General features: G+C 54.8%; 6 protein-coding genes across 20 annotated transcripts; 2 read left to right on the top strand and 4 right to left on the bottom strand.

The window, feature by feature from the left end:
* Positions 1-48,928: 48,928 nt before the first annotated feature.
* Positions 48,929-65,837, bottom strand: HDAC3 (histone deacetylase 3). 2 transcript variants are annotated; one of them, XR_012624963.1, is made up of 17 exons: positions 65,642-65,837; positions 65,022-65,088; positions 63,640-63,722; positions 58,718-58,860; positions 57,246-57,327; positions 56,418-56,474; positions 56,267-56,322; positions 54,144-54,277; positions 53,785-53,865; positions 53,623-53,696; positions 53,329-53,393; positions 52,902-52,991; positions 52,727-52,785; positions 52,225-52,304; positions 51,681-51,838; positions 50,544-51,389; positions 48,929-49,504 (listed from the first exon to the last, which is right to left on the bottom strand). XR_012624963.1 is itself a non-coding variant. In XM_074838219.1 (16 exons), the coding sequence occupies exons 1-16, from the start codon at positions 65,834-65,836 to the stop codon at positions 51,320-51,322; spliced, it is 1,494 nt and encodes a 497-aa protein (XP_074694320.1). In that variant the 5' UTR covers position 65,837; the 3' UTR covers positions 50,134-51,319. The 2 variants fall into 2 exon arrangements, 1 of the variants encoding a protein (XP_074694320.1); XM_074838219.1 differs by lacking the exon at positions 48,929-49,504 and having other exon boundaries at positions 50,134-51,389.
* On the top strand, positions 65,158-79,675 carry RELL2 (RELT like 2). 7 transcript variants are annotated; one of them, XM_074838212.1, is made up of 9 exons: positions 65,158-65,557; positions 69,782-69,995; positions 71,681-71,746; positions 71,824-71,890; positions 72,197-72,385; positions 76,491-77,061; positions 78,377-78,532; positions 78,689-78,731; positions 78,995-79,675. In XM_074838212.1, the coding sequence occupies exons 1-8, from the start codon at positions 65,348-65,350 to the stop codon at positions 78,728-78,730; spliced, it is 1,515 nt and encodes a 504-aa protein (XP_074694313.1). In that variant the 5' UTR covers positions 65,158-65,347; the 3' UTR covers position 78,731; positions 78,995-79,675. The 7 variants fall into 7 exon arrangements, with proteins under 7 accessions (XP_074694313.1, XP_074694314.1, XP_074694316.1 ...); XM_074838213.1 differs by lacking the exon at positions 78,377-78,532 and having other exon boundaries at positions 65,160-65,557; positions 78,646-78,731; XM_074838215.1 differs by lacking the exon at positions 78,377-78,532 and having other exon boundaries at positions 65,165-65,557.
* FCHSD1 (FCH and double SH3 domains 1) lies at positions 79,676-85,507 on the bottom strand. 4 transcript variants are annotated; one of them, XM_074838208.1, is made up of 19 exons: positions 85,409-85,507; positions 84,994-85,091; positions 84,692-84,737; positions 83,757-83,830; positions 83,355-83,499; positions 83,143-83,279; positions 83,004-83,067; positions 82,768-82,896; positions 82,449-82,571; positions 82,272-82,367; positions 82,086-82,193; positions 81,876-81,980; positions 81,437-81,667; positions 81,272-81,355; positions 81,002-81,158; positions 80,668-80,873; positions 80,462-80,558; positions 80,315-80,382; positions 79,676-80,152 (listed from the first exon to the last, which is right to left on the bottom strand). In XM_074838208.1, the coding sequence occupies exons 1-19, from the start codon at positions 85,430-85,432 to the stop codon at positions 80,087-80,089; spliced, it is 2,058 nt and encodes a 685-aa protein (XP_074694309.1). In that variant the 5' UTR covers positions 85,433-85,507; the 3' UTR covers positions 79,676-80,086. The 4 variants fall into 4 exon arrangements, with proteins under 4 accessions (XP_074694309.1, XP_074694308.1, XP_074694312.1 ...); XM_074838207.1 differs by having other exon boundaries at positions 82,086-82,367; XM_074838211.1 differs by lacking the exon at positions 84,994-85,091 and having other exon boundaries at positions 82,086-82,367; positions 85,409-85,475.
* A 1,897-nt stretch (positions 85,508-87,404) lies between these two features.
* Positions 87,405-89,932, top strand: LOC141929107 (proteinase-activated receptor 3-like). Its single transcript, XM_074838220.1, has 2 exons — positions 87,405-87,504; positions 88,580-89,932. Exons 1-2 carry the CDS (start codon positions 87,414-87,416, stop codon positions 89,602-89,604), a joined length of 1,116 nt encoding a protein of 371 aa, XP_074694321.1. The 5' UTR covers positions 87,405-87,413; the 3' UTR covers positions 89,605-89,932.
* Positions 89,903-111,431, bottom strand: ARAP3 (ArfGAP with RhoGAP domain, ankyrin repeat and PH domain 3). 5 transcript variants are annotated; one of them, XM_074838202.1, is made up of 34 exons: positions 111,248-111,431; positions 108,302-109,393; positions 107,628-107,689; positions 107,218-107,291; positions 106,913-106,983; positions 103,185-103,454; positions 102,860-102,929; positions 101,563-101,683; positions 101,155-101,342; positions 100,162-100,268; positions 99,858-100,057; positions 99,615-99,700; positions 99,260-99,442; positions 98,855-99,017; positions 98,411-98,542; positions 98,183-98,336; positions 97,922-98,024; positions 97,486-97,684; positions 97,334-97,397; positions 96,850-97,013; positions 96,494-96,706; positions 96,230-96,335; positions 95,556-95,703; positions 95,294-95,362; positions 94,927-95,001; positions 94,691-94,805; positions 94,401-94,529; positions 94,064-94,197; positions 93,826-93,908; positions 93,562-93,597; positions 92,385-92,448; positions 92,122-92,259; positions 91,751-91,789; positions 89,903-91,080 (listed from the first exon to the last, which is right to left on the bottom strand). In XM_074838202.1, exons 2-34 carry the CDS (start codon positions 109,351-109,353, stop codon positions 90,514-90,516), a joined length of 5,379 nt encoding a protein of 1,792 aa, XP_074694303.1. In that variant the 5' UTR covers positions 109,354-109,393; positions 111,248-111,431; the 3' UTR covers positions 89,903-90,513. The 5 variants fall into 5 exon arrangements, with proteins under 5 accessions (XP_074694303.1, XP_074694305.1, XP_074694304.1 ...); XM_074838204.1 differs by having other exon boundaries at positions 107,628-107,686; XM_074838203.1 differs by lacking the exon at positions 111,248-111,431 and adding an exon at positions 109,542-109,760.
* Positions 111,432-117,079: 5,648 nt separating this feature from the next.
* LOC141929282 (START domain-containing protein 10-like) lies at positions 117,080-122,636 on the bottom strand. Its single transcript, XM_074838504.1, has 6 exons — positions 122,111-122,636; positions 118,635-118,782; positions 118,413-118,516; positions 118,194-118,311; positions 117,858-117,910; positions 117,080-117,540 (listed from the first exon to the last, which is right to left on the bottom strand). Exons 1-6 carry the CDS (start codon positions 122,273-122,275, stop codon positions 117,328-117,330), a joined length of 801 nt encoding a protein of 266 aa, XP_074694605.1. The 5' UTR covers positions 122,276-122,636; the 3' UTR covers positions 117,080-117,327.
* Between the last annotated feature and the right edge of the window lie 14,894 nt (positions 122,637-137,530).

The following is a 137,530-nucleotide window of genomic DNA, read 5'->3' as shown; positions in this document are numbered from 1 at the left end:
CTGGGAGCAGGAAGGGGACTGAAGGTGGCTGTATTGAGGCATATCCCCCTTTCAGGGGACAGAGATGTGGGTGGCATAGTGCCAGGGACATCCCAGTGGCCAAGGTTTGGCCTGGGGAGCAGAGACATGCCCCAGGAAAGTCCCCTCCTCTCCCACAGGACTCATGACACATGGGATTTGGGTACAGCCAGCCCACCCAGGTGATCCCCCAGTGACACAGCCTGGCTGGCAAGGTGACGGGAAGGCAGCTGGTGAAGCTGTGCCGGAGGCAAAGGACCCCCCGTGCCCGTGTCACCATCACCTCCTGACCAGGGCACAGCCAGGGGGTTCCTGTGAGCTGTAGTGGGGCAACAGGGGGGCTTGGACCCCCTCCCCAGAGATAAATAGAGAAGGAGGGTCCCTGCGCTGCAGAGGGAGACGAGACGGGCGCCAGGGAGGGAGAGCAGCCAGATGGGGGGGAGGAAGAGGAAGAGGCAGACAAAGCGGCTTTGTGCAGGGCAGTGTCTGGGGCGGGGTGGGGGGTGGGGGGGTGGGGGGAAAGGAGGGGCACGGGGAAGGAGCTCGCCAGTGCCAGATGTGGGGTCCAGGCTGGATTCCTCTGACCCCATGGTCCCCAGAGTTGGGTGCACGAGATAGTCCACTGGGATGCAAGAAAAAAATATTTTTTGTACTGTTAATAAATAAAAAAATACTTAAAAAAATAGTGCTTATTCTATCTCTCATCCTTTTAAAAATTTCTATTTTAGTTTCTGCTTTACAATGTACATGTTAGGCCCAGCAGTATGTGTAGGTAATTTATAAAACAATAATTATATTGGGGCAGTGTGCATCAAAAACTTTGGAGCCCACTGCTCTATACGATGCTGGTGGGTACCTCATGGTGTTAGAAACCAGAAATCCCCCCCCACCATTTCAGCACGCTGGGACAATGTGACACCTCTCCCTGCTGAAGCCCATGAGGTCTCTGCTGGCGCCTGCAGAGCTTTGGGGTGTCCCCACCCACTAACCGAGCACCACTCCTATGCCCCTCTGAGGCCGCCCCAGTCTGCCTTTCCTTTGTCCCCCTGGTCAGGCCCAGTGTCAGGTTTAGATGATTATTTTATCATGGCTCTTTTTCCCCTGTTTTCACAGGACAACAGGGGTGCATTGAGCTGTGGGGCATCTAGGGAGACCCTGCTCCCCACCACCCCAGTTCAGGACCTCCTGCTTCCTGATTAGCAACTTGTCATTGATGAGCTCATCAAAAGGCTGCTAAAAAAACCCAAAAGAACTAAGGAGATTTGACCAAACTAGGGCAATAATCAGGTCTCTGTCCTCATTTTTAAATTAGCCCTGAAGTCCCCAGCATCCATGCCGGCAGGGACCAGCTCCCAAAAGCCCTGTGGAGCAAACACTGGCCAGCCAGCCCCATCCCATGCCTGCTGCAGCAATGGGGATGCCTTGAAGCAGAAAGGGGAAGAGGCAGGGAGGGACATTTTGGGGCACAGGTCTGTCTGGTGGCAATATCCCCCCAAGACTGTGGGGACAGGGAAGGCACAGAGGAGGATCAGGGATGGGGAGGAGATGCTGGTGGCAGCTCGCTGCAGCAGGAGGGCTTAGAGCAGCTCCAGGGGATCCCGAGGAACCCCTTGGTCTTGACCCACCACCAGCTTTCTAAACACATGGCAGCAGGGAGGGGAGCAGGGGCTGCTCCCTGCTGCAGACATGGGGTAAAGTCAAGCGCTGCCCTGGGCAGGAGGGGACAGGGCTGATGGCAGAGGGGGTTTGGATACCCCATAGGGTACCTACCATGAGATGCCAGCAGCAGAACAGCTGCTGCTACGTGTGTTTGGCCCCAGGATGAGGAACACAGCCCAGGCTTGGTTGTCCATGCGTGAAGGATGAAGCCTTTCACCCTCAGCTCCGGGCCCATGCACAGAACCAGTCGCAAAGACAAACTCCTCCTGTGCCACCAAGCCAGCACCACCAGCACGTGGCAAAGCATTTGTCCTTCCGAAGTGGCCATCTGGGAGAAAGCATCCTTCATCCCAGCAGAGCAGCAGGGAGCTGCAGCCTGGCCGATTTCTGGCTGGGTCGACCTCTAAACTCAGCCGGCAGCCAGGCTGGGGCTGCTCACATAAGAGCAAGGGCAGGAAGATCCCTCCATCGGGCCACTGCTTGCACAGAGCTGCCACAGGGGTAGGTACACCTTTAGGGACAAGAAAGGCTCGCGCGGTGTGACCAGGGCTCTACTTACTGTTTTATCCCTGGGGAATATCCATCGTGGCAAGTATTTGGACAGTGAGGGTGGTTCCTGTCCTCACCAGCTTCCCCCGCACCTGGCTTTCAGCCTGGGTGACATTTGGTCAAGGGGGACACCTCCATCCCCCAGACCCCACTCCATGTCTGGGCTCTCAGGCACTGAACCAGGTTTGCCAAGGTGGATTTTCTGTGCAGGGAACAGGACCTCCAGCCTCCTCCCAGGACGTGATGGCAGCACCCAGCCCACTGCAGGCACCTGCGATGCTGCTCCAGCTCCCCAGCAGCCCACCCCAGCCCAGTCCCTGCGGCTCAGTGCCACAAGGCTCCAAGTTGGTCTCTGCACTAGCAAAATTATGACATGGATTCAAGATCACATTTTTATAGCAAAATAAATATGTTTATTTCTCCATCTTTTGTACATACAAATGGTCACGATAACAGTGTTACCAGAGCATCACTTGCCCACAGCTGCAAAGCCATGAAAAAGGCTTTATATTAAGGAAACTATTACAAGAAAAAGCTCTCAGGCAAGGCTCCAGGCTGGCCTGGGTGCAGCTCACGTATCCCAATTTCTCTTTCATTTTGCAGCTTTCCGGGGCTGCTAAAAGCAGCCATGGGCATTTTGCTGCACAAAGGCAACTCCTGCTGCACTTACCAACCTGGCAGAGCTCACCACCACCCCGACATGAGGGAGGCACGGCTCTCAGTGCTGCAAGGAGCCCTCTGATGCCCCAGACACCGAGAAGTCAAAGGGACCAATGTCTTAGTTGTTCTGGCTGCCCTTTTTGACTCCCTCATCCCTTCTGGGGAGGGATAGGAAGGGGTCAAGCCTTGCTTAAAGTGGGCTCCTGGTTCACCTAGGTTTGAGTGTGGGGAGTCCCTGGACCACGGCCAGCACCATCCTGCCTGATCAACTGCTCGAGGCTGAACCAGAGCAACTCTTCTCCCTTCTACAATCAGCATTTTTCTCTTTCAAGCACAAACCTCTTGCACGCAGGCATGCACCTACCTCTTCCCAAGGGCCTATCTGCAGCTGCTCGCTCGCTGTTATTCTCTCCAGTTCACGCACCACTAGGTTTGCATGCTGGAGCCGAGCACCTGGGATGGAAGCAAAATAATAGACATGAAGTGCATTTGAAGCAGGGAACAGGCATCGTGCCCCACACAAAGAGCCCCGCTGAGCGCAGCCGCTGCCGCTGCGAGGGGACCGGCGGCTGTGCCACGTGCCACACAGGGCTGCTGGGCTGACCTGGCACCGGGGCACACGCTCTCCTCGGGTCGCCCAGCTTTTTATTAGCGCTTCCTACCTGTGATGTGATGTGATACAACCCCCAGGAACACCCAAAATGCTATGAAAAGTAGAACTGTATTATTATTGAACATAAAATTGCATTAAAACTAAAAGCTGCAAAGGCTCGGCGGGACTTCAGGCAGGACCAGTGCTCCCAGTAGTGATTGGATGGGCAGAGGCTCCTGCAGGAAAGAGCCTGTCCTGTGCTGGGTGACCCTAGCCATGCTGAAAGGCCCCCAGACCCTGCTGCATGGCCTGTGCTGGCTCACCCCTCCCTAGGTGGCTCTCCAAGATCAGAGGGTGCCAACCCACCTTCTCTCTGAGAGCATTCCCAGCCACCCCCTTTCCTTCACCCTCCTGGTACCTCAGCTCCTACTTGAGCTGGGATCAGTCTTCCTCCTCCTGCAGCAGCCAAGCTGTGTGATGGTCCCAGGTGATGCTGGGCTGTTATGGATTACTCCATTACTTCAACATTACAAATATATTAAATTAGAGCAAGAAAACAACTCAACACCTGGAAGCTGCAGCTGAGGCAGAGCTGTTCCCACTGTAAACTATTGCACCAAGAGCCAGCACCCTGCAAGACAAGACCTGGGGTCCCTGCTTTGGCACCCCAGCACTGAGCTATGTGGAGGGAGGGCTGTGGCTTTACCCTCTGTCCCTGCCTTTCTGCCCAGTCTGCTCCAGCATAAGAACTGCAGATGATGTTCCTCCCCTTGGCTGAAGCCTTTGACCCTTCAGCTGTCTACAGGGGCAGACCAAAGAGCAAGAAGGAAAATAAATTATGCTTCATAGCCATGCACAGATCCCAGAGTGAAACTGTTTTACTTACTGAAAGCTCTCACAGGTCCAGCAGTTTTCTGCCTTTGTCCAGGGGCAATGCCTAGCTGGAGCAGCTGATGATCTCTGTGATCTCCTCAGGGATGCCTCCATCTCTTGTCACCTCGCTGGCTTTGCTTGGTTCTGAAAACAAGGGGTTGTTAAAAAGAGGGGGGAGAAGCACCTCTAGGCCAGCTTTGGTACAGACCATCTCCCTCAGGGCAGGCTGGGCTGGAGGAGCTACCTGACCTCAGGACACTGCAGAATTAAGTTCTTACCCTGGGGTCCAGGGCTGCAAAATGGACCATATTAATGGTTCAGACCTCCACCTGTATTCACCCCAACTCCAGACAGCAGGCGTAGCTCCCCGAGGGGCAACACTGTGACCCAAACAGGACTCCACACCTCAGGACACAACCTCCTTAGGAGGCCCCTGTGCACCCCGTGGGAGAGGACAGCAGCGGTGTGACGGAGGACACCGCCTGTCAGGCTCTCATGGGGCTGTGCCAGCAGATTACAGCCCCCCAAATCCCCCCACGCTCCACGCTTTGGCCTTATCCATATAAGCCTGGCATTGCCTTCCAGATGCAGCTGAGCGCTGCTGTCCCAATAATGAGGCCCAAACAGCACCTACCCTTAAGAAGCCTTTATAGTTTAAGGCCTGAGCTCATCCAGCTCATGAATCCAGCCCTGAACCAGAGCAGCCGCCGAGCAGCCGCAGGCACCGGGGCACGCGGTGGCCAGCCAGCGTGGCCAGCTGAGCACGGCCACTGGCCCAGCCACAGGCAGGGCGTGCTGGGGCAGGCACCAGCACAGCCACGCGGCGCTGCCTGCACAAGCTCCTGCCTTCAGTGCTTCTGAAGATGTATTTTTATGATTGGGAGGGCAGAAGGGAGGGGACCAGCTCAGGAATATAAAGCCGCAGCTGAATCACTGTAGGCATGAGAAATTAACTCTTTCAGAGCTGAAAACCTTTCATGCTGTCAGCCTAGCTTCTGAAATACCAAGGACAGGCACACAGAACTGTGCAGAGAGGACAAGCTATAGGCTCCTGTGCAGAATTTAAAAGCCTTTTGGAGACTCTGTTAAGTAGCTATCACGAATCCAGCACCCCTCTCTCCGAGCCCTGGAGCATCCCTGAAACTATTCCTCACCTCTCATTGCCACATCTGCCTCTCCCTGTCCTGCTCCCCAGCCCCACAGGGTGTCCATTTCACCAGTGGTGCAGTAGGCAGGAGATATGACTTTTGAGTCTGTCCCTCACCCCCCCAAAACAGAAAAGCAAGACAAACGTGGGCTGTGCGCAGGAGACAGCTAGGACAGCGCTTCTGCCCTGTGCACAGCAGGGCTGACACACACAGATCACGCGCAGAGCCTGGCTGGGAAGGGACCGACAGTCTCCAAACCCAACCATCGACCACCTCCCTCCCCCTTCCAGTTCTGCTGGCGAGACGTCCCCTGTGCTGGGTGGGCGTCTTTCGGTGCTGGACCCTGGTGTGTGGGTGCTGCTGACGGGTCAGCCCCTCCCGGTGGTCTCAGGTAGCTGCTGCTGGGTTGTGCGAGAACTGGCCAAGAGCTGCTCTCCCATCTCGGTCCCGCAGCGAGCAGGGAGGAAGCATTTGGTTTGCGCAGACAACACAGAGAGCATTCAGAACTGCCAGGCTTTGTGCACTGATCCCCTCAGGGCTACAGCAGAAAGGAGCAGGGAAGGGGGGTGAGACATGTCCCCCCAGCTGCCAGCTGGACCGTAGCATAGCTAGAAAGAGCTGAAAGAAAGCAGGAGGCTGTACTCAATGCACTTCTTGTCTTCTTCATCCCTCAGCAAAGCCTCCTCTCCACAACAGCCTCACACTGATCCAGCAGCCCCTTCTCACCCCAGGCTCTTCCACGTCCCCCAAGCCCTCTCCCAAGCCCCAACCCCCAGAAGCTTCTCACTCCTCTGGGCAGAGCCATCCTCCTCCCGCAGCCCGGCTCTCCCCCAGGCCAAACCCTTCCCAACACACAGCGTGAACCCAGCAGACTGATCCCTCCACCTCCGCTTCTTGCAGGTCTCAAATCCTCCCTCACGTCCCCACTGACACTCTCTCATCTGTCTCAACCAGTGAATTTTCTCACATCCTCCCACTTTTTTCTTCCGTAAATGTATTCAGTTGCTTTTTTTAACCCGTGTAAACTGTAAGCATCTGCAACATCCTGTAAAGAGGAGGGCTGTGAAACTACAGCTTGGCATTTAAGCCTGCCCCTCCCAGGTTCATTCAAGCTCTTGCAGAAGAGACACAAACATCTCCAGTTTATATTTCATATGTCTCCTTCATGCCCCTTTTCTGGATTAAGCAAACACAGGTCTACCCAGTCACCATGTTGCCTCCCTCTGCACCTTATCTTGCTTACGATGCCCCTCCTCAGGCAGGGGAACCAGAACTACAGGCAGCAAAACACATTTAAATAAAAAAAAAAAAATGCTGCTGTGGTTGCTTTTCCTTCCTCTCCTTCCTTTCCCAGGGATTCCTAGATTTCAGATGGGGATTTTGGGTTTTAGCTACTGCAGAGCACTGGGCTGACATTGCCACAGACACCCCATAAAGCCCATGTTTCACTCCAAGGGGCAATGGTCAGCTTGGAGCATCCCCCTGCTCACTTCACAGTTAAGTCTTGGTTTTTCCTACTGAAATACTGTCAGAAATATTCCTACTCTTCACAGTCTTCCTAATGTATTTTGTTTCCTGCCTTTCAGCCTGTTAAATAATGGGTTAGCAGTCATGTAGGATCATCCCCCCCCATGGGACCTTAGCTTCATTAAGAGACTGCAAGAGACCCCTTTGGAAATCCAGGTGGGCTTTATCAACTGATTTCTCATGCCATCATCATCAGGACAAAAAGAAAACATTGGAGCTACTGAATATTATTCAGTATTTTGGGCAATGAGTAGTTAGGGCTTGACCAAGGGATTGCCTGGCTGGAAGCCTATGCCCAAAGATGCTATTTTTGGTCATCCCCAATAGATCTGAGTTGAGATTGCAGTGGCTCTGCAGAAAACTGGCAAAATATTTCAGAAGGACTTGGAAATTGCTTCCTCCTCCCACAACACACACAGATATTTGCCGTGGCATGATTGCACCCACTGGCAAAGGCTGCAACCTGCCCTGCTCCCTGGCTCAGTTTGTGCATCACCGGAGTTACAGATGAGCATCTTCCCTCCTCCCACAGACCCAGCAACAGCCCCAGCAATGGGGCAAGGGGTAATGTAATGTATCTGCTCTGTACACGACAGCTTCATCCTGTCTGAGCAAGAAGAGTGCCCTTGTGTCCAGCCCGCCTCAACCCTTGCTCTCTTTCCTTTGGATACCCAGGCCAGCAGCAAACTCGGGGTGGGAGAGATGGATTCACAACTGATTTATCTGCCTTCACTTTGCTGTGTGGTGGAGAGCAGATGGCATATGCGTGACATCAGGGCGACAGAAAAGGACACCGGTTGAGTCACTTCAACCACAAACCAGTTCTGAATCATCTGGCTGAAGCTCTGGGGGTAGGACAAGCGCCGAGCTAGACCAGAGGAGGACAGTGAGCTATTGTGTGTGTGCCCTGCCATGGTCCGCACATCTTTCTCAGTGAGCTGGCTGCAGCACTCCCCTTTCGCTGACCTCACTCCCCCACAACAGGTCCTTTAAACCATTAAGCAGAAGCCAATGGCTTTCCTTATTCCTTCACAGTCTAGGGATGGAGCTGCTCGTAGCTGAATAGACACAGCTGCCTGGGCAGGACGGGACTTGGAGATCAGAGCTGACAAGGCTCACACGCTGAGCTCCTGCCTTCCTTGGCAGCCGTGACGGGGAATGGAGAAATGTCCTGACAACTGGGGTGATGGAGAAAGACAATACATCCCACTGGGAGAGCTCCTGGGGACCGCAAAGCATCAGGCAGGAGGCTCACAGAAGGAGAAGCACCGGCTCCAGCAGGACCCTCTGCAAACACACGCCCCTGGAGCACCACCTGGCAATGCCAAAACCAGCACAGGCTTGGGACCTGCTGGGGGTTAACCCCAGTGGGCAGCTCAGCCCCACAAAGCCACTCACTCACACTCCCCAGAAGGATGGGGGGTCAGAACTGGAAGGTTAAGGGTTGAACTAAAGGCAGTTAAACAGGTAAAGCAGCAGCTGAGCGTGCAAGCAAAGCAAAATAGGGAATTCATTCACTGCTTCCCCTCAGCAGGCAGGTGCTCAGCCATTTAGCAGCTGGTGGTGTTCTGCTGCCCACTGGGGTTAAACCACAACAGGACCACACGGATACTGCACTGTACTGAAATCACATTCTGAAAAGAGCAAAAAAGGGGAAAACCCAGAGGACAGGGGAAGGAAATCTCACAGTGACAGGCTGAGTTTAGGCTCACGTGCCTGGTACTACCCTCCCTGGCTCCTACCCATGAGCTTGGCCCTTGCACCCTGTGGGCAGTGAGTCAGGGCCCCTTGTTTTTGCAGGTGTAGAAAGGGAAATCCTCCCCCTCCAAGGGAAGCTGGGTCTGAAACAGCTGCAAAGGCTGTGAGTGTCCCCCTCAGGGTTTTGATTACAGCAGGGGAGCTTCCTTCAATCTGACCACACGGTGCTCCTCTGGGAAAGGGCCAGAGGGGTGAAACCAAGTGGGGGAGATGTCAATGGGACACAGGGCACGCTGTCACCAACAGCCAAAGTGCTATATGGGAGCACACATGGTGCTGTGGTCACATGGGTTTTGGGCTGCTGCCTCTCACAGCCACAGTCCTGTCACTGGTGGAGGAGCACAGGCACCCTACACGGCCAACAGAACCATGACACATGTGCCATGCTGACACCCAGCTGATCAGGGTCTGATGGGGCAGCAAGGCTACACTAACCATGCGTTAGCCTTGGACCCCGCTGAGGCTGAAAGGCAGAACAGCCTGTTCCTTTAAATCCCTGCCCTTTGCTGTATGTAAAAGATGAGCAAACATCCCACTGCTGCTGTAGGCTGCTGAAATTGAGTTGAAGATTTCTCTCCTTGCTTCTCCTGACCTCCTCCTATATTTGAGACAGAAAAGTTGTAGCTTTGTCTCTTCTACATCTCTATTCTAGGTTTGTTGTTTTGTTTTGTTTTGTTTTTTCAAATACTTGACTAAAAGATCTTCCCCACTCTTCTGGTCTGGTCACCAGCTTGCAGCCACTTCTGTGGCACAGATCTAGCACCACGTGTCCTCACTCCCACTCTGGGTCCTGTTTTTCCCTGCTTTCTTTTCCACCTGGAGCACATCACATCCCGTTTACCCAGAATCTCCCATACAGGGACCACTTTTAGCAGCACATAAGCTGCTCTAATATCTCTTCACACAGTTCTCAAACCTTGTCATTTCTGAACCTGCTTCCAAGCTGTCTCCTTTTCCAAATCCTTTTGATCTCTCTTCCTCTGCCCCTAACATGACACAAGCCCCCTGTGTCTTTTCCTGGAGCTGCTGGCACCTGGGGGTATCTCCATATATCCCACTCCCACCTCAACTCTTTCCATCTCTTTGCAAGTCTTTCTGGTGGAAATGTAACAGTCCTGTCCTGACCACACTCATACATGGAAAAAGTATGATTCTGCTTCCTCAGCCTGGGAGAAGACTTTTTAGTAGGGCCTGTTGCAATAGGATAAGGGGTGATGGTTTTAAACTAAAAGAGGGTAGATTCAGACTAGATATAAGGAAGAAATTTTTTATGATGTGGGTGGTGAAACACTGGCACAGGTTGCCCAGAGAGGTGGTAGATGCCCCATCCCTGGAAACATTCAAGGTCAGGTTGGATGGGGCTCTGAGCAACCCGATCTAGTTGAAGATGTCCCTGCTCATGGCAGGGGGGTTGGACTAGATGATCTTTAAAGGTCCCTTCCAACCCAAACTGTTCTGTGATTCTAAGAAAAGGTCTGGTATCCCAGTGCACATCACTGGCTGGGAGAACAGACGATGGCAGGCGGGAGTGCATGGTGAAAGGTGCTGTGCAGGCCAGTGTGAATGGAGGGGTGGACAAGCTATTTTGGATATGGATTAAAAGGATGTAACACGTCAGCAACAGCAGCAACACCAGCTGGGTATGTGAACCATGCCATGGTTTCCTTGACAGATGAGAGGAAAGAACAAACACCAAGTAGTAACAGTAGGCACCATTTTTTTTCCTTCCCTTAGCAGCCCTGGAGCAACCTGCGGGAAGAAGCGCAGAGGTGGCACAGCCCGGTGAGCAGCACCTACCCTGCCACACTCCCCTGCTCCAGTGGGACAGGCTGCCAGAGTGCAAAGCTTCCTGTAAAACATCCATCACCCCGTTAGCCACCTGCAAAGAACACACAGGACCCCGTGACACCCAGGTGGCAGGAACAGGGAACAGAGCCCAGCATCCGGACTCCTTCATGGAGGTTTGTCAGCAGCAGCCGCACACCCTATTCCGCTGTAGAAAATAACATCTTTTGCCTCTTGTATCATAGAAAAGGAAAATAAATATTCCTCGCCCTGTTCCTCTATGTCTCTCATGTATGGGGTAAAATCCAGTGGGTCTTCACTCAGTATATGCTTTGAGGGAATGTTTTCATGCCCCGTGAGTATGATGGGGAGTGGGAAGGCATCCACCTCCCCTGCTCTGGATGGAAGGGGATGGATTAGGACCCAGACTGCCTGGCAACACCTTCCTCCTGGGGAGGAGGGGGCGGGGATGGCTCCGTGAGGATTTTTGGGCATGTTGTCTAAAGCCTTTCACTTCCTCAGAGATCCCAGCTGTTGGGTTATTTGCTGCTGACGGAGGCCTCTCTGGCTGCTCTACTGATCTCCCCCAGGATCTTCTCCCTCTCTGCTTGGCTCAGTTGTCTCCTTGCTCCTCTCCAATGAGCATCCCGGGTTGCTAATGCCACCCTGCCCTCTAATCTCCCTTTCACTGTCGTGATGGTGCTCAGGCCACTAAGGAGATTAGCCTGGCCTCAGCTGCTCACCCTCCCTAGCAACAGGGATGTCACCCCCCGGGAAGCTGTGTGATGGGGTGACAAACGTGCTATCACCACCCCAGTGGCAGTGCAGCTCTGGTGCCCCCTCCTGTCCAGCCACAGACCCAGAGGAGGTGCCTGAGCCGCAGTGTAGGATGAGATGTGCTGCGACCAGGCATTAGTAGGACATTGTTCCCCTCCCAAACTGGGAACCTGGGAGACCTGCACCCATCCTCTTGTTTGCGTTGGAATCTCCCAAGCTTGAAAACGAGAGGGCCAGAAGCCCCAGGCAGAAGACGGAACCCTCCTGCACCCCTCCAGGCACAGCTTTGCGCTCCAACAGGAGAGGAACAGATTTTAAAAGGCCATTAAAACCCCAGACCTAAATAACAGAGCACATTCCCGCTGCCTCTGCAAAGCCCGGCAGAGGTGGTGAGCTCCATGCACAAATCACTCACCGCACACCTTTAAGAGGAGTCTCCCGGGGCTGCTTGCTACCCCGTGCATCCTCCACCGGCGCCGAGGCGGTTAACACCGAGTGCACAGCTCTCTGCAGATCTCTGTTTCCGTGACAACAGCTCCCGATGAAACCCAGAGCTATAAAATCCCATTAAACATCTGCGAGAGCCTGCCTGCCCTGCCTGCGCTGCCTTCGCTGCCTGCACAGGCTGCCACCTGCCGGCACCCCCTGCCAGGCTGACCCACATTGCCCACCCGGGACAGAGCTGGAGGCACCCAGCACTCCAGAAACACAGCTGAGGGGAGCAGGGACAGCTTGTTGGGGGGACAAGTCTGGGGCATGAAACCTGCCTACCAGATCCAGCTTTTTGGCTAGTGAAGGGAGCCTGTGATGATTGAGGGTGCAGGTATATACCCTACAAGTCACTGGAGCCTTGGGGGGCTCCTAGGAGGGACACAACACCCATCACTGTGACTTTGGCTGGCAGAGACGCTCCTCTCGGAGCAAACCAGTCCAAATCCACCCGTGGGGGCTCTCAGTTTTGAGGGCAGGTGTAAGCAACAGCAGTGGCTGCTGGCATCTATTGGGGCTTTTTAGTTTCTTACACTTAGTCTTCTGCTTGTGCCAAGCCCAAGCGGAGGGTCTGGGCTGCTGCGAAGCATCTCTGAGGATGAGACAGGGCGGTGGCCCAGCGGGAACTTCAGACTGAACTCAGCCCAAGCCAGACAAGGGAACTGGAAGGCTGAGGAAGGATGCTGTGACACTGACAGTTAGGGTTCCTGTCTCACCTATGTGCTTCATTTACTCCCCTCAAGCTTTAGCATACTCAAGGACTTCTAAACACCCTTTGTATTTTCCCCAGTTCGAGAGGTTTGGGCTTTTCCCTCTCCATGCTTCCACCACTGCCTGCAAGAGGAAAAGGTATCAGAAGTTGAGTAGGAAGTTAGGGAGATGTTACACATTTAAGGTGATGCTCCTGATGGCAAAGCTCAACTGATGTGTTCCTGCTGTGGGTAGGAAGAGCAGCACTGAGTTTAGTCTGGTATCACACAAAGGGCTCTCTGGGCACTGGGCAAACAGGGCTCTGGTGCTCAGGAGATCCTAAGGAGTTACTACTTCTTGTGGGGAAGTGGTCCAGGAGAGAATGGGCACCATCCCTTGAGGGGAAGCTCAAACAACAGCATAGGAACAATCCATTCCTGTGTGCTTGTTGCTGGGGCTCAGTGACCTTAGATGAGAGAACCTGCACACACAGCATTCAGGCTTATAATATGGCTTATCATACAACATATAATAATATATAAGCCATATATAACAATATATAAGGCTTATTATACAATAAGGCTCCTGCATCTGAAGCTGACTGCGGGACTATTTGTTGGATCTTCCCCCAAGCTGTACCTTAAGTTGTTCCCCTGCACTCCTGGGTTCAGAGGCGCAGAAGCTGCAGCTTTTCCTTCCATTTGCAAGTGCTGCCGAGTCACTTGTATCCTGGGAAATAGCCACTCCTCTGCTTGGGGGAGGATGGGGTAGGAAGCAAGCAGGGAGCAAACTGTGCCTTCTTCATCTCACCCCCCGCCGCCATCATCTAACTCCATTGCTGGGTACAGAAGGGAAAACAGTCACAGGGACTCACAGCAGCAGGAGCCCTGGAAACTCCGGAATTTGCAGGAGTCAGGGGAATCCAAAGGGGCCATGGATGAAAGCTGACACAGAAAGAAAATACTCTTTCTGAGCTACAATTGCTGGCACAGCTGCTGGCCAGACCCCCTTCCGAAAACTGAAACATGCCAGCAAGGGGATGGAAATCATTAACTTGTTCGTTTGCGTGATTTAATCATTTCCATCTCCCCCTGCCCCTTGAATAAGCTCAGATTTCTTAAGATTTCCAGTACCCCGATGCTGCAGTGCCTGGGGCTCCCCCAGAGAAGCAGGCAGGGGCTGAGAGAACCACTAATGGAAAAGACGGGGCTCCCTCTCTCCTCTTCCTCAAATGCTTTCAAAGGCAGAAGCCATGGGCACGCAGCTTTTCTGCAGTAGATGTCCAGGAAAGAAGCCAAACAGCACCCAGGAGAAACCCAGAGCAGTTTGATGCTCGTTTCAAAGCGTGGAGGCTCAGAAAGCCCACGGCCTCAGAAGGGAGCGGGAAAAAAAAGCCTGAGTCTTGCAAATAAAGCAGTTGGCTGAAAACTAGAGGGTGATCTAGGAATGATGCTGAGGCAGGGTGGGGACCTCCGTCAAGAGGAGCTGGGACGCAGCCCTGCTGGACACTGAGCATGCATTTAGTGGGCTGGCTAGTTCTGCTGGGGCAAGTCAAGCCCTTGGGTTCCTGGGCTCAGCTATAGTGACAGTGTGGGTCTGCAGCCTTATCTGTGTGTGCTCTGGATCAGGACCACCTTGTTAGAGGCAGCAAAGCAGCAGGAGGGAGGGAGGGAGGAATGTGAGAGCTTGAAAAGCATCTCACTGCGGGCGTTCAAGCTGCCAGGAGGAGGGGATGCGTTTCAGGAAACCCGAAGAGGCAGGAAATCAAGGGAGAGGGACAGTAATTGAGTCCATATGTTGGAAACAAAGAATGCATCTGGTAGCAGGGAGTAGACTAAGGGAGAAAGCCCATGCTGTGGGGACAGCACGGGGCGCTCGCAGAGTCACGTCAACTTCCTGGACCAAGCAGAAGTTTGCATCCAGACTAATCACGACTGCTGAGACGGGTCATTTGTGTGGGCTTTCAGGTCTGTGCCTGTAGTAGCTACATGTTCAGGAGGCTTCCAACCTTAAACTCCTAATTAACATCCTAATGTAACAGGTAATGTTGTAAAAAAAAAAGGTGAAGGAAATGGCTGTTCTATTACAAAGTGACAGGGTTAGATCTACACCCATGTCCCTGAGCATGTGTGGAGCTAGGAAGGAAAGTGGACAACAGTAACATCAGAACGTGGTTTTGCCATTCATCGGGCAGGAGGGATGTCAGGTCCACTCTGCTCCCAGAAAGCAGGATGGCTTTGGTGCAGGAGTACCTGCAGGATTCACTCACTCAGAGGTAAGGGCACAGATGGAGTGATGAATAAGAAAGGCTATCCCACTGGTTTAGGTACTCCTAGGTTCAGGCTACAGCACTGGGAAAGCTCGTAAGAATGTTTATGGCCTCTCCCCTCCCCCCTTTTAAAACACATTTGCAAAGAAATCTGAAACGTATGTGGTTGGAATAGAGGAGCCTAACGCCAGACTCCTGTACTGATAGAGCACAGCATAACGGTTTGGGAAAGGGGGAGAAGGGCTCTGACACTAATACCCACCGGGCCTCCCAAGAAAACAAGGGAGGAGATGGAGTGCAGGACTACAGCACTGAATGGCTCTACAGGCTTTTGGTGTGTCATGCAAATTGCTGCATTTTCAGAAGCAAAAAACCTCTCAAAAAGGCCCTCAGGTCTGGCAAGGTTCTCTGTACCTTTGTACATCTCTGTATCTTTGCACATTGCTGAAGCTTGTCCAACACCTAAGTTAAAAGTTCTGCAGACAAACCTGCAAACTGCTGCTCTCAGGACTTATCCTCTCAGTAAAGAGGAGAGTAATACCACTCATGCTGTCCCAAGCCTCCATCCCTGGGAATCCAGCTCCACAGCATTTCTCTCTTCACCTGTAGCTCTCTGCACACATTATTAGTAGGGCTTTGCAGCCAGTCCAAAACTTCTGCTGCCCCAAACACCCAACTGCATCTCATACCTGCATTCGTGTCTACCAGCCCTTCTCTGCTGCTGTCACTCCTGGTGTTTCTTCTCTGCTTCCTCCTTCACCAGCTTTGCACGGCATATCATGTTTCATGCTGATTCTGATTCTCCATGACAGCTTGCTGTGGAACAGGAGAAACAGCTGCTTAAGGGCTGCAGGATGGGTGAGGGGGGCAGGGAAAAACACACAAAAGCCGTTAAAAATCCCTCTTTGGAAAAGGGGGAGGAAGAAACATGGGAGATCTGGGCAGTGAAGAAAACACTTAAGAATTAAGAGGAGAAAAGGACATGTTGCTCGCTAGAAACCTATTTCTGAAGTTATTCAGTTCTATGAAGATGTTATCAACAGTCATTTTCTGGGGGTCAAACAGAAAGTACTGGCCCAGTACCATACAGAGATCCTCTGTGTCCAAGTACATCATTTGCAACTTCTCATGCTGTGTCTTGGCATCCTTAGCAAAGCTGTGAAACCCAGAAGTCAAGGACCATAAAGCAAACATCAGGTGGAAAACATAAGAGTGAGCAACAGACCAGAGTGCTGCAACATTCCACCTCATCTGTGGTTCCTCTCCACCCAGAGGTTTCAGCAGTAGCACAGATGCCACCATCACCAGACCATAATGTCGCGATGAACCCAGCCTAACTTGCTCAGTGTTTGGGTGATCCTTACACCTCCTACGTCAGAGGCAAAATGAAGGAATATGCAGCTGGCAAATAAGCAGCATCTTGCTCATGCTTCACTTTTCAGGCATGATGGGGTCCCCACGGCACATATCTGCAAACACCTCCTGAAAAGCAAGATTTCATGGTACAGCCCTGACTGCTCAAAGTCCGTCACAGCCCTGCAACACTCAGCAACTCGGAGTGTCCCTTGGGAAGCACACAGCTCTCCCAGCAAACCACCGACCTCGAATCAGGCCAGAAACTCCAGGAACGCAGTCAGGAAACTCACTTTGAGACAACAACTGAACAGAGCAGCAATCCCTTTGCCCGAAGCTGTCCAGGAGGCTCAGAATGAGAGCTCCCCTGCTGATGGCAAACAGCATCCCTGCAGCACTGCAAGATCCCCCCACAACTGTAGAGAAACACTCCGTGGTCCTCACCACAACTGAAATGCCTTTTCCCATATGACGGACCCTTCTGCTCTCTCTCTGTCTCTAAACTTTGCTGAGACCCGTGAATCCCTTCTGCCATAGCTCACATCCACTTTGAAATATTTTTCTTCCTGAAAACAAAAGGATATTGTAATTTTTTCCACAAATTTGTCACTCTCATCTGTGTCAGCCGGAAAGTTCAGAATATTACACTGCACATTCAAAATCTGTCCTTTTCTCATGTTTAAGCTTTTCTTCAAGTTCTCAGCAGACACTGAAAAAAAACAAAGGAGGCATAAAAATAGAGAATGACATTCCTAAAATATTTGCTTTAAGCAGGAGCATAGTTTCTACCCTGCAACTGCCATCAAGACTCCAGACATACCCCCTGAAAATCCCTTTGACGTCACTGCCAGAAGTGTGGCTCATCCCCCTTTAGATCCAGGCAAATCACCCCCCCTCACTGATAATTAACTGCTTCAGGCAACACCTCAGTGCTCCTTCAGCAGCAGATCTCCCAGGAAATATGGTCCTTTCTGCTCCTGGATGGTGCGTGTGCTCAGACCAAGGGCAAAGCTTCCTCATACGTATGTTTATGTGCAATCCGCAGGCAGATGAAAGAGCTCTGCAGTGTAAATACAAACCAAGCCAGCACCAGGGCTCTCCCCCCTCTTTTTTTTTTTTTTTGCATTATTTTGGTATGGGGGACGCACACAGCAGGAAAGGTCTGCACGCTTTAACAATCTCCAGTCTCGAAAATAAGAGAAAAAGTTGATTTCTTTGGACCTGTTGTTTAAAGCTGTTTAAAGCCCCAGAGAGGGGTGCAAAGACACCGTGAAGCGACCTGCCCAACTCTAGTGCAGCACAGCAGGGTTGGCTCAGCAGCCTGGGACGAGGGATGGGATGGAGTTATACTGGAGATGTTACTGTACGTTGGAAGGAGGCTTGTTAGCTGAATGTAAATATTAGACAAGGTAAGACAAAGAGCAGAACACCAGGGGCACACGGTGGGGCAGCAGCCAGGCATTTGGGAGAGAGCTTTCATCCTCTGGCTGAGGGACGGATACATCTGCAGTCCGCATCCTGCTGCTGCCTCTTGCTTTCCTTCCTCCCTGGACACTGACTCAGCACTACCAGCCTTTTATCACAGGACAAAACAATAGGTATCCTTCCTTCCAGCCATCGCATCCGCTTGTTTCATCGATGTTTCTTTCCTTCGCCAGCCTGCGCAGTACAGCACAGCCACAGCTTCCAATATAACAACACAAAATAAGGCATCTTTGGGATGTAGGCTCAGGCTTTGCAGCCACAGACACAGCAATGAGCCAAAACTGTCTTTGTTCAGAGCAGCTGAGATCCAAACCCCTTTTCCCCAGCCACAGCAAGCACCTCACCTTCAGTGGGATCACTTCTGATCCCAGGACTTTGTGTCTTGGAGCTGATCATGAGAAAAACTGGTCAGGAAAACAGGACCGTACAGAAAGCATTGAAAGCCTAGCCAGCAGGTATTTCCAGGTGCTGAAAATCCTCTGGATGTATTTCCTAGCTGCCCACATGCAGGTGGCTGGGAAATAAACCCGGAGGGTACCAACCAGTTCCCGGAGCTGCCCACAGAAAAGCACTCGCCTTGCAGAGCTGATTTCTCTAATTCTGTACAGACCCACTCCAGAGACCCCAAGCTATTCCAGAGCTATCACCGCTCAGAGACCCACGTTAGGTCCTGCTTTTAGCTGAAGAGACTGAGCCCACACACCGTATCATGCTCAGGCCCACTCTACCAAGCAAAAAAAAAATAAAATTAATGAAGTCTTAATGCCAGAGGCAGCAGGTAAGTGAGTAGGTGCAGGATGTATGCAGGCACTAGGACTGGCAGGCAGCAATCTCTTTCTTTGCCATTGCCAGCTCCCACTTGTAAGATCAAATGCAGAAAGCATTAAAGTGATACCTGCAGTCCCACAGACTTCAGACCTATCAAGCACTTGTTTCCTGCTGACCTGAGCCAGAGTCCAACACAGCAACAAGCACAGAAATCAGCAGGACGATAAGGCAGAAAGATGTGTTTAAAGAGAGATGAAGAGATGCTTCCTGACATGAGCACCGACTGCCTGACTCTCGAGGGACCATCACCGAGCACGTCTGTGCCACAGAGTCCTGCAGCAGCACAGGCACATCTCTGAAGCAGCTCGCCAGGCGAGACCCACACGACTGGGTACAGGCAGTTACCGAAAAACAACTGCTCGTTACTTGTGCTGCTTCCCAACTCATTACAGCAACCAGAACTATTTTCTTTCTCCAGAGCAGTTTTGCATTCAGATCCCGTTGTCAGGCAAGCTATCAGGAGAGAGAATCACAGAACGGTTTGGGTTGGAAGGGACCTTAAAGATCATCCAGTCCCACCCCCCTGCCCCGGGCAGGGACACCTTCCACTAGCCCAGGTTGCCCAAAGCCCCGTCCAACCTGGCCTTGAACCCTGGGAGGGGGCAGCCACAGCTTCTCTGGGCAACCTGTGCCAGGGCCTCACCACCCTCACAGGGAAGAATTTCTTCCTTGTATCTAATCTAAATGTCCCCTCTTTAGAAGACCTCAGACTGAGCGTATGTTATTGTGGCCAGGAGTGAGCTTATAAGGTTAGCCAGGAGTTGAGGAGGAGGAAGGAGACTAAGTGCAGGCTGCAGGCACTAGACAGGTTACACACAGCTGGGCACAGGAGCAGATGCTTCCAGAAAGAGCATCGGCAAGGGTTAAGCAGTGGCAGAATCAGCATCCTTCCCGAACAGAGTCCTTCTAAGCCCTGAGTGCATCTTAACTGTAAAAATGGTGCTCTGATCAATAAAAGTGAAAAAATTACAGGAACGGGCATTTCTGAGGTATTTAATCCTTCCGGTACTTCTCAAACTTTATAAAGGTTCCAGTGTTAGGAACAAGATCAGATTTATTTTCCACTTCCCTGTTTCTGACAAGCAGCAGCACTCTCACTTGAGGTCACGGTCTTAACTCCATCCTCCCTGGTGCAGGATTCATCATGGGGTCCTGGCTCTTTCCATTCTCCACCTTGCTCTCTTCTTGCCCGTTACCCTACAGCAAGGTTACACGGGACTGTAAAAACATAACGGTTCTGCTAAAGGAGGCTTTTTAGATCTGACAATTTGAAGACTTGCACTGAAGAAAGGGGGAAAAAAAAAAATTGCGATGGGAGTTTCCTACTGGCATTACATGGCTGAATTTTTATTTTTTTGGAATTAAACGTGGCAGGAGAAAATGACTTATTCTGTTGGAGTTTTACCAGATGCTTTTGCATTTCAAACATCATATTTCTCCCGTGTGGACAACCCAGAGTTCTGTGTCTTAAAAAAATAGGACAACTGAGACCCTCTCAGGATGTTTTGGGAAGACGAAGAGGGAGCTCTTAACTCTTCTTTTTTTTTTTCCTGTCTTCCACACACATTATGAAATCTTACAGGGAACAAGGACAGGGAGCATAGTTTTTCTACAACACACATGTAAGGACAGATACTGTTTGGATCTTAAAAATCCATCAAGTCCAAAATTTACTCATCTAGACTCTCCCCACATCACAGTGAGATGATAAAGCTGCCTTCTCTACAGGAAGAGAGAGTCAGTCTATTTGGAAGCTTAGGTAATAAAGCTGGTACTGATTAAGCAGCCCAAAGAGAATTACTGCTGTCCAAGCAGTTTAAAGGCATTGGTAGCTTTTTTTTTTTAACAAATTAAGCACAGAATTTAAATTCATCACTGGTTGACCATAAGAATGCTAAAAAACCGTTATCAGGAAGCAGGATGAGGAAGAAAGGAGACTACAGAAATAAAGTCCCTACTGTAAGACATGGTGTGTAGCAGACAGACCAGGCAGAAGAGACTTTTCGGTGTTATATTCCTTAAGGGCACGTAAACTTACAAAATGAGACCTAAGACTAACCCTGAGCCCACGCAGTGCTGTAACCTGTGTAACCGAAGCGTCTCCCTTATCTCCCCTAAATCAGCCCTGCAGCCCAGGTCTGTTGTGCTTCGTGTTGCACTGGGAAGCAATTAGAATTGAATGGTTAATTACCACTGATGGGAGAGCTGATCTCCCTTCTCTTGTTTTGTGCTGTGAGCTGTAACCTCCTACCAGGGCCCACAGCAGACAATAGGAGACAAGGGTCATTAAACATCACCCAAGGATGGGCAGCACTAAGCTTAACGGGCAATTAACACTTGCAAACGCCTGCACCTAATCAAAGCCTACTCCAATCAACACTTCCAGCCTAAGGATTGACAATGGGGAGACTGAGCAAGACCTGCAGAGTCCTAAGAGTTACTGCAGGAGAAGTATTTGGGGGACTCCTTGCTGCACTGGAAAAAGTGCTTATTCAGGGAGACTCCTGCTGCTTCTCATCCCAGGTGGCCGCTGGGGAGAGTTTTCCCTTTCCATTCTTTTCTCCCATTTATTCCCTCTCCCCACACCCCAAAAAGGAACTTTTACTGCTGCAGTTGATATTTACCACTAGCACCAGATTCTGAGAATAAACCTGTCTCATCATCTTTTGTGCAATAGCAGATGGGGAAAATGCAGAGACACTGCAAGGAGAATGAAACAGGAGGTGGAGCTGGGCATCACACAAGGAAAAAAACAATGAAAAATGTGGTTTTTCTGTTAGGGGAAGATGCTGATGTGATCTCTATTTACCTGACTAGAAGAAAAGTCACCCGCCAGTACCCCAGACTGCTCATACTCTGCCAGATGTGTATTTCTCTGAGCACCACCAGCTGTGGCAGCAGCTCGAGCAAGTTCTACGAGTGCACAAACCAGTAGGTCAGAACTGCCTGGACTGGCACCAGGGCAAAGTCCAGGAGATGCAGAGTACAAATAGGTCCCTGACTATATGCCTCTCCCAACCTTGCAGAAACTCACCTGCATCACGTTAGTGCTCAGCACAATCTCATCCAGCTCCAGGACCACAGTCTTAATATTTTCATAAGGGAAGCAGAGAAACCCCAGTAAAATATCTGCCAGGGCTCAGGAAGAAGCATGGGCCAAGCTTTAGGAACAACCCCCTGATGAGCACCAGAGAGAAGCAGTTTCTGACTTGGTCCTACTGGCAGAGGATTGTCCAAACTCAACAAGTGCAGCTCCTTTCCCTTTTTTTTCTTTGGACATTCATTCTCTTGCTCTCCTGGTCTTTCTTTTCTGAGTACAACAAACCCAGGTAAGCCACAAGCTGTTGAAGGATTTATCCCTTGGGTAACCACGCAGCTTTTCTTCATGCAACAGCTGACCAGAACTGCCCTCCTAATAAGTATCAAAGCTCTGGCTGCCCCACGCAACAAACATCTTTACAAAGGAGGAGGGAAAGATCAGATCACTGCTCTCCCTGGCATTCACAGATACAGACACAAGTGACTCTCCCACAAAGAGCGAGATAACCTTGCTGAGAACATCTATTACCTTAAATTAATGCAGAGACTTCAGGCCTGACAATATCCACTATATCCACCCGCACATCAAAGCTCAGTGCAAGACACTGACAGCCAAAGGCTTTGTGGAGCAGCACAAGAGGGAGTGTTTCAGGAGACCTGTTTGCAGGTTTGGTGTTGGAAGAGTGACTGAAAGATGCCCAACAGCATCATCACAGTCCCTAGACTTTCTTGTCCCTTGTTAATGGCCCATGAACAGTCCCACCAACACACCTGGGACTCGCACAGTGTTTGCACCCTGTCCTGCAACTCCAACCGCCTCTGACAGTTCCACACCACGAGAGGGATGACTGAGGCATCCCACTGCTTAGGTGCCTAAAAACTCACCGCTTCACCGTGGGCTGGAACAGGCAGGGGAGTCTGCGCCCGGCCCAGGGTGACCACGAAAGCCAAGACACCCTTTCCTGCTGCACCCCAACCACGGGGAGGGGGAGAAACCAGCTCTGCTGGGCACCCACCCTTCAACACCTTGGGCAAGGGGGCTGCAGGAGCCTGTAGGACCCCCAGCACTGTCCCCCACCCCGCTCACCTGTCCCCAAAGCAGCATGCTGGCTGCCCAGTAACAAGGCAGGGGAGGACGAGCATCCCTCCCCTCACAGCTGACCTATGGCTGTACCGCTCCTCTGCGCCTCCTCCCGCAGACGCGCTGACGCCCCGGGCCAGCGAGCAGACAGCACGGCTGCTGCCGGCACAGAATCGCTGACCTATTTTCAAATATATGCGGGCATGCACAAGATCACAAACAAAGGGTGCTTTAGCTTAGGATATTTAAAGGAAAAGATACTCATCTAACTATCCCCAGAAACCACAGCAGCTCTTATGACGTTTATTATCTTCCTGAGAAGCATCTTTGTGCATGGCTGTGGGAAAGGAAAAAATGAAAAAGCACAGAGCAGTTGGGTAAAAGCAACAAACAAAAAGCTCCATTAAGCTGCAAAATCACATTTCTAGGAATGCAACAAAAGGAGATGTAAGAACATGAGAATAAACAGGGCCTAGGACTTGATAAGCACAAGAGCAACCAGGACTCACCTACATGGAAGGAATAAATGTTTATAAAAAGGAGTGACTGAGCAGTCCTGCAGGGATGTCCCCTACCTCCCTGTCACTGATGGATGAGCTGCTTGTGCAGACTCATCTATGCAGACTTTATACAGCTTTCCCAGGCATTTTGTTCAAGATTGCTGATGGACTTAGATGAAACAGTGAAGTACTTAATCCGCACCTCAGGCAGGTTTTGGAGCTGGCAGCTTCAGCTGGTTTGAAGTTACTTGAATGCATTTATGCCAGCTGCTCTCTCTGTGCACATATCTGTAAGGGTGAGGACCTGGCAATTTGGTTTTCAGGTACTGGAACAACAGATGCCACAAAAGAAAACCCTTAAACTACACTCCTTAGTTTGAAAAACACCCCAAACAAACCCAGGAGCCCTACAGAGGTTCACAAAACCGTCTCCTGCCAAGCACCTCTCACAGAAGGGAGAGATGGGCTGTGCTCAGCACAGAGCAAGAGCTTGCAGAGGTGGCAACTAGGAGCAGACCACAGATGTGCAAGTCCATCTCCAAGCCCGCAGCATCCTTGTTTGCTTGGTACCGTGAAGTTCACTGTTGGAGAAGCCTCCAGCAGTGTGGTTTGCTGGCTTGCTTCATATCCTGGATTGGGAAATGCCTGCTTGCCCCTAAGCGCTCCACTGCACAACACAAAGGATGCAGTGATGAATAACACAAAAATGGTTACTACAAATAGAGACGCTGACAATAGTTACTCAAGATCAGATGCTGACAGCTCTCTTGGGGCTCTCTGCACAGCTGGGAAAGGTGCCGCTGCCAGGATTTATTGGTAACAAACCTGGGGCAACAACCCACCCTCCCCTAACATGCACAGGCAGGAAGGAAAAAAAAGAGCAAGAATAGATCTCAGTGTCCTGAATAATGAAAACAGGAAAGTCCCTCTTGTCTGGGGAGCCCAGACAAGAGCAGCTCTGCAGTGAAACCTTAGCTCCATCCCGCTTCCAGGCAGTTTGTGGGGTCTGCTAGCCTCCCATGGAGACGTGGGTTAAAAAAAGCAATATTGCAGCTAAAGCATCCTGTGACAGCAAGGGAGGGAGGGAGGGAGAGCATCATCCAGCCTTGGGGGATGGCAGGGGCAGGCAGGGGGGACTCCAAGCAGCATTTCATCTAAAATACCAGCGCTCTCTGTACACTGCGTTCCCCCCCAATTCTGAAATTTCCCCCCCCATCCCCCCCACCCTGAGAGCCCCCTCGCTCTGCATCCCCCTGGGTACAAGTTGGGGCTCACTGCCTCCCCCCCTCCCAGCCCCGCATCCTGCTCCAGCGCTGAGAAAGCCATTGCCAAGCTTTGCTTTGGCACATCCTGCTCCCCCCCATCCTCCCTCCCTTTGCCGACTTTTTTATTTCCTGCGTCAGAAACATAAAATGGAGACTGCAGGGAAAGAAAACAATTTGCCTAAGATGGCTGAGGGAGAAGAAGGATTTGCACGGTGGTGCACGAGCACCCTCTGCCGCTGGATGGGGAGGTGGGGGGGGAAGCAGCTCTGCAGCCCTGCTCCAGCCCCACAGGCTCCAGGCAGAAGAAGACTCCAACCAGCCCTTAACTGGGTGATTTTAATTGTCACAATAGCCAAACTATTTGCTTAAAAAACTTCAGCAGCCTTGTCGCCTCTGAGATCTCCTGGTTGCCTCTCCTCACTGCCCCATTTATATTCTGCTTTTCCTCACAGTGTTAGAGTTACAATACTTAGCAAAAGGATAGTATTTGTATTAGAAACCAGTGTGTTTCACACATACAACTCCCAACAACTAATGTTACCACCCTCCCTATTTACATATTTTTCCAGGTTTGAGAAAAACCACCAAATTTCATCTGTATTAAGTTCCATATCAGGGTGAGCGCCCAAAGCCTGGCATTACCTCTCATGGGAACAACCCAGGTCCAGGGATGGGAGAAAGGGCTGAAGACAGACATGGGGGGAGAACCAGCACCCACCTGAATTGGGGTGACCAAATGCTGTCCTTAGGAAAGGTTCAGGGACCAAAGGGTACATGCAAAACTAGCATAAGGATACCTTGCAAGCCGCTCCCTGAGCATCCAACTTTCAAGCCAGGAGTATGTCAGTGTTGGGCTAAATCCACCTGAATCTGAGGCTTAAATTCCCATGTGAATCTCGCAGGAAGTTTTCTCAGAATCAGTTCAAAATGGACCAAAAAACATCACTCAGCTATGAGACAAAGCCCACAAATAGATCCAGGAACCCAAGTCCTTTGCAGTAACACCAAGGAGAATGAGGATGAAAAGAAAGTTTTAAAAAATTTAAAAAGACAGACAGAGAGCAAGCGCTTGCATAGGTGACAGCAGTTAATATCCTAACATGGAAGGATTAAACTCAGCGAGGAGCAGGGTGCCCAGCACACATTTCAGTACCATAGTTTCACCCACCCAGCCTGCAAGGACAGAGCCTGACAAGCGCCAGTTCTGGGGTACCAGCACTTACATGCCACAAAAGTCACATGCAAAGTCCCACTAGCTATATAACTAACTACAAAAATACCCATAAGGGCCTTTTCTGGGAAAGAACAGCCCTTTTTGCGTGATCAGGGTGAGGCTGACCCAGAGGCAGAGCTCTGCAGTGATGCTCCTGCTGCAGCAGCATGCCTGGGTGCAGGCAGAGCGTGGGACACCTGGGATGGGGCACTGAGGGAGGCTTGATTTTATTACTTTCATTTCTGCAGCTGCAAAAACTACAGGCATGTCCTCCTGTGTGGCAGGAGACAAGTGAGGCTGGCCCTGGGACAGTAGGGACCTCGGCAAGTCAGAGCTGGCTGGCAGGGCAGGGGGATCAGCATCATGGGTGCGCTGACGAGCGGGCAGTTTCTGCAGTGTGGTCACATAAGAAGGGGTATCAAAAGATGAAGTGCCAGAACACCTCATCCTGTGAGCAATGAGGGACTGAAAAAATTGCAAAACATAGCTTTGGGCCTACTAAACACGGGTGTATTCCCAGCACACCCTGAGTGACTCAGTCTGGGAGTGCTGGGAAAGCACAAGTGAGACATCAGGGTGGACCCCAGCCTGGTAAGATGGTGCCACGGGGCAGGAACAATGGAGACGGGCAGAACTCTGTGGGAGCCCAGGGCTGGGGTACGCTGGCACTGCTGGGCAGTCCCCTGAGCCTGTAATGTCAGCAGGAAAGGGGGTTTGGGGGGTGCAGGAACAGAGGAGCACTGTACCAGCACAACAGCAATGGGCTGAGGGCACAGGGCAGGAATGGGGTGCACTGGAGAGACGCAGGGGGGCCCACAACAGAGGCATGTAGAGAGGGGCTTGCACAATGCTCCAGAGATCTCTGTTTCATTTAATGAGAGAAAACACTGCTAATCCCTGCTCCTGCTCTCAAACTGACTGATAACTAAGCACCCAAAAGGCTGGTGATGCCGGCTGGGGGGCAAGAGCTGCCTTTGTGTGCCAAGGCAGGTGATTTCTCCCTGCAGCCCCCCCATTCTCCCCAGCAGCAGATGGAGACCCCCTCCCAATTATGGTCTTGTCACAGGCAGAAAAAAGAAAGACAAATCACCCAAAGAAGGCTGTCTGACAGGACAAAGGCTCCTTGAAATGGGAGCTGAGCTGTTCTTTCCAGGTTCAGAGCGGGGACGGAGGGAGGGGGGCACAGCCCAAGGAGGGGGGCTGGGGCTGCCAGCAGCGCAGGGCAGGATGCGCACGCAGCCGGCACTTCCCCTCTTTGTCTGGAAAAGGAGGTCACGGGGGAGGACATGGGGGGATGCAGGGGAGGATGCAGGACTGCGTCAGCCCCGCGTCAGAAAAGCAGCTGATCCCTTCTCCCAATCCCAATCCTCTGACCTCATCCCCAGGAATGAAGCCAACATGGCTCAACTGCGCACATCTGGCGGATGAAAACAGTACTGCAAGGGACCTGGAAAAATAAACACAGGGTAAGGGGATCCCAGAGAAAACCCCCCAGTTTTCAAAGCCAGACAAGCCCCAAGATCTACATTAAGCCAAAAACCCCTAGGGCAGCCCTGGCCCTAAACTGGAGTTCACCCAGGGGCCTCCTGAAGCTCAAATTGCAAATAAAATCCCTGCCCAGTGCTGACACCCCAGTGCAAACACCAGGGACATGCAATGTGGGCACTACAGGCACAGTCCAGCTCCCAGTATCTCCCAGTAAGCACCACACACCTGCAGAGAGCCCACCAACGACATCCCAAGTGCTTCTCACAGTGGCATCAGCCTGGGACAGGCAGGAGCTGCACCCCAGAGCTGTACCCACTTGTCCTCCGCAGCACCCCCAAAAGCGAGCACCAGCAGTGCCAGCGCCGACGGGGACGGCAGCAGCTCCTCCCTCCCACAGAGGCAGCCCTGGGTCACAGCCCAGCCTTGCTCCCACTGACTCTTCTACAGGTGCTCTCTTAGAAACGCCACCTCCACCTGGCAAAACATCCACACCAGGCCCTCTGCCGCAGCTGAACCAGCGCCTGGACACCGGGGATGGCACTGCAATGGCAGGAAAAGCGCTGCTTGCCCCAAAGTGTAAGGAAAGGTCAGCCCAAGCCATGCAGGCAACACCATCGCCTGTTGTGAGATGAAAACATCAACTCTTAAAATACAAGGCTGTGCTACAGAAAGTGTCTGAGCTGGTCACGGTTCTTATCTCTGGACTCTGATACACGTGAGTGGAAAATACCAGGAATGTACAAACACCTCCCAGACCAGCCACCACTGTACCTGTACTTATAGATTGCATACGTGCGATGAGGAAACTGGTTTCTAGAAACTCCAGGGGAACAGGCTCAAAACCCTCTCCTAGGGTATGATACAGGGAGCAGAATACCCCACGTATTCTGCAGAGATGAAACACTTAAAAGATCTACTGAGAAAGTTCCCCAAACAGGTTCTGCCTCCTTCGAAAAACAAATAAATGTTCAGTTTCCCACCAGCACTGCTCCCAGAGCCCTGTCAGAGTACACTGATGCTGTTAGTGTGAGTTCACCAACACCACTCCAGGAGAAACAAGGAAGCAAGAGCAGGGAGATGGTTAAGAGGTAACAGCCACCAGCTCCAACAGGGGAAAACTTGACTTGGTATAAGGAGAATATTTTCACAAGGGTGGTTAAACACCAGAGAAGTGAGTCCAGTTACATCTAGAGAGCTGGGGCAATTTCTGTCCTTAAAGAGGCTCAAACTGAACTGCAAAAGGCCCTGAGCAATCTCTAACTTTCAGGTTAGCCTTACTTGGAGCAGGATGGATGGACATGAGACTTCCAGTGGACCCTCTGAACACAAATCATTCTGCGATGCCAGAAGGACACCTGGTGAGCTCCCCTCACTCTTTCTCCCCAGTGGGCACTTTTGAACCAGGATTTACCAGCTCCCAGGTTTGTGGACAGACTTCTCCATGTTGTCTGAAAACATTCCTGAGCAACAGAAGAAGAGAAGTTTCTGTCCCTGTTCACTGATGCTTCTCAGCCAACGCTGGCACAACATGTATGGAAGCTCGACGGAGAAGCTACACCTGCAGAATCCTGAAGGCATCTGCCTCACCAGGAAGAGGTGATGGAGCCATCACCTGGGCTGAAAAAGGAAAAGGGAGGGAGATTTTGGCAAGAGGAGACACTTGTACCAGGGATCCCTGCAGCAAGACATAATGTGAGCAAGAGGCAGCAATACCTCCCAACAGCCTGGAAATCTGAGGACATGTGAAAAGCACACAGGGAAGCTTTAAATGCATTTGTGAGCACCTGGAGAGTCCAGCAAAAGACATTTTGCAAGCTAGTCCACAGTGCTGGGCAGCATTTTCAGAAAAAAAAAAGTTTTATTCTCAAGAGAAACTTCAGTTTGGGTTCCCGTAAGGTATTCAGGGCCCTGACCCTTAGCCAGGTATATGAAGTCCCACTGTCTGCAATGGTATCTTACATTTCCATGCATTAGGAGCTAAATACCTTTCTGGATCTGGCCTTCTGGAGCTAAGGAGTCACCAATTTCCTGCAAAGTGCTGGATCTTATTAGATAGAGAAGAAACTGGCTGGATGGCTGCGTCCAAAAGAGTTACAGTCAACAGCTCAATGTCCAAATGCAAACCAGTAATGAGTGGTGTCAGATAAGGGTCTGTTCTGGGACAATAATATTTAAAGTTGTAACTGATGACAAAGAGTAGGATCAAGCACACCCTCATCAAGTTTGCAGCTGAGTGGTGTGGTTGATTTGCTGGAGGGAAGGGATGTGCCATCCAGAGGGACCTGGACAGGCCAGAGGAGTGGGCCATGTGAATCTCATGAGGTTCCAAAAGCCCAAGGGCAAGGTCCTGCACCTGGGTTGGGGCAATCAATACAGGCTGGGGGATGAAGGGATTGAGAGCAGCCCTGCAGAGGAGGACTTGGGGATACTGGTGGGTGAAAAATGGAACATGAGCCAGCAATGTGTGCTAGCAGCCCAGAAAGCCAATCACATGTCCCAGGCTGCATCAGCAGCAGCATGGCCAGCAGGTCGAGGAAGGTGGTTCTTCCCCTCCATTCTGCTCTCCTGAGACCCCCTGGAGCACTGTGTCCAGCTCTGGAGTCCCCACCACAAGACAGACATGGACCTGTGAGAGCAGGTCCAGGGGAGCCCACTGAAATGGTCCGAGGGCTGGGACAGCTCTGCTGTGGGGAGAGGCTGAGAGAGGGGGGTTGTCCAGACTGTAGACAAGAAAGGAGACCTTACTGCAGCCTTTCAATATTTGAAGGGGGTTTTAAGAAAGATGGAGAGAGGCTTTCTACCAGGGCCTGTCATGACAGGGCAAGAGGCAACAATTTTAAACTGAAAGAGGGTAGGTTTAGACTGGACATAAGAAATGTTTTACAATGAGGGTGGTGAGACACTGGCACAGGTTGCCCAGAGAAGCTGTGGCTGCCCCCTCCCTGTGAGGGTTCAAGGCCAGGTTGGACGGGGCTTTGGGCAACCTGGGCTAGTGGAAGGTGTCCCTGCCTGTGGCAGGGGGGTTTGAGTGAATGATCTCTGAAGGTGCCTCCAACCCAAACCATTCAATATTCTATAAATATTACTACCTCCTGCCTCTCTAGATTATACCTACCAGAAAATAAAACAGATAAATACTGAAGGGACTTTATCCACAGGCTGTTTAACATGGAAAAGAACCCAATGCAGAGAATGATTGCATGCTCTTGAGTGAGTTATCTGGATCAGGACACCTGAGGCTGAAGCACCCAGGCTGCACTGTGTAATCACCACAGCCAGGGCAAGCATCACCCCAGCACATGGCCCAGCTCTGCGGGGCTACAGCATGTAAAGAATCACATAAAACAAGAAAGAAAATTAATTGCTCACAAGGAGGGAATCTCTGGGTGACAGGGCTGTCCTGCTGATTGTTACTGTGGAGAAAGGGCAGGTACCATCCTGGCCACAGCTCTGGTCACCGAGCTGGCCACACTCTTGATGGCAGAGGATTTGCTGGGCCACTGCAGAAGTTCACACAGGAAAGCCCCAGATGTGCAGCAGTGAGCAAACTCTGCTCCTCTGCAGCCTGGTGACAGTCCTGCCAGAAACCTGCCTCTGACGGGCTCTGCAGGTGCTGCATTGCACTGGACCTCTCCAAGAGCACGCCCAGGAATCTGCTCCCCCAAAAATCCACACCCAGCACTGGAAGTTCACTCTGACACTCTCTGAAGCAGGGCTGCAAACACAGGCTGCAGCAGGGACACAAAGCCTCCATGCAAAACCAAGAGATCCATGTGCCACCTGGTGTCCAAAAGCAGCTCTGCACCCTGACCTGAATTGCCAGAGAAACTCAGATTTTAACCTGCCTAAAATCTAAATCCTATCACCATCGGGACAAGCAGCACCCTACTCTGCTGCAGAAACATCGAGTGCCACCCTACATGTCCTAAGCACCTGTAGCTTAGAGCACAGCAACACAGAGCTGCAGAAAACACCTGTCTGTTTTCCTTCGGGCAGGTCACTTCTGCCCCAGTACGAAACTGTTTCCCAGGATCCCAAGTCCTGTGGACACCTCAAACTATGAAACTTAGGTAAAGAAAATAATCTAGACACGCAGAAAAACAGCCTTCAACTTAGAAATCAAGAGACAAAGGGAAAGACAAAGCAGATGCTTCCATTGTCAGCAGCAAAGCAAGGAGCTGCTGATAAAAAAGCAGCATAAAATGGCCTTAAAGTGAAATCTTGTTGTCCCTGCAGCTGGTGCCACCACCAAGCAAGGTCCTGGGCTGTGCCCTTCAGCAGCCGGAAGGGTCAGGGCTGCCCCTGTGGGGCAAAGCACCCAACAACAGCTTCTGTGTTTCTGTAACTGCAGGTGCTGCAGAGCTGATCCAGAGCACACGGGTGACACGGCACCTCCATAAGCTTTGGTCTCTGGTGGGCCAGCCCTACTTCTTGGGACAGTTTGACAGTAGAAGACAACCAAGAGGTGCCACTGCTCCCTCCCTACCCTTGATCTGTTGCTCCCAGAACACCCACAGGGGATGCACAGCCCTTACTGGTCCTACAGCCACTCTGCTCCTGAGAAAGATCCCAGGGAGACTTTCTGCTCCTTTTCAATCTTTCTAACATTGCCCAAACCTCAAGGACGAAACAGAACATGCTCCCCAGTGTCTGTCTGCTAAAGCAAAAATCCCAGAAGCTTAAAGGAGACAAAATCAGTTTTAAAGCAGAGTAACCTGGAAAAAGTGAGGCAGCTGGAGAAAGCACCCACCAAGCTCCGTCTCCAGAGATCCCAGCCAGTATCTGAAGCAGGGCAGAGGCCAGGGCAGCTCTGGAGAACAAACAGCTCTCCCAGACCCACCACTGAAGCAGGTAACAAAAATTCACTTGGTGGGTCATTACCTGCCAAGTTGTTCCTTCACTCAACACAAAGGGAGAGACATGACTTTAAACCGCTTTCTTGCTCCCCAAACCCTCAGTCCCTAAAAGATCAGAGAAGGGCAGAAAATGACACCACCATGGCCATGCTGCACCTCAGCCCAGGAGTGGGACAGCCAGCCCAGGCTGGGCTAGTGCCTGAAGACTCAGCCCACAATTCTCCAGGTCCCCTTGTCCTCCGAGGGGTGGAGAAGGTGGGGAACATGGTTTAGGGGGGTGAAAGCCAGACGTGGCTGGGCAGCACGCCCCAAAATCAGCTCCTGCCAGTGTCAGTGTGTGCTGGCTGCAGCTCCCCTGCTCAGACTGACAGGCTGGGCGTCCTCTGTGAGGGAAATCAAGCTTGGGAGAGCACCCAAAGCACTCCTGGTAACTGGGCTGGAAAATAAGCAGCAACAGCATTTCCAGGTCTGTTCCGGAAGGGCTGACAGTGCATTTAGGCCAGGCTGCCCTAACGGCCTTGGAAACATCAGATACGAGCTTCTGGTGCAGCAGGACACAAGGTAAAAGCGGCCCCTGCTCTGCCCTTGACAGCAGTGCCGGGTCCCAGGAGCAGGATTTGGTACAGAAATGCTTCCCCCACTTCAGAAGCCCTCTCCTCACATCCCCTAACTCCACCTGTGGTCCCTTCCGCAGGGTTTTGCCCCTCGCTGTTCACTCACGTGGGATACGTTCAGCAACACTGCACCCTGGGTTTGCTCTGGGGAATTACGAGGAGGGAAACTGAGGCAGGATGGAGCTGCAAAGGACCCATCCCAAAGCAGCTGAAGGCAGGGCAAGAGTCCACGGGAGACCGTCCCATCGACTGCAGAAGCAAATGACAGGGCAGAGCCCCAAAGCAGTGCAGGTTTCCCCATCACGATTTCCCACCCCTACATGTGAATGCACAAACCTTCTCCCGGCTTATCCCACATCTCCTGAGGAACAGCCCGAGGGCCAGGAAAAGCTGTCACTGGGTTAATTAACTCTGGGTAGCTGTGTTTTGGGGCTGGGAAGGGGCCCAAGGCCTGGCACAGCTTCCAGCTCTGTGGGGGGCACAAGCCCACCCCAGCACCATTCCATGCCACCCTCAGCTCCAACTCTGGCTGCAGAGGAACTGGGCAGAGCGGAAGCAGTGCCAGGCCTGCACTTAATGCTGAGCCCAATTAATTAAGGATGTGCTTGGAAGCAAAGGGAGATTTTAACAGACACGGACAGCAGTGGGAGCTAGTGATGGCTGCTGAGGTAGGTGGCTTATAGGAAAGATGGAGAGATGTTTTACCAGGGCCTGTTGTTACAGGCCAAGGGTCAAAGGTTTTAAATTAAAGGGGAGTAGGTTTCAGTGGGTCATAAGGAAGAAATGTTGTACAATGAGGGTGGTGAGGCCCTGGCACAGGTTGCCCAGGGAACTTGTGGCTGCCCCCTCACTGGAAGGGTTCAAAGCCAGGTTGGATGGGGCTTTGGGCAACCTGGGCTAGTGGAAGGTGTCTCTGACTAGGGCAGAAACCTGTCTCTGACGGGCTCTGCAGCTGCATTGCACTGGACCCACCAAGACCTCTCCAAGAGCACGCCCAGGAATCTGCTCCCCCAAAAATCCACACCCAGCACTGGAAGTTCACTCTGACACTCTCTGAAGCAGGGCTGCAAACACAGGCTGCAGCAGGGACACAAAGCCTCCATGCAAAACCAAGAGATCCATGTGCCACCTGGTGTCCAAAAGCAGCTCTGCACCCTGACCTGAATTGCCAGAGAAACTCAGATTTTAACCTGCCTAAAATCTAAATCCTATCACCATCGGGACAAGCAGCACCCTACTCTGCTGCAGAAACATCGAGTGCCACCCTACATGTCCTAAGCACCTGTAGCTTAGAGCACAGCAACACAGAGCTGCAGAAAACACCTGTCTGTTTTCCTTCGGGCAGGTCACTTCTGCCCCAGTACAAAACTGTTTCCCAGGATCCCAAGTCCTGTGGACACCTTAAACTGTGAAACTTAGATAAAGAAAATAATCTGGGCACACAGAAAAACAGCCTTCAACTTAGAAATCAAGAGATGAGGGGAAAGACAAAGCAGATGCTTCCATTGTCAGCAACAAGGCAAGGAGCTGCTGATAAAAAAGCAGCATAAAATGGCCTTAAAGTGAAATCTTGTTGTCCCTGCAGCTGGTGCCACCACTGATGCAGGTCCTGGGTTATCCCCTTCAGTATTCAGAAGGGTCAGGCTGGCCCCAGGGTAAAGCACCCAACAACAGGCATATACTTAGGGGAAGAACAGATAACTGTAATGAACATGGAGTTCTCTTCCCCTTTCCAAGAAGAAAAGCTCTAAGACACAAGACTTTTCACCCCTTCCACCTTTTTAAGGAACATAATGTTGGGGGTGTCTGTGCATACCACCTTTCAAGCCCTGCTATTCACACATCCCTTCTACTGCACAGCCGGATGGCTTGCCCTAAGTGCTCAAACATAACACAGTCCCAAACCCTGTCCCCTCACGGCAGGGTCAAGTCTCCCCAAAGGGCAGGGCCTGGAGCTGCAGGCAGAGTGAAGGGCAGAGAGCATGGGGGAAGGAGTAGAGGTGGGGAAACAGCTCCATAAATGTTTAACAGAGAGCACTCAGACTTGGGGGATGAGACCCCAGCATCTACCTGGAAATGAAGGAGGAAGGAGAGGAGAGAAAACCAGTGAGAAAAGCAGTAACTGGCTGTATGTGGTGCCAAGAAGACATCTCTGCCAGGCAGCCTACTCAGCACAACTGTTGGGACAGGTAATCAAGCAGAAGTGAGATGGATGGTGCAGAAAGCACACACAAAGCACAGTATCCACACTCAAGACGATGCAAAGCACAGACAGCGGAGTGGTGAGCTGCACCCTACACCGTGCAACGTCCTGCCACCACCACAAACCCTGCCTAGAGCCGACCTGGCTGTGCCTCACAGGCTGCTCATGAGGCACACCGAGAGGCAGGCATCATGCAGCCAGGAGGTCCCTCCCTCCCTTCATAGCTAAAGAGGACCTCATTTGGAAGGGCCTCCAGGTCTTCCTCTCCCTCCAGACTCCAAGGTCTTACTAAGGACTGCCAGCTTATTAAGCCATCTTACACAGGAGAGATACCTCAGGTCAGTGAGGAAGACCCTCCAGTCCACCAGAGCCTTCAAAGGTGGCAGAGGAAAGCACGTGCCAGCATGCTGCAAGCTGGGCCTCCCGCATGGTTTCTGGCGGATCTTCAGGTCCCTGTGTGTTCTGTCCTGCCCTCTGTGCACGCAGAGGCAAGGAAGAAATCACCTCCTTCTACAGAAAACTGGGTTTTCTATAGAGTACAGAAAGCAGGGTCATGAAAGCCTCTCGGCCAGAGTGATGTGAGATGAGACACAAGGGAAAGGATGAGCTTGCTGTGGGGAAAGAATAATGTGTAAGGTGGTGTTTAAAATGTAGGTCCTACCTTAGTCCAGTGTGGTCTTTGTCGTTGTATGGCTGGTGGAGAATCTTCTTTGAAGATGATCCCCATGGACACAGTCGAGGTGCATAGGCTCCCCCGACTCCGAAGCCAAGGGGTAGGGGGGGAATACCCATTCCTCATGGAGGTGGTGGGATGCCAGAACAACCTAGGAGCAGAGGAGCTGGTGGGCAGTCTCCAGAAACAGTCCCTGGTAGTGGATGGGTGGTGGTGGCTGGATGTTCCCTGCAGTGCCTGGAAGTGGAGCTGCAGGCAAGGAAGAAGAGCCTGAAGCCATTTCTTTCTTGATGCCTTCAAGATCTTCCTTCAGCCTCTCCATCTGAAGCAGAAAGAACAACATGCCAGTGGTTAGTTCATGCTCAGTTGCCCAGAGCAAAGTACCACCCTGAAGCATGTCTCAAATGACCAGGTCTACCTCAAATTCCCATCCTTCTCCTCACAAGGTGCTGCCAACGAAAAACGAGCAGAAGACAGCAGAAGTATCATCACCTGGGGACTTGACGTCCTCCTCCCAAAAGCTGATAGAGGGAAAGATGCATTCCTGCAGCAGGGTGACCTCAGAAGAGATCTGGCAAGCAAGATACAGCTGGAAGCACAATAGTGAAGTAGAGTCTGCTCCAAACCCCGTAAGTCAGTGGCTGAAACAGGCCTCAGACATGTGGTGGTTTATTAAATCTGTCTCAACTGTTAGGAAGCTGGTAATCTCTCTCTCTCTCTCTCTCTCAGGGTTCTATGTCCCTGAATATCAAACGGGGTGCTAAAGACACAGTGTAGCATGGAAAGAAAACCCCAATTCTCTGCACCAACTGCTAATCCTAGTGCCACAGAGGATAAAAAGGGAAGAAAGTATGTCAATCTGCAAGACAGCCAGAGCCTGTGCTCTTATGGTGGTGCATCCACACCACGGTCAGTCCGTAGCCCTTTCTGTTTGACACTTCAGAGACCCTAACAGACCTTCTCTTGTGCTGCACGACCCCTTTCCACCATGTGCCCTCCTCTCCTCTCTCAGCTGTTGACCTGACCCTGGCATCAGGCAGGAGAAGCCTGCTGAGATGAAACCTCTTGCCCACAGTATCCAGTACCTCAGAAAGGAGAGGTGTCCCCTGCTCAGTGCACTCCTGCCTCGTGATGGGGGAAGAGGCAGAGCAGGACCCACCACAACCAACTGCCCAGTCCCAATAGTCCAAGAACTGCAGCAAAATTAGTTGAATGTTTCCCTCCCTCCAATCTGTGCTCTCTCATCTTGTCAAAGGTAAACAGCTAGGGGGATAAGGCTCAATAACAGAGACGTTTTTCTTCCTCTCCTCCATCAGAGTAGCTGCTTTAAAAAGTATGTAGTCAACAAGAAAGGGATTTCTATAGAACTTCTATTTCAAGACCATTTGTTTTGTATAAAGAATTGCAAGAAGCTTTATCTTTCTTTCTGTTATTTTTCTTGAGGGTGAAGTACTCAATACTTTTCCAAAAAAAATAACCAGTGTGCATTTCTATTCTATCAGATATGGGACTTCGGAGCAGAAATGTCCACATTCAGATCCAAAAGTTTCCTTAACTGTTTGACCTTTGCTCTCCAGAGAGCAAGGCCAAGTACATACAGACTTGCCTGGGCTCCAGGCCAAGCACAGCACTTGGTGCAGCAAGAGGAGGCTGCTTGAACTCAGGAGGCCAGCTAACACTGGGCATCCTGAAAAACACAATCTCAACATTTCTGCTTTTTCCTCACCCACACTTTTGTTAATATAAAAAAACAACTCTGACAACACAATTATCAACTTCTGGGGGAAGTCTGTGTGTCCAGGGAAAAGCCAAGACCCTCCAGGGTCAGACTGACATAAGCCAGGTCTCTCCAGGGCAGACCTGAGTGATGCTGAGCGGAAAGAAGGGATGCGAGGGGAATGCTGGGCAAAGTACAGGAGGGAAAGATTCAAGGCAAACAACTCTACTCCTGTTAAATCTAGAATTCAAACCTCTTTAGAGCACAACAGAACACCAGAGCTGCCTGTGGAGCAGAAGAGGACAAGAATCAGCTCAAGGAAGGCTGACCCAGAGACTACTTTTGGGCCAGGAAGAAATTAAAGTAGTCATCTGTGGACTTATCCTGCTGGCCTCAGGTCTGTGGATACCACCAAGAGAAAAAGGAAGGAGGAAGCAGCCAGAAGTAGCACCAGTATCATTCAGTCTCTTCATCTTTTTCCTGTCTCTACCTGTTTAAGCAAAAATGGCTCAGAGCCTCCTGAGAGCACTCTTCAAATCTCTGACCAGGGTAGCCGCTCATCATTGTTTCTCCTCTTTCCAATGTCACCTCTCCCCAGAGAGGGACAGAGCGCTTTGAGAGCAGTCTCTGGCCTGCTGTACCCCATCCCCAACTCATCAGCCCGTGTCTCAGCCTGAGATGGACTTCCTCACTCGATGGGAGACTTTGCTTGCTAGCTCCTGCTTCTCCGCAGTCATCTGCTGCTTCTCCATGTCCAGCATCTCCTTCTCACCACATGCATCAAGTAGTTTCTCCACAAAGTCCCTTTTTGTCTCCTTCATTTCAATCTGCAGCTCTTCCATGCAGTCAGTTCTGAGTCCAGCTGCAGAGGCAACAGACAGAGCTGAGCAGGGATGTACAAGGAGTATGTGTATATATAGGGATGGGGGGGGCTTCCTTGCTTTTCCTAAAAACCTCTCAAAACCTCAATCACCCCACCCTCATGCAATACTTCAGTCACAATCAGAGATGAAGATTCATGCCTCTGTATAACCCAAGAGGTGAAAAAACTCCTAAGAGCCCATCTCCAGTCCAGCAGCGTTGGCCCCAAGTTTCCCATGGCACACATTCACACTGAAACACAGGCAGTGACACCTTTCTTGCTGGGAAGGATTCACTACATATCTGGCACAGTCTGGAGGCAGCTGCTCGCACCGCGGTGACGGGAATGGCATTTGCCAATTCCACCCCATCACTGCTTCCGTTATTTCCTATCAGACAGAAGCTGCAGGGGACTGTCTGACCGCCTGAGCATTCAAGAGGTAGGGGAGACCCATGCCCACAGCTCAAACATTGTTCTCCCTCACTTAGCAGCTGCAACCTGTCGGGCTTTTTTTTTTCTAATTAAGATGTAAGCACGTGCTCTGTCAGAGAAATCAAGCACAACACTCACAGTGGTAATCAATTAGGCAGAAGTGAGTGGCAGCACTTGTAGTCCAGCATCAGGTAGAACAGGCTTTCATTTGATCCCTGCTAACCTATCTGTTACCCAACCACATCAGCAAAAAACCTTTCTCTCCAGTTCCACCACTCTGCTTCTGGTTTTATCGAGTTATCTAAAAAGAAAAGGGAAACACAATTAAGAAAAGCACTGCTGTAAACACACTCCCCCCCTTCCTTCTCCAATACATCCCACAAGCTTCACGATGCCCCACGCCACTCACTGCAGGGCCGTGCTCTGCCCTTGATGAGGAAACTCCATTTGTCGACTATTTGCTACTGCAGAAACTCTGCCTGATGACTGGCATGCCCTTCTCTTAGGGAGGACACCACAGGATAAAGGTTTCTTCTGGAAGCTGCTGTCAATATAAACCACTGAATCCTGGCAGCACTCACTCCCTGCCCAAACACAGCAGTGTTCTGGATTTGATACGGGTGGAACTGCTGTGCCCCACGCAACAGGAGACGTGTCCCAAATGAAGTAGTGAAGATTGGCCTCGATACCCATCCCATATGCTGAAAACGAACACCAGGAGACAGCTCAGCTCAAGGCAAAAGTATGGAGAGAAAAAAGAAGAAGCTCTGATGGCCAACAGCTCCAGCGAGTACAAGGATGAAATAACAGGGTTTGCTCTAGAACCATGATCTGACAGGGCTGGTTTCAGCCGAGCTACAATCAGTGAAAGGACTTACCTATCCACCGCTCAGGGTTCGTGCAAGTCAGGGTCAGCTCCACTCCTGTACACTATGATTTGGGAGTCACACTCATCGGTCAGCTTATAACAGTGAGGTCTGCAGCAGAAGACGACAAAGCAACAAAGCATTAATATTCCTGCAAGCAGCTGCATTCAAACAAGGAAAGGTCTCACAATGGAGTATCTGTTGTTGAATTTATATAAAGATGCCCAGTTGTAATTTTTCAAGATTTCAGAGAACACGAATGAGGAAAACATAGAAGGGCATCTCCATGCAGCACAATCAAGCAAACTTCTCCAAACAGACAGTGAATGGGAGGAACAAGGGGTTTAAAACGATTAATTGTAGGGGTATGGAAAGAACGGGGAGGATTCTGCTGTTCACCACCTGTTGAAACAAGACTGGAGTCATCCTGCAAGATCAAGAATTGGGTTCAAAACAAACAAGAGGAGGGAGCTGTTAATGTTTGGAGCAGCAGAGCTGTGGCTCCCTTGCCCTGGATCTTACAGATGCTCAGAGATGATGCAGCTTCAAGGGGGGGACCGGGAAGGTTTATGAAAAACCAATCTACTCAGGGTTACTCATTGAAACTACACCTGACTCGAACAGTCTTGAAGCTGCATGTGCTTGGAGGCCAGAAGAGCACTGAGGTAGCTGCTATAGATGCTTCCCCCTTCTCAGACACTTCCCCAGGCACCAGCTTTTGGTCACTGTCACACGCAGGATACGGGGCTAGACATTCAGGCAGACCAAGTAACCAAACATTTGGTCTGATCCCCTACAGTATGTTATTTTAAATAACAAGCTTGCTTTCCAGGTAACATGGGGTCTCTTACTTCTCAGAATCTCTGATAGAAGCAATAAAGCATCAAGAGATGAACAGCAAGTAGACTCCATACTAGTCAACCCTCAGCTTTTTGACTAGAATCTCCCCTGCTACTGGCTGTCAGCTATTTCTGCTCTAAACTGGTCTTTATCCTCAGCCCCTGCAGTACAGGTTCCCTCTCTGCTCACACAGGCAGCAGCGAGCTCAGCCCTCCTGCTGGCAGCAACCTTTACTGACGTTCACCCAGGAGCAACTACTCCTGAATGAGGTCAGAAAACAACTTCCAGAGAGCTCAGGAGTTGCTAGTGATCTCATGAAGAAGGCAATTACCTCAGTTATTCTTAGATCTTCCAAGAAATTCCTTCCTTCATCTTCACTTTATGTGGGACTTTTAGTTGCTTTATTTTATTCTCTTCCATCTAACGATTTGTCCTGTTTTGGTTCAGTGTTATTTCCTCTTCTGAAAGTCAACTTTCAAAATGGAGAGCATAAACCACAAATGTAAAAAATCCACAACAATCATCCGACTACAGAAAGTCATGAACTCTGCAATCATTTGCAGGGAAGCACATAAATAACTAGATTTAAAAGGAGTTTGTTCTACACAAAATCTTCCCGGATTATATCCTTGGTGTATTTAATCACAGTGGCAGACATATGGAGGGGGTATGTCCAGAGATATAGAAAAGAAAGGTATGCAGACTATTTAACTTTTGGGGGGGGGGGGGTGTAAATTTTTGAACTAATTTCAAGTAACTTTAAGCTTGCAATAACCCTTCAGGTGAGCACCACCTTTTGCATGAGGATTTCCCTGGGGATCCTCTGCATAATACTCCTTTTCTCTCTCTTTTGCCTAAAAAGTCTTACAAGTCTTCCTCACAAATGAAAAAAAAAAGAAAACCAACACAAAACAAAGCCACTTTAATAAAAAAGGGAGACAAAACATCTGTGAAAACCAGAGAATTTAGGAATTTTCTCCTCTACTCTTTGCAGGCAAAGGCACACGAAGGACCACTGTAATTTTGTTAGTTAGTTTGTTAGTTTAGGCTTATATCTGTTTTTAAGCATAATTTGGAGTAAGAACAGCAGTAAATCAGCTGCAGACCACAGCCAAGCAGCACTAGCCATACAGGCCATCACCAAAGCCCATAGGAGACCACCTCAGCTCTTGGGCTGCAGGTCCCACCCAACAGCACAGATGGCACAGATCTGCATGCAAGCAGACTCTCTTCCTGTCACCTTCTTAAAGCCTCTCACTTTCCCATCAAAAAATTAGCCTTAAATTCCCATTCTGCTTTCTGATGAGGTGATTTAGTGCCTGAGGGAATGATACCAGAACTGATCTTTCAGTGGAAAGAGTGCAGGGACCACTTCTGGGGGCAGGGAAGGAAAGGTTTTGGTTGTCTCTCACCCACAAGGAGGGCTTGGGAGTTAGCAGGGCAACAATAGGATCTTGACTCACTACTTTACTCTTGCCCAACTCACGCCAAAGCCAGGCCTGAACCAATGGCTGCCTCCTCCACTTTCCGGATCAAGTAGAGAAGTGAGCTGCTCCTCACCTTGAGGAGGTGTTGAAAGCCAGGACACATCAGCTCCCTACAAATGTCAAGTCTGAAGTTCAGCTCATCAGAAGGGTTGATTGTGGCAATGATCAGCTGCACACAGGCCACCTAAAAAACAAAAAAATCAAGAGAGAAAACTTCTGATCATGAGCTGGAACTCAGTGGTTTGGGACTTACAAGGCCAGAAGACCATGCAAAAAGCTGCAGCAGAAAAAAGTGGCAAAACCAAAGGCATTTCATCCATATCAAATCCATTCTGCTACACAGTCTCCAGCTTCTGTGTCAGACTCCAAGAGCCATGTCCACAAAACCTGAGGAATTAAGTACCTTCAGTGCCCTTGAGGTGCCACCCTTCAGGCCATCCAAAGGAGGCTGGAATTGCTCCACCTCATCTATTCCTGCTCAATGTCTCCAGAGCCTGCTCATCCCTGCTGTGAGAGGGGATCAGCAGCTCCCTCACTAGTCAGGACAGGAGTGCACCTGTGCAGACCAACTCTAAAATGAAGAACCAGAGTCAGAAGAGAGACTTCACAGAGAGGCCAGTAACAGTGGAGAGCTCAAGCGCAGCAAGAGACAGGATTTGTACCCCCACATACAGGCTGTGGGGCTGAGGCAGGACACAGAGGGTAGACAGAAGCTTCACAGCATCCTGCATCATGGAGGAGACTTTTGGGTCAACAGTTCTTGCCAGAAGCATCCCCTCTTCTGTGCCCAGCAGTGTTTTTGTTCCAAATTAAGGAGAAAACAGTTGGATTAAGGTCCAAAACCAAGCCAGCTCTAAAGCAGAGTGAGATGGGCACTATTCCCAAGTGAGAACACTCAGAGGAACAAAACTTTGAAGATACTTGCTTCAAAGCACTGTTCAAACATCTGCGTTACCCTTGTTGCTGACAGGGGACAGTGGAGAGACAAGAAAGGGAGGGATGCATCTCAGACTGCACCCTGCCAGCAAAAGAAAGGGTTTCAGGGAATCTTCAGACTCCAGGAGCCACAGAAGGAATGTATGGACTTGGTAGGAAGCAGAGATGCTCAGTTCACCCAAGGAGAGCAGGGAAGGGCACACACAGGGACAAGGAAGAACCCCAGCTCATTCCCAGGGAAGATAGAGCAGGTCACCACTGCAGAGCAGTGGAGAAACAAAACAAAGAAACCCCACCGATACATAGAAAGACAAGGAAGAAATACTGAAGTGCATCAAGACCTCATAGATGAGCTGAGAGAGCTAATCAGAGACAAGCAGAGTAAGCCACAAAAAGAGGGCAGAGCAGTTGCAGCCCCACAGGGCTGGACAAGGAGATGGAAAGTATTTGTACGTCCCAGGGTAAGTAGATGATTGAGATGATGGTATCAGAAAATGTACGGCATGGGAAAAAGCAAAGCAAAGCAATGTGGGGATAGTAAAGATTTAATAAAGAGGAAGAAACTTCACCACCATTTTCCCTGTCCATTCCAGCAACTGCCCTGGGGTGCCTGGGCAGACAACACATACCAGAAGCTGGGGCTGGTTCTCTCTGGATACTGGACAAGGTTTTTGCCTGGTTGTTCACAAAAACCTTCAGGCATTAGTTGCTCTCACATCTGCTTGGCATCCCATAGGAGCTGTGAGGAAAACAATGAGCCAGCTGACAAACTTACAGAAGAAGGTATGTCCCCTCTCCCCTCCAGAGTTGCTCCTGCTCAGATGAGGCTGTTAGCACCCACACCGAGATCCCACCTTAATTGCATCTTACAGAGGAAAGACAGGAGAAAAGGTCATTTATGCAGAAAACCACCAGACTAAGCTCCGATATCGCCTGTATTCATAGTGCTGTGAGGTGCCTGGCCCTACACACAGGAATCCCTCAGCTCCATCCCAAACACAGATCTCAGTACAGATTTAAGTAGCTGAGACGCCACAAAAAGACATGGTGGGAAGAAAGAAAAATAAAGGGTACTTTTCTAAGAACAGAGCACCAGATTGGCGTCATGAATCCTAGCACTTTCCAGAAATGCTGTGGAAAAAAAAAAAAAAAAAGAGGGAATCCCAAGACAGCAAGTCAACCCCAAGAACTGCAGGAAAGATGCGTGAATGTTATCAGCTGCCATCAAAAAAGCAAAGACCCCGAGTGCTGGGGTGGCAGGAGCAGCAAGAGGGAACCAAGGGCAGGCACTGCCAGGCACGAGGCTAGGAGGAAAGGGCTGAGCTGCAACCTGTTTACACAGTGTTTATAGAGGAGGAGAGATGGGGTAATGAGGGAACAGAGGAGTTGAAAACAGTGGAGAGGGTCTAGAAAGCAGGTATAGAAACACTCAGCACTCAAATGCAACATCTCAGTGCAAACTGCTCAGAGAAACTGCCAAAAAAAAGCATCAGGTGAACTTCAGAGATAATACAGCCACATTGCTTAGTCCCCAGCTTCAGAAATTAGTAGGAAACTTCACTGGAAACCCTGCTCCAAGACACTTTTTTTTTTTTTTCCTCTTCCCCCATCTAAAAAACAGATCTCCAGCCAAGGTTTTGAAAGGATCTCAAAGCTGTCAAGGCTTATTCAGGTTTAGGGCAGAAGATATTTACCTGCAGACAGCACGTAAATATCTTCACCCCAAATTAAAAATGTGCAAGTGGGCCCATCATTTGACATTTTTTTTTTTATACATAAAAGCTACATATTTTTGAAATTGGAGTTTCACTAATTTTCTCTCTTGCAAAGAAACATTTTAAAACATACCAAGCGATGCCCAAAACGTTCATAATGCATCAAAGTTTTCTTTATAGTAAAAACTCTAGTCTGAATAACAATTGCAGGAACTTTCAAAAAGTTGTATTAAAACAAAAGATGCCATTGCTGGCTGCAGAACTCCATAATTCCCTCTGTTCCTGTAAAACCAAGCTGTGGTAGTTGGCCAAATGGTGAAACAAGGGACAGCTGAATCTTTATTACAATTTAAGGCTGGCTTAATTGCTGCCTGAAAGCTTCCTGCAAGGCTTCAGTAAGCAGCCAAATAAAGAACTGTGATATACTACCCCAGTAAGGTTTAACTCTTACTGTCTATGTACTTACCTTTTTTTTGACTTATTCAAGGGACTATTGTTTTAGGTCCTGTTTTAACTTGGGAAGCTTTTGAAATTTGTATATAAAAGACAGGTTAGAGTATTTGTGTTGCAGCCACTGCAGAGCCTGGAGTATCTCCTCCTGGTGACCCCAGCGCAGAGGCAGCAGAGAGGGTCAGGAATACTCACAGCACTGGATGCAGGTAGCAGCAAACCATCTCACCTGGACTGTCCTTCTCCCTCAGAGGCTGCTGCTTCTCCTTGCTCAGGTTCCTCTCCAGCTGCTGAAGAAAAGCATTTTTAATCACCTACACTCATGGAATGAGCAGGTTCAGCAAGCAGAGCACCATTTCCAACACGAGCTGTTACACAAGTGTGGTGCAAATACAATTACTATTAGGCTTATCAAATACCCATCAGATTTTAGTCTTATTAGAAAGCTACAATCCACTCCAACAGAAACCACAGATGCAGCTCTGTCGAAAACCTGCTTTCAGCCCATTGAGGCAAGCTCATTTTTCTCTTTTCTCTAAACTCTGTCCTAAGCACATGGAAACCTTGTAAACAGCTTTGGAGGAGCAAAGAAAGGAACATGCAGTTCATGTGCTATTAAAAAAAAACAAAACACAAAGGTACTCCGAGCTAGGAATGGAAAATATTTACAAAACACCACAAAGGCAAATTACCCAAATAGCACACATTAATGGGAAAACCTAGGAGCAGAATTAGAGCCACCACACCAGCAAAATTGTCCTCAGCAGTTCAGCTGCCACCAAGGACCACAAACCCCACGGCTGATGACACGTGGTAAATGAGTTTCCCTGCCCCAGACAGCTCTCAGTAGCCCATGCTGAGATCAAGAAAGGAAAAAGCAACACGCCTCTGTGTTCAAAGACATACAGCTGCAGTCGAAGGCAATTTTTGATTTCTGTAGATAAGCTGCCTGGCCAGTTATTAAAAGTTGCTTATAAAGGACACTGACTTCATCTACCTCCATGCAGAAAAAGTTTTGTCATGCTGAGCAAGTGTGGAGTCTCATGGACTAACCAGGGTTTGTTGATCTGAGTACCATTACCCATGGCTCTGGAGCTGCCCAAAAGCATCCATGCTCTTGCTGCTGCAGGTTCTTGCTCAGTGTAGGTGCTGAGGAAGGCATTTCTGGTTATTTCTTCTTTTAAACCGGTAAAGCACAGCAGACCATACTGTTTATGACCTGCTGGGAGTTATTCCCCAGGCAGAGCAGGAACAAGGGCAGAGCTTGTATATTTAAAAGGCATTTGAGTTACATTACTGTTAAACATGCTGAAGATTTCGCTAGGCTGAAGGCTGACAATGTTTTACAAGGACAGTCTTTGCTGGACATCTAACTCCTGGGTAGAAATCCTACATATTTCCTTTATTTTAGTGCATAAAACACCATGTAATTTATTGACAGAAATACAAAGACCTACAATAAACTTTTTAAACAGAGCACAGCAAATAAAAAGCAAACAAGCAAACAGCAGATACCCCAGGTGAATCCCTAAGGCACTAAAGAGGAAGGAAGGACTCCCTCCAATCCAAGCTCAATAAAAGGGACAAGAAGGACAACAAAGGGTGATGCCAGGGCAGGCTGCTGGGGCTGAGTGATGCCGGGGGACCAAAGCTCTCCTGGCATCACTGCACCCCTTGAGGCTTGCACAGCTCCCTGAGCACCCCAGTCCCTCTCACTTCTGCTTGTGCAGCTGGAAGAGAAGAGCATCACCCAACACAGACATTACTCACAGGGTCTGCAATAGGAAAAGGTGCATTTTTAACACCTACTCACCAAACACACTTAAAATGTGCCTTGCCCCACCACCGATGTCACTTAACAGGGTTGTGTTTCAGCTCAAAGAGCTTGAATTTGTTTTCCACACCCTGAAAAACGAAATTAGGAAAGAAGGAAACTTGCCTTCCAGCCCGTGTTAGGCTGCAGAGAGGAGAAACAGAAAAATTGTCCCCAAGGTAGGAGTCGGGGCTTACATCAAAGGCTTCTGAGCAAGAGGAAAAACAAGGCAGCATCCTTCATCTCTGCATGCTGTTTGGAAAATTTACTCTGCAGTTATTAGCCTCCGTCCAATCCAACAGTATCAGGACTGGGAGAGAGATTTTTTACGATCTCAACCAGCACTTCGGAATCAATAAAGGCCCTGCGCTCCCAAAATCCTGAATATGCCATCCAAGTTCAGGAGCTGGGACCCTTGTGGGAGGATAATATCAATATTAACATCAGCAGCAAAAAGAAAACTCCTGCAAAAGATATATTCTCGCTAATTAACAGGCCAAACAGGAGACTAGAGAAGGAGATAAGACGTTAAAGTTTCTTCCTCTCCTTAGAGGGGACAAAGGTTTAACAGTCAGCCTAGAAAATCAGCAGTTTTAAAAAGGGCTAATTAACTCCAAAAGCCCAGCACCTCCGGGACAGTGAGAAGCACAAAGAAGCCACAGACCTGTAATCGGGACCCTGCTCGGTGCCCATCCAGCAAGGCTTTGCCTCTGCTTTCCATAACAGAGGAACTCCAGAAAGGCTTTGGATCCCATGCTGGGGCGTCCATCCACGAGAACCTGAAAATAAACGGCATTACTTGATTATCAACAGCATCATCTTCGGTTTTTATGAACTCAGAGTAGCAGATTTTCACCGCATCCATCAGCCGGTGCTGTAACAGGAGCTCAAACAGCTCCCACTCACCTTTTGATGTGCAAAAAGCCTTGGGACCCCGGGCTGAGCCGTGAATTCAAAACGAGCAACACCGAGGACTGAACTCAGTATTTCTGGAGTCTCCTGAAAATGCAAAATTAAAGGGTAAGAATGAAAACATTAAATATACTTTTTTTTTTTTTTTTTTTTTTTTTTTCCCCCGAAAGGAAAGCAGCGCCGCAGTTTGCCAAGCCCCGGCGGTCTGCATCAAGCACCCAAGCAGCAACTAAAGCTAAAAAATAATACAATCAGTGTTTTTATACCGATCAGCGATAAATTAGGGGAAAAAAACCCGAGTTTTTGTTAGCGCCTCTGAAAGCCGGAGGCGCGGGAGAAGCCGGCGGGACCGCCCGGCTCTGCCCGCTGCGCTCCCCCACCCCCGACCACCGGCCGGGACCCCGCGGTGGAGGCGCCGCGACACCGGCAACGCGGTCCCGGGACCCCCCGAAACCCCCCGGGACCCCCCGGCCCCGCTGCACTCACCGCCGCGAGCCCGCCAAAGCAGCGTCACGCCACATATGAATATTCATGAGGCCCCATCTTCAGGCCCCGCCCACCCCTCCCGGGCCGGGAGCACCTCCCCTTGGCGCGGGGGGGGGGGGCTACGGAGGGGCGGGGCTGGGCGAGCGGACAAGGGAAGAAGCAAGAAAAAACAGCAAGAAGGTGAAAAACACGCTCTAGCACCCAAAATCGTTTTCACACCCCCCCCCGGCCCCGCTGCACCGCAGGAGCGGCCGCCGCTGCCCAGGGGGGTGCAAGCGCGGGGTGTTCTCAGACATTTCGACTGAGAATTAAATTTAGTTCCAGCGGATCCCGCTTTCGGGAGCAGCCTGCCCGTGCTTTGGGCATCAGCTACCGCTCAGGAGGTGCTGCTCTGCCGCCTTCGCCGGGGTATCTGGGTTGGTGCTGGGGGGGGGGGTCAGGCTCACCCTGGTCTCACCCCGGCACTGGGCGTGCGTGGCTGGGTGATGCCAGGGATAAATGTTGATCTAACGCAGCTCCAGTAGCTCTGCAAGTCCTGGATAGCCAGTGTAGTGTGTGCTTTCTTATTTGTGACAGCTCTGCTGCAGTGCAAAAATACAACTATAAGGAAAATAAAGAAGTCTTTAGAGCCTGACCCTGTTTGCTAGCCCTTTCCATAAAAAAACCCCTATCAAACCGAAAACAAATCCACCTTTAGAAACCCAGGTAAGATGATATTTTGAAGTTCCAGCCCCATTTCAAAACACAGGACAGAGCAGGGCTCTGAAAAGAAAAAGCCAGGACAGTGCTGACAGGAAGAATGAGCTGGGGAGTTTGCAAGATAAGGTCATTCCCATCTGCCCAGGTGAGAGAGAATTACAAAGTAAGGAATCCCCCCTGCCCCCCCGTAGAAAACACTGCTTGCTACCCCAGGGCTGAAAACACTGCCTGGCTTCCCCCCATAAATCAGTTTTGCTACAGGGGGTGAGGACAGCAGCAGAGGGAACAAGCCAGCTCCCTGGCACCAGGTGAGACGGCAAGCCAGAATAAAACAAGTTTATTTCCTATTCAGACACAAGTGTTTCTTTTTCACATGTCTGGCTAGTCAACAGTGCAGCATTTTGTGTCTTCTGATTTGCAAAGAAGATTTTCTCAGCTACAGAAGACTAAAAACAAACGCAGCTGATGAAATAGGGGTCAACTAGGTGTGTGCAAAGCAGCCTCTTTCTTTCAAGATGGCATCTTGGGAGTTTCAGTTGTTGCTCCTCTAACATTTAGATATTTGGAGAAATGCTGTTGAGCATTTGTGGTTTCACAGACCTTGCAAACTCTTTCGCAGCTCAGCTCTCTCTCCCCAGCTAAGAATCCTCATCCATCAAGTCATTCCTCGTACAGGAGCTATGCTATCATCCCTCTCTGTCCCTAGTCTAATTCCACCATAGTTTTTTTTTCTCTCAGCACCTAACTGTAGCAATAGAGTAACACTGACTTACTGCCTGTTTCACACTGTGGTTACATGAACAGTAATTCACTTCTGGCCAAGCTTTACTTCCTTCCCACAAAGCTGAAGCCTTGGGCTGGTGGTTGTGTAAACATCCTAACGGGAATAGGCAGCGCCTGTGAACACATTAACAGATCTCGTCAAGTTGGTGTCTCCAGCCCTCACTTCCCCAAGTTAAATACCTTTTTATTTTCTACCTCTCTTGTTTTTCTACAGGTTTATTGGCACAGACGAGACGCAAGAGGAATGTCAATCCACGCAGGCCGGCATGAGCTTATTTGGTAAAGGACAAGTGTTGTGGACCTGAGGAGGGGGAGCAAAGAGGGAGATAGCAACAGGTCTAGAGACAAATAGTCACCAACAAGGGCTTTAGGAAAGTGAGACTGCAAAAAGCAGACTCTTACAGCAATTGCAACTCAAAAACTGTGATATTTAAAACCACTGCATGGAAGGTTTCTTCAGTCAGCTCTGCAGCTTCCTGCAAAGCTTTTACTGGAATTGGAGGCATAAGCTGGAGTGTCCACCAGCCCACTCGTCCTCTTGTGAGGGAATTCAGGGTGCTCTCCTCATTGTGTACTGTGGCTGAAAACTCACCAGCATACACCTGGAGGAGCCGAATGCCCTCCTTCACCAGACAGGTCAGACAGCAGAGGACACTGCCCTGCCCAGGGCAACACGCACAGTCTCAAACCTTGGGGAGGCCAGGAGCCAGAAAGGTGTGGGCATTAAACAGGCGAACAACAGGTCAGGTAAGAAAAATACTGCCTCTTCATTTAATGTTTAAGGACATCAGTAAACAAATAGAACAGTACAGACAGTCAGAGGCTAAACCCCTCCCGCCTCCCCAAACAGCACACTCCAAACCACAACAGGTACCAGGTGATGACTCGGGAGAAGGAGCAGCAAAGTCTGGGATTTGAGGGATGGCCAAGAGAAATCTCTGCTGTGCGAGGGCAAGACAACAGGACTTGGCGGAAGCAGCTTCCCTCACCCACAAGCAGAGCGGTATCTCCTGGGTACAGTCAAGAGGGAATGGTTTCCACTCCGAGCAAGCAGCTCTAAATCTCTTGCTAACACACAGAAGGGCCATGTGTGAACTTGGAAAAAACACAGCTGGAAGCTACATTAGAGTTGCAAGACACACTATGTACTGACCTTGGCAGCCAAACCTCTGTTCCACAGTGATTTTAGCCTCTTGGAGAATAAAGAAAACAGGGAAGTTAGGTCCAACTTGGCAAAGTGTTGCAGTACTCATTTGTGAACGTGAAACTGGGTATGGGGGGGGGGGATGTGGAAATGAAGAAGACTGTGCTCTGCATACATTCTTCTATCCTGCTCCATCAAGCTGCTCCCTGCTCCAGGGACACTCCTGACCCCTATCCCACCACTGGCCTTGTCTCCTTGAATAGTTTTCCTTGAGCTGTGGAGCATCAGATGGTTAGGAGGGACGTGAGGAAGCAACTCTCAGTGCAGGCTTCAGAGGACAGTCGACTGGGTACCTGAGTGCAGGGCCAGGGAGAGCAGGATGTATCAGCTGTTGCTGCTGAAGAGAGGCAGAGATCGTAGGCACAATCGCTCCAGCTCCCACCTTGCTGGCAGAAGCCCGCACGGAAGTTACGGGAGGTGACTGAACCAGCACGGGTCAGGCTCTGAAGGCAGTCGCACGGCTGCCAGCCAGTACACAGCACAGATTCGAGCACTACTTGAATTTCCCAGAGCGGTGACAGCTGGAACCATGACACATGGTGGAAAGTAAGGAACACATTTCACTGCTCTCTGCCTCTCCAGGTAACAGAAGACTGCAGCGGTGTTGTTTCTGCCGACACCACATGCAATCAAATACGAAGGGAGGGCTAACTGGCTCCTACGTGGCCCAGTTATCTGCTCCAAGCACCCATGTCCAATGCGGGACCCCCCACAGTCCAGAGCCCTCAGATCTCAACGTCACTCTCTTTGTCGTTATCGTGGTCACCGTCATAAAACTCGTTGGCAGCTTCAGGCCTGGGGGAAAGACAAATCACCATCAGGAAGGAGAGCCCTGGCACCCTTGGGGCCAGAGAAGAATGCCCAGGTCACACTGCCGAAGGTCAGAAGATGCCCTGCACCCAAACACCCCATGAAATGTTATGTGAGGAGACCACACGTTTCTACAGAGGGGTTCCCTGGATAAAACCAGAGACTCAGAAGTGACTTAGTATCTGTTCTGGGAAACAGACGGTCTCCAATATATGATCTGCCCATCCTAGAAGGGACAGAAAGGGAAGCCTATTTCTCCAGAACAAGATCTGGTACCTGCTGTAGTTTTCCTCAGAGCCTCTTTCCTCTGGATCAGGCTCATCTGTGCGATCGTAGCTGAGCAAGTCGGAAGGGACATCATGGATCTGCACACTGGGAGCATGGTTCAGCATTTTCAGATTCTCAAATATCGTCTGCCTGATCTGATCCAAGTACTACACAGAGAAAACAGAGAGGGATTACCACAGTGAGATCTGGCAGGCTGCACAGAGCCACAATTGTTAGCACTGCTACTTGCCTGCATCATCTATGTGGTGGCCATGGGAAAAAAAATTGTGCAAAAAGCTATTTATCAGAGCAGAGGAGGTGGGAGAGTTAACTCAATCACTGATACTCAAGCACATAGAAAACAGTAAGACAACACAGCAAGGTTCTCAAATGCTCTGAGACTTTCTGACATCCCAGAAAAAGGGTTCTGCTTTTTCTCTGTCAGTTTTCTGCCCCACAAGAATTCCTTGCCTGGGCTTTACCTGGACTGAGCCCCAACCACAGGGTTTTGGAAGTACATAGCTGATACTGCAATAAGGCTGCAAGCACTGACCTGCCTGGAGTTCTGATTTTCAATCCTTGTACTGACATCAGGATGAAGGGTGAAGTCTGGAGCGAAGTATTCAAAGTACTCTGTGATGGAACAAGCAAGAGTTACAACACAGAGGAAAGGGAGGCAGCCTGCACTGCTCTGCAGAGCGCAGAGCTCGCTCTCCCACCATGCCAGGAGTGATCAGACCCTAAAAAGCAGCGATGTACAGCTCTGCAACTGCAAGGAATTATATGAAACTGTTAACAGAGCAAGCAAAAGTAACAGCTCACTGAACAGGAAACGATCCAAATTAGATGATACACGACACAGTAAGGGTGTGTCTGCCCAGCAAAGTCTACAGGTGAGTGGTAGGAGATGACTAAGGTCATCTAAGATCAGAAAGCGCTGTCACTTTGGCCCTGGTCTTATCTCTGTTGAATGCAGAATAGAAGCGTTAATTCTTCAGTTGATATAACAAACACTTTAGCTCAGCTAATGAGGAAAAAACAGAACTCCAACTTACCACTGTATGGGAGCTCTTCGCTAATTGCTTCATCTACAAGCAATGATGTTTCATAAGTCCTGAAAACATGGAATAAGATGAGCTCAGTCCAGAGAAAGCTACACGGTAGGTGCACGGACAAAGCCCACAGCAATTGTTTAACCAGTGACCTTCAACAAGCAGAGAAGAGACTCACCAGCATCGTGCCACATTGCGGACTGTGTAACCACCTCCTCCCAGTACCAACAAGGGGATGTTGAAGCTCTTTACATACTCCACGCACTCCCTAGAAACCCCAAACAAAAAAATGACAGAGCTGTTAACTGCAGCAAACTCATGGGTCAGAAATGCCACCGTGCACTCCACCACCACCACAGCCAGTGAGATGCACGAGCCTCAACCACGTGCTACTCTGTGAACCACCACTCTGCAGCACCTTGTACAAAGCCTCATTCTGAGATCCTCTTCTGTCACACAAGAGTTAAAAAAACCCCAAAACTGCAGGTGTGGCTGGAAGGCTGAAGTCAAAGCTTAAGCCTCGCAGCAGAGGACTCATTAGAGGCCTTCAGACTAAAGGACAGTCTTTCAACTAAACTGCTCTGCCCCAGCCGCGCTGTACTTACCCATGTCCTCTTATACTGAGGTTAAAACAACCCAAACGGTCGCAACCCAGAGAATCAGCACCGCACTGGGAAAAAAGAACAACCAGATTTTCGCTAGAGGCATTGCTTTGCAGGCACACGTCACCATCCCCACCCCTTGGCCACCCTCATGCACCAGAGGTTACAGTCAGCAGCTCAGCTGGGACACACCAACCCTGATTCCCCGGGAAGAGAAGGCAACACATCGATAGTAGCCCCCTCCAACCTACAGCCTCTGAAAGGGATGGACATGTGCACAGAGCCTTGCTTCCTTACCTGCAGTACTATGCAGGTGGGCTGATAGTAATCTACCACCTGGTTAATGACTGGCTGGAAGAGGTGTTTATAACCTTTGGAGAGAAAAGTAGATTTGTCATGGCTCTGGAGCAGAAGGAGCAGCAAACGCCTGGGCAAGGGGAAAGGGCAGGAAACACCTACTTTGGTCATCAATGCCATCTCGTAGAGGCACGTTGAGACAGTAGTAACGACCGCTCTCTGCACCAACTTCATACATGTCACCTGGCCAGGGAAAGGCAGGAGAGACACAACAGCTTTAAGACTTCAGAGGTGTAGAAAGGCCAGATCTGGTCTGGGTTGGTATCTCTTAACCTAGCTAGGATCCCTCTTTCTTACAAATAACTATACTTCTGTTCCTCTCTAATTGCTTTTCCATGCCCTTTCTTCCGTCATTTCTCCCCACAGCTCCAATTTTGTGATTTTACACTTTCACACTCCAGCGGAGCTTTCAAGGGATTCTGAAGCAAGGCCAGGTTCACATTGTAAGGGAGAATACATACCTGTACCAGGAAAGAAATAGTTCCCATATTTATGAAATGACACTGTCATGACACGGTCCGTCAAGTAGAAAGCCTCCTGCACACCATCTCCATGATGGATGTCGATATCAATATAGAGAACACGGGGATGATACCTATTGAATACAGGAGGAAAACATCATTACTCCCGGCATCATTCCCAACCTCACTATTCCCCACATGCCTCAGTATCACCTGGCACTCTGAAAACCACCACCACCAATCTTTCCCACAAGCCCACTTGCCAAAAGAACTCATCTGTTCCACCTGAGGCGTATCAAATGGTTTAGATATGAAACATTTGTATACAGTCAAACATGCCTCACCACTAAAACATTTTTTTCTGATGTGCTTGGGAATAGGCATTAGAATAAATGGTTTTCAGATGGGGCCAGAAACATCTTGGAAAGCACACGATGAAGAGAACCTATTGTAATCACCTGGGTGTTAGAAAGTCGCAGATTTTTGTTTCCTCTACAAACAACATGCCATTAGTTAATCTTTAAGAGCTCCAACGATTTTTAATCATATCAGGAAATGAAAGGTAAGCTAGCCAAGGGGGAGGTAGGAACACTTACTTCCTGCATGTGCCAGAGTACTGGCAGCACTGTGTCCCAAGAACAGCAGGCTGGACTGCATTTACTGGAGAAGCAGCCTGCTGGGTCACAGAGGGTGAAGAAAGAGAGATCATCACAAGTAAATGCACTGGGGTAATGGCCAAAGCTGATGTGCTGTCAAGCACTGGAGACATGGCCCTAAGTCATCCCTGCCTGTCAGCTCCAGAGCTGTCTGCTCAGCTGAAGAGAACTTCTCCAACTTTTCACAGGGCAATACTGAATCTGGTCAATCCCCAAAGAACAGGGGATCTGGCATCCATGACAAAACTCTAAGGGACTGGGGAGGGACCTGAAAAAACAAGACAACATCGAAACAGAGAGGCAGAGCCTGTGGTTAGTGCCTTGGAACCATGGCTTTAAGCATGTTTGCAGTGATCTGACCAAACTGGTTGATGGTGCTGACCCATGCTGATTAGCAGACCAGTACCTTGCCTCAGTCTCCCAAGACAGACATACACTACCTAAAACAGCCCAGATTATTCATCCCATATACAAATGACAGCAAGGAGAAAAAGGGGATGCATACACACAGTCCTTGCACACTGGTAAAGGGAGAAAAGGACCTTCTAAGAGCAGAGGAACCACAGTACTCCCATGGTGGGAAGCAAACTCAAGTATGCAGCCACCTGCTGCAGAAATGGTTCCTGAAAACAGGCAACAAAAGAACAGGGACATATTACACTCTCCCATGAGGGGTAACTGGGCTGTAATTTGAAGTCTCTGGCATAGGGGACTCATGTGAGACTAGAAAGTGTGTGTGAAGACCTGAGGTTCCAAACACAGAACAGGGAAGACTGGCAGAGAGAAAGGAGGTACAAGTACACCCCATAAATCTGACTTTGAGAGGGAGTAAGCTTGCCACCAGTCACGTAACTACGGACTGGTCAACCCCAAATCTGTTTTAATTGCGTAACATCTCATCTCAGATTCAGTGACAAGGAGGGCACTTGAGAGTACAAAAATCTAAGAAACAGAAAGTACTTCTGTAACTCCTCCTCCCATTCTGAATTTATTTTTCATTTTCTAAAAGGAAAAAAAAATCCCTCTTTCCTACTCAAAGCAAGTCTCCTTTGATCATCCATGCATTGCTTAAGTCCTGTCCTTAAGCCACTCAAGCAAATCAAGAAAGATTTGAGTCATTTAACTGTCTCCAGTGAGCCGTAATTTGCATTTACCTACAAAAGGTTCACTGTGGCAAAAACACTGAGACTCAGGAGACCCTGAAATGAGTATTTCACAGATGGATGAGAAATGGAATTGAAGAACGCTTCTGTATCCCTTAAGCTGCATGCAACAAAACTGGTCAGATATCCCAATTCTCAAACCCTGCTTCTTGTGCCTAAAGAGGATGCCTGGACAAAAGTCACGTTGTTGGACTTCCTGGACTCTAGAAAGGCAAACGAGGTGGGGAAACAGAGTGAACAGTGAAGCAGCAGAGGGAAACCACAGGCCAGCCAGGACAGCCCTGCACTGGCCCCATGTCCTTACTTGAGCAGCTCCAGGATGCCAATAACTATGTCATTAACGTAACAAAACCCAGAAGCCTGCAAGACAGAGAAAACCAAAGAGCATTAGAACGGGATCAACACAGAGCCTGGGCCTCAAAAAGACAGACGAATATGCAGATTTGCCTCATTACCTCAAACTTTTTGGCATGATGCAGGCCCCCTGCCCAGTTTATTGCAATATCACAGATCTAAGAAAGGAAAGATAAAGTTTAAGGTGACAATGTGGTAACAACCTTTCACCCACTGCCTCAGTGCACCCACCTCAACCTGCCCAGCCCTGCGGCCCATAAACATCCAGTTCTGGCCTCTCTTTCTCCTACAGGCCTTTCTAAAGCTCAGCCCAGGCAACAGTTTTGGCTACATCATGTCCATACTGGATTAGTCCTGTGCTCTATATTCCTCATTAGACCAGAAAAGATCATCTCCCACCACCACTGCTTCTCTGCCAGCCAGCAGCAGGCAGAGCACCTGGCACATACAGTTTGTTTCTGCACTTGTCCTTTACACTCATTAGATCTTTCTCAGGTCTCTAAGAGACTCAAATCTCTGTGGGTTTTTTTAACACCCTCTCAAGGGACCCTCTTCTTCAGACCTTCTGCGTGGTCTCATTTAGTGCATTTCCATAGCAGAGACCTAGCAGCACCTTCAAAGTCTCCCAGCAGCCAGTTTCACTGAAGACCCCAGGTTTGTTCTACAGCTCTGAGAGTACTTTGTGACTTCATCACATGCAGCATTAGTGTTCTTGGACTCCCTCTGGATTAAACATCTACTAAATGGTCGCCTCTGACAGTACAGGAATGGTCCCAAGCCCAACAATCCTACAGCGCTAGGTATTTCCACTGCAACACAGCAGCACTTGCTATGTTGTTTTACAAAACAAATCCATGAGGTTCTCCTTAAACTGAAAACCAGCTGGCTTACACCCGCGTTTCAAAAGATAAGCCCATCAGCTCAGTTACCTTGTTGTTCAGCTGTGTTGCTCCCTGCAGGGAGGCCCCAGTATAGCGAGAGCAAAATTCAAAGAGGCCTGGAAAGACTGGGCTGAAAAAGAAACCATGATTCAAACACAGAACACCTTCTCACTTCTCCCGATTTCTCCAGAGCGAAGCCAGGAATAAAACCGTCCAGAGACGTTACCTGAGCAAGATCACAACTCATTCTCTGTGGAAAGAGTTAATTTGGGATCACTCTGACCCTGCTTATAACACACTGAGTACCAGCAGGTGAGCAATCCGGCTGCAAACACAATGGGAAACTCAGGGAATTTGATGATTACCAAAGCTTCCAAGCTAGTCCTGAAAAGGCTCCCCTGCTCATAACGCAAGCCAGTGTCAGTCCTGCTGACACGTGGCCAGAGCCAGGACATCGGGAGAGGGGAAGATGGTTCTGCCCTGCGCTATCTCCCTCCCCTGTTACCTGGAAGATCCTGCCCCTCCTCTGCTTCCGAGCACACAGCCCAGCGTGCGGCATGCTGCAACCAGAGATGAACGCTGCTCTAAGACAGCACCAAGGTCTGATCCATCCCACGATGCAGAGCCAGCCCAGGCACCAGGAGAGTACAGAAACACAGGACATGGAGCCGCTGTGTCACCAGCTTGCTGGCATCATGTCATGCATTTCATTCACAGACAACCAATGGCTTAAAGACTGTGGGGTTTTATTTTCCCTTTCATTTCTGCTAAGAAGATGGTTTCTGATCATCAGAGTAGCAAGGTTACAGAACAGTATTCTGATTCTCAGCCTAAATACTAAAAACCAGGCTACACTAATACCTTCTTGGGATAATACTGTTCTCTAGCTAACATAACTCCTCCCGTGTTAGTACTTACAGCTTTCCCCCTCCACAGAATATAAGAACAATCTTACTCTCCGGCAGCCCTTACAGTCCTCAAACAGACATGGCATATTGCCATTTCCTCAGTCACCCACAGAGCTCTTCCACACATTTCTTTCAAGTTTCATCTCACGAACATTAGATTGGAATTGAATATTCTCAACAAGATCTCATGTAGTTTTGTACAGAAGCATGAGTATCTCCTTAGTTCTACCTGAAAATCAGGCTCTCAAAGCTGTCTTGAATTCAACATGCACATATTAAAGTAGCTAAAATGACAGGCAACTATTTAAAAAAACAGTTACCATGTTCAAGAAGAACTGGAGGCTCTGCAAGAACAAGCAGAGATACAGTCTCTAACCCAACAGGCTTACAGCCTAAATATAGATCTAAAAAGGAGGACTGCAAGATCTAAGGAGAAGGGAAAGGAACCAAGAAGGTTCCAGTAATCTGATATACACAGGAGGGACACGCACCTCATTCTGGTTAAAACCAAATAAAGAATGGGACATTCTGAAAGAGCTCTCTGGATATGACATGAGCAATGCAGGAGCACCCTTTCTGACGGTGGGTTTGGAGAAGGCACAGAGCACTCACCAGTCATCACCCACGTTGAAGGCGTTGAGGCTCTTGGTGAATCCCTGCATGTTGTTGGGACTCACTCTCTGCAGGAAGTCTATGTAGTCCTCGGAGTGGAATCGGCACATGTCATGCTGGGATGCCTGGTACGGTTTGAAAACCTGCAAGAGAGAAAGGCAAGATTTATTTCCCATCCAAACACGCATCTGCTTTGGCTGTAAGAAATCTCAAGCTAATTGACAAACAACCTGCACGAGGTACATCAAAAAGTGTTCCAATATATTGGCCTCCTGACATTCGTGTTCATTTAAATTCAACAACTTGCTCCACGAAGCCTGCTTTCCTACCGATTTTTCTCTTTCAGCCATAAACCTGTCTCCTGCCTCTCATTATAACTGCAGCTCTTGCCACATACTCTCTAATGCCTTCCTTCCCCCCACTGCACACACACCCCTCCTTGGGCAAGCCAGCAGAATAAAAGTTGAGTTCAAACTACAGCTTTTTCTTCACTGGGGGGCACTATTCCCTTATCAGTCACCAGCTTTCAGACAATTTTAAGACCTAGATATAGGGGTGGTTTCAGTTCCTCTCTCAGATTTGCCTGTAACGGGCTGATAGGTTGAAAAGTTATTTGGAGAAAGCTCACAGGCAGATGTAAAAGTTGCATAAACATCGTTTCCTTTGGAAAGAGAGTGAAAAATAGTCAGGGAACTGGACGGATTCAAATTAAAGATCTTGTGACAATACAGGCTTGCCAGTTTAGCACTTAACACACATACCTAAATATACAGGAAGTTAAAAATTAATACCACACACCTGACAAGAGGAGATTAGTTGCACTGAAATCAATAAGAGATTTTTTTTGTGTTTCCGAATTTCTCTTAATTAAACCATGCACTTTTTCTATAAAGTAGAACATGAAAAAAATAGTAAGATGCACAAGCTTGTCTCCAAAGGGAAAATTTATCAGGGCAACTGCACCAACGCGCCTGTTTCCTGGGCTAAGCAGGAAACATGTTAATTTTCAGAGACACAATACACCCTAACAAACCCACCATCTCCTTTCCTGAATTGATCTGCATATGGTACGGTGTTTTTCACATGGATGCGTGGGGTTCGGTGCTTCTCAGAGGCTGCTGCCTCTGACAACTCAAACAAGGAGGATGAGGCGAGTCACAAGCATGAACCATTAGTGCAGCTGCTAAGGGTGAAGGCAAGACTTATTCCCCATGAGGGCTCTGCACAGGTACCTCCCAGGAATCCAGACAGCTGATTAAATCAAACAAGACCAAAACTAATGCTAAAAAGTTGTCACGGAGAATAAATAGCTCTCAGCAGATATCCAGAAGCTCTATTGGACAATAAAAAGTAGGGATGTGTGATTCAAAAGAGAAAGGGGGAGAAAAAAAAAAAAAGACAAAAAGTTTTAAGACAGACTCAGCTGCTGGCAGAAGAAACCTGCCTCTTTCACCCTTCGCCCTGCTCCCAGCAATCCCACCCACCTTCCCAAGCAAGCTCTGGCACTCAGCCCCCTCTGCCCGCTGCCTCGTTTTGCTAACTCCACAGAAAACTCTCCTGGCTTTGCTGGGTTGTTGGGTCGCAGCGGTTCATGCAGGGATCCAACAGCTTCCAGACGCAGCACAACAAAGGCAGGGGGCAGATGCAGCGGAGGAGCAGGGAAGGGGAGCAGCAGGACAACTCTCCTTCTTTTGGCAACGCCGAGCCTCGGCTGACCGCGTTCTTGCACACCACAGCCACAGGTGAGCTGGGAAAGGTGCGAAGAGGTGAACCCAGCTTGACAGGATAGCGGCCTTTTATTTGGAGGAGGCAGAGAGGGCGGATAATGATGTTACCACAACACAAAGTTAACAGGACCTTTTATAGTCACAACTGACCATAATTCCCGCTTTTATTTGCTCGTAACTTTGCCAGTCACTGACTGTTCGGGATGAAGTTTCCGCTAAGGTTTTCAGCTTCATGAAGGCATCTTGTGGAAAATATAAACCCCCCGAAAAGGGTTTCAAGACTAAAAATGTGGCGAAGCGTACGGCTCTGCCTACTGCCCGATTCAGTCACAGATTTGACATTTAGAAGAGTTACGTCAGAATATGCTTTTTGCTGTTTCCGCAAGAAAAACCCCAATTCTAGGGAAGTTATTCATAGAAGTTCATATATTTACGGTAAAAATCTGAAAGATAAACTCTGCAAAGAGTCTGCGTGCCCTGAACGCACTACAGCTGCATCCCCCTGCGAGCGCAACAGCAGGTCACTGCAGCTGGATCCGATTTTGCTAGGGAATTACATTAATTACACAGGAAAGCTTTTCCTAATGTTTAAACATACCAAACTAATTTTATATATTACATCAAGGAACTGTTTAAACATACCAAATTAATTTTATATGTTACATCAAGGAACTGTTCCACTGGTCTATTTCAGCACCTTCCTTTAAAAATTCATACTGTGCTTTAGTTTTGGGACAGCTTATTTTCTATTTCCTTTTGCTCAATCTGCAAGTCTCTCACCACAGAAGCAGATATGCTGACAGCGGAAGAGCTTGAACTTGAGCCCATGCCAAGTGCCAGGCACCTGTACAGTGCTAGAGATAATGACAAAGTTGTGCAGCACAGACGGGCAGGTACAAAGCAGCAAAGATGTAGCTTTTCCCTCTGCCCCACTTGTATTGGTTTGGCTGTTCAGACTTTGCCCTAAAAATAAAAAGCAGGAAAACTGAATTTTGCACCTTGTCCTGCCCATACAGCAAAAAAACCACTGTAAACATGCCAGGATTAAAACCACTGGTTTAACCCTGCTCTCTTGTGCGCACAGCGATACAACTTTAACACTGCCTGACTTTCAAGTGCTTGAGAAGCAACCTTTAAGAACAGGCTTTTTTTGGTATCACAACAACTAAATATTTAGTCAGGTCTTTGAGGGCGCAGTGGGAGTTGTTTATAGTTTTGCTTAATGCCTAATGGTGGGGATGAGGGAACCTGGGAAGCTGATCACAGTCTGGAGAAGTGCCTGGTCTAGCTGGAGAGGGACTGCAATTTACACATTTCTGTCCAACAGCTCTGCATGATCACCATGTTTTCACAGCAGCTCATGATTTATCCTTGAAGCATGCTGCAGATGTGAAAACACATCACTGACACAAGTTGATCACACTTTCTTCTCCACAGCCTCAAAACAAACCCAGCTATTACCAGTTCCTGGCATCCTTGCAATCATCTACAACTGCAAGCAACAACCCACAGTCGATTTCTACAATCGTTTTGAGAGCACACACCTCAGTGCAACCTCTGGGGTCATCCAGTTCAGGCTCATGAGTAACAGGGGAAGCAGCTGGTTTGCAGAGCATCACGAGGAGCAGAGCCCGATGGCAGAAGGGCAAGGAACAGATGTGGGATGCACGAGCACAAAGAAGGAGGACAAAGAAAAGTCCTAACATCCCTCGTAGATCAGAGCAACGTCAGTTTTGTGCCTTTTTCCACCTCCCCTCCCTGTTTGCTAGCTATGCACGATGATGACTGACCTCTTAATGAGGTAATTCCCATGAAAAACCACTGCAAATGCATGTGTGTATGCCCATATATGTACATAAATACATACATGTACATAAAACCAGAAGTGCCTGGAGCTGTAGCTTACAACATTTAGAGTAGCATTCTGGGTACAGGCCCTTCCCCAGGGCACATCGAACAGATCACAGGCTGTGGAGACAATAGGCAGCAGCTACACCCAGCCTCTGGATCAGATAGCACGACCTGGAACCACGCCAGTCAGCCCAGGAATTAAACAGCTCAGTGGTCCAAAACAGCTCAGAAGCAATCCTGCCACACCAAAAGCAAGAATAAGCCAACAGGAGACAAAACAAGTTGCCCCAAAATGATCAGCAGCTGCAGGTGGCACATCAAAATGGGCAAAAGGCATCTTAAAAGGGGCAGAATGGTAAGAAGACTTTTACCATTTCCATCTTGATCTTGTATCATAAGTCATTAAGTTACATGCCCTGTACTCCTGAGAGCTTTTCATTTGCTCTGTGCCGCAAGAATGGGCAGAAAAGTGAACAAGGATTCTAGGGAAAGGAACACAGTTCAATCCCGCTTGTACCAAGTGAAACAAAATACTTCAAAAGAGGGGTACCACACACTCATAGTAATATTCCGTTATCTCCAAACTGGATTGTTTCTTGAAAGATGAAGATTTAAGTTTTCTTTTTGATTATCGCTACATGCTGGTCATGTTTTATCAGGTTTACACAGGCTAGATTTCCAGAAGAGAAAATCTTTCTAATAGTAAGAACCAGAGAGCACTGGACTGGGTTGTTTGAGCTGGTTGGGCAACAAAGGCTTTGAAGAGCAGGTTGGACAATCACTGATCAGGTATGAGATAGGATTAGTGAACCCATTAAGGCATCGAGGTGAATTAGCAAGCCTCTTGAGGGTTTTTTTCCCCCGTGTTACTATTCTACGATCACACAGTCCATAGTGGTCACTGGGTCCTTCCTAAAAGTGGCTACAGACACAGACATTTCATGCACAGTCCCCAGCAGCACTGCTGCAGCTCCAGGCATGGCACTGTCTGCACAACAACAATGGTGCCTTTCCAGCCAGCTCTAGGTGGTATGGTGGGGGCTCAGGCCGATAAGAATGCCTGAGATTGCTTAAAGGCTTGTCTGCAACAACTCTGTTACCTGCTGTGCCAAAAATGGAGCTGAAGGAGAGGCAGCAACACAAGAAAGCTCTGAAGAACCTACTAACACGGGCCAAGCCTTAACATGGAGGCCACGACTGTAGCCAGCAGGCCAGTGCACAGGTCTCTGGCACCTTTCACACATGCCGAAGCCTAAAACGCCCAAGCTGGCTGATGCAGCCCCCTTTTCCCCCGCTGCCTGGGTGGGGGGGCCCCTGCTAGGCCCCAGGAGAAGCGCCGCTTACGATCATCTTCTTGTAGAGCCCGTAGTGCAGGACCAGGCTGTGGGTCAGCGCCAGGCGATGCGGCTTCATGGGGTGCCCCGCTCCTGGAAGGGACACAGCACCGAGTCACCGCGGGGGGAATACCAACCGCCCCCGCACCCCCGGGGCCGGGCCCAGCGCGGGGCCGTGACGAGACCCGCCCAGCCACCCCCCACCGCGCCCGCTCGGCCCCGGGGCCGGGTGAGGGGACCGTCCCTAGGCCACCCCGGCGAGCCAGGGCCGCGCTGGGCCATACCCCCGCCCCGAGCCGGGACCGGGCCCAGCGCGGCCCCTCCACCACCGCCCCGGCTCTCCCCTGGCCCCGCCACCCGGCCCCAGCCCACACCATAGTGGAAGTTGCCCACGTCCGGATCGTAGAAATAGGCCACGGTCTTCGCCATGGCGGAGAGGCCGGGAGCCGCCGCCGCCGCGCGCTCCCGCTCACGTCATCACACCGCGACCGCGCCGTGAGCCGCCGCCTGCCGGAGCACCGCCGCCTGCGAGCGACGGGGGCGGGGAGGGGGCGGGGCCGGGGGCGGGGCGATCACCGCTGCGGCGCCCCCGCGGTCCTAGCGCCCACCACAGTCACCCCCAGCTGCTCCCAGTTACTCCCTGCTGATCCCAGTCGCCCACTGGATTCGATCTGTAGCCCTACAGCTGCCCCCAGTCACCCCCAGATGCCCCCAGTTACTCCCGGCTGATCCCAGTCGCCCACTGGACTCGATCTGTAGCCCTACACCTGCCCCCAGGCACACCCAGCTGCTAACCAGTTACCCCCACTTGCCTCCCAATCACCCCCAGCTACCCACAGTCACCCCCAGCTGATCCCAGTTATTCCCAGCTGCTCCCAGTTGCCCACTGAATTCTCTCCAATAACCTTACATCTACACCCCAGGCACGCCCAGCTGTCCCTCACCTACCTGCAGCTGCCCAGTTACTCCCAGCTGCTCACTGGATCCTCTCCTGTAACTCTACAGATGCTCCCTAGTCACCCCCAGCTGCTCACCAGCTCACCTCCGCTTGCCACCCAGTCAGCCCCAGCCTCCCTCAGTCACCCCCAGCTGCCACAGCCCACCCACCAAGGGCACCCACACCTTGCTGGGACTTGTCCCCTTCCTGGGAGCAGTCCCCTGCGCTGTGAGGGACAGCTGGTTGTCACCCAGCCGAGCAGCCCTCCCAGGTCCCACCGTGCCAGGGTGCAGGTCCTCCTGACCACTGGCAGCCTTCAAATATAAGCCACAGGGGTTGGCAGGGAATGGGGACAGGGAGGCACCACCAGGCAGGTGGAGGACAAAAGCTGGGCGGAAAAACTCCGTGTACAAAAAAGCAGCCATGCAGAACGGGGGAAAAACTCTGAACCTCACCTGGAGCTGGCGAGGGATGGGGCCGGGCCACGAGTGACGCTGGTGGTAAAAAACTGTTCCCTGTGGGCTGAAACAAAGAAAGGATGAAAGGAGCAGGTAGCCTTGCCCAAAGGCTCAGAAAACAAATTAGCCGAAATCGACGCTTGGCAAGGACTTGGTCTGGCCGGTCTCTGCCCAATCGCTTCCTGCGGGCAGGAGGTTGGGGGCGAAAGATGCTTTGCTGGAGGCAGACAGACTGCCTGAACCACCTGCGATAAAATGGGGCCTTGGAGAGGAGCAGACAAAAGGCCAGGACCCCCAGGGGGCACACCAAGAGCTGGCTAAGGATGGACACCACAGCAGACTGGCACTGGGATGTTCCCCAGCTTCTCAGCGACAGGATTTTGGTGCTGGGTAATAAACGTGCGGGAAGGAAACCCCTCGGCATGCAGCAAGGGGAGCTTCACGCGTGCATGGCCCGGGGTGCGCAGGATGGGGCTGGCGGAGCAGCAAGGCGACGGCAGGATGGCGTGGGATTTTGTGCTGGCTGCAAGCAGGTGAGAAAACTAGTGTCAAGGGTCGATTAAACTATGGGATTGTTAAATTATTAAATGGTGCTTCTGGCTGGCTCTGCCACTTACTGTGGGGATGCTGCTCCCTCTGTGCCGCTCCTTGTGTGTGTTTCCCTTTAGGGTGCTGGCTCCTGAGCATGGAACAAAGATGCTCTGGGGGACTCTGGGACCCTCTGGCTGTGACCCCACAGGGCACAACTGTGGTGGGGGATGCTCAGAGCTGCAATCCTTGGCCCAGTGAGCACTAAGCCCAGCACCCACCATCTTAAATAAGTAGGCTTTAAATATGCTGAACAACAAGGGTGTAGCAGCAAATGCGTGGAACATGCTGACGTCTCAGTGGGGCTGCTCACTCAGCATGACGATAGCCCAGCCGCCGCTCCACAAGGTGCTGCCACCAGATAGCGTCCGGCTGGGGCCACCGAGCCACCTGAGTGGCACAGACGAGCTATCTGGCTGGGGGAAGGGGGCGAGGAGGGGAGAAACACGTCCTTGCCTCCAGTGAGGATTGTTTTGCCAGCTGAGCTTGCTCTCTGGAAGCTAGTCACTGCTCCGGGCATCTTCACAGGTCTTGGACCAGTGCAAAGAAAGCATCGGAGAGGGATATTTTTAGATGCTCTTTGTTCTCAGAGACCAAAACCATGCTGTGGTTTAAAGGCCATTAGCTTGCTGGGGATGTTTGAAAAACTTAAATAAGGGCTTAAGATTCAGGGAGATGTTTGACACAATGGGATGTAGCATTTTTGCAGAGATGATGATGGCAATTTTCAGGCTGAGCATCGTAGTGGAGACCCCAGGAGGAGCCTGCCCACAGGATTGCCAGAGCCGGGCAATCTGGCCTGTTTAGCTGCCACGTGGACAACCAGCGGGGCTGGGGCGGACGATCCCCCGAGCGGGCGCGTTCACATTGTTCACAGGGTGACGTCTGTCATAATGGCTGTGGAGGAGGCGCGGGAAGAGAGCGGACGAGAGGTAACGTGGCAATACGCTGGGAACAGAGCTGGCCGGGGAAGGGGCAATTGGGGGACAGTGCTGTCCCTCCACCCTCTCCTCAGCTGCCCTGTCCTCTCCCTCCCACCTCTTGACCCAGTGGCTTAAAATTTAAGGGCTCCCAGACAATGTCACAAGAGGCACCAAAGCCTCCAAACACCCCCAGGATTCATGCCTGCACCCTCTGGGGAGCCCTGAGCAGGTGATTTGGGGAGGAAGGGCAGAAGGATGGCAGTGGTGAGTGCAGTGGGCAGGCAGCAAGCAGGCAGCTGCCTGTCCCATGGCTGTGACTGGATTGCTGCTGTGTCTCAGCTTGTGCTGCCTTGGCTGGTGGGGTCACACAGGATGGGGACAGGAGCTGGGATGGGGTCAGGAGAGGACAGAGGATAGAGAGCTCAGCCTCTGGACATGCCATGAGTATCCAGCCCACAGCCGTGTTTGCACCTCTCTGGCATGGTGTGGGGCTTAGCCCCATGCGGGGACTGTCCCCACTGGCCAGGATGGACATGACCAGCCTGTTTGGAAGGGAGAGCTCAGCTGTGTGTATTCATGCCTGCCATGCTGGATGGTCTCAGGGCAGAGAGGAGCTGTGGTGTCTTTTCTCGGTCACCTGTGAGGTGTTGCATGGGACAAGGCTCATGGTCTGGCCATTAAAGTGCTAATGGGGTCTCGAAGTGGGACAAGGACTGAGAAGCCTGGAGGGATGTTGAGTCTGGGGTGGTGGAGGCAGGATGGAGACTGAGGGCCCTTGGGAGAGCATCAAGAAGGGAAACACTGTTGACTGGGATAATCCAGATGCAGAGCCAGGTGGGAGCAGCTTCATGGTAGCAGAGCCCTCTCCTCATTCTAGTTCACTCCATGGAGGCCAGGGTTTGTCCCCTGGTGGGGTGCTGCACCATCCTGTGCCCCCAGGTTGTGGAAATGCTTTGACACCAGATGCTGTGGGAAAATGGGAATCTTCCCTTGAAGTGGGGAGGGCTGAGCAACTGGGGTCATTTTGCTAGGCATGGTTGAAGGCTGGAAGTGGGGGGTAGGGTGCAGCAATGCGTTGGGTGGGCGGGAATGCCTGGGAGGAGAAAGAGCAATTTATTGTGCAGGACAGCGTGCGTGGGCGCGTGGGCACAAGGAAAATGGGAATAAGCTCACCATGACTGCATGCCCTCAGGGCTCTGCAGAAACTCAGGCCTTGAGGTCCCCCGCTTTGAAGAAACTAGGGCAAGGAATAAACTGCCTTTAAGGGCTTGATCAGCAGGGACTTGCATGATGTTGCAGCTTGTTGGTCCAGCATCAGAAGACCTCTCCTCTCCTGCAGCCCTAGCAATGCATGGCAGGAGCAGGAAGTCTTGCTGCCCATGGTCTTTTCTTGCCATAGTCAGTCCATCTTCGGGCCTGTCTCCCTGCCAGAACAGCAGACAGATGGGTGGCACTTACGATGCAGTGGCCTTCTGAAGTCGCGGTGATGGAGGAAGCTCCTGGGCTCCTGAGAGTTGACTCTTGGTCACTTGCGGAGAGGGACAGGAGCTCTCATCATTGCGTAGTTGAAAGCCTGGAGGAGATGCAGGTTGTCTCATGGCAATACAGAGTGTGGTGGGATAACTCCTACAAATTAATATTTATATACATAGACAATGCAGTAGAGATGGGGTAGGAGGGATTTCAAGGGTCGCCTGTGTTTTTCAAGGTCTGGGTAGAAAACTGTCAGGTGGGTGGAGGACGGCAAGGAGCAAGCCTAATTTGCAGTAGCAAAGGAGATTTGGGTGAAGCCTTCCAGAGTGAGGATAATGTGGTGGAGTTGGAGAAGGAGGTCGTGGGACTGCCATGGCTGGAGATTTTGAACTGCTTATCCATCCCTTTTTCATGCAGGAGGGAGAGACAGTCGGTCTGGGGAAGGGCATCAGGCTTCAAGGTCTCTTGGGACCCCTTTTCCACCATCTCCTCGATGCTGTGATCACGGTGTGGGTGTCTGCACCCTTTTCCCCCCACACATGCCAGTGCGGGACGGGTCCTGGTCTTGCTGAGACCTGCTTCCACCCCTCTGCCCTCCCATCGCCACGGCTCATTGCTCTAAAAATTGCCGAGAGCTTCGGAAAGGAGGGTGCCAGGGGAAATCGGGGTTGGCTTACATGCGGGCGAGGTTATTTGCCCCGGGGCGGGCAGCAGCTTGCCAGCGCCGGCTTCCCCGAGCGGCACTCCTGTCTGCTCCTTGCTGCGGCTGCCGGCGTTTCCCTGAGCTTCTCCCTGCACCTTCATCCGCTGAAACCGCTTCGGAGAGATTTTTTCCGGGGTCGGGACAGGCGGGTGCTGTCGCTGGCAGACAGCGGCGGGCTGCCGCGGCAGCCAGAAGCAGCTTGGCTCCTTCCCGAGGAAGGCAGGCAGCCGGGAGCCGGGGGCCCGGAGGATGCTCGCCACGGTCCCCAGCCGTGGGGATGCGGGGTTGCTAGGAGGCAGGTGAAGGTGAAGAGGAGAGCGCTGCGGAGGACCGCAGGCCCAGGTACCGCCGCCGCAGCGGGGACAGCCGGGGGACACCCTGCCCGCGCCGGGAAGCGGAGCCGGCGAGCGGGCGGCCGAGCTCTGAGCCCCCGGGAAGGGAACCGGGAAAGCTCAGGGGAGCCGGGGCGGAGGGACTGAGCTCGGTTCTTGCGGGCGGACGATGCGGGAGCTGCTGGCTGGCTCGGCCCCCCGCCAGCCCCGGCTGCCGCGGCTCCCTGCCCGCCCTGCCGCTGCCGGCGGAGGCCTTCGGCCGTGAGTAGCGAGGGATGCGGGGGGAGCGCGGCGGCGCGGGGGGGATGCTCGTTCTCCCCCAAGGGTGCGCGGGGTGATGCCGCTTGCCACAGAGCCTGGGGGAGACCGGGGCACTGGTGCCCTTGGGAAGCCGCCTGCAAGGGACAGGGGAGCACCACAGCCCGGGGCCGGGCGGGCCTGCGGGGATGCTGCCGCCGCGCTGCCCTTGGGATGCCTCTTGCCGGGAGCGTGCGGAGCGGCGGTGTCCTTGGGAGACCGCGCCGAGCTACCTCCAGCCTGCCCTCTCCTCCGTCGGGCCCCCCCACCATGCCGGACCTTGTGGGGTGAGAGATGAGCCCTTGGCAGCCCACCCCACCCCGGGAGCTGACTCTTGCCCAAGGTGGGCAGGAGGAAGAGCAGAAAAAGGAGGGTGGGCATGGGGAGCCTTGCGGGGGGGTGAGCACTGGGGTCTCTGAGGTGCCTTCCCCGTTCTCCTAGATCCGCATGTCAGACCAGAACAGCACCGACGATGGGGAGTCAGACCCCCAGCACAGCCTGTCTATGGTCTTCCTCCTCGTCCTCGTCTTCTTCATCATGGGACTGGTGGGTTTCCTGATCTGCCATGTCCTGAAGAAGAAGGGTTACCGGTGCCGGACTTTCCGGGACGAGCTCGACCCAGATAACAAAGACGTGCTGGCGGAGCTCCAGGCCAGTGAGTGCTGGGGTGATGGGGGCTCAGTGGGGGCTTGGGCACTGCCTTTCACCCGGCGCGGACCGATGCTCCTTAAACACGCTTCTGGGATGCAGGCTGGGAGTGGGAGGGTTACCTGTCACATGCTGCTGTGTTGGGAAAAAGGAATGGGAGGTGAGAGCAGCACAGTGTTCCCCAGGGATCAGGGAGTACAGCCCAGAGAGCCTTCTGATCTGCTGGCTCTGCAGGCTGGCAAAGGCTGGTGGTGTCAGGAAGGTGGGCAACCAGCATCTGTCTCTTCCCAAAGTGGCGTTATCACCAAAAGATAATTCTGATGAACAGATAGGACCTGCCGAACACCCAGTGCCTGAATTATAACCCACGTCCCCTACAAGGAAAGCATCCTCCAGCCAGGGCATGAGCTGTCTCTCTGCCCCTTTGGTATTAGGAGGTCTGGCATGGGGCCAGCATGCTGTCTGCTAAAGGTCATGTCCTCTTCTAGTCCCTGTTGTGCCCAGAGGAACAGGGGTGTTTCCTTGGGATCTCTGCCCCACACTGGAAGGGGACATTTAGGGATTTTTTCCATCACTTCAGGCCACCATAACCGGCTCTCAGGTAGTAGGATTGGGAAGTTAGTGCAGCGTCTAGTGTGGGTGCAAGCCGGAGCTCAGTCCAAGGAAGCTCTGTTGTTTGGTGGTTAAATGAGGCTCTGCTGAAATGGAGAAGAAACGTTTCTCCAGCTGCTTCCTTACCTGAAAATGGCCAAATGGTGCTACATAACACCTCTGACTCCTCTGTGCTTCCATCAGCAACCGGGAGGATTAGCATGTCCTGCTGTCACTTCTTGTGCACGGGAGGGAAACGCTGCTCCCCCAGCTCCCCTGCAGATGCAGCGGGAGCTTCCAGGAGGCCTTGGATATGTTCCTCTGGCTTCAGTGACCTGGCTGCACATGACATGGAGACAGCGTCTGAACCTTACAGGGTTGGCTTTGTTTGCTGGACTTGCCACAGCCCAGGGAAACATCTCTGTGGGCTTCTAGGAGCGCAGCAGCAGCCCCTGACCGTGCTCTTTGAGGGAGCTGCCTACCAGACCTGCTCACAGGACCATATAACTCTGCAGACTGGGCTGAAGGTCCAGCCAGCTGAGTCTCCTGCCTCCAACAGTCACCAGAAGCAGGTTGTGATGAATGCTGGGGATGAATACCATAACGGAGCAGACACTGAGCCAAGTTTCCCCAGCATACCCTTTTAAACTTCTAACAGACTGTAGCTCTGGGGCTTTCTCCACCAGAGATGGTTTTTCTGTATTTAACAGGCCCCAGTGGGTTTATTTTCTATGAACTTGTCCCATTTACCCTTGGAGAATTTTAGCACCCGCAGCATTCTGCAGCCAGGGGCTCCAGGGTTGGACTGTTCCCCCAAGAAACCTCCTCTTTCAACGTGTTTCAAATCTGCTCCCCGCTCATTTCTCGTGGTGCTCCACAGTTCTGAAGGAGCAACACAACCCCCGTCTCCCTGCACACAGGGCTGACATTTTAGCCATTTCTTTTCCAGGGTGAGGCATCTGGTGTTCCCCAAGAGCTTCCCAGCATGATGGGGAACACGAGGCTTCTCCAACCTCTCTGTTGACGTGGCTGCGCCTGGGGAGGGACTGGTGAGCTGACTGTCCAATTCCCAGCCCTCCGTGCCACATTATGTCTTTTCAGATGAAGAGGAGGAGCTGAACGAGGACACTGTGGAGAAGATTGTGAGATGCATCATCCAAAATGAAGGTGAGCATTTCCTAGGGCTGGCCTGGAGATGGGCTGACCACTTTGGCTGATGCATTCCCTTTTTCTTCTCTCTTCAGCAAACGCGGAGGCCCTCAAGGAGATGCTGGGGGACAATGAAGGGGACATCCCAGTGCCAGTGGCCAGGTGAGGGAAGGCTATACCAGTTTGTGACTCCTGCAGAGTAAGGGAGAAGCAGCCTTTGGGTATCACCTTGGTCTGGAGACTTTGCAGCTAGCCCCTTTCCAGCTTGTTATAAAGCCTCTTCCCAACAAGAACTCCTGCTCCTCTGAGGGCTGTGATGAATGCTTCGCACCACTGTCAGGGGAAATATCTCTTCCTCATTCCTGTCCTCACAGGAGGTCCCCTCCAGAGCTGCTGCTTCTCAGGGCTTGCACCAGGGTTAGGAAGTCTCCTCCAGATAACATGACCTGTCATGTCCTTCTATTGCAGCCTTTGTCCCCACCGCAACAGCCAGGATGGGGGCCCACCACATCACCACACGGTGCATCTGGGCTCCACGCAGGCCCCCTGCATCCACTGCAGCAAGAGGAAGAGGCACCCGCTGCATCGACAGGGACGGTCCAAGGATGGCAAAGGCAGGATGCATCCTGGAGAGACCACCGTCTTCTCAGTGGGCAGGTACTTAAATGAACCTCGCCAGACATGGCCCATCTGCTCTGATGGAGCAAGCATCACGGAGAGTCTTCTCAGTTCCCCTGTTCCTTTCCCCTTCCCCACTTGCCCCACGCCAGGCACCTTCTTGCTCTTCCCCATGTAGATGCCGCAGTAGTAGCTCTGCAGTTGGGAGTTCTGAGGACCCAGGTACGTCTTGCACCTGGAAATGCCTGTGGCATGCGGCAGGCCATGATGCACCGGTGGCTTCCCTCCTTCTCCGGGAAGGTGACTCAAGCCTGGGTTGTCCTGCTGACTCAGTGCTGGGCAGAGCCCCAAATCCACGTCCTTTCAAAGCCAGCTGTCCCAGCTATGTGCAACCAGGGCTCTTGCTGCCCAGCAGGGGCAGTGACCCCAGGTTTTAGGGATCTCATTAGGAGGGGCAGGAGTTGACAGCATGTCCCAGGTGCAAGTTATCAGCCACCACCATCAGAATGAAAGAGTGGCTGTGCTCCTCTAGGTCGTTGCCTCCAATGATAACTGTAATTAGATGACATGGCAGGAATATAAGAATAGAGGAGTGTACCTGATACTTCCCACAAATACTTTTCCACTCCCCACGTGGTCTCACCTCAAGGGACTTCCTGAGCTGCCTGTGGTCTCTGTGTAGTCAGTAATCTTTAGTACAATCTGCATTCCCCATCAGAAAGGTTTGACATGTACAAGACCTTTAGCAGAGTCTTCCAGTGCTCAGCTCCCTCCTGCAGTGGTGACTGGGGCAGAGTGACGAGCAACTGCTGGTCCCTGGATGAGCACCCTGGTGAGACACGAAGCTCTGCTGTACTCAGACCCTGCAGCAGGTCTTCATTCAGGGCCTAAGCCTTGATGAAGCTGCATGTTGTGGTCCAGAGAGACAGTCCTTTCATGGTGATGTTGAGCCAGAGCGGGCACCAGGGCGGTGTGGGTTTTTCACAGCGAGGAGTCTCAGCAGGAAGATGAACAGGGAGATTTATGGGGAGCTGGTGAAGGGAAGAGACACACCAGACCTCCTTGTGCTGAACTCCAGCTAAGATCACACCTTCTGGAGACTGACAGCTTCTGGCTTCCTCTTTGCCTGTTGCTGTCAGCTGTGCTAGGTGGTGGTGTTTGGTAAGCCAGGTCTCTGCACAGTTGCATATTCATGGCTATCTCATTCTCTGGCTGGTGCCCAGCTCCATCCACTCCTCTGTGTCCTTTGTCCATGCTCTTCTCAGCCTCCTTTCACTTACCTCTGAGTGCTGGAGAAGACGGTCTCCTTTCCTAAAGGCAACTTCCCTCAGATCTTGGTTTTCTCTCTTTATCCTTGTTAATATCCTGTGTCACATCAGCCTTCTCCATGGGACAGTCATTACATTTCTCCAAGGTTTTATTTTAAAAGTTTCCACTTCCTGAATCTCCTTGGTGTGAGGTCCAACTGATAAGGGGCCTATGTGTCCACGAGGTACAAAACTACCTCCAAATTCTGGTTCTCATTTCCAAGCTGGCCTCTTTGCTTTTTCAGATCCTGGCTGACTTTTCTGGGACTGCCCTTGCTGTGTCTTATTTACTATGAATATCTTGATTGCACGAAGTACTTTGACTCATGGCTGATCCTACATACAAAAGCTCCTTTAACTCACCTCCTCTGTTACAATCCTCAGGTCTGTTCCTTTCTTTTTATTTTGCTATTACTTTTTTCTTGGACAGAGTGGTTGAGAGTCCAGCCCCCTTTCCTATTACCTACAGCTCATTGGCTGAGTCTGGTCATCGCTAAAGGAGTGGAAAGGAGTGAGGTTAGTGAAGGTCCACCAAGGTCATCAGGGGCTGGAGCATGTGACATGTGAGGAGTTGTTGAGGGAAAGGGGTTTGTTTAGCCTGGAGAAATATAAAGGGGAATCTAATTGCTCTCTAAAACTACTCAAAGGGGTGGGAGGAGTTTAAATGAAGATGAAGCTAGATTCCTCTCAGAGATGCACAGGGAAGGGCAAGAGGCAATGGCCACAAGCTGCAACAAGAGAAATACAGGAAAGACGTAAGGAAAAACTATTTTCCCCTGAGAGTGGTGCAGCCCTGGGACAGGGCCCAGAGGAGTGGAGGGATCTCCATCCTTGGAGGTTTCCAAAACCTGACTGGACAGGGCCCTGGGCAACCTGACTGAGGGTGGGAGGTGGCCCATTTTCAAGCAGAAGGTTGGACTGGAAAGCTCCCAAGGGCTTTTTTGCACCTGAATTGTTCTATACTTCTCAAGTAATCAGAGTTATATGATCTATACTGTTATATTATTGAATGATTTACGATTTATCTTAGGGCTTTTCCTAAACCCGTTGTTGTCAGTGGTAGACCTTGTCCACCAAAGCGTCTGTGTCTGACCCCCTGTCCTTAGCCCCATCAGCCACAGCGTGTCACGTCCTACTGAATCAAATGCCTCAGCGATGCTGACTAGGCAGACAGCCAACACTCTCCTGCCTTTCCCCTCACCTTCTGGAGGCTGGTTACATTACCTCTTGTGCCCCCTCCAGTCCGAACCCTGCCTGCTCTTTGAATCTCTTCCCAGCTCTTCCAGGATGACATTGCTCAATGCCGTTACCAAGAAATGATCCTGCTACTTGTGCCTCCTCCCCATCCCTCTTCGGGACTGGGATGTTGTTTGGTCTTCCTGAATCTCAGTGCTGGTGCCTTGTCTCAAATATCTGGATAGACCTGAAAGGTCACATTTGCTGCTGCTTGGCCTGACTTGAGCAGTCCTGTGGGTACCTCGCCTGGCACTGAAACATTTCCCTTCTTGTCCCTTTCAATCATGAGCAGCATTTCTGACTGCAGTGCTGAGGGGTCTGTACTGTCCACAGACTGTCGCCTGGTTCTCTCTCTGGTGGTGTTCTCCTTCATCTCTGGCATCTGTTCTTATCTCTCAGACTTTTTTTCTCAGCTTCTTCCTTCAGAATAGCTGTACTGCCATGTGCTTGACCTTTGGGTCTTGTTCTTCTTTCAACCCCAGCAGTGCTTGAACTTTGCTGCTGAAATTGTATTTTGCCCTGATGCTGGCTCACAGCTGAACCCCAGCAGAGCCAGGGCCATCTGCAGCTTCTCTGCATGTGACTCAAGCGCAGAGAGAGCGGTTGCTGAGTGAGTCATGGCTGCATGAGGTCTCTGTGGTGGGATCAGTGTTCTTTGACTGGTGGATTCCAGCTCACTGTGGAAGAGATTTCCCATCTGCTGATCCAGCAGTGGCTTGCGTTGCTTACGAAGAGGAGTCACAGTGTTAGTCACAACCAACTCACTTGCAATTCAGACTTTTAGGCTTTGCCTATGTGTTACCCCTCAGAAATCCCAAAGTTATGGCAGATCCCTAACTTTTCTCCTCTTCCCACATGCAATATTGCATCACCTCTGATTATAAACACACCCTTTGTGGATGTCAGACTACTTTCTGCAGCTGTTCTCCTGCCTATCCTGGAGATTTAAGCTGTTACCTGGTACATGGTGGAACCTTGGTGAACCACCTAGGTACCATCCATCACTCCACGGGATGGCACACAACATGCTCTGGCAGATTTGAGCCAAACAACTCCTCCTGGCTTTTGATCCCTGTACCCAAATATAGCTCACTCTGCTGAACCCTGTCCCTGACACTCAGCGTGTACTGCTTGCCAAAAACTCTGGCTCTTGTTCCTCTGATGGAAATCAGCCACTGGGTGCAACGTCCATGCAGCTCTGCACGGCCATCCCTTCCTCACCAGGCTTAGCTGGTTTGCATTTCACCTTCTGAATCAACACCTGAGTTTCTGTACAAGCCCCTTTCATCCAAGTTGCATCTTGGAGCATTTCCAAGAGCCGTGACCCATCTTGCTAGCGGGCTCTGCACCAGCCAACATCTGGATTGACATTTTCATCCTCTTTCTAGTTGTTTTGCCAAAAATGAAGGGGAAAATGGGGTTAAGTCAGTGGGGGCATGGCTAGAGTGGGGGTCAGTGGTATTGAATGGGTCTGAAAGGTTGGAGATCAGCACCACTACATCACAAAGAGAGGAGATCCAAGGCTGGAGGTGCGGGCAAGCTGGAAATACAGCTGGGAGAGAGGAGGGAAGGGATTTTGATCCATCCTGCACCCATTCCAGGTTTCGTGTCACACACATCGGGAAGAAACCCACTTTCCACGAGCAGCAGGATGGTCCCCTGCCTGACGGCAGCCGGGAGCCAAGCACGGAAGAGCTGGAGCACAGCAGCGACCGGCTCCAGCGCGAGCGGGCTCGCAATGGGACTGTCCCCGCGGGTGGCCTGCAGAACGGAGCCGTCCAGAAGGGTGCCCAGAGCAGCAAGGGTGGGGAGCAGAGCCGCTCCACCACTCCAGCCCCGAACACACCAGTCAGCTCCAGCACTCGTGACAGCAGATGGGTGGGCAAGGGTTCCGGCATGGCAGGCTCGCTGCAGGATGCTGGCACTGCTCCTGGGAGCATGAGCCGCCAGCGGAAGCTCCTGAGCCATCGGTTGCTGGGAGGGTCGAGTCCCAGCATCCCAGGAGAGCTGGTGCAGGAAGGAGCCAGCATCTGCCTGGAAGAGACTGGACTGGGGTCAGCAGATGAAGTGTCGGATATTCATGGGAGCCTGAGTCTGCATGAACAGGTTGAGGAGTTGGGACAAGATGACAGCAGCAGAAAACAGTCCGGAGTGGAGGACATGGGGCAGCAGGTAGGTTCCTTCTCTTCCTTGTCCCCCTGTGGTCCCCTGGGCTGGAGGGTTTGAAGGGTTGTGGCACAGCACCCCAAATCCTGCTGCCGACAAGATCAACCAGCAAAACGTGGTGGTGTGAGCTGTGCAGTGAGGACAGGCGAGCTGAGACTTGCACTGGGCTGACTGCAGCACGGAACCTGCCCTGTCCTGCCCACCCTCTTTCTGCTTACCTTTTTTGATTGCATTTTCCCATTTTCTAATGTCTGGGGCATGCAGAGTCATCATGACAGTTCCCACCCTGCTGGTACCTGCACTACAGGGAAAAGGCAGGTCACTGGTTGACTTGCATTACAGATGCTGCAGAGCTGCTGCCAGCTGCCCCTCAGGCAAGGGATCCATTTGGATCAGTTTCTCTTGACCTGGGGGAACTCTGCTGCTGCAGATAGCTTGGTCTCCCCAAAACTGTAGCTTCACTGCAGTGCTGGGGCTCAACATGGCCAGCAGTGTACAGGCAGGGACAGATGTCTCCAGGAGCCTTTCTTGCCTTGAAGTCTTAGAAATGGTGAAGCCAACTGGTCATTTCTTGTTTGTTCTTCCTTGCCCTGGAGAGGCTGGTGGTGGCTATGCTCAGAGAGGAGAACAGCCCACCCTGGCCAGACTGGGGGGCTCCCAGCACCCTGGTGTCTCCCAGCCTTCCTACCCAACCACCTTGCTGGAGGTGCTAGAGTGCTCCAGGGCAGCACTGGCAAGGACAGCATCTGCTTGGCCTCTGATTTGGGGGATTTGCTCTCTGCCACTGCCTCTGGGCTGTTACCACTGAGCAAATGATGCTGTCATTGGCGGTAGCAGACACCCAACACATTCACTAACTCACGTGGTTCTGCAGTTGGGGAAAGATGGTTTTCATGGAAGGGGACTGGGGAAAGCACCTGGTGTGGTGTCACCCTTACCGAGGTGAGCCTGGGGAAAAGTGCCTAGTTACATGTAGGCTAAGGGAAAAAGGAGGAACACGCTGTGTTTATTGTGTCTCTCTGCTTTCTGGTGGCTGGGCTGGAAGGGTCTGGGCTCCTCCAGGCTGGAGGTTTGAGCTGTTTTATGGAGAAGGGCAGCCCAAGGCCGTCACGCCAGACAGAGTGGATGGGCTGCAGCTCTTCTCTGGAGACCTGGAGAGGTGGCAACAGGTCCTCTCTTCTCCCATGGCCCACCACACCTCAGGAGATGGCCATGGCCCCTCTGATCTCCAGGGAAAGATTCACATGGAAGACAAGGCCAGGGACACTGTGATTTTCTCCTCTTTGTCTGTCCCCTCTGTAATGCCAGGCTCTTGTCTCAGACCCTGTGCCAGGCTTTGGGGTGTTGCTTCAACATGCTCCAGAACACAGGGGCCCAGGAGAGCGATGATGGGACCTCACTGGGATGTTTGCCACTGAGCCCTGGTGTTGCTTGGACTATCTGTTGTCCCTTAGGTCCCAGCCAGGGCCACCACGAGGTAGTTAGCTGCTGCTCAACATGTACTGCAGGTGAAGGGGCCTCAGTGGGGTTGTGCCTGGGCATGACTTCTGTGGACAACAGAGCCCCTGTCTTGTCCCCTCTCCCTCGCAGCACTCCCACACCCTGACATCCACATCCCTCCTCCCTCCCACAGGAGCCCAGCGCCATGGTGCAGGACCGAGGAGCAACCGTGTGACGTGAGTGCTTGTCCCCAGTCCCTGGGGTGATGACCAGGGTCGGGGGGGAAGGCACTGACAGCCCGGTGGTGGAGAGAGGGTGAACCCCTTCTCCAAGAGGGTCGGTTCCCAATGCACTGGGTCCTGCATGGGCAGGTCCTCTTGCCTGCTGGCTGCCAGCTGTGCCAGCTTTGGGCAGACACGGGGCCAGGGCAGCCTGGCCTGTGCTGGCAGGGGATGCCACGGCTGTGGGGACAAGCCCCATCCTGCCCCTCTCCCCACAGCTCCTCTCCACTCCCGGCTGGAGTGTGGACAGGAGGTGCGCGGCCCCTGGCCCCCATGCTGGGCTAGGGGCTCTGCCGCGGGGGGACCGTGGGGCAGTCGGCCCTGGCCCCGGGTGGGCAGCTACGCGCTTGGCATGGCCGGAGCGACGCGCCGACGTTACAGACAACTGCACTCGGCGCCAGACCGCATCCCATTGGCAATAGGTACCCAACTCCCACCCGCCGCACCCACCTCAGAGACCCTCCTGGGGGACCCTCGGGCCTGGCAGGGGCAGGACAGCACCCAGTCCCCGCTGCCCACCTGGCCCCCGCAGCCTCCCAGCGCTGGGGAAGGATGCATCGGAGGGGGCTGCGGTGAGGTGCAGGGATGGAGGCAGCACCCCCCCACCCACGCAGCACATCCACTGCAGAGCACAGCCCCCCCGGGCACCCCTGCCACACAGAGTGGTCACAGGCACAAATCCTGCACCGGCGAGGGACCCTGCAGGTCCCTGGGAGATGCTGGCAGAGAGAGGAGCTTCCAGACCCGTCGTCCTGGCACAGGAGGGGCCAGAGCCCGGCCCTGGGGGCAGGATCACACCCCGGCCAAGCCAGCGGCCAGCCCTGGTGCCCATGGCAAGCTTTGGTGTGTAACCGCACTGTACATAGACAAGCTAAAACCATTAAAGCTGCTGAACCCCACGGCAGTCAACTGGCTTTATTGGGGCACAGCCCCCCCCCCCGCCTGCCCGCTCGTGCCTGGGGGGAGATGCCTGGGGGGCAGGTAGGGCCCCGGGGCTGAGCCCCCCCAGGGAACCAGGGCTGCACTGGGGTTGCACGGGTGATGCCAGGCAGAAGGTGCAGAGGCAAGAGCTGGGTGAGATGGGGCCCAGCCGTGGCACTGAGCACCCCAATAAAGGGGCTGCCAGGATGCCCCACGCTGTGTAGGGGTGGAGGACCACTTTGCAAGCAGCACTGGGCAGGATGTGGCCCCTGGAGAGACCAGCTCTGGGCACAGGGCAGCGTCAGCCTCTGCTGCTGGGACAGCAGCCCATGGCAGCTTGCTTGGGCGAAGCTTTCTGGGGAGCGGGGAGGGATGGGGGACCCGCAGCATCAGCTGAAGTGCAGCTCAGTGTCAGGCTCAGGGGCTCTGCCAGGCGGTGGGGGGGGTGCGCGGAGCTGTGGAGAGAGGAGAGGAGAGGAGAGGAGGAGCGGTGCCAACACACCAAGGCTGCTCACCCCGCTTCAGACTCTGCCAAAGCACACGGGTGGCACCATCCCCTATTATGGGAAGGCTGGGGGCAGGTTTGGGGGGCACAGCATTGCTGTGATGGGCCTTACCGGCCGGAGGCGGGTGGCTGCCAGGTCCGGAGAGCTCTGCCCACTGCCTGTGCCATCCTGCCTGCAACCTGGAAGGGCCTGGCAGCTCAGCCCACCTTGCCACATGCCCCCCCACCAGCCCCTTTTGCAGCCCCCCCTGGCACTCACCTCCCAGCGGCATTTCAGGAGAGGGGCTGGGGGCCAGGCTGGTCCCGGGCACAAGGCCAGGAGGGGAGAAGGGTGGTGGGGACGGTGATGGCAGCTCCTGAGAAGACAGAGCCAAGATGGGTGGGGGCATCCAGTCACCAGCAGTCCTGGCAGAAGATGGGGGGCTGCCTCACACCAGGGGACATGGTGACCCTCCCTGTACTGACCTGCCCAGCTGCCCCCTGGCCCCCGGTGAGCTCCTCCACCACCAAGGAGGGGAAGACGCCGATGCGGCCGTCGAAGTCGCCCATCCAGAAGCCATCATCCACCTCGCCAGGGGCACGGGGCAGCACCCGGATGATGGCCCCCTCAGGGAAGCTCAGCTCCTCGGGGCTCTGCCCCTCGTAGTCGTACAGGGCTCGCACCAGCCAGGCTGCGAGGAGGATGGGATGGGGGCTCAGCACCCGCCAGTGCCGCTGCTGCAGGGGGTCAGCGTCCCCTGAACACCAGCCCCGCCCATCTGTCCCCCTTCCCCAGGGGAGGTGACACCCCAGCACCCACCTCCGGGCTCCAGCACCAGCTCTGCAGCCATGATGCTGGAGAGCTGGCGATGCAGGGCAGAGGGTCCCGGGGGACCAGCCTCGTCCCCCAGCTCGCCACCCAGGGACAGCAGGTACTTTTCGGGGACATAGCCAACCTGGCCCTCCTTGTTTCGAGCCTGAAGGGGCAGAAAACACTTGATCATCGCAGCCCCCAGGGCAGGGATAGTCCCGGGGACCTCTGAAATGTGTCCCCCTGAGTATGGGCCGGTGGGGCTCAGGCTGCTCCCACCTTCACCCACTCCTCCGCATCACCATCCTCGATGACCTCCAGCTCCTCGCCCTGGGTGATGGACAGCTCATCTGCCTGGCAGCCCTGCAGGGGACAAAGTGGCAGAGGGGTAGAGGGTGCTGGTCCCGGGCAGGCAGGGTGAGGGAGAGGCAGCTATGGCTGTACCTGGTACCCGAAGATCACCCGGCAGGTGTAGGGGTAGGTGCGGGCAGCAGGGCCGGGCTCATTGTCCTCATCCAGCTCGTCACTGTCCTCGTAGTCGTCAAACTCGGACAGATCCAGTCCTGTGGGTGCCTCCTCGCCTGCTCCCACCATGGCCCCCGCCAGCCAAGTGTCCACGTCCAGCCCTGCTGCCCGCAGCAGTGCCAGCCGTGCTTCTGCCTTCACCCGGCTGACCTGGGGCCACACACATTGTCAAGGTCTAAGGGGACAGCTATGGGGTGGGGGGACAGCCCAGCAAGCCCCATCACTCCCCGTCCCCAGCATGGCTGCTGTGGTGGCAGAGCATCCTCAGTGCCGCATCCCCAGCCACACACCTCCCCATCCATACCCCAGGGGTAACAAACCTTGAAGCTGCCCCAAGCTTCCTGCCTGGGGGACCCACCTCTGCTTTCCGGATGTTTTCCCTCGCTTCTTCCATCCGTCGCTCCACCGTGGCTGCCTCCACCTCTGGGACCTGCTGCCGCCTGGACTCCAGCCGCTGCAGCACCTGGGTGGGCACCCACAGGTCAGCAGGGTACTGGGAGCTGGGAGGGGCAGGGAAAGCCCATTCCTGAGAGCCCCCCTGCGCTCTGCGGGGAAGGACAGCACCTACCTCCTCGCTGTGCGCTTTGTTTTTGCAGTCCCGAGCCACCCGCGTGGCCCAGCGCCGTGCCTCCTTCTCCAGGCTGGCCCCATCGTCCCCTGGTGGCAGCAGGCACACCTGGGGGAGGACAGGGTGGCTGAGAAAAGGCTGGCTGTGCAGACCCCTCCCTGCCATAATGTCCCCCCTGCCACCCACCTCCTTCACCCCGGCGAGCTGGAAGCGCTGTTCGGAGGCCAGGGCGAAGGCGGGGTGGTCGTGCAGGAAGAGGAGGAGGTCCTGCTCCCGGCACACCTGCAGCAGGGGAGCGGCGTGGGGCTGGGGTCTCACCCGTCCCTTCCAGCCCCAGCCAGCTCCCAGGACGGGTGCCGTTACCCGCGTGGACGCCTCCGCGACGCCCTGGAACCAGTCCCGTGTGGCCCGGCAGGTCTCCACCTCCGTCCGGCTGGCCGCTGACAAGTGCTCCCGCAGCCGCTCGTAGAGGTCACCATCCAGCGCCTGGGGGAACACGAGTGGGAAACCCCCCCTGGCACTGCCCACACTCCCCTGGGGAGCATCTCTGACCCCCCAGGGCAGCCAGCTCTGACCCCACACCAGCGGGACCCTCCCTTCTGCACCCCCTTGCAGCAGCACCAGGGAGATGCTTCTCACAGGATCCTGGGGAGGGGATGTGGGGGGTCCGGGCAGCTCCTACCTGCATGGCAGCGGGCAGCTCCACCCGCCGGTAATGCTCCAGGTGGGCGGTGGCAGACACCAGGGCGAAGCCATACTCGTTCTGTACCCCCACGAGCTGCTTCGAGTGCTCAGCCACCCGTGCCAAGAACTGTGGGGATGGGGAGAGCGGGGCTCGGCGATGGGGTGGGGGTCACCACCCCATGTGCCCCCACACCCCTCTGTTTGGGTACCCTGCCGGCCCCTGGCACTGCTGACCTTGGCGCTGAGTTTTTGCAGGCTGGCCTTGGTGTGAAATATCCTCCGATCGCTCTTCTGGAGCCTGGGAGGATGGATTGGGGGGGATGTGACCACCCCGTGGCCACAGCAGCCCCCCACCATGGTCCCCTCTGCTCACCGAGCCTCCACGTCAGCCGCCTTGTCCTTGGCCACCTCGCTGCTCCTCTGGAGGTGGGTGAACTGCTTCTTTGCCTTGTCCAGCTCCTTCACTGTCCCCAGCAGCTCCGCTTGTGCCTTCTGCAGCCGCTCGATGCCCTGTGGGGAGCGTCAGCCGTGAGGGGGACAGGCACCCCATCGCCCGGGCAGGGGGGCTCGTCCTCGCCCCAGTACCTTCTTGAGCATCCGCTCCTTGGAGAGGCGGGCGCTGCGGGCGGCCTCCGCGGCGAGGGCACGGTAGCTCTCCGAGGCGGTGACACGGACCTGCCCGGCGTGCGCGGTCCCCTCGATGACACCCTTCCAGACAGCGACCACGCTCCTGCAGGCAGGGGCGTTAAGACAGGGCAGGGTACTCTCCTGCCTCCCTGCCAGATTTTGGGGATGCCCAGCAGGACAGCCAGCACCCCCAGCGCCTGCTGTCCCCTTAGAGTCAGGTACCACATCCTTGGGGACATCCCACCCGGGTCTGCAGCCAAATCCTGGTTGCCATTAGGTGTCTCCCAGTTGGAAGGGCCACAGATGGGCGCAGCTAGCCCCAGCCCCTTGTCCCCATCCCTGTCCCTGTCCCCAGCCCACCTCGAGTCGCCGGCCTCGCTGCGGCCCCGCTGCCAGTCTCGCTTCATGAACTGGCTCGCCAGCCTCTGCAGCGCCTGCAGACAGACCTGTCATCACCGGCACACCCCAACCCTACCCCAGCACCCCACTGTCCTGCTCTGGGGCTGAAACTGGGCTCCCCCACACTGACTGCCCACCTCATGTGTGTCCTCAGAGCAGGGGACATACACATCCCACTGTGGCTTGGTGTCAGCAGGGACCCCATCATGCTCCCCATGGGAAAACCTTTTTGGGGAGCAGCCACCACCATGAGAGGACACCCCTCGCTGCAGCTTTTGGGACAGAGGGCTGGCAAGGGGATGCCAGCAAGGGACACTGGCTGCAGAGGCAGAGTAGAGGAGCCCCCAGCAAAGCCAAGCACAGCAAGACCCCAACCCTGGGGGGATGGTCCCCCCGCAGCCTGGAGAGGGGGGGAAAGGGGGAAGTGAGGTAGCATGGCACCTGGCTGCGGGGAGGGCATCTCTGCTGCAGGGTGTCCCCAAGGGATGCTGCGGGGACGTCTCACAGAGCAAACCCAGGTTCTGCCATTTAAGAGCAGAGCCCTGCGATGACCCAGCAGACAGCAGAGCCGAGTGGTTTCCTCCCCCCGCGAGGTTTTCCCTCCAGGCTCCCAAAACACCTGAGGTTTGGGCCACGCTGTGCTCAGCAAAGCACCCCAGCGGGTGCCTTAACATGGTCTGTCTCCCCCCCGCAGGGAAAATGCTGAGCCCAGCTGCCACTGCCCTCCGTGACCACCATGGAGCAGCCAAGCCCTGCTTTGCTCAGATAATTTCTGACATTGCCCACGGCCTGCGTGGGGCCGTGCCCTGCTCCGGAACACCCCGTGCAGGCAGGACGGGGCTCGGTGCTTGTGCCTCCCCGGGCCACCACTCCTGAAACCGGTGGCAGCTCCATACCTGCCCGTACTCCCTGTCGATGGCGGCTCTCTGCTTGCTGTAGGACCTGTGGGGAGAGGGCATGCAGGGCAGGCGAGGACCCACGCGGGGGGGCAGTGACCGGCCACCCCTGCCATCACCCCCCTGCCACCACCCCACACTGGGATGTCCCCATCGGGCCACCCCGGTGGATGATGGAGCCCACGACCTCGACGTGGCAGGCTCAAGGTGAGCCGTGCCTGGCAAGCTGGCTCCTTGCCCCACGCGTGGGATGAGCTGGCCGGTCTCAGCTCGGGGACACACAGACACGCGTGGGGCCCTACCTGATGTCCTCCAGCAGCTCGGCGTCCCGCTGCTGCTTGCCCTGCAGGCCCGAGAGCTGCTCGAGGAGGTGGACCCGCACCTCCTGGGTGAGCTTCACCTGCAGGACGGCACCGCTCAGCGCCGGGGACCGCTGCGGCCCCGGCCGGGCTGGGATGCGGGGGGCGTGCGCTGCCCCCGGTACCGGACCCCACTGCCCCCCCGCCCCCCCCCCCCCGGGTGCCACTGCAGGAGCCGGTGGCCACAGCCCAGCCGCGGTCCCGCTCCCCCAGCCCCGGTGAGGGTCCGCCAGGGGCGACTCCCGATCTCCGCTGCAGGACCCGGCCCCGGTCCGCCGGCACCGATGGAGAACCCGGTCCCACTTCCCCGGTCCCGATCGCTCGTCCCGCTGCCGGGACCCCCCCGTCCCACGCTCACCTTGCGCGGCGGCGGCGGCTGCATCGCTGCGCTCCCCCCTGCGCTCCCCCCGGTCCCGGTCCCGATCGCGATCACCGGTCGCCTCCCCGCGTGTGCGGAGTCCGGAACTGCCGGGACCGGCCCCGCCCCACCCTCCGCGTGTCCCCGCCCCCTCCCGGTGACCCGCCCCCCCGCTCCGCCCCTTCTCCCGGTCCCGGCTCCTCACGGGGGGAGCCCCGCCCATCCGCACGGCAACGCCACGGCCCCGCGGGGAGCGCAGCGCCGCCTGGTGGCCGCTGCTGCACCTCCCGCCGGAGCGCTGGGACGGGGGGACGGGGACAGGAGGGACGGGGGGTCAGGGACATGGGGAGATAGAGAGATGGGGACATGGGGAGACAGGAGGACAGGGACATGAGGAGATGGGGACATGGGGGGATGGGGACACATGGGAATATGGGGAGACAGGAGGACAGGGCCTTGGGGAGGTGGGGACATGGGGAGATGGGGGGACACAAGGAGACAGGAAGACAGGGGCATGGGTTGATGGGGACATGGGGGGATGGGGACATGGGGAGACAGGAGGACAGGGCCATGGGGAGGTGGGGACATGGGGGGATGGGGACATGGGGAGACAGGAGGACAGGGCCATGGGGAGGTGGGGACAAGGGGAGATGGAGACATGGGGAGACAGGAGGACAGGGACATGGGGAGATGGGGACATGGGGAGATGGGGACATGGGGAGACAGAGTCACAGGGAGATGGGGTGATGGCGAGCACTGGCACCCATATCCTTGGGCAGGACATGGGGACATGGGAAGTGCTGGGGCACAGGGACACTGGGAATGCTGGGGACCAAGTCCTCGTGCGTGAGGACACACAGGGCACCAGTCCCAGGATGTGGTGACACATGGAGTGCCGGAGAACTGGTCCTGGGGTGTGGGGGCACGTGGGGCAGTGGAGCCTCAACCCCCAGGCACAGGGACACGTGGGGTCCCACATCACATGGAGGATGCAGAGCCCCTGGGTTGGCAGGACCCTGCCATGGGGGCACAGGCGCAGTGCTGAGCAGTGGCATTTCGTGGGGGGACCTGGAACCATGAGGGCTCCCCAGCCAGACCTTGCCCCATCTGTGACGTGGTCCCTCTGTCCCACTCCCATTCCCCTCCCATCCCCTTCCCATCCCCCCCTTCAGCTCTCACTTTTCTTTCTGTCCTGCTTTTTCTCTGTCTGTGGTTCCTGCAGAGCTCATGGTTCTCCCCGCTGTCCCTTTTGTCCCCTTCTTGCTCTTTCCCTGACATTTTTGGGTGTCCTCGTTTCCCTGATGCCTGTCGATGCTCAAGGCTGCGCTGGGGCTGTGTCACCAGGTTTGTTATTCCCCTCCATCGCCTCCCTGCTGCAGGAGGGAGCCAGGAAAATAGACTGGGGGCCACCCAGCACCCCACTTGGGTGGCAGGAAGGGGACAGCAGAGTGGGACAGAGAGGGCAGCTCCATCTACAGGGTGACATTGGCTTGTCAGCCTGGCCAAGGTGATGGATCTCTGGGGATGTCTGGTCCTGGCAGGGCTGGACAGGCAGGGTGCCCTGTGCCCCCAGGGTGCTACAGGAGGACAGGGGCACATGTCACCTGGCTGGGAGCAAGCTGTCTCCTTCCTGTCCCATGCTTGGGGGGTGTACAACTCCTCCTGCCTGCTGCGGTTCACAACTGTCTCCTGATGGCTGCCTTATGTCTGCTTCCTCCCCCTCACCATTGCATGCTGGTGGCTGGAAATCACCCCAGCCTCGATGACGTCCCCTGAGTGCTCGGCGGTGGAGGCAGCTGGTGGTCATCTCGTGCTCCCCGCCTCCTGTCTGACTGCTTTCACCACAGGGATGCGGGCAGGATGCAGGCGTGACGTGGAGGAGAAAGAGGAAGGCTACCAGCAGGGAGGGGGCCGGTGGCTGTCCTGCTCTGGTGACGCACAGTGGGGCCAGCTCTGCCTGTGACATTTGTGAGGACCCAGCTTGCACAGAGGCCACTCTGCGGAGATGTCCCAGCCTTCGCCCATCCCTGCTGCTGCCTGCATCACCCTTCTGCTCGGCTGTGCCTGGCTTGGCTCGGCCACCCAATTCTCTTCGAGTAAGTGCCTTGATGGGTCTGGGGGGTGATGGGGCAGGGCAGAGAGGCCTCACTGGGACACTCTGACATCATGTTCTGTGATACTTGGAGGGGATAGCTGGGTGTCATGGTGGAAGCTCGGGGCGCTGTTTGGCCTGCCTTCCCTGGGTGTCCACACTGAAAACCTAAGTGAAGACCTGAAACCCTGCCACCCCTTCCCCTTTGGGCAGCAAAAATCAAGTTACTGCTCTCATAATCTGAATTTCCCCTGTCCCCTGGATGCGGAGAGGTGGCAGAGGTTGCGGGAAATCTGTTGGATGTAACTGGGGCCCCTTGGGGCCAGACATCATGGGGACCACCTGGATGGAGCTTTTGAGTCGGGAGGGAGTGATTTTTAGGGGAGCAAAGCCCATCTGTGTTTTCTGAGCAAGTCAGAAAAGGGATCAGGAGTTGTTTGTCCGGTGTCCCAGCACCTTCCTGTTCTTCACTTTTGTTCTGAGTGTGCAGTGAAAAGCCTCTGACCACAGGAAGACGGGGAGGCGTGCACAGCTCTGGCCATGATGGGAAGCTGAGCCGTGTGGTGGCTGGGAGGAGGAGGAGGAGGCAGGAGCCCTGGTGGGAGAACAGTTCTCATCCTGGCATGGGTGGCCATATCCTGACCCTGGCCTGGCGTGGGTTTCCCATCTGCCCTTTTGATCCTCTTGGCTTGCAGGGGACCTGTTGTGCTGGGCTCGGTAGGCAAAAGGACATCGGCAGAGCTGCATGTCCCTGCAGTGGCATACGGGAGCAGAGCCCATCCGGGCTGCGGGCAGGGTGCCCGGCTGGGCTGGCAGTGCTGCGGTGGCACTGCCACGGTGGCACTGCCAGGCTAGTGGCATGGATGGCATGGGATGTGGCACGGCTCCACATGGGGAGGGTGGCAGGATGTTAAGGGCTCCCATGTCCTGAGCTGCCCCTGCCATGGGGCAGGGAGATGCCAGCTCCTGCATTTGCTGGCAGCTCTGCAGGGAGTGGTGACAGCTCCTGAGTGGTCCTGAGTGGAAAGGGGCAGTGGGAGGGGGCTCTCGTTGAGTCTGATCTCTTGTGTCCTCTGCAGTGCGTGGCAAAGGGCGAGTCTTGATCCCTCTCACTCCCCAAGAAGAAGCCACGTGCCCCAGTGCCTCCGTGGAGGCTTTTCTCAACAGCACCCTCACCACCCGTCTCCTCCCTGCCCTCTACTCTGTCATCCTGCTCGTGGGGCTGCCAGCCAACGCTCTGGCCTGCTGGGTCCTGGTGACCAACTTCAGAAGATGTTCCAGCACCCTCTTCCTGCTCAACCTGGCCAGTGCTGACCTGCTCTTTGTCCTCCTGCTGCCCTTCAAGATCTCCTATCACTTCTTGGGCAATCACTGGCTCTTTGGGGAGTACCTGTGCCGCACCATGGTGGCCTTCTTCTATGGGAACATGTACAGCTCCATCCTCTTCTTCACCTGCATTGGCCTGGAGCGCTACATATCTGTGGTGCACCCGTTCCTGTGGAAGGGCTCCTCTTGGACGCGGTGCAAGGCAGGCATCTGTGTGGGCATCTGGCTGGTGGTGGGGCTGGGCATGAGCCCTCTGCTTTTTCACCCCCAGACAAGTCATATCTCGAGCCTGAACATCACAACATGCCATGATGTCCTAGGGAAGAATGAGCACATGTTCCTTGTCTACTATTTCCTCTCCCTGGTGGGACTGGGCTTTGGCTTGCCCTTTGTGCTCATGACCATCTCCTACAGCTGCATCCTGGCACGGCTGCTGGCCAAGGGGAGACGCTATAGGCAGGTGGTGCGGATCCTGGCCCTGGTCCTCCTGGTCTTCATCCTCTGCTTCACTCCCAGCAACGTGCTGCTCTTCATCCACTACATGCTGGAGGCCACAGGGTGCAACAACATCACCTACATTTTGTACACCCTGGCCCTGGTGTTTGGTGCCTTCAACAACTGCTTCGATCCCTTCATCTACTTCTACGTCTCCCAGGATTTTCGGGACTGGGTTCGGGGTACAGGCATCTGCTGCCTGAGGAGGCTTGAGACCTTGGTGGAGAGGGCATCAGGGAAGGGAGCCTTGCCTCTGAGGTCCAGTGAGCAGAGCCAGCTGTAGCCAGGGCTAGTGGGTGCTAGGCTGTGTCCCCCTGCCCTGGGAATGGGGGATCCTGCAACTTTGTGCCCAGCACGAAGGTCTGCGCCACCCCAGGCTGGCAACAGACTTGGAGAGAAAATCCCACCCTGAATTTGAGGTTCACTAGGACTTTGCACTAGTTTTGCAGTTCCTCTGATGCTGCCAGCACTGCCTCTGTCTCATGGGTCCCCCGGCTGGGTGCTTGGCCCTGGCACCCCCATGTCCCTGCCTGCCAGAACCTGGCAGCCCTCACCACTCCTCCAGCAGAGATCAGACCCTCCAGAGTACAAATAAACCTTTATTTCTCCCTGCTGGTGGAAGCAACAGGCATAAATACCACAGCTGAGCAGGAGCCATCCTCTATCGCCAGGACTATGTGCCGAGCACACGTGGCCAGCCCTGCTCCCATTGACCCCCCCAAAATACGCCATGGTAGATGCAAGAAGTGGAGGATGGCTTGGGTGTCCTGACTCTGCCCCACAGGCCCAGCACTTGGAGAGGGGACATCATGCTGTGTTCCCCATGCTGGCAAGCACTGCATGCCCCTATGCCTGACACCGTGCCGAAACACGCAGGCACCACGTTTCTGCTTTTATTTTCCCTTTTACTTGTTTCCCTAGGCACTGGGCCCGATGACAGACATGCCACCCATGAGCGAGAGCACATGTGGCAGCATCTCCAGCCCTTCCAAGATGGGGTACTGTGGCTCAGCATCCTGATCCCCACTAGTCCCCTGGTCCCCACCAGTCCTGACTCCTAGCCCAGCTCTGGGATCAGGAGGAGGAGGAGGATGGTGTGGGCTCCATGATGTGGGAGTGTGGGGTACCCATCATCGCTGCCACAGGGTGCGACTTGACCCCCAGGTCGGTGGCTGCCCCTTCAGCAGGTGGGTCACGTCACCGGCTGGCCCGGCCCTGGTGACTGGCCCTCGTTCTTCCTGAGGATGACACTGCTGAGCTCCTGGATGAGTTTGTTGTTGATTGGTGAGGGAGGCTGCATGCTCCTCTTCCTGGGGATCTCCACAGAGGGCTCTGCACTGGGACTGCTCCCCGGTGTGGCTGCTGGCTCCCAGTCCCTGGCCAGTGCCAGAGAAGGCTCCAAGTTTCTCTCCAGAGAGGCTGTTTTGGTGGGTCTGAGCCCTTGAACTGGAGCTTTGTCACTGTCTAGGTTCAAGCCCCTTTCAAGGGACAGGGCTTTAGTGACGGAGGGACCCTCCACCCTCTGGGCTGGGCTGGCAGGCAGTGAGGAGCGCAGGGCTGTGACTGGGGGCTGCTCAGGGAAGGGGGCTGGCTTCCTGGACCTGTCCACGGGGGGCATGGCCGACAGGTCTGCCAGCAGCCCCTGCCCCAGCTCCAGTGCAGCCAGCTCGGGAAAGTTGCCCACCTCCTCATAGACAGGATCAGCATCAGCCTCCTTCTCCTGCTGTTCCTCCAGGGAGTCCTGGTGCATCTTCATGGGCTGGGGGAGGGCAGGGGGTCAGAGTGAGGGGCACTGTCTGCACTGCTCAGCTATACCCCTCCGTCCCCCTTCACCTTGCTCTCCCTGCACTTGGGTGCTGCCTGGGGACCCTTGCCCCTTCGCTGTGGGTCTGATGCCTGCAGGGGACCCACCCTCCATCAGGGCTCATGACTCAGGCACTGTTGCTCTTTTCCCCCATCGCTGAGGCAGGGTCCATGCCACCAGGCTGTGGCAGCAGCCCAGCATCCCTTGGCAGAGGTGGTCTGGGGTGGGGAGGGAAATGGGAACCCATGCAGAGCACAAAGCCAGGCGAAGTGAGATCCAGCCAGGTGGCCCCTGCAGAAATAACCTGATAGTGAGGAGGACCCATACCTATTTCCTTGTATTTCTTACGTTGAACCCCTCTGGGCAATGCGTGCCCAACACTGGGAACTGGGCTGGACTGTTGTGGTCTTGCTTACATACACCAGGAGCATGCAGGGACCCCCATCCCCAGGTATGGGACACACAGAGCAATGGACACCCCCTCCTCTGCCACATAGCGTGGGAAGGATGGCCTGGGCATGCCTCCAAGTGCAGCTGGGGTGCTGCAGGCGAGCCCTTGCTGCCCTAGCTGGGAGGCATGGTGCAAAGCCAGCAACGGACACGCTCCACGTGTGCGGGTACTTACAAAGAACATGGACAAAGTCCTTCGTGTGTGCAGGCGGCGCTAGAAACAGAGGAGACGGGCAGAGGTAAGCACGTGATAGCACGGAGCAGGGTTGTGGATGCCTCAACAGGCAGAGGATGGGCAGTGGGGTGCAGCACCCCATGTGCCCTCACAGGGCCCTGCATGCACGGAGAGCTGCCACGGACATGAGCACAGCACGCAGCACACACACACCGCCAAGCACAGGGACACACACCCAAAGCATCCATCGGTGCCAGGTGGCATGCACCCGCCTCCAGGACCCTGGGGTGGGCGCATGGTCTCAGGGCAGGTGCAGGGACCTGGGTGGGTGCAGGAGCACCCATGGGCAGGGGTAGCTGAGGGGGCTTTACCAGGGTCTGGTTGGCAGAGAGCATGGTGGCATCAGTGCTGTCCCCGTGCAGAGGCACCAGTGGCATGGTGCCGAACTTCTGCTTGGCGAGGTCGGAGGAGGAGCGCCGGCGCATGATCACGGGACGCAGATCATCGTGCTGTGCACAAGGACAGGGCAGGGAGGGGGTCATAACAGGCTGCCCTGCCAGCCCCAGCCCATCCCAGCCCATCCCAGCCCATCCCAGCCCAGTCCAGCTGGGTGGCATAGCCAGCCTGCACCCACCTGAGCTTTGAGGATGCTGGTGGTCCAGTCCCACAGCTCAGCCTGCCCCGAGCACACCAGGTACCTGCAGAGGAGTCAGCTGAGACACTGCCAGGGAGCAGTGCCAGTGGGGCTTCCGTCCCCTTGCCACCTTGTCTATGTGTCCTGGTTTAACCAGGATAGGGTTAAGTTTCCCCAGCAGTGAGGGAGGAAGCTCTAGCTGGGTCCAGTCGCCAGAGCACGGGAAGAATCGGGAAGAATCGGTGATCGCGTGGGGTTCACGCCGCCGGGTTTTCTCTCACTGCTATATTGGTATATATTTTGCCCTGTTCATTGTTATTACTATTATTCTTATTGTTATTGTTGTTGTTTGTTGTGTTGCTATTGCACTGCTGTATTAAACCTGTCCTTATCTCAGATCGGGGCTTTGTATTTCACTCCCTTTGTGGGGGAGGGGCAGCGGCCGCCTGGTCTCAGACCCCGGCAGGGGCTAAACCATTACACTATGATACCGGGGCTGCCAGGTGCAACTACACCCAGTGAGACTGCACCTCTGAAACTCTCTGCATGCCCAAACTGCTGCTTCAGGGCAAGGTGAGAGCTTGTTGGGCACCCATGAGGCACCTCAGCTCAGCTGTCCTTGCTGCCCTTAGAAGAACATCTCAGCCCCATGTCGGGGGCAGGTGATGTGCTCAGCTGCTGCCACAGCATCAGCAGTGTCAGGAAAATGGGGACAGAATCAGCAAGAGGCACAGGTGTGCCCAGGCACCCAGCGGTGCTGGGGAGGCTGGTGCAGGGAGCCCAGCTCGGTGCGGTGTGCAGGAGCACCCCACCTGGGTGTGTGGGGACATAGAGCAGTGTTGGGTGAAGGCTGGCAGGCAGCACAGCCATGCAGGTGACATGCACTCCTGGGCAGGGTGGGCAGGTCCCTCTGGAGCCTGGTGCTGGGTGCTTGTGTGGATGGGGAGGTAGGAAGGGTGTGTGGTATGGAGATGGATTGCCCCTGGAACCTGGCCCCACCTTGTGCCAGGGAGCACATGGCCCCACCACTGTGTGCCTCGAGTGCACCAGGCAGGCACCAGCTCTGCCCTGACCCCCAGGGCCCTGTACCACTGCCCCTGGCTGTCCCACTCCCACTAAAACTGGGAACAGATCTCAACATCCCCCCAGCCCCAGGATGGCAGGGGCAGATACTCACAGTTGCTGCTTGTCCAGGGTCAGCGTGAAACCCCACCTGGGGAAAGGAAGAGACAGGCTGTGGGGCAGCACCACCAAGCTCAGACACAGCCCAGGGTCTGTGGGCAGCGGAGGGATGGGCTGAACTTGCTCCACAGGCCCAGGCCTGTCATGGCTTTGGGTCCCTGTGGGTCTTGGCATGCTCCCAGCTGCTGGGTTTGTGTGTCGGGTGCAGGGACTGAGGGGTGCATGCCCCAGGGCCACGGCCAGGGAAGATTCCACTTACTGGGCTGGTGGCTTCAGCTTCTTCCTAATGCCCATGTAAATCTTGGCTGCATCTAGGGGCCACTCGCGTTCCGGCTTGGCACTCTGGGGAGAGAGATCCATTGGGTTAGCCCAGCTTGCTGCCAGCCTCCCTGCTGGGACGACAGACACCACTGCCACTGCTGTCTCCAGGCTGCGCCTCCCAGGCTCTCCTCCTGCCCTCAGGGCACAGGTCCATCCCCACAGCATCCCCTGGGTACCTTCTTCTCCTTGAGCAGCAGCAGCCTCCGGTCCCGGATGACGAAATAGCGCTCCTGAAACTTGTTTCCCAGCAGCTTGGGGGGCTCCTCACGGCATTTCAGCAGCCCACACTTGGGAGTCTCACGCTTGACACCTGCTCAGTGCAGGGGAGATGGGGGTCATAGGGGCTGGGAGCATGTGAGGGTGGCTGGGCTATTGCAGGGACGTCCCACTGTGGGTCTCAGGGATGTGCCCCAGATGGCTGCAGGGTGGTGGCCAGGGCAAGGGGAAGCTCAGGCAGAGTTGTCACACTCTGGGGACACCCCTAGGGGCTGGGACCCTTTGTCATTGCCTTACCTGTGAAGAGACAGCTGCCCTCGCCGATGGGGACCTTCCTCACCAGCAGGTATGCAGCACTGGGCTCCGGAAGCTTGCACCACTGCAAAGCTTGCTCCAGTACCTTCTCCTTGGGATGCAGGGGCCGCTCTGGGGAGGCAGGGATGCTCTCACTTCTGTGTCCCCTTCCCTGTGCCAGTCCCTGTCCCCTCTGTCACCAGCAGCAAGTTGCTCCCCCATACTCCACACCACCTCCTCACCAGTCTGGCCATGCTGAGAACATCCCCCCATGTCATCTCCACCATGCTCACCCAGCTCCCCGTTCTCCAGGGCCTCAAAGGTCAGCCAGATGTCCAGGCTGGCTGCCACATTGCGCATCTCCAGCACCTGGTTGGTGAGCTCCTCCGCCGTCATCGTGGGGGACACCTGGGGCCAGACACACAGGGAGCTGTGATGGATGGTGGCAGGTTGGGTCCCAGGGACAGGCTACACCAGGAGCCTGAATCCCTCCTCATGTCCTCCGGCACAGCCCTCCATTGGGACTCACCTTTAGGGTGACGCAGCAGTCAGCCAGCTTCTGCTCCAGGTAAACCTCGATGATGAGGTCCCCTGCCTGGGAGAGCTGAGGGAAGAGCAAGCGGCATTGGTACCGTGCCAACATGGGTGCTGTGCACGTCCCCTCTCCCCAGGGGCTAGCAATGGTGTCCCAGGGAGCTGGGGCTGCTTCTCCCCTGGGCAGGAGCCTCTAGGTGGTGGGCGAAGGGGAGACAAGTTGGGGAAGGTCCTTTGCTGGATATCAGGTGTGGGACAGTGGGGACCCAGGGTGGGCAGCTGGGAGTGCCCCCATCCTCCAGGCAGTCCCACCAGCCTGGGGGTCCCTGACATGATGGGGGCTGGCAGTACATCCCTAGTACCTGGGTGTCCTTCCAGGTGGTGATCAGACTGTTCTCCAGATCCATCTGGGATACCTGGTCCTCATCGATCTGCCAGGGGAAGGGTGCACAGGGTGAGAAGGAGGACACATGGAGTCAGTGTGGGGTGGGATATGGCTTGAGGACACATGGCCAGGATGGAGAGATGCAGGGGCAGGCAGAGGTGGGCAGTATGGGAGGATACAAGGGGAGACAAACACAGCCAGCATGGAGGGAGCTGGCAAGTCCCCTGTGGGGAGCTTACATTGAAGATGCTGACATAGTTGTCAATGAGGTCTTCCATCACCTTGACCTCGTGCTCCCCTTTGCCATCAGTCTGGAAGAGGCTGGGTGCAAAGAGCAGTGACAGGTTCTTGGTACTCATCTGGTTGAGGTCTGCACATTTCTGCACCCTGGGACAAGGAGGAGAGAGGTGAGGGGCTGGTCCCATGCTGGATGGGGTTTCAGCCCTAGGGACCCTCCTCTGCCTTATACAAACTCTTCTGAAATGAGCCCATTTTAACCCAGCTCCCCAGCAGTGGGAACTTCAAGCCAGGCAGTTCCTGTTTCGAGGACTTCCAGCTGCCACCAAACCAGACAACAGCCCCACCTCAAACTCTGAGTCGGGGATGGGAATTTGGTTTTTTTCCCTCTTTTTTGTGTACTGGGTGAAGCTTACGTTCTACAGGGGGTTGTCCCCTACTCCCAAACCTCCTTTCACTCTCCCTTGCTGCAGGATGACTTTGGGAACATTTGAGGCGTCCCAGAGTACTAGCACCAGCTGGGGGGCTGGGGGGGCAGGGCACAGGCACTGGGCTCTTCCTGGGTTGCAGGGATGAGAGCCAACATTCCCTGGGCAGTGGGGAGACCCCATGCTGCTGGCTGGCCTCGGGAACCCTGGCTGGACCAGGGGACCCTGCAGGGAGGTGGCCCACTGACCGGTAGAGGTGCCCGATGAGCGCAGCCAGAGTCTTGTGGTTGAGGCGAGGCAGGCGATGAATGAGCTCCTTGTACCGCTCCAGGCGCTGGGGCTTCGAGGAGATTTCTGGAGGAAGATAAGACATGGCCCATTGCTGAATGCAGCAATTCCAGAGCTGACATGGCACCAGGACTGGCACCAGGACCCATCCCAGAGAGACATTGGCGCCAGGGGTCCCTGGCAGGCAGACCAGTGTGGGAACAAGGGTCAGGTGAAGGAGGTACCTGCAGCCTCCTTCCACTGTGGGTGCAGCTCCAGGGTGAAGACAGGGTCTTCCAGCTCACGGAAGAACCTCTTCAGCACATCGGTGACGTCCTCGATGAAGTTGTCACTGATGCGCAACTTGACATTGCGGGCATCCCGCCGAAACTCCTCCATCAGTACCTTGATCCGGGACTTGGCTCCATTCTTGCGGTAAATACCCTCATGCCGCAGCCCTGGGCAGACACATGGGTCATGGAGGCCCAATCCTGCCTACAGAATCCCCAACGGGACTGGTGTCCCAAGAGTGGTGCCTCCTGCCTGGACCCATTGGCCACCCAGTTGGTCAGAGGCTGTGCTGCTGCCGCGCTGGGCTCACCGTACTGTGTGATGAAGGCGATGCAGCTGTCCACGATGATGGGGATGTCCCCCCGACTCAGCTGCTGGTCCCGCAGCGCATTACCCCGGCCCCCTGCTGACGCCTGGATGTCAGCGTACCACGCTGCCGAGTCCACCCGTGACAAGCCCTGCAGGTAAAATGTCCTGAGAACAACAAGGGCAGAAAAGAGGGAATGAAGGTTGCCGGGGGCGGGGCAGGTTATCCCCTCCTGCCCATGCACACAGCCTAGCTCTGGGACAGGGAGCAAGGCACAGCCAGGCTGAGCTGAGGGACACCCTACCCTGGTGAGAGACCCTGGGCTGGGGTGACATCTGTAAACCCCTTGGCCACAGCCCTACTGTCCCAGTAGCACCCCCACCATGGGTTTGGGATCAGCATAGACCCACACATCAGTGCCTTTGCCCTGGGCAGCCTGCTGAAGTTGCTTGGATCATTCCCCATCATTCCCACAGCTAGAACTCACCTCCCCATCTCCACCAGGATCAGCAGCTCCTTCTTCTCAGGGGTCTCCGTAGGGGGAACCAGACCTGGATTGGGGTGAGTAGTAGAGGGGTCAGAGCCATGCATGGCCACCCAACACATGGTCCCTGTCCCAGGCTGCAGCATGGCACTCACTGAGCTCCTGCAGCCGCCGGAGGTTGATGCTATCCTCAGCCCCATCATCCTCGGTGGGGCAGATGAAGAGATGAGCTTTCTGCAGGATGAAGAAGGCCTGCTGCCACCGCTCGGGGTTGAGCATGCACTTGTAGCGCAGCTGGCCCACGCGCTGGAACTCATAGCCCAGCAGACAGTGACAGCTCACGGGTGTGAACCACTGTGGGACAGAGCAAGAGAGGAGATGGGTAAAGACAGGGCTGAGCCTCTGAGTGCAGACCCCCACGAGGATGGGGGCAGGTCACTGGGGAGGATGGGACCCCCCAGAAAAGGAAGGACGGTGCTTGCCACAGAGGATGAAGAGCACGGGGGGCTGAGAGGAATCACAATGGGGAAGTGGGGACAGAGCACAGGGACCCACCAGCAGCACAGGGTGCTGGAGCTGGGGCTGGCTTACCTTGCCGATGGCACTGGCCCAGGCTTGCAGTGTCTCAGGCCTGTCGGTTCCCAGCTGCTGCACTTTTTCCCCCGTGAGGAAGAGCTCGAGGGTGAAGTGAAACCTACAGAGGATGAACCAGCCCATCAGGGCAGCTCCCTACCCCGAACCTGCACCCAGACCAGACCAGACCATTGCACCAAGCAGGGAGCAATGCCCATCCCTATTCTCCATGTGCCCATGGGCTCTCTGGGCATGCAGTGGGGGCATGGTTGGGGGTACCTTTCGGTGGGGCCAGGGCTGGCGAGTGCCTGAGTTCTGCTCACACCCAGGGAAATGAGGTCCCCGCTCTCAATGTGGCCCAGGGGCTCAGTGCATTTCTCCGTCTCGAAGAAGAGCAGGGCTCTCTCCAGGGAGCACCATGTGCGCTGGAAGTCTGCAGAATGGGGAGGCTCAGCGGCACTGGGGTATGCACCCCACTGGCTGCCCTCCTGAGCTTCCCATGCTTACCCTCTTTGCTCTTCTTGACGCCTGGGAGCTTGGGGTGGGCTGTGGCCCGGTACAGGTACCCGCTGTGTGTGACTGGTTGCGTGATCTCATTGTAGACACCCTCCGGACCTGGTTCCCGTGCACAGGGGCTCCCTGTGGGGAACGGCACTGAGAGCGGAGCAGGAACAGGCACCCACCAAAGAGTGGGTACTGGAGGGGCAGGGACATCCCACTCATGCAGGTGTAGGTAAGGGGATGTGCCAGGCATGGGGTCCCCTGAAAAGGGGCTCCAGAGGAACCTGCTGCCTTTCCCCAACCCAAAAGAGGGGTGCAGTGGGGCAGGACCCCCCAGGGAGCCACAGCACCTGATGCCTTGGCTGTCCGTAGCTTTGGGGCGTGCTGTGGGCAGTGGCAAGGAGGAAGCCCCCCCATCACAGCCAGATGGAGCTCAAGGGTCCTTGTTACCTGAATGGTTCCTGAGCCTTTTGCTCTCCAGTACCCATGAAAGGTCAACCCCCGGGGCCACCTCATGGGTGGCAGGGTCAGCCGCCAGCCCAGCCTCCGAGGATGAGAAGAACTGCAGGACGGTCTTGAGCAGGGCTGGTCCTGCCATCGCAGTGCACAGCGCCTGGGATGAGACAGGCACCTGTATCGACCATATCCTGGCTCACAGAGACCCCCAGCCTGTTGCCAGGGGTATCTGAAGGCAGTCAAAGCAGTGCACAACCTCCCACCTGAGGCCCCAGTACTGCCTCTCACAAGGGTGAAGGTACACACAGCCAAGCAGGAGGTGTTGGCATCTCAGTCTGAGAGCTTTGGGATGGTTCCCAGCACCCCAGCATCCTGCCTGCAGCCCGAGGTGGCCCTTACCTGCAGCACGTCCTCCTGAGTGGCGTAGTGGGGATGGGGCAGGCGGTACCGTCCCTCTCGGTACTTGCGGGAGATGAAGTCCCGTCTCTGCTCGGCACTGGCATCTGGGTAGATAGTCTCAGCAGTGGGGAGGCGAGCAGCCCAAAACCGGTTGGCTCGGTCATTTCCCAGCATGATGAAGAGCTGCAGGAGAGTCCCATGGTCATGGCAAGCACCAGGGCTAGTCGGGAGAAGCAGGATGCCCAGTGACCCTGCATCCCGGGGAAGACTGTGGGGCTGCTGCCCTGCCTTGAGAAGCAGCCTGGCCCCTGAGCATGCCGTGCCAGCCCCAGCACCCTGCCCTGAGTGCCTCTACCTGTACAATTTCGTTGGACCAGACGCTAGTGTCAAGCTTCAGACTTTGCACCTTGGAAATGTTGGAGCCCAGGCTGCGGTGCTGCCCTGCGGGGAGCAGAAGAGTGAGCACCCCTTGATCCTGCCAGGGCAGCTGGTACCCAAGTCACACCCATAGTCCAGCCAACACCCTGCCTGCCCAGGCAGGCCCAGCCCACCATGTGCACGCCAGGACCCCATGTGCCCCCCAGGGAGATGTACTGACCTGCACACTGCTTGCAGATCACAACGCACAGGTTGATGGATGCCCAGTCAGGGTTCTGAGCCCAGCAGTCTGCACAGTATTTGTTGGCTTTGTTGGACCAGATCTTCTCTGCCACCTCGTAGTCATAGAGCATCTCAGCTATGGCCTCCTGCAGGGCCTCCATCCACTCCCGCTTATCCCGCTCCGACTCCGCCACGAAGCTATGAGCACCAGCACAACCAAAACTCAGGGGCCTGGAGCAACCAGCACCTGGGTCCAGCACCCAGCTGCTCCCCATCTCATCCCACCCACATGCCTGGGATACCTGAATATTTTGAAGGGGGTGATGAGCTCGAAGCTGCGGTTCTTGGCTTCACGGATGGTGGAGCCACGCATCTCAATCAAGCAGATGCCAATGCCCATTTTAAAGAACTGCAATTCAGAGTGACACCGGTGTTGGCTCTGCAGTGCCACAGCCACAGCAGACACACCACCCTAGATGTGCCAGTGATGCTGGGCTGGAGCCAGGGAGCTGCATCCGCACCCCCAGCATCTCATCCCTGCTTTGCCTGGACAAGCCAGACCTGGTACCCTGGCACATCTCTCAGTCATCTCATGCAGGCCTACATAAAGCATCCTGCAAATACATTATGTCTTAAAATGAAAGGCAATTTCTGCTCACAGCTGAAACCCAGTCATTCAAGTCCCTCTATTTTGGGGATTTGAATCCACACTGTGTCAGGCACACTCACAAAGCAAGTGTCAACTTGGGCATTAAACCACAGAGGCCTGATGCTGCTTAGTGCACACCAGGCAAACTGGAAATGAGGTGACTGGAAAAAAAAGAGGGGTGATGAGAAAATTCAGCAGGCAGGAGTTGGGGAGTTCTGTAGGCAGCAGGCAGGGTGCGATGGGCCAGCAGAGACCTGCTGCCTCTCATGGGGCAAGCCCATGTTGCAGCAGGTAGTATGTTTGCTGGTGATTTCGTGGTCATTGATCCACCTGTCCTGTGATGGACTGGAACACTTTGGTGAGACTAAGGTCTAAGTTCCTGGCAGAGATGAAGATAATTTGGTGATAGCGAGGAGACTGGGCTCCACTTCTGGTACCTGCTGCATCTCCAAGCCCAGGCTCCCACTACTGCTGCCCTGTGCAGGATCTCCAGCTTTCTGCTCTGCATTCCCGTTCTCCTGCCTGTCCTTTTCCTCTCTGCTCTCCTTTTGGCCCAGGCCCTGGTTAAGCACCCTCCATTGCTCTTATCCCGTACTCCACTGGCACAGCCCTCTATGCCAGTGGGGTGTCTGCTCCGGCCACAAACCTGTTCGCTCTTGTACAGCCACATCTCAGGCAGGCTCAGGGCTGCGAACACCTTGGACTTCTGGCCTTTCAGCTCCAGGGTGCCTGACTTCTGGCAGTGAGCAGTGTTGGCAGGCCGGGGCCGGGACCCAACCAGGCGCTGGTCCATCACCTTCTTCTGCAGTGTGGAGCACCACTCATTCCTCTGGGCTGGGGACCAGGCATGATGGAGAGGGTCTGAGCCCTTCCCAACAGCTCTGGCATGGAGCAGAGCACCCAACAGGCATGGCAGAGGAGAGGTCCCCTTGCTCATTGGGGCTGGATGTTTTGGGGATGGGGTGAGAGCTGCTTCCAGGATGCTCTGACTGGAGGAGGGAGTCAGGGACAGTTCCCTGGGGACTGGGGGGCCTTGGCCCGTGACTTTACTTACCCTCGTTCTCGGCACGGAAGACAAAGATCCGGTGGCTGGTGAAGACCTGAAACTTGTTGTCCTTGGTGGAGCGAGCCATCTCGATCACGGACAGTGGGATCACCCCCTTGGGGTAGGGCTCCTGGGATGAACCACAGGCAGGGTTACCCCTCTTTGTCCTTCCTGTGAGCACCTTCATAACCCAGCCACCCCAGCACCTGCCTTACCAGACATGCTGGCACCATAACTATAGGGGTAAGGGGATGTGGCAGGGATGCCTGCAAGTTCCTGCAATAGTGGCTGCTGTGGGGCCATGCACGGGACCTGTTTCTGCATGGATGCCACTGATGTGGGGCCAGGCTGGCTGGCTGTGCCGCAGGACTGGGGCAGCAGTGCCTGTCACCCCAGGTGGTGTGGCAGCCCCCAACACCCCACAGCAGGCCTAACAGGGCCATATCACAGAATCACAGAATCCTCTAGGTTGGAAAAGATCTTGAAAATCATCTAGTCCAACCATTAACCTAACACTGACAGTTCCCAACTACACCATATCCCTCAGCGCTATGTTGACCTTACTCTTAGACACCTCCAGGGATGGGGACTCCACCACCTCCCTGGGCAGCCCATTCCAACACCCAACAACCAGTTCTGTAAAGAAATGCTTCCTAATATCCAGTCTAAACCTTCCCTGGTGCAACTTGAGGCCATTACCTCTTGTCCTATCACTTATTACTTGGTTAAAGAGACTCATCCCCAGCTCTCTGCAACCTCCTTTCAGGTAGTTGTAGAGGGTGATGAGGTAGAGCCCCCATGGAAGGACAAGAGGACGTGGGACAGGAAATGTTTGTTGACTCATCCCACGCACCTAACCCACAGTGCCAGCGCCCACAGGAAGAAAAGCTCCTCCATGCAGCACATCCTCCACATCCCCCAGGTGCTCAGCTGGGTGCTGCCTCATAGCACAGCCAGGGGGACACCAGCAGCCAGGCAGGAGCTGAGGATTCAGGTAGGGATGGCTGGGACCCAGAGATTCCTCATTTGCAGTCTGCCCCAGGGCTTCTGAGCCAGCAGGACCCCCGTCGCCTGCTCCCTGTTGACAGAGGGACCCCTTGCTACCCTGGGCTTCCTATGGCATTCAGAACCCCCCAAGCACAGGAGGCACAGCTGCTCAACCCTGGCAATGGTAAAGCAGTGCTGGCTCCTTACAGAAGGACGATGCGAGGCAAAAGGGATATGGCAGCTCACGTGGTGTCAAGGCACCCTACTTAAGCGACATGGTGCAGCCTCCCCACCCTGGCCACATCCTGCCCCTTCATACCTTCTCACTGCTGAAGTACATGAGGTTCTTCCCATCAAAACGGACATAACGCCTCTGGAAGACGTAGTTCCTGGTGGGATGGCGGAAAAATATGGCTGTTGGGAAGGGGATGATCTCCCCAAGGACCCCACATCTGCTCACAGATCCCACCTTCCCCCAAGGATAACTGCACAGAGACCTCTGCAGCACAGCCAGGGCACCTGAGAGGGTCTTCTCCTGTGGGGAGGTCTGGCTACCCTGGTACATGGTGACCAGTGTGCTTGCCTCACCAGCCTTGACCAAGGGGGCTTTACCTATGGGGACTGTCCCATGGGTGGGTACGTACCCCTGTGGAGAGAGCTTGTCCAGCCAGCCACTGAGCATGGTGGGTCGGGGCTCGCAAAGTGATGTGAAGCTGGCGTAGGGGGAGATGGTGAGGTCATCCAGGACCTCGTCTGGGTAGAGATGGGCTGGCAGGCTGAATGGGGTGCCCTCAGCCCGTGGTGCCTCCACAGTGGAGTACCCCTCTGTGTCATTCTGGATGATGCGGTTGATGAGCCGGGACCGAGTCTCCTCATCCTCGCTCCTTCCCTCACTGCTGCACTCGCTGCTTGTCCTGTGAGAAATGGGGTTTTGAAGAAGCCCAGCTGCGGCAACACGACTGCTCACCATGCGGCATCCTGGTCAATGCCATCCCATCTGAGGATGTCCTGTACTGCTCCTGGCCCCATCCTGAGCTCCTCGGGGCACCCAGTGACATGGGTGTTTGCATCTCCATGAGCAGAGTGGGACAAGGCCTCAGCACTCATGACCCCCATTGCCACCAGCAGCCTGAGGCTCAGCCAGTTCTACATGATGGCAAGGCTGGGGTTAGCTGGCATAACGGGCTTCCCCACCTTGGGTAATACCGCACAGGCCACCACATATCTCCAAAACCCTTGTCACTCCATGGGCAACAAACAGAAGCCAGGAAGCTCCCCAGTCCCACATCCTGCTCCCTGCTCTATGCTCACCCCAGCTGAGTCCTCACCAGGGGTCTCAGCCTGCTCTCTCCCTCTACCCTGCACAGAACTGGGAAGATCCTTCTGCCACGACACCCTCCTGCCTGCTCTTGTGTCCAGCCGAAATGTTTTGCAAAGGGATTAGGATGGACAGATAAGCCAGTGGAGGTCCTACCTCCGTGTCCTTTTCTTGGGAAGCCATGCTAAAACCCCCAGCCAGGCCTGGTGAGACTATCCAGCCATAACAATAAAAGGAAATTATAAAAATAAACTGCTAGGCCTGCCCCTCCCCCTCAGCCCTCTCAGCCAGATGTTTTTCTTTCCCTGGGAAAAAAGCGTGCTGGAAAATGTCTGATGGTCCCAGGAGCTCACAGGGGAACTGCCCAGGTGCAATGATACATGGGCTGGAAGAGAGTCATGGCAGCTGGGACACACCAGCACCAGCAGGAGAGCACCCATGCCACTCGGTTGCTTGTGGCATCCAGTGCCAAGATGAAGAAAAGGCTCCAAGAAGGGCAACGAGGATGGTCCAAGCCCTGTCACAGCTTCTGTCTGAGGAGCACTGAGCAAGCTGGGCAGCTCTAGTGGGGAAATGATGAGTTATGGGAGCAGGTTTCTGAAGTCGTGAGCAGCGTGAGGAGGGCAGAAAGGCCCCTGGGCCTTCTTCCTAAAGAAAGGCTTCAGTCACAGGAGCTGGATGACATCAGATAAAGCCAGCAGGAGCAAGATGCAGAACCACATGGGAAAGAAGCAGCTGACCTGTGGGACTCCTCACCATGGGATGTTGTAGAAGGAGAAATTTATGGAGGAGAAACCCACTGGGCGGTATTCAATATGAGAAACCACCTCCAGCACAAGTCCATGTGCTAGAAATATTTTTGGACCAGAAGAATGACCCCAAATGCCTCAGTCATCATAAATTCTCCAAACACCTGGTTTTGAGCACTGTCTCATCGTAGGAGCCGAGGCAGTGCATGGACCTGTGCTTTGACCCTGAACAGGCACCTTATGAGGCCATCAGACATCAGATGTCCCTTAACCATGTGGGACAGAAACAAGACCTGAAGTCTGTCTGGGAGGATGTTGGGCTGGAGATACCCAGGCTAGGGGTCAGCTCTGATGAAGCAGAATAGTGTTTGGGGCTGAGGAGGTGGGTAGAGAGGGAAAATGGCCTGTTTGGCTCCAGTGTCTGCAAGAAAGAAAAAAAATGGCTTGGAGGCTCTGAGAACAATGAAAATTGGTGTTTAATCAGCATAACAGAGCCTTGGTAGGGTGATTCATCTGGTTAGAGTCCCAGCTTCTTCAGGAGGAACTGGCCAGGAAGTGGGGTGGCTGGAGGACTGTACGTCATAGGCAGACACCATCCTTGAGTGCCAGAGCTGAGTTGGAGACAGACCCACTCAATGGGTCAGGGCAAGAGAAAAAGGGGAACAATCCATGACAGCCCCTTCCTGAGCCATGATTTACAGCCACTGAAACCACAAAGAGCTGGAGGAAAAGCAGCATCTGGCAGGGACAAGCAAAGCCCATGACCTGGCTGGAGTGGGGTCTCTCAGCATCCCATGAGCACGCCAAGTCCCAGGCCAACTCCCAGCTCTGCCCTTGAGAACAGGGCTGGTGGAGGAAGCCTCCAAACAACAAGTCTGCAAAGGCCAAATCATCTCCATTTCCAGCCAGTGCCAGGCAGTGAAGACAACAAACCTCAGGGCCACATGAGTCCCCAGGGCAAGGAGAGGGTATTTCCAGGTCAGCTGAGCCTGGAGGGTGATGTCTGAGGTGGACTGAGTTGGGGCAGTCTCAGCCTGTCAGTACTCACATGGGAGAGCTGGTGGAAGATGGAGGAGGGATGATAGAAGAAAGGGATCTGCTGGTGGTGAGAGGACCAAGGAGCTGCTGATGGATCTGGTGACTTCAAGTGGGGGTCATGGGCCAGACAATCTATCTCTTGTTCAACAACCCCAACCATATTAGTGCTCAGGTTGGGAGAAAAAAACCTGTGAACCTCTGCCTCTGACACTCTGCTGATGGTCTCATCCCGTCTCTTCTCAGCAAGACCAGGCTGCAAAGTCCCTGGTGGGTCCAGGGCTGCAAGTGGCTGATGCCCTTGGAATGCTCTAGATCCCAGAGCCCTGGAAGCCTCTGGATGGAGACCATGACCCACAGGCCAGCACCCAGCCCCACTCTGAACTGCTGGTTCAGAGGCTCCACAGCAGATTTCAGTCTTTCTCTTTCCAAAACTCCTGTTCCCAGGTATTTGCATTTCCCCACTCATGGCCCGTGTTGGCTCTCATCTGGCTGCAATGTCTGTCTGGCTGTGACATTGGATCAGGCCACACTGCCGTGACTCGCACCCAGAGCAGGAGATGGGCTGGGCTGACCAACACTGGGGCCAGAAAAGCAGGGACATGGAGACACACTGGCCGGCAAGGCCATGGGCAGAGCTGAAGGACACAGAGCTGCAGCTCACCTCCTCTCTAAGCAACACAGGAAAAGGAACCCTCCCCGTCTGAAATGGGAAGAGCAGCTTTCCTTCCTCTTTGTGAGATGCTATCAGGAGTTATGGAAAGTACATTTCAAAAGCATTTTAACGGTGCCCCTCACAATCTCACTGTCCACCACAGTGTGACAAGATCAACAAATGCTGATCTGATGATGCTGGAGCCTTTGGAAGTTTCACATCCCTTCATCTGGAGCTCAGAGCAATCCCATTTCTGAGCAACCTCTGTCCCCCGTGGTGTTTCCCTGCTTCCAGCAGCCAAATCCAGGCTCAGCCCAGTGTGCAGGTATCCAGTGCCACTGGCACTGCCCCAGCTGTGCACCCAGAGCATCTGTTGACAAGCACTGTTCCCCCAAGGGCCACCCACCAGCACTGCTCCTTCTCATCTCTGAGCCCATCAGCTCTTCTTGAGACTGCTGACCTGATCCCAGATGCTCCTGATGAGCTCTATGGGGGGAGAAAAGCCCCCTCTTGCCTCTCAGGCTGTGCCCAGGGGTATCCCCTGTCTCCCTGGCATGCAAACCCTGGACCCCAAGCTCAGCCCAGCCCCTGCAGCCCAGATGAGGTGATACCTACCTGCACGCTTCTTGCTCCAGGTCCAGCTCGGACACAGCCTCGTAGCTCTGATCAGAGGAGATGCCAACACCCTGGGAGGATAGATTGGTCACATGTCCCTCTGCCCTCTCTCATCCCAGACTTCCTCAACCTTCCTGGCCCACTGCTGGGGGGTTTCAGCCTGTGACCCCCACTCCAGCAGCGATGCTCAGTCAGGCACAGCGGGGCACCACAGTCCCACCACCTGCAGGTCCCTACTTTGCAGCAGCTGGTGGGATGCAGAGTGACGGCAGGGGACAGCCACCATCCCCACAGTCTCCTCTCACCTTCTGCTCCTGGGACTGGGCTTCGTGCCTGAAGATGGTCTCACTGTAGGGGCTGACAAGCTGCTCGTTGACCTCTGTGGGCAGACACATGGGAGGGAAAGGCAGTCAGCAGTGCCTGCTGTGGGGCAGCGACCAGCCAGGACTGCCAACCCTGGAGGGGGACCCCCCTGCCGAGCCCACCACAGTGTGCCCCAACATCCAGGGCATCTGGTATAACAGAGATGTCAGTTCAAATACCTGTGGGGCTGGGCCCTGCCTTGGCCTAGGGCCACCCTGGTCCCTGAGCGAGGCAGGAGCACGGGGCAGGACGTGATGGAAAGGCAGGGTGTGCAGGTCTCCCTCTCACCGCCCTTCCCTGGGGACACTGGGAGGTCCCCCCTGCAGTGAACTAGTTCCCTGGGGGCTCTCACCTGGCTTGCTGGTGGGTCTCTGCGGGACAGGGGGCAGGCCCCCACTGGGCCAGCCGGGACTGCTGCAAAACAGGAGAGGGGTTACTGTGGCTGCAGGCGGGACAGGGTGGGAGCCTGCAGGGTTTTTCCACTTTGTTTTTCCATCTGGCTTACATGGGCTGGAGGCTTCGCCTGACCAGGGCTGAGCCCAGCTTTGTCCCCTTGGATGTGCAGCATCCCCTCCCTCCTCCCAGCGCCCTCCTTGCTCCCTTCTCCTCCCCACCCTGTGACCTGCCAGGCTGTGTCTCCTGTGGCTGCCAGGCATTTCCCACCCCAGTTCGCCCCCAGCAGAAGCCAGCCCCAGAGCCCTCACTCAGCCATCCCCTCACCATACTGGAGAGCCCCAGCCCTACTGCATGCGGGGCAGCAGCTTCTCCCCACCAACCAGAACAAGCCAGCCAGGTGCCCAAGGTCACCCTGTCAGCTTGAAGGGATCCCAGCTGCCCTGCGGGACCGCTCCGTGCAGAGCCTGGGGAAGGCACAGGGAGGGTGGTTAAAGGAGCTTTGTCAGCACCCGGAGGCAGGCAGGGCCAGGATGGGGATGGGGTCCCAGGGATAGGGGACTCTGGGTCCTCGGCTCTGGCTGCTCTGTACCCCTCCTCCGTACCCTAGGATGAGGGAAAGCATCTGCTTACTCAGGTTTGTCGTCTGGCTGGGTCTGCTCCTGTGGGGACAGAGCTGGGGGCTGTGAGAGACCCTGACCCTGGGGACCATCCTCCTCTCCTGAGTCCTCAGCAGGTGCTGATGGGGGCTCGAGTCCTTCATAGATGACGTTGGACACCATCTCCAGCCTGCCCCGTCCTGTGCTTGGCTGCGAGGTTGCCCTGGGGCACGGCAAGGGATCTCTCCTGGCTGGGGCAGCTGCAGTGGGCAGGGGAGGGTTGGATGTGGGGTGACCCTCCAGCACGCTCCCAGGGCTGGGCTCAGGTGCTGGGACCCTGTGGCTGTGCCGTGGTGGGACAGATGGGACAGATGGAGGGGATTTCTCCGATGCCTCCAGAGTTCGTCCATGATCAGGAGCTGGGGATCGCAGCCGGGATGCTCTCATGCCCATGGCCACAGCTGTCCCCGGGCCAGCCGGCAGCACTGGCCTGGGCTCTGGGCTCTCCAAATCCGTGGAGCTTTCCCCCGGCACAAACCCCTCCAGTATCACGAAGGCTGTAGACGTCCCGTTGGTGCCCAGGCCGTGTGTTGGCTCCGTGGCGTGTGTCGGCAGCACGGGTGCTAAGACGTGCTCTGGCTTTGAGCGAGGGAAAACTGTCCTTGGCTTGGGAACCGGCTTCACGAGGGGAGGAGCAGGGTCCTTCTCTAGAGGCGATGCCTGGGCAGGCACAGTGACACACTGCTGTGTCCCAAAGGTGTCAGTAACCCCTCCTGGTTCTGCTTGAATGGCATCCTTGCCTGCCTGGGGAGTATCCAGGACCTTGCTGGCTCTGAAATGGGTGTCTCCTGCTGCGGGTCCCCCCTGGGATTGACTGAACATCCGTGTCTGCTGAGCCAAGTTCAAGATCCTTTTGCGGTGCCCGGTGGCGGTGATGCCGATCTGCTGCAGGTGGTCACCATCCAGTGAGGCAGCATCTCTGGCCACGTGGTACCCATGCTGCTTGAAGACATCCCGGTATCTCTCCAGGTGGATGGTGGCCAGCCAGTCTGCAATATCGGAGTCAGGACCGCACGGGGAGCTCATGGCCCTGGGGTGCCTCTGCGATCGATGCTCAGCCCATCATCTGTGGAAGGAGGAGAAAAAGGGGGTGAGGAGGCAGCAGGAAGAGAGGGAGGGGTTCAGCTGCCATGAAGGGCACAGATCCTGTGAGTGGGAGCACAAGATGCTCCCAAAAGTCCTCCCACCTCGCTGCTGTCCCTGGAGTCACTCACCTCCCAGCTCAAGAAGCCGGCATCCTGTTGTTTCTCAGCCCCAAGCCTCTCCGCCCCTCCCCGGAGTTGCCAGATCCTGGCCCCACTTTGTCGGTGAGGCCGTGACCCGAGTCCAGACAGGAACGGAGCAGCTGGGGGCTCATGGGGGAGTGGGTGGTCGAGCAGATGCTGGACGCTGGGGCATCCTGGGCTCTGTTGCACACAGGGCTGGGTGGGAGGAGGATGAGAGCCGGCGCAGCCGGGGGGGGGGGTGGGTGTCCCGGCAGAGGGGGCTGTCCGAGGCAGATAACGGGGGGAGCAGCTGGGCCCCTCCCAGGGGACGATCTCCTATGTCGGCCAGCTCGGGGAGGGCTCTGCAGCCGGAAGGGCCAGACCATAATCTCTCTCTCTTGCTTCTGGCGAGGGCATGGGAGAGGTCAGCATGACTCACGGGCAGGCGGAGGGGGGACAGTCTCCCACCCACCCCCAGCCGGGGGACATGTCCCAGAGCTCACACTCAGCACAGTGCCCACCCACCAGGTCCCGCTCCGCCAGGGACCCCCATCCCCAAATTATTTGCTGGCACAGCCCTGGGACAGAGCTGTGGGCTCTCTGTGGAACGCTGAGCGCCTTTTTCCCATGAATCATGCTGCTCCGCACTAAACCATCTGTGCTGACTGTGCTGCCACTGGGTCTTTTTCCAGTTCCTCCATTTCCCTCTATTGTTCAGTGCAGGCTTCCTTCCTGCTGCCTGCATGCTCCCACGCATCCCCTGCCCCCTCCCGCAGGAGTTGCGTCCCAGCCTGTCGAGGGACAGCCAGGCCAGGCTCCCTGCTGCATGAGCCCCCGCACTCCTGTGCAGGCATCTGCCTGCTCCCCACTGCTGCCTGCACAGGCAAGGGTTGCATGAGTGGCATGGGGAAGTGCAGGCAGGCTGGTGTGCTGGCGGAGGCGGTGGTGTCCCTGGGAGCACGTGGGGGGGGGGATGCTGTCAGCCAGCACGCGTGAACAGCAGGGCTCTGCTCACATGGGCGGGTGTGGGGTGTGCGTGGTGCATGTGCCCAACCCCATACTGTGTGTGCATTTGCCCATGGGGCAAGTGGCCGGGCACCGGCATGCATTGAGGGGGGACAGTCATGGCAGGAGTTGGCCGAGAAGCTGGGGGAGCAGGGTGTGGGGAGCAGGGCATGGGGACGTTGCAGCTGGAAGGCTGCCCATTGATGTGGGAGCTACACAAAGGGCTGAGCAGGGCGGTGTGGAGGGTGATGTCCCATACCAGTGTGGGCTGGGTGTCTCCGCCAGAGGGTTAAAGGGCTGTACCCACTTCTGCCCAGCAGCCTGAAATGGGGCAATTTCCCCCTTTCTTGTGCCTGTATCACCCCGAGGGATCTGCGGCCAGCTTTGCCTGTTGCCTGCCCTGCCTGGGGCTTCAGCAGGCAGCCTCCTGCTGGGAGCTGGCTCCCGAGATGTTCCCATGCCCGGGCAGTGGGCACCGGGGCCGTGCCGGGCACTGGGCTGTGGTGTGGCACTTTGGGGCAGTTTGGCTGTGCCCGCTGGCAGTGGCGCTTCACAGGCAGGTGGACACCGTCCCTGTCCCTGAAACCCCACGTGGACCAGCCGGTGCAGTGGGCTGGAAGTGGGCACGGACTGCCCTGGTCCTGACCCTTCTCCCCCTGTCCCCAAGTCTGTCCCATCCGTCCCCTGCCACCCACGGGATTCTCCCTCACCTCTTGCCCCGCAGCGCGGTCCGCAGCCCTCCAGGGCTGGCTCTGGCAGAGCAGCGCGGTGGCAGTGCTGCTGCGGGCTCCACGCCTGCCCTGCTCTGGGCTCCAGGGTGATGCCAAGTCTTCGTCGCCGCCGGGCACAGGGCTCAGCCTGCGGGCACGGGCAGGCAGCCCTGCAGGAACTGCTGCGGGCACAGGCAGGTTTCGCAGCACCCAGCCTGCGCCTCCCACTGCCGGTCCCTCCTCCAGGCCAACCCTCCGGTTCCCATCCCTGTCCCACCCTCCTGTCCTGCCCCTTCCCAGGCATGACCCTGCCCCGTACTTGGCTCCTGGCCTGGCTGCCCCGTGTCCTGCCCCTCGGACAGGCTCTGCCCTCCTGCGGGGGCTGCCCCCCACCCTCCCCACTCACACACCTTCTCTCACCTTCCCCGCACGGATCTTGCTCCCCACTACGAGAGCTCGGACATGCATTGCCATGGGGGGACCAGGCTCCCCTGAGACCCACACCCCGAGGCTGCGCTGCTGAAGGAGCTCTTTGAAGTTCTCGTGTGCGTTCAGATCTATTTCCTGTCTCTGCCTGTGGCCACAGCCAAGAGGAGATATTCACTATATCCACCATGGCCTGGGACTGGGCAGGGTGCAGATGCTGGGGAGGTGTTGCTGAATTGGAGAAAACAGGCCAAAATGTTTACGATGATGAGGGGACTTGGGAAGGCTGGTGGTTGGGTGAAATGTTGGGAACACAAAAACCTCCCCTGTGCTGCAGGGATGCTGGGGATGCAGCACCCCATCCCACTGCTGGTGCCCCATGATAAGGGGGATGTGGAGTGAGCTGAGGGGCAGGGGTGACAGGGGACATCGGGAGGATTTCTGTCCTGTAAGGAGCCTGTGCTTTCACCACCAGCCAACCCGGCTGCCTTTATCACAGCACTTTTCGCAAGAACCTGAGCGGGGCTGGCAGTTAGTCCGGCTCTGCTGTTACCCAACCCTGCACGTGGAGGATGTCCGAGGCCAATACCACACAACACCCTTCAGCCCTTCTCCTCTCCTGATGGTAAGGCTGATAACCGTTCCCTGCCCTGTGAGGGTCTGGCTCCCTGGGGAACACCTTGGTCCAAGTCAGGCTGGTCCTTCCCTGCCCCAATGATGCTCCCAAAAGCCATTGTGGGGGACTGGGAGTGGTGGGAGCCCCCGGTGCTGGAAGAGCACCCCATACAAGTCTCTGTGCATGTATCTAGGCATGGAAAGGCGGCTTCTCCTTATCACAGGCTTGCTCCTACAAAGCAGAAGCAGAACTCAGCACGGGCCCAGCATGGCTTTTGCCTTCCTCCCCCTTCCCCGCAAGCTGCTCGAGCAAGGGGTGACATGTCCCCAGGGCTGGGGACAACACAGGTGGCCCCATGGACAACCCTGGGGGGGAGGTGCGGAGACAGGGTGCGCAGGGACCCTCAGGGTGTGCAGGGAGCCCCTGGCCCTGCACTGCAAACTGTGACGTCCTGCTGGGCTCCTGTCTCTGCCTCTTAGAGGAAGCTGTTTGGCTGAATATAAGCACCACTGCTGACAGGAAGGTTGCTGAGGTCTGTGGTGTGAGCAGCTGGAGGGGGCAGAGCAAAGGGTGCTGGTAATGCTGGTGGCAGCTGGTGTGCCATTGTTTCCATCCCACTATGCTGGTGGGATTAGCACCAGTGAAGCACACTCCTGTGTGGGGTCAGATCCTGGCTCACTGCTGTTTGGCATCCTGCAGCATCTCTATAGACCCCTGATAACCCACTGCTGGGAACGGTGCTCCTCCCTGCATGCTGGGAGGGCAGAGATGGGCTGCTGGGGAGGGAAACATTGTCTGAGGGTAGAGGGGACATCCCCAGAGTGGCAAATCACAGTTCCATCTGGTGACACAGCATGACCAAGAGCAGGGCCCAGCTCCCACAACTCACATCCTGATGGCTGCTGACAGGTCAGTTTGGTGCAGAAAACCTTCTCTCCTACTCCCTTCTCCCTCCACAGTCACCTAAGTGCTAGGACTGGGGCTCTGTTGCCCTGGCAGGGGGGAAAGCCCTGCTCAACCACCTCCACTGAGCCCCAGCACCTGGTTCCCAATGGGGACTGCCCCTTCTCACAGACCCCAGCTGGGATGACAGCCTGAGCCAGGTATCCCCCAGCCATGGGACTACCCTGGAGGCAGAGAGCTGGCAGGGGGCTGTGTCGGAGGAGAGCAGGGCACAGCAGAGCACCAGGGCACTGGCAGGGCACTGGCAGCCGTGATGTGTGTGCTGTGGCTGGGTTGTTTCCTGAGGGCTTCCTACTGGCCCACTTTCTACAGCACAGGTTTCAAAGTCTCCACTTGATCTCTGGTGTCTGCCAACATACTGATGCAATCTATATTCAGATGCTAGCCTCCTTGGGCCAAGACAGAGAGCCCTGTCATGTCTATGGATTCGCACAGCAGGAAGGTCTTGCCTGCTCCCTGGAGGCAGCTGGGCAGGATCGGACAACACCCCTCAGGCTGGGGGATTGGGCTTCATGAAGATGCTGGCAAGGGCTGGAGGAAGTGAAGATCAAAGTGAAGGTTGGATTCTTCCAGCACATTGGCCCGTGTCGTCCTTCCCCTTTCCAGGCAGCACCATGTTGACACTGTCCCTCAAGGTCCACCTGCCAGCTGCCCGTCCACCCATCCATCCATCCATCCATCCCTCCCTCCCTCCCTCCCTCCCTCCCTCCCTAGCCATCAGCCTTTGCTGTACCCTGGGACAGCCCTTGTTCTACCTCCAGCTGTACCCATGCTGGATCATGCTGGGGGACGTGTGTGGTGATGGTGGGAACATTTCTTGGGAGCAGGACAGGGTGAGGGACACTCAGGGCTTGTACTTAAAGGGCAAATGCCACATTGGATAGATGGAGTTGTGAGATGGGGACTGATCCCAGGGAGTTTGCTGGGGCATGACAGAGACCTGAGACCCTGGGAGGGCTTGGTGGAAGAGTGGGGAGGGGGAACTTGGAGACTGTTGGACTTGGAAACCTGCTGGACCGCTCCAGGCAAAAGCCCTGCTGAAGGCTGGCCCATGACATAAGTTGGGCTGCTGCGGGGGCTCTCTGTTGGGCTCAGGGTTCCGTTGTGGGTGGTGGGGGCAAGAGCTGCCCAAGACTTATCCATGAGCTCAGGACATGCAAAGCATGAGATCCTGAGGATGGGGTCACATCCTCCCCCAGCCAGGACATGTTTGACACTGGGGCACTGGAGTGGGTTGTGTAGTTGTGTGTGGGCAGGATGGGGGCCCATGCCCCCCTCCCCCTGCCCCCCCATCCATCAGGGTGCCGGCTGACATCACCGCCTCCGGGCTAATCTCTCCTCCAGCAGCAGCTTCCCGTTTCCTTTCCAATCTGTGCACAGCAGGGCGGCTCCTCTCTGCTTGGGGCCAGCCAGGAAAAGCTGTCCAGCTGGGGTCTTGTGCGGGGCTGCAGCCCTCGTGTGTCTGTGGGCCACCCAATCCCCCCAGCATCCCAGCTGTGGTCCCCTCCCACCCTGTCTGCCCCCTCCCTTGCTCAGGTGCTCAGGGATGCTGGCGCAGGGCTCCCTTCCTGTTTGTGTCACAGGAAACCCAGCAGTGGCACATCATTCAGTAAGAAATCACCAAGCTGGGACTCTCGGCACCCCACAGGGTCTGGGGCAGTCCCCCTCCCCAGCCCCACAGGTTACCCCCTGCTCCCTGGCCAGGATGATGCTGGTGGCCAGAAGCTCTCCTGCAGCCCAGGGCTGGATGTGGACCAGTGTCCCTGTCACCCCAGCAGCCCTTGTCCTCCTGCACCCAATGCTGCTGCCATCCTGGCCATTTTGGGCAACATCCTGGGCTGAGATGTCACCCACCCTGGCACAGCCTTCCCCAGGGCTGGCTGGGGACCAGGGACTCCCCACTGGCCTCTCAGTACTCAGGCAGCAGCTCCTCACACCTACTTAGGGCTGGCTAAAAATAGCCCTGCAGCAGAGCTGCAGCCCAGCTGCTGCAGAGAAACATCCGGGGAATGAGAAGAGATGAGGCGGCTTCCCGCAGCACCAAGGCCATGCAGGGTGGTCTTCACCCCAGCACCCAGCGGGCTTGGAGTGCCAGTGGGCTATGCCCCATCAGGGCAGCACCTGGGGGTGTTTCTCCCTCTTGCTCTGGCCATGGTTCCCTCCCCAGCTCTACCACGATTATTGCAAATTGTTATTGGGGTAATCTGGGTCTGGGATGTGTCTTTTCACAGGTAAAATCCTCCCTGCTGCAGGTGACCTCCGTCTGCTGACATGGTGGGAGCAGCATGGGGCAGGGAGGGACTGCTCCCCTCGCTGTGAAGGGGTAGTCTGCACATCTCCTGCTCTTAGGATTTCCACATTTTCCCTGCAGAGGTGGCTTCTTGCCCCTGCTCTGCTTGTACAGCCAGCCCAGCTGCAAAGCGTGGGAGCTGGCTGCCCTGAATGCCAGGACCTCCTCTCCCTTCCCCAGCGCTCTCTGCAGTGAGACATGTGCGTGTCACGTCCCCCCGGAGCAGCACAGGGGACATATGTGACCTAATGGGGTGGCTAAGGGGGGACAGTGAGCATCTGCATCTGGGATGCTGGAGTGAAGGTCTGGACAAACTGGGGAGGAGAAGCTCAAGGTGTGGGCGTAGTAAGCACAGGGCAGCAGCACTCACAGCTGGGGGTGGGGCCACAGGGGGTCAGAGTGATCGAGGACTGTGAGGCTGGGCGGGTCAGAGGGGCCCCAAAAACCATAGTGGCAGGTGGTTCTGGGCAGGCTGCAAGTCCTGGGTCCTGCCAGGGAATTGTCCCCCACCACTGCCTGGGCAGAGCTCTGGTTGTCAGAGCAGTTCCTACGTCCTGGGCATGTCCCCTAGTATTTACTTTGCTGGGACAGGTCTGGAGCTGAGCACCCCAGCACCATCAGCAGTGACGGACCCTTTTGCATTGGCCTTGCACAGATCAGGCTTAAACCCATCTGGGGCAGGACCCCAGCAGACACAGGCAGCCTCAGAATGTGGAGGCGAATGGGTGGATGGAAATCCCAGCATTTGTCAGCATATTCCCCCAGCGGTGTCTGTCTAGACTAACTTCCCGTTGTCCGGTGGAAGCTGCCCTGTGCCCGTGCAAGCTCACCCACACGTGCGTGGATGTACGGAGCGCAGCGTCTGCCTCTTCTGCCCCACCACTGGTCACCTCGCTCCCTGCTGAGGGTCACCCCTGGGTGCTGACACTGTACAGCTGGACTGGCCCTCCTGTCCAACCCCAGACCTAGTGCCTGGACAGCCTCAGGGTGGGCTCAGTGCCAGCTTCCCCACCGTCCCATGCCAGCCCGAAGCTCTCTCGCACACACACCAACCCTTTATTGTTGTGCCAGAAACCACAGCAGCGGCAAACACCAAGGGAGTAGGGACAGGGGCTGTCCAAGACCCCACTGCCAGGACAAGTCCCCCCAAACACCACCTGGGGAAGGGGTCCCCAGAGCCAGCTGGGCTAGAGCCAGCCTGCAGAGGTGAGCCTGATGCCCAGGAGGGGACCTGGGAGGGCTCCCTGAGATGGTGGGGGGTCACACAAAGCCTGGGGGGGGTTTGGTGGGCTGGAGTGGGTCCAGCTTGATTGGGAGAGTCAGTCCAAGCCCTGTGCTGCTGCAAAGCCTGGGCAGGACCCCCATAAACCTCCCATTTCTGGACCTTTGAAAGACACCCCTAGGAGGTCTTACAGTGACAAAGGGATATCCTGGTGCCAGGAAAGCTCCCACCCATCCCATGAAGGGTTCCCCCTCTCTTGCCCTGCTCAGCATCTCCTTGGGGCACCTGCTCCCACTGTCAGCTCTACCTCCTGTGTGGGGACATCTCCATGGGCCACCATGGGTGCAGGGGGGACCACGGTGCCCATCCTCCCTCTTTCCAGCACCCATGCTGCAGGTTCCCATGGGGCAGTACACTGCTGCCCAGGTAGGGGGGTCTATGATGAAGGAGTTGGAGAGCAGACGTGACTATTGGGGCACAGACGGCCAAATTCCCACCCATGCCCCCTGGCTGCCAAGCCCCAGTCATGAGGGGGTTCCACCGCAGAAGGCTGTGGTGGGGGCTCAGGCCTCATGGTCACTGGTGCTCAGGTGGTCCTCAGACAGCCCTGTCTCATCGATGTTCTCCAGCGAGTCGGCGTGCTGCACCGAAAGCTCAGTCAGGCTGACACTGGGCAGTGTGTTCTGCTCCGGGTACACCCAGGGCTTGTATCCAGGGTCATGTTTGCGTTTCCACTCAGGGTACTTCAGCCCAGCCTTGTAGATCTTCTTCATCGCCTGTGGGCAGAGTGGGTCCAGCCCATCACAGTGCCCCAAGTCCCCAGTGGGGATGGAGCCATTCAGGTCTGTGGGCAGCTCTCATCTCCCCCGTTGCTTGCTTTTTGGGGGTGCTGGGAGGGGATGGGGGCCTGGCTCAGACCACACAGCCCCAGGAGCATGCCCAGTGCACACCCTGCAAGCCCTGGGTCACCAAGCACTCAGCTTGTGAGCCCTGGGTCACCCAGTACCCGTCCTGCCCCTACTTAGGGGGCTACTTTGAGGCAGCTCATCCCTGATGCCTGTGCATCCCACCACTGGCCGCGCACCCTGCTTACCTTTGGTGCCACAAACTGGGAGACGCGGTTCACCACCCACTTTGGCAGCGACCCTGCAAGAACCCAAAGCCCCGTCACTCATCCAATCTGGGACAGCCCCAGAGGAGGCACCATGAACCCGCAGCACCCCATGCCAGCCTGAGCCCCCTCTGGGCTGATGGCACCTGCCCCGTGCTGTGATTTGGGAGGGGCCCCCTTCTTCCCTGGGTTGTCCCCACTTCTCAGTGCCCTTTGGACCTCCAGGAGATGGAGACCCACAGTGAGTGAGCTCTGGGGATACAATGGGACCCATCCCCAAGGAGACATGCTGCACCATCCCCTCCTGCTGGCACTCACCGCGGGGGTCCACCTGGGTGAGATAATAGAGGACGCAGGCACCGGCACCATTCGCCTTGATCAGGTAACCTGTCTGCAGGGACACGGCCCTCACAAAATCCTTCCGGGGTGGATATTTCTGCAGAGAGATGCCATGCACCTCAGAGCCTGCCTGAGCTGCTGCCCAGCGCTGCCTGTGCCTGTTGGTCCATGGCAGGTTGGGGCTGGCCAGGGGCTCACCGGGTGTTTGACGCTGTAGTTGATGATCATGTAGTCATTGCCCAAGGGCAGCCAGGAGCGCAGGGTGACAAAATCCCGGTTCTTCAGGGGGCTCGGGCATTTCCCTGTGGACAGATCCTGTTACACCCCAACCCATTGCTCCCATGGTGCCACACACATGCACAGGGTTGTGGGGTTGGGAAAGGGGGCCCTGGGGGTTCCCAGGGGATGGGGGATGCTCACAGGAGTAGTATCCTACGTCAGCATTAACGGTCAGACGCCCGATGTCGTAGGTCTCGATCATGTTCGAGTCCCATTTCTTGCGGTAGTGGGTGTCGTGCAGCACATCATAGAGTGTCTCAGCAGGGACATCCTTGCAGGAGATGCGAGTCTGTGGGGAGATGGGCAGTCGGACAGGGGCAGCACCCACCCCCAGAGCACAGAGCTGTGCCCATCTAGGGACGAGAACTCTAGACAGTTCCCGTGTGTGGTGGCGTGCCCCTATGCTGCTATAAAGTCACCTGCATGGGTGCCACGGAAGATGCTCTGCAAACATGGTGCAGGGCATGTCCCTGATTTGGGACAGCCCAGGCAGAGCCACCATCCCCGCTGCCAGCATGCATCACAGTGCGAAGGCAGGAGGACAGCGGGGGTAGAAGGACCCTCTGCCCTCAAACAGAGCTGCCTGGTGGTCCAGGTTCTGGTGCCTGTGTACCCCAAGCCCAGACTTGTCCCCTCACCCCATGTTCCTACAGGGCAAGTAAAGGGATGCTACTGCCCTGGCATGATGCTCTCAGGCACAGGGTCTAGTCTGGGGAGGTTGGCAGGGCCCCAGCTGTAACCAGAGCCGTGGAGCTGCCTGACCACGCTGATGAGTGCATTATTGATGAAGCTGGCCACCCCACTCCTCTCAATGCTGGGAGGAAGGAGATGTCATCTGCTCCTCGTTAGAGGCCTTGCATCTTTGATGAGGCGTTCAGCAGTGCTGTGTAATTGGAGATGGCCCTGTGAACGTGGCAGGTCCCATCAATCTCAGGCAAGCTTTCCCCAATGGCCTGGGTGATGGTTTCTGCCTGGCGTGCTGGACTTGTGCCCAGGACAGGCTTGGAGATGTGCTGCACTCCCTAGGGCACCGTGGAGGAGAGTGTGGAAGCACCTAGTTGCCTCCTCCTGCTCCCTGTCCTCCGCCACCTCCTCCCAGCAGGGTCTGGAGGTGCTGCTGCTGCTGCTGCAGGCTGAAGGAGACCTCCAGCCACAGGTGGAGCTCATGGTCCTCCTGGGCTCCTGGAAGCTCCGGTTATCACAGCGGGACCATCGCAGCCTTGCACCCCCAAAATCCCAAAAGCATGTCCACCACCATGCAGCCAACTGAATAGTCTGTGCAATGGCCACACTGGGCACAACAGGCAGTCAGCTGGGACAGGGAAAGCACAAAGCCCAAAATCAGACCATCCACAGTAAATTTATGTGGAAAAAATCCAAAGCTCCAGCTGCTCAGGGACTCTCCAGGTAATGTCTGCACCAATGGAAAGACTGGGGCTTTTCTGATCCCCCAGCCCCAGCCTGTGCAGCTCCGCTCTCCTGCACAGGCAGTGGCATCCTCCATCCCACATTTCAGGAAGGGTCCCTGGGCAGTGCTGACCCCCTCACCGTGCTCAGAGCCTCTCCAGAGCAGGGAAAAAACACATCAATGAGGTATTACTACAATGAACCAGGCAGGGCGATGGTGCACAGACCCTCCTGAACAGGATCCTCTCTCTATAGGGCTCGGTGGTGGCAAAGGGGGATATAACTGCATACCCTCTGCTGGGCTGTGCTTGTTTGAACTTGGCTGGACCTCACGAGGCTCCTGCCAGCCTGTCCCTCCAGCCTGTCCAGTTCACACCCAGCAGTGGCCTTGTCTCCAGCACTTCTAATGCTCTCCATACTTCAGTGCTGCCTGCAGACTCACTTGATGTGAGAGAGCACTTGATCCCATCATCCCAGTAACAGGGTGGGACCCAGCAACTCGCCACCATCTGGACTCTGCAGTGCTGACTACCATGTCATGAGCCTGGTGGTGAGCTGGTTTTCCACCCACCTCATCATCTACTTCTCCAGTCCAGATCTCACTAATGTGGTGACGAGCAGACTATGGGAATCCCTGTCAAAGGCTTTACTAAAATCATGGTACAGGGCTTTCACTGTTCTCCCCATACCCACACAGCTAGTCCTCTCATTGAAGGAGGCAATCAGGCTGGTCAAAACCCTTGGTAGGTTCCTGCCACTGTCACCACTGTCCTCGTCCTTCAGGACATGGCTTCCAGGACGATGTTCTCCATGACCTTCCCAGGGATGGAGGTGGCAGAGCAGCCCATAGCGCCCTAGAGCATCCCTCTTGCCCTTCTGGAAGATGGATGTGATCTTTGCCTCTTCCCAGTTATCAGGGACCTCCTGCAATCACCAGGACTTTTCAAAGAGGTGTTGGCCAGACCCCTCAGCACCCCTGAGTGCATCCTGACTGATCCTGTGCACTTGGCTTAAGTGCTCCCTAATCCTAGCTCTTCCCGGCAGCAAGGCAGTGTGTATTGCAGCTGCACCTCTGCAGAGAGCACCTCTTCTCCTCTTCATCTTGGCCCTGAAGGGCCTCCATCCGTGGCAGCACTGCAATCATTGTGTGCCCAGCTCCTCCAGTCTCCCCAGCTGCGTGTCCTGGTTGCAGGCACCTGAGGTGTGCTGCCGGTTACTTCGTGTTCAGGAGAGTGGTGCAAGATCCTGCTCCAGCGTACTGTACCCCAGGCACCTCCTCACCATCTTCCCATGCTTTCCCTGCTCTTCAGATCATAGTAAACTTTCCCTGACACTCCTAGTTGAAAGCTCTGTTTATCAGGTTGGGTGTCCCGTAGGTAAGATGCTCTGACCCTACTTGCCTGGACAGATCCCATCCTTACCCAGCAGTCCTGATCCTCAGTGGCCTGAAAAGCCAAAGCCCTGCCTGTGACACCAGCCATGGAGCCAAGCATTGACCCTCAGGATGCTCCCACACAGGGCTTACCCCGCAATGGGGCTCCCATGCCCCCGTGCCCCCAGCACCTTGTAACCACTCTTGATGTACTCAGGGTCACCTGGCAGTGTCACTGGTGCCATGTAGATGAGCAACAAGGTGTAACAACCTGAGGGATAGCTGAACTTCTCTAGTTCCTCTGCAGCATCCCAGATTTGGCCCCTGTCAAGCAACAAACCTCCCGAGACAGCCTATGGGGGCTCTTAAACTCTCCGGGATGCTCATTCAGTGCAGGATGTGAGGCGATGTGCCCCAGGATGGTGTGGCTGGGGGAGAGGCACCACGGAGGCATCTCGCCAGCCTGTCTCATGCCTGGGGGCTCCCAGCAAGGCCATCTCCATAACGTAATTGATCCCAGGGCCTTCCCGCCTGTGTCTGGATCAAGGGCAGCCGCAATGTGAGCCCACATGCGTGCATGCATGGCAGGACGCTGCAGCGGGCATCCCGGCAGGTCGAGAGGCTAAAGCCACAGGGCAGGCAGTGAGAGTCTGCAGAGCAGCTTGCCAACTGGGGAAGCATCTCTGGGGGAACCAGCATTTGGGGCAGAAACACCCCCAGACAGGCTGGGCCAGGGTGCTGTGCACCCCCAGGATGGGCCAGCACCCTAGGGAGCAGCTGGGCACACATCTGGGGCAGGGAAGGGCTGGTGGTCCCGCAGCTGCAGGCATCTGCTTACCTTGATTTTCTGCACAGTGCAGTTTTCTTCCTGGCCCTGACTCCACACGGTCACGCCAGCCTTGTTATACCGGCAGTGCCAGCCCTCCAGGCTCTCACACTGATCCCGGAAGGAGCTGAAGTCGGAGTCATCCGGGATATAAACCATCTCCCCTCCTCTGGACATGGGGCTGAGCTGCTGGACCCAGGGCACAGGCACTGGCTGCAGGCAGGCTCCTTCTGCCTCACCTCCTGGGAAACCCAGCTCTGCCCTTGAGCTCTGCTTTGCTGGGTGCCTGCTGCAGCTCACATCATCCTCCGAGCTCCAAGCCCGTGCCCCTGGAGTGGGCACTGGCCACCCAGGCACACCAGGATGGGAAGAGACCTCCAGCCACCCCGACCACGCTGCGCTGCACAGAGCAGCGAGGAGGAAGGCTCCTTCCCTGCAGTTGCTATCGCAGCTGCTGGGAGCTCAGATGTCTTCCCCGGCTGGCTAGCCAGGATCACATTTCTCTCCGGCTGGCTGTCAGCTCCTCTATTATTCAGCAGGTAGCAATGTGCAGGTGGGTCGGCTTTCAGGGCAGAGCTGCCCCTGGCCCCCCGAGCCCCCCAGCCCTGGTGGCCCTGCTCTCCCCTTGCCGGAACGCTGGCAATCTCTGTGCCTGACTTTGCAGCACCAGCTCGCTGTCGGGATCAGCTGATCACCTGCCAGGAGCTGCGGCCAGGCCTCCCAGCAGTGAGGCGGAAGCGATGGGCTTCAGCATCAGCAGAATGTGGGCCAGCACTGGTCCTGGCATGCCTGGAACGGGGCTGCAGTCCAGTGCACAGGACCCTGGCTGTCAAGGTGTCCTGGGTCTGTGGGGTTGGCTCCTGGTGTGGGGAAGGGAAAGAATTTGCAGTTGGGGAGGTTGCCCCTCCCTGGGCTCACAGGATCCTGGTGATGCTGGTGGGAAGGGACCCCCGGGGGTCTCTAGCCCACCCTCCTGTTTGGAGCAGAAACACCACCAACACAGGGTAAGGTAACTCATGGCTTTACACAGCTGTGTCTTGAAGGATGGATTTGCCCCACCTCCCTGGTGACATGTCCCACAGTTGCATCACCTCCCCAGGAAAAAAAATCATTCCTACTCTCCAACCTGAAGCTGCAATTAATGTCCATTGTCCTTCGTTACATCTCATGCCCTACAGAGAGAGATTGGCTCCATTGCCTTTGCATCTGTCCTGCAGGTAACTGCATGATGTTGGTAGATCCCAGCCCAATCCTCTCATAGCCCCAGGCTGTGGCCCTGCCAGCAGCATCTGCTGGTCCCTCTCCAGCTCCTTCACCTGTCCCTGAACTGGGGAGCCAGTCTGGGCACAGCACTCAGGTGGGGGTTCCCTGGTGCTGCAAAGAGGGGACAACCCCTTCTCTCAGGCTGCTGGCCACACTCTTCCTCGTGTTGCCCAGGATGCAGCTTGCCCCATTTGTGCAGCCTTTTGTCCAGGACCTTGTCTGGGACCTTGTCTCAGGTTCTTTTCACTGCTTAGCCCCTTGGTCCCCAGCCTGGGTGAAACCTAGGGTTATCTAGCCCATCTTGTTGATGTCCACAAGTTTTCTGTTGACCCAAATTTTGAGTGTCTTGGCGTTCACCTGGACTGAGGCTCTGCCATTTGCTGCATGCCCATTCCCTCTAGTTTAGCCTCACCTGCAAGGCAAGGGCTCACTTGCCTTCTCATCTGACTCTCTGATGAGGATGGGGAACGTGGCCCCAGTACTGACCCTGGGGTACCGTGCTTGAGACCAGCTGCCAGCTGGGCATCAAGGCATGGGCAAAAACTCATGAAAGGGAGAACAGGGAGAAAGCTGGAGAGCTGCAGCTGCTCACAGAGTCTTGCCTGGGGAGGAAGACTGCCTGCAGCTGCCTGCAACTGCCCATGCTGTAGCATGGTGGACTGAGCAGCCACTCTTCCATGCACACCAGCTCGTCATGGGGCTGCGGGTTTCACAGCTTAGGTTGCTCTGGGTGCTGTGGTCGTCTGCCAGTGAGGCAGAGCTGCCAAGCGCCATGCTTGGTTAAAGATGTGCCGCAGTGGGCAGGGAGTGGCAGATCCCAAGTTGGGGACAGTGCAGAGGAAAGACCTTGGAGTGGCCTTAGGGCTGCGGAGCAGGGAGCAAGGGAGGCCGGAAGGATTTATGGTCTAGAGTTGTCTAATGCCATTGCTATAGTGTCCCATGGGGTGCACGGGAGCATCTGTGTGAGCATGTGCACATCTGTGTGTCCACATGCAAGCATGGGCAGTCACCCCAGCCCCTGCAAGATCCAGTCACAGCCTTGATAGTCCATATGTAGATGCGTGGAGGAAGGTAGGACCCAAGTCTGTGGGCTTTGTAACTCCAGAGCATGTCCATGGGGTGAAAGAAGGGAGGACATTGCAGTCCTGGGGATGAAGGAGCTCTGACAGGCTGCATGGGAAGGAGCAGATTGCTTGCCCAGCATCGCTGAAGCAGGAACCAGCCCTGCCTGGCCACATTTCTCTTTGCATCTGAGAGACAGGAGCATTTCTGTCCCTGGCTGAACAGGCTGGAGACTTGAAGAGAAAGTGCTTTCTTCTCTTCTGCAGCAGTCCCTGGGGTCAGTGTTCAAGCTGGACAACAATGCAGCCACCCAAGAGCTTGATGGTCACCATCACATGTCACCTGCAAGCCACCAGCTGAGCTTAGATGGGTTCCCATGACCCACTTGCCCTTGCAGGCACTCAGGGCTCAAAACAACCCCATTTACCACTGCCCTTGGCTCTTTTGCACCTAAGATCTGGATCTGGGTGATGCTGCTGGGAGCCTGTGCACCCCAAGTGAGAGAGGTGAAGGAGACTGTAGCAAATGTAAAGCCACATGTTAATGTGACCTTGCCTCTGTCATATCTTTTTAAATTTATCTTCAAATGTCCTGTGGCTGGAGTCACCTTGAGTGTCCGGCCAGGTAGTGGTTATCCCAGGAGCAATTTTGTGGTGTGTCCCCGAGGTATGAGAGCCCCTATCCTTCCCATCCTCTGTGGAGGAAGTGTCAGGAGCTCAGCAGCAGGGAGGGAGCAAATAAGAGATGCTTCTCTGGAGGCATCAGAGCTGCCACACTAGCAAGACCTGAGTCTGAGGAAGATGGATTTTACAGGCTCATTTTGGACAAGTATCTGTTAGCAGAGAGCTGGCTGGGCTCTGGGTGCGTCCCCATTACACACACGGTGCCTTCCAGGCCCTGCTGTTGGGGCTGGCTGATCGTGCACCCTGGGATTAGTGATGTGACCCCCATGTCCTGCAGCATCCAGCAGCTGGTAGTGGCTCATTACACCTGGTTTAGTTGGACACTGGCTTTCCCTGGCTATGGGATGTCAACAGCTCATGGTGGTCCCATGGCTGGCACAGAATAACATTCCCTGGGCTGACAGTATAGCTGTGCTCCATGTCTGTGCCTTCCCAAGTGAGAAATGCAGCATCAGGAGACAGGCTTGCCTTTCACAAGGTTGTCCCATCTCTGGGATGCTCTCCCAGGGCACCGCTGAAATGGGTCTGTCCGCTGCGAGCACACAGGGTCCTGCTCTTGGCCATGCTTTGACACTGTGCATGGGCAGTGGGGGATGACACGGGGGATGACACGGGAAACTGTCATGCCAGCAGCCCCCAGGATCCCTCCACGTCCCACAGTCACCAGCTTCATGAGCAGGGACCTCTCCAGAGCCAGGTGGGGCCAGGGCATGCACGGGATCCTGGTTAGGGTACAGCAAGGGGGACACAGCTCCTGTCACCGGCTATGTCTGAACAAGGACTTTCTTGTCCCTTTCTCCTCCTTTCATTCTCCAGGTCAAATTTCTAAGCTCTCCAAGTGTCTTTACAGACTCTAGAGCCAGGATGTGGGATTTACGCGCTGGGAATGGGGTTGCAGGGCTTTGCACGTGGATGTACACAGTTCCATTAACAAGCTTGAATACCTCAGCAGGACAAGCTTCCAGCCTCTCCAGAGCTGGAGAAGAGCATCCAAGCCCCTCTGCAGTGACTGCTCCTGCTCCTCAGAGAATCGACTTTGAAAGGCTTTGCAAATTGAAATGAAAAATGTTTTTGCTACAGAAAATGTTTCTGCTTTGGCTTTATGTGAACTGCAGCTCTGGCTCCCCTCAGATCTTTGTTCCACCAGGGTTTATCTCCCAGGGAACGAACAAGAGTTAGAAGGAAAAGCTAAAAATGGGCTCAGAGTTTCCTGGCCTGGAGAAACCCAACTGGAGCAGTTAGGAGGGGTTACAGCTGCCACACGACATTACAAGGTGGTGGCTGGGAGGTGAAGATCATCCCAAAGTGGGAGCAGGAAGGTATTAAGCACCTGAGAGATGTCAAGTCATGCTAGCTCTGCCTGCCCTTTGAGAGACAGCGACAAGCAGGAAAGCCAGGGAAAAGTGAGGTCTTGACCCAGGAGTGGTGCAAGGCGTGAAGCACCCTGGGATGGCAGGGACCCCCAGATGACAAGTGTGGTCCTAGAGTCCCAGGACTTCAGGGACTACCCTCGAGTCCCAGGGCTGTAGGGACCCACAGGGGCCAAACTGAGACCCCAGAACCCCGGGGCTGCAGGGACTCTGTCGTGGTTTAACCCCATCCAGCAATTACGCACCACACAGCTGCTCACTCACTCTCCCCGCTCCCAGTGGGATGGAGGATAGAATTGAGTGGAAAAAAAGTAAAACTTGAGGGTTGAGATAAAGACAGTTTAATAGGACAGAAAATAAAGGGGAAATAATAATAATAATAATAATAATAGAATATACAAAACAAGTGATGCACAATACAATTGCTGACCTATGCCCAGCCAATCCCCAAACTATGGTGCCCCCTGGCCAGCTGTCCCCAGTTTACATACTGGGCATGACGTCATATGCTGTGGAATACCCCTTTGGCTCATTTGGGTCAGCTGCCCTGGCCGTGTCCCCTCCCAGCTTCCCGTGCACTCCCAGCTGCAGGGCAGTATGGGAAGCTGAAAGGTCCTTGAGTTAGTATAAACGCTGCTTGGCAACAACTAAAACACCAGTGTGTTACCAACATTATTGTAATCCTAAATCCAAAACACAACACTATACCAGCTACTAGGAAGAAAAGTAACTTAATTCCAGCTGAAACCAGGACAACATCCACCCCTTATTCTGTGCCATCTGCATCATGTTCAGGTCCCATACCTTCTGATCCATTTTCAACTAATCACCACCACTTTTCCTCTCTTTTCATACATATACACACAGATATCATTCCCTTAGTCTGTTTAAATGTCCTTTTTTGTTCATTAAAATGTCCCTTTAAAATGCCCGTTGAGTTCATTTAGTCCATGACTTTGGGCTCCATCTGTCATAACAGCCTGTCTGCGCAGGAGGGATGGTGCAAAGTCCACTCAGTGGGCTCCGCAGGATCAGGCTTCGGTGTGGCAGGAGGATGGTGTGTAATGTTGGATTGTTGCATGCTGAAGTCAGGCCTGGTTCCAGCACTACTGCGCTTCACTCAGTTTCATCACAGTTCATTCTTCATTAATCTGGGTGATTCTTACTATGTGCTGTGGGACTCCATCGTCTTCTACAGTACGTAAAAGTTGTTTTGGGCAGGGGCAGTTTGACTGGTAGATCTCCTACTGTTGACTAACTGGGGGGCCTTTGCTAAATGTGTATCCCAATGTTTGAAGGTCCCACCCCCCCATTGCTCTCATTGTAGTCTTCAACAGTTCATCTAATCGCTGGATTTTCCCAGAGGCCGGTGCATGACGGGATGTGATACACCCTCTCAATGCCATGCTCCTTGGCCCAGGTGTCTATGAAGCTGTTTTGGAAATGAGTCCTGTTGTCTGACTCAATTCTTTCTGGGGTGCCATGTCACCGTAAGACTTGCTTTTCAAGGCCCAGGATAGTATTCTGGGCAGTGGCATGGGGCACGGGATATGTTTCTAGCCATACAGTGATTACTTCCACCATTGTAAGCACATGGTGCTTGCCCTGGCACGTCTGTGGGAGTGTGATATAGTCAGTCTGCCAGGCCTCCCCATATTTATATTTCAGCCATCGTCCTACATACCACAGAGGCTTTAACTGCTTGGCTTGCTTAATTGGAGCACGTTTCACATTCATGGATAACCTGGGCGATAGTGCCCATGGTCAAGTCCACCCCTTGATCACGAGCCCATCTATATGTTGCATCTCTTCCTTGATGGTCTGAGGTGTCATGGGCCCATCGGGATGATAAATAATTCACCCTTATGTTGCCGGTCCAGATCCACCTGAGCCACTGCGATCTTAGCAGCTTGATCCATCTGATGGTTGTTTTGATGTTCTTCAGTGACCTGACTCTTGGATACATGAGCATCTACGTGACATACTTTTACAACCAGGTTATTTACCCGGGATGCACATGGGTTTGTCTCTGTGCTGCCAGTTGCTCTGTTTCCATTGCTGCAACCACTCCCACAGGGCATTTTCCACCGTCCATCAGTCGGTATAGAAATCGAGCTCTGGCCACTTTTCTCATTAAGAAATTTCTAAAGCCAGCTGGATGACTTTCACCTCTGCAAACTGACTCGATTCACCTTCTCCTTCAGCAGTTTCTGCCACTTCTGTCATGTGGGACTTCAGACAGCCACTTTCACCTCCGATGTTTCCCCCAATGTGACAGGACCCATCAGTGAGCAGGGCATATTGCCTCTCATTTTCTGGCATTTTATTATACAGCAGGGCCTCTTCAGCATGTGTCACCTCATCCTCTGGTGACATTCCAAAATCTTTGCTTTCTGGCCAGTCCGTGATCACTTCTAAAATTGCTGGGCAACTGGGGTTTCCCATTTGAGCCCGTTGTGTGATCAGTGCGACCCACTTACTCCATGTGGCCTCAGTTGCACGGTGTGTAGAGGGGACCTCCCCTTTGACCATCCAGCCCTGCACCGGCAGTCGGGGAGCCAGAAGGGAGCTGTGCCTCGGTGCCAACCACTTCCGAAGCAGCTTGAACCCCTTCGTATGCTGCCAATATCTCTTCTGCAGTTGGAGCATAATGGGCCTCATGTGACAGACTCACACAGTGTGGGGGCCTGGTGAGACCCCAGACCCCAGTGAGACCCAGACCCCCAGGGAACCCCTGGGTGCCTGGAGAGACCCCGGAGCCTCGGGGCTGCAGGGAGCCCCCAGCCATGTGTCCATCCAACCCAGCCAAACTCAGCTGCAACTCCTTCGGGCACTGCCATTCCTCTCAGGAGGACAATGTCCCCCACAACGGTGACATCCCCAAGCAAGAGCCACTGTGCCTAGGGACCCTGCTCCGGGCTGTGCCGCTCGCCCGACGTGTGCAGTCTGGTGCTCGCCCACTGGGTGTCACGCGTGCTCCACAGACCACAGCGACAAGGACACGGCCAGCATCAGGGAGAGGCCAGGGAAAGGGACAAGCTGAGGGACAGAGAGAGGACTAGGACCATGCCCGCGGAGGGGTCAACCGCAGCTCCCTGGAGCCACCAGCCGCAGAGGAGTCCCCCTGCTCCACGCTGATGCCACCAGCTCGTCCACGGAGGTGGAAGCGATGGCTGGGGCTGTTTCTAACCTGGCTCCCCCCCACCGGTGACAGGTGGGTGCTGGCTACTCCTCCATGTGCCCTCCCAGGATGGCATCGGTGGGGGGCTTCACCCGCCCCATGCTCGTTGTCCCCTGCTGCTCTGAGCTGTTTTGTGGCACCCCAGGAACAGCCCAGTCTTGCCAGCTCAAAGCTGAGGGTTTGGGGTAATTTGCATCTGAGTTTCAAGCTCTCAGGACACTCGGTATTACTGGACCCAGTTGAAGTCCCCAGGACAGTGGGCATGGTGGTGGGATGCTTCTCTCAGTGTCAAAGACCCCAGAGAGGGGACCACCCATAAATTTTGCTGTTAAGCAGAGGATGCGATGAAGCCCCAGAAAATTTCTTCTTCCTCCTTGTTCCTACCCTGTGCTGCCATTGCATCCTTCCTGCTCCTGGCAGGGTCCAAACAGCTGAGCCCATCAACAGTGGCTTCCTCAGCCACTCTGAGCCCTCCCAGAGAGTGGGACAGGGCAAGGACAACACTGGCACCCTGCACCTGGGGACCACCAGCTCCTGCATGCTTTAGCACAGACCTTTTTCTGCCACTTTGGGAGTTTCTGGTGTCAGAAAAAAGTGTGTGTGGGGCCTTGTTCCCCCAGCCCCCCCTTGGAAGCTGGGACCCAGCACAACTGGGGTATCCAGCCCTGCTGTGTCCCTTCCCTGTCCCCAGTACAGGGACACCGTGTCATCTCTGGCACCATTTCACAAGGAGATGGGCAGAGGGCAGCACCATCTCCCTCAGGCAAGGGCAGAGCAGGGGGTTCAGAGCATCCACACTGGCAAAATCAGGTGGCACTGATTACAAAGCACGAGTGGGCGGGTGGAGGGAGGCTGTCAGGCACATTCCCAGGGGCTGGCACAGCAAACAGGGGCATGGAGGGTGGGGGTTCCCTGCTTGCCCACCCCATGACTTTTAGTCTCATCTCTGCTCTCAAGAAACCAGGTGGAGGGCAGTGTGTGGGGTGTGCTCCCCGGGGTGCACAGACTTGCAGAGGGGTGCACGTGCATCCCTAGCACCCAGACCCTCCTCGGCACCCAGGAAATACTCCAGGGTGGCCCCATTTGGTGACAGTGCCTGCGTTCGGGGCCCTGTTGCAGCCCTGTGAGCTGCAGGAGCTGGATGCGGGTTGTGAGTTGGTCTGTGCCCAGGAATGCGTTCCCACACAGTCCCGGCTCTGAGCCACCAGCAACTGCAGGTCAGCCCTCCTCTGCTGTGGCATCCTGGTTGGCAGAATGTGCTCTTGGGGCTCACGGTGCTACTGGGTGTTACCTGGCTTGTTCACCTTGTGGTGGCATAGGGAGGGCTGTGCCTCTGGGGAGGCAGGTCCCACATCAGGTCTGCTGCACTGGAGATGGGTCAGAAGGTCCCTTGGTTGATGTGACTCCCTGTGTACCTCTCTGCCACTCCTTGGTGTCCTCCTACAGCTGCGGTTGTACCAGGGCTGCTCCTGTCCCAGGATGCTCCTCCAGCTATGTGCATCATGTAATATGTCTACACAGGACACTGTGCTGTGACACGTATCTGTGTGACACGCAGCACAGAAATGGCAGCACATTGCATGCATGGACGCAGCCATGGAGCAGAGACCTGCTCATGAGATCCTGCTACACCCATGGACATCCAGTAGGCACCTGAGACTCCTCCACCCAGCTGGTGCCACAGAAGCCATCACTGACACAGACACCACACAGCAGTGACATGGCTGGACACGTGTGAGCCACCCACAGGTGCTCAGCCAGGCAGCACCCACGTGGCAGCACATGCAGCTGGTGAAACACACCCCACAGCTGGGCAGTGCATCAGCCGGGGGCCTGGGGCAGCCCACAGGTGCTGGGCACCCACACTCCCATGCACATATGTGTGCATGAGCACACAGAATGTTGCAAACATGCTCTGTACTTGTGCAGACACGTGCATGCACACTGCACCTGCTCCAGCATGCATCTTGATGTGCCTCAAAGACCTCTCCGTAACACCCCCACTCCCACCTCCCTAGGCCTTCTTATTGCATCCTGCTCCCCACTGGCCTCCTGCCACCGTCCCTGTACTGTGGCCCTGTGTCCCCCCTTCCCTGGCTCTCCCACCTCCCCACACTGCTCGTTTTAACTTAACCCTTCTGCTCAGGGCTGCTTAGGTGGCAGCCAGCCTCCCGTCATCCCTGCCTTGTTTGCCCTGGAGTATCCTTCCCTCCCCACGCTGCCCACTGCCAGTCCGGGACCCTGTGCCAGGCCCTGGCTGCCCAAACTCCAGCTCTGCTTCACCACACTTTTCCCAGCCTGACAGACAGGGCTGTGGTGCCCGCAGCCCCACGGCTGCCAGGCCAGGGCTTGTTTGCACAGTGCCCCAGCCGGGCATCAGGATGATTTAAAAGGACTGTGAAAAATGTAGTTATTTTTCCCCCTTTCAGCTGCAAGTCAATACTCGGGGAAGGATGTTTAATTATCTTCGTCACCCTCCTAAATCTCTTTATGAGAGGGTTTGGCTGCAAATCTCCACATCATTTCAAAGTTATTGGCTAGAGCAGTGCACAGCGTCACAGTAAATTAGCTGGTCGGAGCAGGCATGGATGCCCCCCCGCCGTGCTGCCCACATTGCATATGGCAGGTCCCCCCTACCCTGGGGCTGTGCCAGGGTGGGTGGCAGCAGGGTAGCCCCCTGCTAGCTCAGGGGTTAGAGCTGGTGTGTCCCCCAGGTGTGGGCACAGCCTTGTTGTCATGCCCCAGTATGTGCCCCATCCCTGGGGGCTGGCTGCAGCAGATAATGCCACAGGCTGGCAGCTCCTGTGGGCTCCAAGACCAGGCAGGATTCAGGGGATATGGGATGGCCAGGGCCACCCCAGGGTGACCTCTTGCACCTTGAGGTCCATCCGTCTCTCTGTGGTATGATACCCCCCAGCACAGCCTTGCTGCACTCCCCTCTAGATGTTCTCCCCAGCCCTGGGGTCACTCTCCGTGGAGCTGGGGTTGCAGTTACTAGGTGTCCAGCACCCCCACAACTGGCAGGATCCCCCCGGGGTGACCCAGTATCACCCCTGGCTGAGGGATGGACCAGGATGGGGCTGAGGCAGCAGCACACCAAAGCTGCCGGGTGCACCCAAACTCCCCAGTCCCCCACCTTACACCTCCTCGAAGGCAGATGGGAGAGCGGGTGGGTGCGCTGAGACCCAGCACGGTCAGTGCCAGGTGCTGCTGCCATCCCTGGGGCAGGAGACACCCAGCTCTTGGGCGCAGTGCTGGGTGCTGAGGGTGGATGGCTGCAGACCAGTGAAGGCACAGGACAGAGATTGGGCACAGCCATGCTCCCCAACCCCTCCGCTGCTGGGGGGCACAGAAGGTGGGCCACAGCCCCCCGCTCCAGCAGCATCCCTGGCAGGCAGCACCCAGCACCCGCCGTGCCCTAAGCCTCCTGTTCTCGTGCAAAGCCAGCAGAACCAGGGCTGGGCTGGAGGCCTGAGATACGCCAGAACAAAATGCCACCTTCCCGATAATGCCTTTTATTGGACTAGGTGACACGCAGGCTTTAGGGGATAGCAGGAGAATCCTCTCGGCTCATCCGCAGAAAGGATTTCCACAGCCCTCCCGGCAGCTTGTCAGCGCTCGGTTGTGAGTCCCTGAAGAGTTATTACCTCCCGACGCACAGCTCTGTCTGCTGGGAGCTGAATGGCGTCCCTGCCCCCTGTTTGCTGCTTAGAAAGATTATGCCGCCTTTGAATAAGCTCTGTGGAGCGCTGCTGCCGACGCATCAGACAGGGGCTAATCAGAAAATTAGCAGGGAAAGAAAACTTTGTGGCAGGAACTTATCTCTGGCACGGGTGCGTGCCGCTCCGGTTGCTGCTGTGTTGCTGCTCCCGCGCCCAGCCCCGTCCCTCACCCGGGCTTAAGCGAAACTTCCCTGTGATTGCAGTGATGAAACCTGCTACAAATGCGTGGTATGAGGAGGGGATGTGCACACACACACACACACACACACGTGTGTGTGCGCTTCAGCACGTAGGTGCAGTGTATGCAAGCACACCTGCATGCACAAGCAAACACACGCAGGCTTACACACACACACGCCCATCTGTGCACACTTGGCACAGACGTTTCTGTATGTGAGTGCATGGTTATACACATGGACACACACATGCACATGAGTGTGCATGCACACGCGTGCAAATGTGCATATATATATGTATATGTGCACATGCATCCGTGTATATGCAGACACGTGATTACACACTTGCAGGTGCCCTCCCACACCTGCACTTAGGAGCGTGGACCAGCACACACATGCACATTCCTACACATGTGACACACACGTGTACATGCACACACGCACATGTAGCCACATACGGGTGCCTCGGGACCTCTCCTACCGCTGACTGAGTGGTGAGCGGGGGACAGATGCTGCACTGAGCCCACGTTGCACCACTGATGCCGTGTCCACCCAGGACAGAGGTGCATCCCACTCCTGCACTGGTGTGACAGTAGTCCCCATGCTGCAGTGCCAGCCCGGGGACACCCCTGGGTGGTCCCCCAGCCGTCCTGTCCTGTGCCACGGGGATGGGCGTGGGACGGGGCCCACGGTGGGCAGGGGGGCAGTGAGCCGTGCTGGGCACAGGGAGCAGCGCCAGGGAGCGTCATGTGGGGGTGATTAAAATGCGCTGTTTGTTTTATTTAAGCACAACCATCAGGGAGAGTTACAGGGCACTGAGCTAGAAAAATAGCATTTACAGAAACCACCTCCTGACACCCAGAGCCCTGACCTGTGCAAACTTCATTAGTGCCATGTAGACGCACATCCAGCCCAGGGGGCAGGCAGAGGGGGAGGGCAGGGACCCCTCCCCACCTCCCCTCCCCTCCCCTGGCAGCCTGCTGCCTGCGCAGCCCCTCCATGGGACCCCAAACGCGGCCACGTCCCAGCGTGGGGGCTTTCTCCATGCGACTCAGCACCGTGGCACAGCGGTGTTGGTGGCACAGAGAGTATGGGGACAGGGACCGTGCTGGGATCCCCGTGCCCCCTGTGCTGCTGTGGCTGGTGCCAGGCAATGCAACCAGCCCCACTCGGCCACCACCATTTCAGGGATGGCCGATTCAGCCGTAGCAACAGTTGCTATGATTCCTTTTTCCCATTCCTTTTTCCCGACTCCAGCGGCTTCCCATAGCAGCTCTGATGCTGCCGGGGATGTGTTTACAGGCAATTAAAGCTCATTAATTGCGCAGAAGCAACAGAGGCCCCGTGGCAATGTGTGGGGGTGAGTCCTGCAGGGGAGAGAGCCAGACCCTGGCACATCTAGGGGGGTGTTGAGGCCAAGCGGGGATCTGCACACACCTGGGGTGACGCAGGGCTGAGCTTGGCCCGGAGGGATCCCAGAGCTGGCAGCAAAGATTGGGGGATGGGGGACACGCGTGGGCATTGTGATGGGTCTCACCCACTCAGCAGCCTCACGTGGACGTTAACCCGGGCACCGAGCGCTGCCAACACCAAACTCTGAGCATCGGAAAGGGGGTCAAGCCCCCAGCTGCCTCCTCCCTTGGGGGGTACCAGCCCCACCTTCCCCCATACAGCCCAGTGCTTTGCCGTGGGGATGAAATCAGCTCCGCTCTCGGGGCTCGAGGCTCTTGCCCGCACGTGTCTGAGCAGAGCTGGCGCGGGCAGGTGCCGAGCTGCTGCTCCCGAGCTGCTGCGCCTTGGAAAAACAATAGCATTTGGTAGCAGGGGGAGAAAAACCTTCTCCTGAACGGATTGAAATGATGCTTTGATTGGGAACAGATGCAAGAGGTAAGGGGGGGGAGACAGGTACCCGCACAGTTACGGCATGGGGCCAGCCGCCAGCCTGCTGGTGGTGCCTTGCTGCAGGGAAGGGAAGAGTCCCCGGAGGCAGCTGGTGCTCAGCTTCCCACTGCCCTGCCTGCTCCAGAGCTGCTGGGATGCGTGTGGGCCTGCCCGGGCAGGCAGCGGTGCCAGCGCTGGGCAGGGGAGCAGGTGGATGATGCACTGGCTCATGGGATGCACTGGGATGCTGGGTGCAGCCCGGGGGGGACTGGGTGCTGCTGTGGTGGGGTGTGGGCAGGGGATCCCACACAGTCCTGGGAGGATGAGCTGTCCCCTGGCTGGGTGGGGGTCACTGGCAGCGGGCGCTCATGGGGAGGGTGCGTTGCTGTACTGGGAGGAGCTGCAAACCTGGGGCTTACCGTGCCAGGGAGCATGTGGGACTGCACGTGTGAGGCTGAGCCCCGTGCCCCACACACTGTTGCCTGCGCCTGGCTTGGCATCCTGCAGGATCAGCACAGGAAGTGTTGTGGGGAGCATGGTGTGGCCTCCCCCTCTTCTTCCTCTTCTTCCTCCTCCTCTGGTGCTGGCAAGCAAGGCCCAGCAAGACATGCCACAGCTCTGCCAGGCTGAGACCAAGGGCACAGCTGAGAATAAAGACTAATCATGCTGCTGCTGAAATTCAGTGCCCCCTGCCCTCCTGCCTGCACAGAGGCTGGTGTGCATGGGGCTGGGTCATGGGGTGCTGGCAGAGATGCTCGGGGGTGTGCTGCTGTCAGTGGGAGATGAAGAGTGGGTCAGCAGGGCCTGGCCCCTGCCCCGACTCTCCCACCATCCTCTCTGGCTCTCATGCTTGCCCATGGGGCCGTGGCCTGCTGACCCCCCTCCCTGCTTGGCAGAGGCTAGTGTGAGGAGAGGGAGACTGCAGGAGGGCTGTGAAGCTGCCACTGCTGGGTCTGGGCTTGGATGGGCAAGGATGTCCTGCCATGCTAGTGGGGGAGAAGGGAGTACCCACCTACCCTTTGGAGACCCCCAGATTCTCCTGGAAAGACCTGCAGAGGGTCATCACCCACCTCCGAGGAGGTACAAGTATTTTCCCCCCTAAAAGCCAGCTCCCAAGGCTGGGAGGCAGCTGTGCCTCCATTCCCTGGGAAGGGATGCAGCACAGTGGGAAGGGATGCAGAGCTCACTCAGCTTCCCTGTGAGGCTGCCAGAACCCACGCAACCCCACATCATCCCACTGCCCCACCATGCTCTGTCCCAGGGCTGGGCAACACAGGGCTGATGTGGGGCTTCTCACTGACCCCCAGGACCTGAGCTGGGAGATGGTGGGAGCAGTCAAGTGAATACTTACGTGAGCCAGAGCATAGGGTTGCCCAGCACCCCAGGGAGCTGGGAAGGAGTCCATCCTGCCTCTCACCCTGGCTGGGCTCATGCCTGGGTGGCAAGCAGCACCAGTGATGGTGGAAAACGCTTGGCCCATTTTAACCCTTTCCATGGCACCGCTGTCTCTGCCGCATGATTGCCACCGGGCTGGGTCCCCGGGCCCCCCGTCATCCACAGAAGATCCAGCGGGAGGCAATCGGCAGGCGCACGCTGCGGAGCGGCGCTTTTCTTCTCTAATCTTCTTATTTCATTTTAGCATTTACAATACACCCAGCCGGTAATCCTGACATCAAACACGCCACGCGCACTTTCAAGCTGCACCGACGTCAGGCTGCGCGAGCGCTGGCAGGAGCTGGCAGCTCCGACGTCTTGAGATAACACGCAGAAGAAAGACAAGGAAAGCTGCTCTGCCAGCATGATGAGCAGGCACCAGGCGCTGCGTCCTCCAGAGCCTTTCCCCAGGGGCCACCCACAAGGTGCCCCCTCAGGGCTGCAGGTCTCTCCATTGGGGTGCCCTGGGTGCAGGACCCATGGGGTGCCTCTGTAGCTGGGCTGAGGTGGGTGTCCGTGCTGTTCAGGGCAGGATTTGACTCTAGTGAGAGATTGGAGTCAAAGTCATCCAAACTGGCAGCCCAGGGGGCAGGGGCAAAGCTGGGTGACTCTGCTGGTGCCCACTTGGCAGCGTTCCTCCCCCTGGAGCTGCACACACCT

The sequence above is a fragment of the Strix aluco genome, chromosome 13 (genome assembly GCF_031877795.1).
Source record: "Strix aluco isolate bStrAlu1 chromosome 13, bStrAlu1.hap1, whole genome shotgun sequence".
Lineage (NCBI taxonomy): Eukaryota > Metazoa > Chordata > Aves > Strigiformes > Strigidae > Strix > Strix aluco.
Note: the sequence above shows the minus strand (reverse complement) of the source record. Positions and strands in the feature narration are given on the sequence as shown.

What these genes read in the sequence shown, in the direction of transcription:
- HDAC3 (XM_074838219.1), bottom strand. Translation starts at nt 65,836, where the DNA reads ATGGTGGGTGCTGGGCTTAGTGCTCACTGGGCCAAGGATTGCAGCTCT. An exon ending in TTCAACGTGGGTGATGACTG is followed by an intron (nt 57,328 to 58,717) that starts GTGAGTGCTCTG and finishes TTTCTTTTTCAG; the next exon opens with CCCAGTCTTTCCAGGCCTCT. An exon ending in TCTGAGGAAAACTACAGCAG is followed by an intron (nt 51,390 to 51,680) that starts GTACCAGATCTT and finishes TCTTTCCCCCAG; the next exon opens with GCCTGAAGCTGCCAACGAGT.
- LOC141929282 (XM_074838504.1), bottom strand. Translation starts at nt 122,275, where the DNA reads ATGTCCAGAGGAGGGGAGATGGTTTATATCCCGGATGACTCCGACTTC. An exon ending in ACTACAGCGTCAAACACCCG is followed by an intron (nt 118,312 to 118,412) that starts GTGAGCCCCTGG and finishes ATCTCTCTGCAG; the next exon opens with AAATATCCACCCCGGAAGGA. An exon ending in CCCAGTTTGTGGCACCAAAG is followed by an intron (nt 117,541 to 117,857) that starts GTAAGCAGGGTG and finishes CTCTGCCCACAG; the next exon opens with GCGATGAAGAAGATCTACAA.
- RELL2 (XM_074838212.1), top strand. Translation starts at nt 65,348, where the DNA reads ATGGACACCACAGCAGACTGGCACTGGGATGTTCCCCAGCTTCTCAGC. An exon ending in ATGCATCATCCAAAATGAAG is followed by an intron (nt 71,747 to 71,823) that starts GTGAGCATTTCC and finishes TTCTCTCTTCAG; the next exon opens with CAAACGCGGAGGCCCTCAAG. An exon ending in ACCGTCTTCTCAGTGGGCAG is followed by an intron (nt 72,386 to 76,490) that starts GTACTTAAATGA and finishes CACCCATTCCAG; the next exon opens with GTTTCGTGTCACACACATCG.
- LOC141929107 (XM_074838220.1), top strand. Translation starts at nt 87,414, where the DNA reads ATGTCCCAGCCTTCGCCCATCCCTGCTGCTGCCTGCATCACCCTTCTG. An exon ending in GGCCACCCAATTCTCTTCGA is followed by an intron (nt 87,505 to 88,579) that starts GTAAGTGCCTTG and finishes TGTCCTCTGCAG; the next exon opens with TGCGTGGCAAAGGGCGAGTC.
- FCHSD1 (XM_074838207.1), bottom strand. Translation starts at nt 85,432, where the DNA reads ATGCAGCCGCCGCCGCCGCGCAAG. An exon ending in ACAAAGCGCACAGCGAGGAG is followed by an intron (nt 81,981 to 82,085) that starts GTAGGTGCTGTC and finishes GTGCCCACCCAG; the next exon opens with GTGCTGCAGCGGCTGGAGTC. An exon ending in GGGTGATCTTCGGGTACCAG is followed by an intron (nt 81,356 to 81,436) that starts GTACAGCCATAG and finishes TGTCCCCTGCAG; the next exon opens with GGCTGCCAGGCAGATGAGCT.
- ARAP3 (XM_074838202.1), bottom strand. Translation starts at nt 109,353, where the DNA reads ATGAGCTCCCCGTGCGGTCCTGACTCCGATATTGCAGACTGGCTGGCC. An exon ending in AAGGCTCAGGAACCATTCAG is followed by an intron (nt 98,543 to 98,854) that starts GTAACAAGGACC and finishes CGTTCCCCACAG; the next exon opens with GGAGCCCCTGTGCACGGGAA. An exon ending in ACAGTGGAAGGAGGCTGCAG is followed by an intron (nt 96,336 to 96,493) that starts GTACCTCCTTCA and finishes ATCTTCCTCCAG; the next exon opens with AAATCTCCTCGAAGCCCCAG.